Source organism: Sphaeramia orbicularis, chromosome 3, assembly GCF_902148855.1.
Source record: "Sphaeramia orbicularis chromosome 3, fSphaOr1.1, whole genome shotgun sequence".
NCBI classification, from domain to species: Eukaryota; Metazoa; Chordata; class Actinopteri; order Kurtiformes; family Apogonidae; genus Sphaeramia; species Sphaeramia orbicularis.
Window position 1 is genome coordinate 49134435 of NC_043959.1, and position 144179 is coordinate 49278613.

Consider the following 144179-nt stretch of genomic DNA (forward strand, 5'->3'; position numbering starts at 1 on the left):
TTTTTACATGCATGATATGTTCTTATATTAATCATTTTGGATTCCACAAAGATGCCTCATACAGAGAGGAGGTAACATTAAAAGAAGAAGAAGCTGTGAGAAACCATTCACCGAATATCTGCTCTTATAATTCAACAGGTGTAATGTGAATCATGCACGTATATATATTTTTAAATCTAATTCCACATGCCAATTTTATTCATTTGAGACCAAGGTCTTTGCACTGCCATTTGGCAAAGGCAGCTACATCAGATGAGTGAAAAAATGTTTTTTAAACTTGCAATTATCCAACATTTGCTGAACTTCAAATTCCACATTATTAAAAATGCTGATGGAATGCATCAAGTGTTAGATTGTTGCCCTTGTGATTTCACTTTTGTTATTTTTGTTACATATTGGACCGTATGTTTTTCCCCTTCAACTAAATTTGGGAGTAAGTGAACTCTGGATTTCATCTGTCTTCTTTTGTGACAGGCCACTTCTTCATTGATGTCCCAAAAGGATTTCATCATTGTTTTTAGTGTTGGTTTATCTTGGTCAGCCACCATCTTTACTATATGGAAGATCTCAGAGTTTGTTTTAAGGTCACATTTCAGATTTCGCCTTCTTAAAAGAGTGCCAGTTCAAGTAAGTTCTTGCAAGGAGCAAATGATTTAGTTTAGCTAATTAATACTTGTAAAATTAAATACTTGTAAAACTCAATGCAAGTGTCAAGGCATACCAGGAGTTCAGAGACACATATTTGACTTCTGTGACTGCATCACATGACCTACTGTTTACGTAGCTGGGCATTTATATAAAAAAAATATATATATACACTACCAGTCAAAAGTTTGGACTCACCTTCTCATTTAAATGGCATGAGATGGACTGCAGATGGTCAACAAGTGCTCAGCATCACTGGGAACTCCTTCAGCACTTTTGGAAAACATGTCAGGTGACTACCTCATGAAGCTCTTTGAGAGAATGCCAAGAATGGGCAAAGCAGTAATAAAAGCAAAATGTGGCTATTTTGTAGAACCTAAAATATAAAACATGCTTTGAGTCAAGTCATACTTTTTTTAAACTACATAATCCCATATGTGTTCATTCATAGTTTGGATGCCTTCAGTGAGAATCTACAATGTAAATAGTCATGAAAATAAAGAAAAATCAGGTGAGTCCAAACTTTTGACTGGTAGTATATATGTATATATATATACATACATACATACATATATATATATATATACTATATATATATATATATATATATATATATATATATATATATATATATATATATATATATATATATATATATATATCCCCATGTTCAATATTAACATCATACACACCAGACTGTTTTCAGAAAAGTTTTCATCTGCACGAACTCTCGTACATTTGCTGTAGAGCACTATCATGGGGATAGGGTTAGGATAAACAAAGGTCCCACACATGACACTCATGCATTTTGTGTGATGTTCAGGACCCCATAACTCTGTTTCCATCCGTACACGCAAGCAAGAAAAAAATGAGTGTTCCAAAATCGCAGAAAGAATTTCAGTGACCTAAACTGGAGTTTTCATATGGATGAAAGACAAAAATGATATCTGTCTACCTATATGGCATCACTTTTCACAGTGTTTTTTTTTTTTTTTTAATTATTATAATAAAAAACTTTCTATTGATGGAGAATTAGCAGTAAAACAAAACAAAAAAGAAATGCAGTGCAGTTTGCTTTCATCAGTGATCATTCTATGTCTATATGTTTTTTGTTTGTTTGTTTGTCTGTTTGTTTTGATGATGCCTATGTCATCATTATGTGTATTTTATTTATTTATTTTTTTTTATTTATAGCGAACAAGTGCTGTATTAATGTTGGCTGTTTTATGTTTTGTTTCTGTCACCTGCCTAGGGACTGCAGATGAAAAGAAGTTATTTTTACTCATTCTGGCATATTTACATGGGTGTATTTTTATACAGCAATGTTCATAAATGTACATGGTCCCTATTAAATAAACCAACAAATAAAATAAAAATAAATAAATAAAATCAGTGAATAAAAGTACAGACATTTTACCTTGGATATGCTGGTAATATTTATAAATAGGTTATTATAATTTCAAGCTTTAATCTTTTAAACAATGTCATATTATTAATTGTTTCCATTCTCTTGCTTTCCAAACTGCTCATTTCAATCCTTTCAGAAGTTTACACTTGTCTACTTTTTCCATCTTTAAGTATTGTTTCCAGTTGACTACACTATAAAAAAAATCCTGTTGTTTTTACGGAAAAAAAACTGGCAGCTGTGGTTTCCAGAACAATACTGTAAAAAAAACACATCCAACTGTAAACATATTTACAGACTAATATGTAGATTTAACTGGTAGATGGACTGCACTTACTCGGTGCATTTTCTACACCTTCATGGTGTCCAAAGCTACCAGGTTAATTTAGGGTTCAACGTCTTCCATGGACACTTTGACATATGGACAGTCAGAGCCAGGATTCGCACCACCAACCCTTTGGTTACTGGACGAGCTGCTCTACCAACTCTACCAACCCATTCATTTACAAATTTAAAATGTTAAATTGTTAAATGTTTACTTTTTTATTAAAAAAAAAAAAAAAAAAAAAAGCAAATAGGCTGTTATTTCAACATTATGGTCTTACAATTTGAACGGCATCACATTGTTTTTCAGTTTACAGTTTTATTTTCTTAAAACAATAGAAATACATCATTTCTACATACAAATCTGGTTTTCTTCACATACTCTTCCTGTAAAAACTACAGCTATATTTAATTCAATCGTTAACACAAAAATCTTTTCAAATAGACAACTTTGCATTATTGTTGTCACTTACGGTTTTTTTTTTATTGGCAATTTTACAACTTTTTGGTGTTAATTCTACAGTCATTTTTTACAGTGTAACACTAGTGTATTTAGTCTAAAGTTCATTAACCCTTTCATGTATGAATTATGAAAACTTTAGTTGAATTTTTTCTTCCTGAGTGTTTTTATTCCTCTTTAGGCATGAAAAAAACAATGCAATTGAATTTTTTTTTTTTTTTTTTTTTTATGAACCTATTTTTCATGGAGTTACAAAAATGTCCACTCAGCTGGACACCGTGCATTTAATTTTTGAAGTGAAGAATCATGTATTTAAAACCCATCATCAGAAAGTGATATACTGTGTGGAATCTACGAAATAATAATATTTTTCATGCCGCTAATATGATGTTTTCTCACATTTTAACATACTCTAATTCTAGTCATTACTCGCTTCATGGAGATAATATGCAAAAAAAAAAAAAAAAAAAAAATTGATTAAGAAAACTTTTAAATTACAGTCTAATACAAATTTGCAAATTGATTTACACTCAAACATGTCACTGCAGTTCAGCTTTATCAAGAACATAAAGTTACAGTAATGGTATGAGATACAGTGTATGGGATGGTATATACAGGGGTTGGACAAAATAATGGAAACACCTTAAAACATCAACAAAATATAATTTAATATGGTGTAGGTCCGCCTTTTGCGGCAGTTACAGCCTCAATTCTCCGAGGTATTGATTCATACAACTTGTGAATTGTTTCCAAAGGAATTTTAAGCCATTCTTCAGTTAGAATACCCTCCAACTCTTTTAGAGACGATGGCGGTGGAAATCGACGTCTTACTTGAATCTCTAAAACTGGCCATAAATGCTCAATAATGTTGAGGTCTGGGGACTGTGCCAGCCATACGAGATGCTCAACTTCATTAGAATGTTCCTCATGCCATTCTTTAACAATTCTAGCTGTATGGATTGGGGCATTATCATCTTGAGGTGAAGGTGTTTCCAATATTTTGTCCAACCCCTGTAAGTGTCCACTGTGTTGGCTTATACGGAACTAAAACAACAAAACCCATGGATGTATAAGAGAACAGATGGAGAATAACTGTCCACTGGAGTGACCAGTATGCATGAAAGGGTTAATATGCATCCTCCCTGGAAAAAAATGAGTAAACTAGAAAAGCACTCTGAGAGCGCAGACCTCCACCAAGGCAGATCAGTGCCCCCCCCCCCCCCCCATCACCACCAAAATTTAATCATTTGTTCCTTGTGCCAGTATCAATATTTCCTGAAATTTTCATCCAAATCTGTCCATAACTTTTTGAAAGATCCGGATCAGTCTTTGCCATTTGATAGAACACCCCATTGTAAATCCCTGAGTCAAACTGCATGAGATTTGCACAGTTCCCCCATATTGTGATTTCCACCATAAATATTCGTCCCATATTTATTTTACCTATATTTTAAGATTCCTTGACCATGAAAATATACCATTAGCAACTGGATTCATAATTATATCCTTATTAGTTCAGTAGTTATTCACGAAAATCACATTTCTCGTAATGGCGGTTTTCTTCTGGATCTAGCTCCTTAAGTATTAAAGCTACATGAAATCCGGTGGCATACTCCCGATGCGGAACTGACTGAGCTACACGATAGCGCTTGTCAGAAATTTCTACCTTTAATATTAAAGGCACAGTAGGCCAAAAAGTAAGGGCACCCCCATTTTTTATATAAATTGAGATAAAATCCGCCTTCTGGATCAGATCCGGATCAGCCTTTGAAATGTGATAGAGGACCCCATTGTCAATTCCTGAGTTAAATTTCATGAGTTTTGGTCAATAATTAATCGAGATATTGGGAAACGAAAATTTTGGCCTCATTTACCACAATGTTAACGAAAATTTCAAAGTGATCCAGAATCCAGGATTTCTTCCGGATCACCCCCAAAAGTTAATCATTTCTTCCTTATCCCATTTCCAACAAACCCTGAAAATTTCATCAAAATCTGTCCATAACTTTTTGAGTTATGTTGCACACTAACGGACAGACAAACAAACAGACAGACAAACAAACCCTGGCAAAAACATAACCTCCTTGGCGGAGGTAATAACCAAACCATGGCTGTAGGGGTGTGCACGTGGCTGAGAATGCCCCTGTAGACAGTGCAGTCTCCAGTCAGCAGGTGAACCTCCGCGTGTAACTGAGCTCGTGCACACTTTCATTCCTTTGAGCATTAATTAGTCCGCGTGGCATCTCTCCACGCACTAGTCTAATTACACCATCGCATGTCCCTGTGCACCCTGTTTATTTCAGTCAGCTGGAGCAGAGCCAGACCTAGAACATGACCCCACCACACCTTGATTTTCCAAGTGTACAGTCCCACTGTCTCTATCTCGTGGCTCCATAAAGTACTGCAGCGTACTTTGGAAACAGCACAGCTTTATCATAGCGATGTGTGTGTGTGTGTGTGTGTGTGTGTGTGTGTGTGGGGGGGGGGGGGGGGGTTCAACTTGGGCGTCAAGGATCACAAATAAAACTAAGAAATTGATCTGAAATAGAAATGACATATTTAGAATATTTTGTGGTGTTGAAGTCTGCTTATCTGGACTGGGATTTCTTTCAATATTTGATCTATTTGTCCGTGAAATAATGTCCACAACCACTTGACAGAGTGAATCAGTGCGCATCGGGGGCGCGTGCGGTGGGAGGCTGTCTGTCCGCGCTCCCCATCCCTCCCATTGGCTGCAGCAGGATGCTTGGTATCTCTCATATTTCCTTGATCCTCAAACGCAACTGGAGCTGACGGAGGTTTGCAGCGGAGCGAAAGGTGGAAGCTTCACCTGTAGATACATAAACCTGCTTTTGCACCGTCGTTTAGAAATAAGACAGCACACTTTTGAAGTAAGGCTGTCGGAGCTCCGGGTCGCATCGCTGCACACTCGCACGGAAATAACTTCATTATTGCAGGTTTTTTTTTTTTTTTTTTTTTTTTTTTTGCGGGCGCCTGTCGCCCTGTGCTCGGGTTTAACGGGATACTGCAGGCTGTATGGAGGGATGTCGGCATGGCTTGCACCAGGAGAACCAAAACTTTGGTGTCCACATGCGTGATCCTGAGCGGCATGACCAACATAGTTTGCCTGTTATATGTCGGATGGGTTACGAATTATATCGCCAATATATACATTAAAGTCCCGATGCCTTTACCGGAGAGAAAGTTAGAGGGTGATAAAAGAGGTGACACTATCCGGATCATGGAGAGGCTTGATCGACTGGAGAATGTGGTCAACCAACATATCCAAGGTAAAAACCTCTGCACTTTTATACTTTTATTCACTGATGAAAGCAAACTGCACTGCATGACTTTTTTTTTGTTTTGTTTTGTTTTACTGTTAATTCTCCATTAATGGAAAGTTGAAGCAGGATATTTCTTGGGACTTTTGTTGTAAATTTGAAAAAAAAAGTGCATTTGTGTAAGAAATACATCCAGGAAGTTATTTTCTCTGTTAAAAGATGGAAAAGATGTGAATATTATGGACAAACCTGCACGTCCATATCTCAGAAGAGCTTATCAAAAAGGCTGTATAAATGAAATAATAATAAATATGTATTTATGCTTCTAAAAGATAATAATACTATAAAGGCAGTGAACCCTCAATTCCTGCAGCAGATCTCCTTTGCTGAATAACTGCATATGATCTTGAGCTCATTCATTTTTATTTATTTCAGTGACGTTCATCTCCATCTGGATGATGCACAGTGAACATTCTCAAATCTTGAAAATATAGTGTGACCCAATATTATACCTCCTTAGTGAGAGCCAAAAATCCAGCAGAGTTTAGTGCAGGCTGTAGGAAAATTATGTACAGTTATACCTAAGTATATTATATTGTGTGCTGCAGTAGTGGAGTCGATTCTATACAGCCCCACATCACAAATCACAAATTTGCCTCAAGGGGCTCTAAGGTAAGTGTGATTACTTGTAAAAATAATTTATCTTTTCACCCATGGCTTCGTCAGTAACTTGTAGGTGCATTAGGATTATTAATGAAACTGTTTAAAAATCTGCTCCTTGAGGATAATTTCTCTTGAACTTGCTCTTTGCATATATAGGAATGTCTGGAATCTATTTTTTTGCGAATTCCTTCCAGCCGTTCCTTGACTTGTGGCGTGCACTTACTTTACACTTGATCACACACAGTTAATTCCCCTCCACTCTGTGTCTTTAAAGGAGCTATTCTTGTCATCACAGGGGGGGTCATTTTGGGCAGGTCCCACTTTGAAATGGCATAGAGCTGGTGCAGAAATGAAACGGTCAGAAATCTACACATGCTGTTTTAAGCAATAAGACTCTGGGCTAAGCCTGGGTAAACATTCCTCCTGGAGGGAGGTCTCCATTTCACTTTGGCACCCATATGCATCTGCAGGGTGGAGCCTTCATTCAGGTGTCTACAGTGACTTAGCTCCAAAGGACGTGTATGTTTCAACTGTATTTGATACAAGAAATCATTTCCTAACAGGTTTATGTTGTAAAGCAGACCATTGAAAAATAATTACTTACATATTTAACGCATAACACTCATAATTAAAATCTCTAAATGCTTTTTTTTAATCCATGAATGCTGCTTGATTTTATTTCAAGCAAACCTTTCATACATTAAATAAGGTATTTTTGACAGTTGATAGAAAAATATAATCACACAAAGCGTAAAATCAATGTCTCAGTACTTGGACTATTTGGCCGTTGTAACTCATTGTCTTTTTCTGCCACTTTTAAAACTAGGACAGTCATTCTGTAATTAGTTTTAAAAAGGGAATCATATTTCCTGCATATCAAATATGTTCCCTTTTCTGCACTCAGTCTCTCATGAGCCCATACAGCAAGCCTTTGGGTATCAGTTCTGTTTTCAATTTGAAACCTTGGTTCCTTTGCAGCAACATGACAATGATTGCATTAATACAAATGGGAGCATGTATTATAGATGTGTATATATAGTTTCACGCTTGCCATTTTAAGACTTCAGATGTCAGAGTTTGGGAACACACTCCTGCTGGAGCTATAGGGGCTAATACCGGAAATGTTGATGTCATTTGAGTACATATTTGCAAGAATAAAAGCTGTTTTAACATAATGACCTGTCACTAAGTAAAAGCCATATTTTCTGGATTTCTCTGATAATTGGTCTACTGCATCCGCTGCAGAAATAGAAGACTGTAAGTGGCCAAAGGCATCAGCAGCAACTGAGCTTGAGCTGTAGGCAGTCACATACTCATTAGTGCACTTTCAACATTTCTAAAAATATATTATCTAATATTTTTCTAATATATCATCCTCTTTGTCTTGCAGTCAGTTCTATAAATTCCTCATGCACTGTTCAGCAACTACTTATTGTACATTACACTGAGTCTTAGAGTAGGTCAATATGTGTCCCTACACCGCTGCAAACAACACTGCTGACTCACCGCGGACAACCAAGTGATATCTCTGGAGCCTACATACTCTGACATGAGGCAGAAATAGTCCAGTGCAGTAACTATGTGATGTGAAGTTAAGTGGTCTGTTTCCAGGACAATCAACATGGCAACAGCACATAAGCCTGCCGAACCCTCTTAAGTACAGTGATGGTTGGATAGAGCAGGTTCACACACGCCCACAATGAGGGCTGTTGCTGCACTCTTTGCGTTACATTACTGAAACCAAATATTAGAAAAGAATTTAGCAGCTGAACGTTACTGTGTGGTCAACAAATTAGAGATACCTGTATGCACGCAAAGAATCAAGTCAAGTAATGTAGGTTAAGGTTTTGTAACTGTCTCTGTTTTGGGGTATTTAATGTATTCAACACCAGCATTTTACACATAGTTTTTAAGCTTATAGCCTATAGTTTGACTTTGTAATTTTCTTCATATATGACCTGAGGATATGTATTATTGTAAGAGATATGTTGTTTGATTGAATGGCCATAGGGCCCACAAAGCTAGTCATTAACGAAATGCTGATTTAGCTGCAAATGATAGCGATAGTTCCCGAGATAGCTTCAAGCAAATCCACCCGTCAAGTCGATTGAGCAGCTCAGTAAATCAGCATTTTCGTTGATGCTCAGAGGACAGTTATAGTTGGGTATTTATCAGTTGTAATTTTCCATGGTGACAATAAATGCAGCAGTGGAATAATAAAGAAGACAGGAAGTGAAATAAGAGGTGAAAGCATGTGCGTCTGCATGGATCCGTGCAGGTGTGTGTGTGCAGGCTTGTGCATGCAGTCACACAGGCTTTGGTATGCAGCTCAGCATAGTACCCTCACAGTTCCAGTACTGCCAGACAACCAAACAACTGCTTTGGTTAAGATGTAGAAGAATGTTCTGCTTTTTATTTTTTATTTTTTTATTTTTTATTTTCATTTTTTTAATGCAATGTGTGCAAACAAAATATACCAACAATATAAAGACATAACAATAATAAGTAAGGCAAGAAGGATAACCTTCTTCCAAAAAAAAAAAGGAAAAAACAGTCAGTGCACAGTGTAAATACAGATAATTACATTAAGTACTTGGTGTAAGAGATGTACCAATATGGTCTAAATATGGCTGCCAAATTTTCAAAAAAGTGTTGTATTGTTTTCTGAGACAGTAAGTGATTTTCGCCAGGAGGATGCAACAGTTCAAGTCCACCTATCAATAAGAAGAGGGCAATCAAGATTTCTGTTCTGCTTTTTATTCAGATATTCTGTTTTTTTTTTTTTTTTAATTTACCAAAATATAATTGTATTATATGTGAAATGGTTTCAAAGGGTATTAAAAACAGAACTAATCTCCATACTCGGGGTCTCGACTCTGATGAATATTGACAGCAGTAGGTGGAAATATCTGTGTATTAAATCGACTCCATATACACAGATCCGCTGGTTTAAATGTTGATTGGACTGTTTCATTCTGTCGTGTAACGACTCCTGCAACAAATTTTCATTTGGCAACTGTAGGCGCTCATTACCTCAGCAGGTAGGAGAAGCATTGCTGCCATGGTGAATGGGTAAAACGCATTTCATTTTGTTTGGTTTCTGTTCTTGTACAGATGAAGTAAGGCGCATCGATCTAAAGGACGGGATGAAACCGTTTTGCATTAAGGCATAAGGCTTAGGGGCACAAGCACAGATCACGAGCGAAGATGTTGAAAGCCAAAGCGCAGTTAACGACGGTGCAGCAGATAATGTGGGTGAGAACAAGCGCTAGTGGGCAGTCGTATAAACAAACCTCCAGAGGCTGATTAGGGGGAGTGAAGGGCAGGTGTGCTGGCAGGTGATGATCAGGTGGTTGGGGAACAGATGGAACGGCACAGGACTAGACTGGATGGAAAAAAAGACAAGTTAAAACATGTACGAGTGGGTAACGGGTAGAAAAACAAAAACACGGATATTAAGGATCGTAATTTTGTGTACAGTTAACAGATGATACCTTAAAGGGGTCATGTTTTGCTAAACCCACTTTTATTAGTGTTTGCTACATTTATTTGTGTATTTGGACCCTAATAGTTGAAAAAGTTTGAATTTGAACCCTTCAGGTGCTGCAAAGTTATATTTATATTTAAAAATCGAGTGAATTTCTACAACTGTTTTAATTCCTTCTTAATTTGTTACGTCTATAACTAGTTACATCACGACATTTGCACATATAAGGTCAAGACTTCTGACAACCATTTCTCCGAGTACGACATAATTGTTTATCAGCAGCGGCGGCTGTAGTCCATACTGAAAATATATCCAAACTTTGAGCCGATTACCTAAAATGTTCAGTTGTTGGTTGTATTAACAAACACAAGTGACTGAACGGGACAGAGCAGCACAGCCACCTGGAGGGGGTGGGGCGAGAAGTGGCTCATTTGCATTTAAAGGGCCAGCGCTCAACACAACCTTTCTGGTGTCATTACTCAGAAATAGTGTTGAAGATGGACCTGTGGAGTTGAATTAATGAAGAATTCAGACCCAAGCAGAGCATTTACAGTTTATGTAGACCACAGGGAAATGTTTTAAAATGCATAATTCTGTGTAAAAAAGCAAAATATCACCCCTTTAAGTTAAATCTGGCCTCAATGGGGTGAGATATATATATATATATATATATATATATATATATATATATATATATATATATATATATATATATATATATATATATATATATATATATATAAAATCCATTTTGACCACATTTCCATAAATTTATCCTGCTTTTACTTTTACCGTTTATCTTTTAATTACAGTAAATATATTTCCTAGCATATAATGCAAGCTTGTACAGTAAGTGTCTCCACTAGAGCTGCACGATTTTGGCAAAAAATAAAATCCTGATTTTTTCCTCTAAAAACTCAATTTTCGATTTCAATTTTGGGTAAAACTACAAAAGACGACAGAAGTCAGCTTGTCATTTTCGTGAGCAGCCCACAATGCAAGGCACTGCTCCAACCTCGAATCTGTGATGGTATTATGTGATGAACCTACAAAAGTTTTTTTTTTTTTTTTCTTCATTAAATCTTTATTGAATGAAGTAGAGTATACAAACAATGTATACAACAAGAAAATAACATAACAAGGTTGCCAGGGGAAATACACAACAATACAATGTCCAAATCAGAGCAAATACTGATGGTTTTTGTAGCCTTTTTGCTTCCAGATTTATCGAACAGCTTTACATAAGGTTCAGCATCTTTCAAAAAATAAATAATATTTGGTTTTGTGTTATAGAACTTACATTTGTGAATGAAAAATTTAGCAAGTAAGAGAACTAAATTAATTAAAAAAAAAAAAAAATGTACGGTAGCCCGCAGGCGCGCGGCCCAGAGGCACGAGAAAGATGAAATCGATTTCACAATTTCCCTTTTTTAAAAATCGTCCTAATTTAAAAAATCCGATTTCGATTTGAAATCAATTAATCGTGCAGCCCTAGTCTCCACCATCTGATGCTATTTCATGAGCATTAAAGGATATCCCTCCTTTAAGTTGCAGAACAAACTTAAGTAAGCATTGAACATCTTTTCTGATTCCTTGGGCACAATGTTTAAAACTATTTTTACAAAACTCTATGCATTTACCACAAAACACTTTCCTTGAAGCACAGTTCTTGAAAGAAAACAAAAACATTCAGTTGACTTTTTTTGTTGTTTGATTTGAGTCGATACATTGCTCACAAAGGCTTTTCTTTGAAGCAGACAAAGCCATAACTATGACGTGATACTGACTGGATGAATAGATGGATAAATAATGCTAACACTTGCTCTTGGTTACATTTGTAATATTTTTTTCAGTACAATCAGAGATTCCAGCTTATTTATGTGAACACCGTTTTAGAATTAAAATGGCTAAGATGTGCTCTGAGAAAAAAATCTTTGTTTTTTTCTTCATTATTTCAAGTCTTTTGACAATGGAGGTGCACAAAATTCCTAAATCTATTAACGTCTCTGGCAAAACAAAGTGTCGCCCACAGACCAGTTTTATTTTTCTACTTCTGTGTTTCTGTTCCTCTTATAAACTTTTCGTGTAATCTGTTCCCCCACGTGATTCATGGAAAGAGAGAAATAATCACATCAATGCATCACATCACATCACATTCCAGTTGAACATAAACTCTGATTTGCTGTGATTGTCTTGGTTACATGAGGCATTTTCATCTGATCAGGCTGTTATTGTAAATATCCATGCAAGTACGGTCACTTTTAAACACTAGATCCATAGAAATCCCGTCATGTCAACAGATGTGTAGCTCCCAGCACAACACAGACTCCTGCAACATGCAAACCTCTAAGGTGTTTCTCTTTTGGGGAAAAAGTAGAGACGTAGGTGTGCTGTAGGGTAAACACACACCGTTTTCTAAGTTTATACACAGCGTCCGCATTACTCCAGTGTTTAAAGATTGTTAAAAATAAAGTCTTGTCTTGCTGGTGACCTTGTTTTCTATTGTAAACTCCACGATGGCGTTGTAGTCTGGACTGACAGAAAAAGAGACAGTTGGAAATGATGAAGCGACATGCCTGTTCACTGCCTGATTACGATTATCAGTCACCAGTCCATCTGTTAATTCGTCATGCTCCTGTCAAGCTTGTCTGGACAGTGACAGATTTTATATTAAAACGTGGTCATATTGATATAGAATTTGTCTGGAAACTTGGTGTACCTTTTTGAGATTCATAGCAGTGGACTTGAACTGCACTGTAGGGTGAACAAAACAAAAATAATATTTTTAATAGATGAATGTATCATTAAAATTGAGACTAACCAATGCAAAACTTATGAGAGTAAAATTTATATTTACTGAGCACAAAATGTGAACACAAGGATTGTAACCATGATGCATTCAGTGGAAGTAGGAGAACTGTGCATCACCGTGCTGTACTTTAACACAACATTATGTTCCGTTACTGCCTTTGTTGTGATACACTAATTTCAGCTCCTTTTTTTTTTTTTTGCCAAATGCGTAGGAAAAAGATATTTGTTCTGGTAAAACTTCATCCTTAGCAGAATGTAATGATTTATTCACTAACCAGCTAGGTAAGGCACTGGGAACATTTAGAGAGACAGAGTGCTGTATGCAAATGTGAGTCCCTATAATAGCTCAGTGCCTTAAGGTTTTTCATGTAATCACCACAGTTAAAGTCAGGTACCCGAATGCTACCAAAATATATTTGAAGGGATGCCACGGCCTCTGTTAAAATAGACTGAAGTGAAGAGGCTTTACTGTTCTTTATAACATAAATATGAAATTAATGGCACTGTAGTCTGTATAAACATTCTCCAGGAGATTTATTACGTCTCTGATTCTTCTGTCAGCATTTGCAGTTTACAGCCTGTAGCCAGAGCTGCAGACGATGTGTGAGTCTGAGGTGAAGAGAGGGAATATAAAACAGGGGAATATTCTGGGTGGTAATTCTAATAAATCAAGAAGTTATCGAAACACAGGGATATGAATGCTCTGGAGAATGTTTAGTAATGAAAACAATTAATTATTCTGACTCTAGCGGGCAAAATCATCACGAAGAGAATAAATTAGACACGTAAAAGCCTCTTACAAGAGTGTCGATTCAAAGGTTGTCCCTTGACAGTTTGCACTAAATAGATCAGTTCACTATGTGTTCAGGGTACTTTTTTTCCCCTGCTGGTTTTACTGCAGTCACAACAAAATTATCCCCGTAAATTAGCTGCAAATTCACTGTAGAGGCAATGAAATTTACTTTTACATCAAAATGGGGTTGATCGATTATGTTAGTTTGTGTTAGTTTGTCATGATTTACTTTTCATGTGACAGTGATGTTAAAACATTCCTACTCAGCACCTGTTCATTTTTAATCACCTGTTTAAAAGTGTATTGTAGTGTCGCTAGTACAAGTCACCTTTTTCAGTGAATTTATTGCAGTAGTCGCTTTAGTGTCTGTGTCACTTTTCAGTGTTGGGTGTTAGTCTGCGTGACCTTGCAGAGTTTGTGTAACAAATTGTTCTCGCTGCTGGTCTGTCTGATTTTGCTTTTGAGTTCCATTAGAGAGTAAAAACCTTTTTGATTAACTATAAAATTCCAGTGGGACAAACTAGGCCACAGTTTAGGTAATTAAGGGAAACTCTGCACCGTCATGTAGTCACAAAAATGTGTAAATGTCTTGTGTAGTGTTAAAATATTATAACAATATCTGTCCAAAATGATGCATAAGTACAGAACCTCTAGTTGGATAACATTTGCAAAAAGCCTCCAGACACTAAAGAAAATTGTGTTATAGTTTAGTTGGAACTCACCTACATTTTATAAAATGTGGGGAAAATTGTGATTCACACGGTAGACCATGATTCATCCTACCTCTACCTCTGTCATGATCTTTTGGCCGAGGCTGAGCTCAGATTGACAAAAGGTCATTTCGTGTACACTGATATAAATCAATATACTGTTTGTGAATTTTTCATACGGGCACTCAACTGTAAATATTCTGTAGATAGATGTGTACTGTAGATGTATGATGACAAACCAAAGAAACATAACATTTCTGAAACTCTAATGGTTCCTCATGTCTTTCTGCAGGTAAATTATTGAATGCGTTTATTCAGTTGACTCAGTGCAGCATGAGCGTCCCAGGTCATTTCATGATCTGTTGATTTGTCACAATAGAAACTTAAGGTGTCAATGTTCAAATTAATGGAATGAATTCTAGTAAACCTACACTATGTAACCAGGGTGTAGCGATATGAAAATTTCATATCATGGTTATTGTGACTAAAATTATCATGGTTATCATTATTATCACGGTATTGTTGAAATGTGCTCAAAATGTTCAAAAAGTACTTATACACACACTTAAATAATTTAACCACATATTTTAAAAAACAAAACAAACAAAACTAATAAAATAATAGGCACAATGTACTTTCTGTTGGCAGAAACATTCAAATATTAACATGTAAACATCAAACGTACAAATGTGCGCTAAAGATGGCATCTTGTGGCCATTGTTTGACCATTTTCCATATCAGGTTTTAGCTGTTTTAGTTTCTTTTTCATAGATATATAAATAGATAGATAGTCTCTCTCTTTCTCTGTGCGGTTGGACCAGGTCTCTCTCTCTCTCTCTCTCTCTCTCTCTCTCTCTCTCTCCCTCTCTCTTTCCCTCTTTGTCTTTCAAAGTGCGGTAATCAAACATGGTTATCATGATAATTTGATAATTAGAATTTAATGGTAATACTAACCGTTGGGAATTTTACCACGGTTTATCATTACACCGGTAATCGTTACATCCCTATATGCAATGTGAAGATCACAGATCATGTTTATTCTTATAGTCACATGATCATGTCTTATTGTCTTTGTAAGTTATTGCTGACATTGTTGTGGCTAAAATAACGAAGAAACCACGACTTCGGGATGGTCTCAGGGAATCCCCCCCATTCTTTATTCGACAGGTTTTATACAGGGGTGATGTGACATCATTGTTACCATAAAAGAAACCGACCATCTGATGTGTATGTGATAGGCTCTTTTGCCAAGTATGATCTTATGTCATTAATGACTCTGTTTTGAACATGGCTTGGTGGGAACATCCTCTCCTTTCCGCTCCCACACCAAATTGCTCTATTTGGTGTCAAGTCACTGGAAACTGGACACAGACACAATTTACCAGAAGTTACTCAACTTCATGAAAAAGATACACACACTTAAGACTATATCAAAATATCACAACATCACTCTTACTATTTGAACAAGTTAAATTTTCTACTGGTTGGACTTGTGTTTCCATCTATGAACTGTTTTGTTATCGCCCTAAATGCTGATTTTTTCAGTAGCAAACAGGATTCTGCCCTGATAACTTGTACTCGGTGCCAAACCAAAGTATCTCTGAAATTTTTAGAGTGAATAGGTTATATGTCATATGATAAAAATATAAAGCAATGGAAAAGTTATTTAAAAAAACAAAACAAAAAACATTTAACTGGGACACTTGTTGATCAACATATTGACTATATTGATTTGAAGTCAGTGAGGTTTGTACTTTAATATACTCTGAGATGAAAAAAATAAATAATAAATAAAGCTGGGGAAAATGGTAATTGTCAAGATAGAATTTTCTATCAAGTCTGCAAAGTTTTATATTACATCATGATGAATTTTGCTTGGAGATCCTCATTGATGATAGCAAAATACAATATTCTATCCTGATAAAAGATTTTATCATTTAATTGCTTTGTCTGTGCCTAGATTTCTAAAACTAAAAAGTCTTTGTCATGTTTTGACCATAAAGAAGAGTTTAAAACCACAAATAACCGCCTGGTTTCCTCAGTTTCAGCTCAGGGCCAAAAATCAGCCTTTAAACATAAGAGAAATAATGATATGGCTTTTTTTTTTTTTTTTTGGCCAAATTTATCAGTATCATAAGAAAATTCTTATCATAACAGCTTCTGTGATGTAAACATATGAATTGACTAAGATTTTATTCCTTATTCAGTTCACTGAGTGAAAATCTTCAGACTAAACATTTAAGTTACTGTTTCCTGTAAAATGCATCATCGCCACCTCCTCTTTCCATGTATATTACAGTACACTATAACAGCTTTGACCATTTCATTGTTAAATTCATGTACTTTTAATAAACTAAACAGTATTAAAGATGGTTTGAGGTGATGCTATTTGTCAGCAGCCATTTCATTTTTTTCTCTCCTCGTTCTGCATTTTCTCTTGCATTATTAATGGCATAAGTAAGGAAATGTACTCTGGTTCAAACATGGCCATGCCATTATGTACAAAGTGGTTTCACATAATGTATGTGTACACTGTCTTTTCTAATGTAGTACAACACTACATTTGTTTTATGCTAAATTTTCTGATCATTTCAGAACACACTTTTCAAATCCATTAAATAAGTTTAGCATCAAAGTTACTCTGTAAATTTATTCAGCAAGACGCAGGTAGACATTGTCCACTGATGGTGGGTTTTTTAATCCTCATATAGCGACAGTTTCAGGAAAAAGGCAATAGCTGATAAAATGATGAATAACTCGATCATTCATGATGTCTTGCACTGGATTCACAACCTGACAGAAGTGTGAGAAATATGCTATTATTGTTCATTTTTTTTGGAAAGTAGATAACAATAGCAAAGCAATAAATATCTTAAAGGATGGAAGAATCCATAAATAAATGTCTCAATAACAGACTGAATAACAGACTCAAAGTAATGTATCAATAAATTTGGAACTGAATGTCAGCCAACAGCCATCAAAAATATGTGATTCTAGATTTTCCTTCAAAGTAAATAATAAAATATGAGAAGCCCGATATTAAAGGTGGGGTATGAGATCTTAGAAAAACGGTTCGAGCAAAGTACATTTTGAAAATACTCAATTCAAAAGTCCAAACCCCTTTCTTCAGAAGCCACGCCTCCAGAGTACTGGCACGTGCAACGCTTGTTCTCGAGGGTTCACGAGCGCTACACAGCAACAGTTCGCCTGGCTCTTAGCGGCCCGACTCCGGCCCCGATCCATGCATACCTCATTCAGTTTCCTCCAACACCCCCGCTCTTACAGAACAGCCCCAATTCATACCTATCTGACTAACGTTACATTTCCTACTGATTTATGTTCGTGACAAAACAGTTTGCCGGTGAACTTTCCATCCTAATATAACTAATATATCCAAGCTCTGGCTCTGACTTTGTTTCCTGTACAGTTGCTTCAAGCCTCTGAGAACGCATGATTCATGCACAAAGAGGGGTACGCGCAGAGGGGGGAGGGACAAATGGCAGTTGAGTTTGATAGACATATTACCGTTCAATCATTTCAATTGGGTGCTTAAAATGATTGGATGGTGTTTTTCAGTCCTGTCTATTCCACAGGTGACTCGTTTTTTTTTTTTTTTTTTTGTGGTAGAGCATTTAATTAATTGGTTATAATCAGGGTGTGAAGGGGATTTTAAGCAATATAGTAAATAATGCTCCAGGAAAACATCTCACACCCCACCTTTAGCAATTTGTTTAAGAAATTTAAAAAAAAGAAGCTTAAATGTGCATAGAAGCTTCTTAACTATGTATATTTTCAGTGAAATCTCTGAATCATGGACCAAACAAGATGCTTTTTTTTGGATGATGTCTTGGATTTTCACTTTAAAGATCACAGACAACATATTGATTAATTAAGAAAATAAAACCAATTAGTAGACAATGAAAATAATCATTAGGTGCAGCCCAACACCTAAGTCACACTAATAAATACTTCAATAGATACATAACATAAAAAATATGGGGGATTCTAGGTATTAGTTTATTTTTTTAGGTATTATAATCCTTCCAAAGCAGTGCTAGTATAATCTGTGGACCTCTGGTAATGTATAATAATTGCTTAAGTTGTCTGACATGTTTGTAATTGGCAGTAAAGTAAATCCACCTCATGTTACTACCTTATTCCAGCAAACACAGAGGTGTTATTATGATATTAGTCCCCGTGTCAATGGGCAGCTCTATGATTTGCAACCTCTTTTGCTTCCGCCACTCTTTTATTGTGCCTATTCCTGGCCAAGGACGATGGATGCTGCTCCGGTGGTGATAAATGAAGGTTCTAAAAGTGTTCTGGGTGGAAATTCAGGAGGTCCATGTTACTAAATAACATAGATATTCACTGAAAGCGCAAACTTAAATCCCTCAGAAAAGCAACATGTCAGAAGATGAAGAGATGAACGACGTATATGACAGCTGCAGTAAAGAAGATTTTTCGACCTTTCAAGAGTTATCTGTAAATGCTGAGTCTACCCTTGACATCAGAACCAAGGAATGAAGGCGATAAATTGGTGTACAGATTTTGTTTATCCCCTGTAAATGCACTGCATAAAACACAGACATGGGAGATTAATTTCCAAATCACCAGAGCGCCACAGGTTCTACTAGTTCTGTGCAAATCGCTCTAACAGCTGCGATTCCAGGTGAGAAGCTTAACATTAACCATAAGCTGCTATCGGACCTAGAATGTGCAGATACCAGTAGTTTATAAAACGTCCTATTGTTGCTGATGAATCGATCTGTCTGAAGTCTATATTACAAAACACAATTAATGTTCAAGATTTATCTCTGTAGGAATTGAATTAAAATGTAGGAACGTATAAAAAGACAAGTTAATTGTTATTCCTGTTTTTGATTGTTCCATTCATCATCTTTCCACTAAGTGGCCAAAACTTCCTGGTAAATCAGTGAACTGATTAGTTTCAGTCAAGTGCAGCATAAATCTGTGTATTTGGTCTGTCAATTAATTTTATGCAATGTTGAGTTTGGTCACTGTGTGTACTAAAAGCTCACCCACACATAGTTTTACCAAAGCAGGTCAGTATTTTTCAACTCTGCAGGAAAGCTGAATGAGTGTAGTGTTGGTGTGGTTGTTTACGCCCGACCGCCATCACTCATCCGCCAGCTGCCGGGGTCTGTCTTCATGTGCCACGAGGCCCACCTGCAGACTGTGTCCTGTATCTGAAATGTAGAAAGTCTAGTCCACGTGTGTAGTCTGGGTACAAAGCCAGTCTGTTCAACCAAAGTAAGTTCAGTTAAGCAGCTCCTTTTTACCTGACGGTGTGAAACGTGTGAACAGAAATACATTTTTAGCACCGAGCAGATGTGTCTATCTACAAAACGGTGAGCTAAAACCGTCTGCGTTCGATTTGTCTTCATCGAGTCAGCTGTTCCTGGTGTTAGGTTATCATAGGGGGAGGTGGAGATGGATTACAAGGTGAAACTACACAAGACAGAGGTGAATTACCGTTCCCTCGAAACGAGATTCATCAAAGCTAACTATAATTGAGATCTTCCATCCAAATACATGTTCCCAACCTTCAGTCACTGCTAATGCATCACTAATAGAGAAGAAAGTGAAGTTATCAGCTGCAAGGCAGTGCAATGACGAACTGTTCCTCAAAGGCAGAAACATGCATTAGACAGCGATTCTTACACCACATACGAGAGATGTAATCTCCACTTCTTATCAGCCATAAGCTTTGTTCACTCAGGACAAGAATTACTCGGGGTCCTCTGGTGGTTTGTAATAATTGTTGAGGCTGTCAGCGAGCTTTATCCTGAGCAAATCTGTCAGGTCTGTGATCTGTAAGACAGAAATTAAGCCCTATTTGGACAGAATTCATTTCTCCCGGGGCAGCTGGAATATTTGAATATTTCATACTCTTAACAGCAATCTAATGTGCATATGTGTGCAGTTGTCTTCTTTCTATCTCAGTGATAATCACACTCCCAGTTGTGTCTGTTTTAGTGCTGAACTCAGTGATATTTCAATAATGAAGGAAAAGCTACAGGAAGAGATTTGTACATGTACATGTAGAGACACAAAGATGAAGTCTCTCTCGTCCATCACAAGCTTCCTCTTTTAAACCTACTCATTATGTGCTGCTCTTAGTGGATAATTTTTTTTAACCTATTGATCCATTATGATCCTCTGCATGGGAGATGGGCAGGGTGCTGCTCAGATTGCTGCTCAGATTGCAAATCTCAAATTGCATTTAAGACACATTTTCCAGGTGGGTTTGTGACACAAACAAAGCTTTGTACCGTTTTTAGTTAATTACATTACATCTGTTTGAAGGAATTTCTCTTTTGCCTTTTTGTGTTATCATACGTTTAATTGTTGCATAGTGTATATTAGAGCTGGATGATCCAGACAAAAGACCTTTTGAGGTAACATCAAGATCTATGTTCTGAAACACAGTTTTCTCATGGGTAACTGAAAGCCAAGTTATATTCGCCTCTAGTTTTCTCTGGTTTTTGTGTGTAATGATTTTAATTTGTTGTTCTCTGACTAGAACGTCTATATTTTTGCAGACGTTTGGCCAAAAAACTGTAACATATTATATATGTTAACACTATGTAGATGATGTAAAACAAACTGATCCACATTTTGCTGTAGATAATGGCGGCCTACTTTGCCTTGTCACAGATTTATAGTGAATCAATAATGTACCTGGACCTGCAGTTGATAGACTTAGGCTAATTCTTCATTATTGTTTCTTCAGCAGTGGCAAAACAACACATTACAGACAGTCCAAGTTAATACTGACTGAAACTGAACACTTAAATGCAGACAGATGCTAAAGTACCACCATAAACAGACAGAAATAAACACACTAGCCTAGTGACCAATACTAGCAACAATACTGCAAACCCACAATCATCTTATTAGTGCCATGCTGTATATTAAAAACATAATTACAATGACAAACAGACCAAATGAAGCAAATGTTAGATGAGTAGGGCATTTCTGACTGCTGTTATTTATTTTTTAATGACATGATCTGTACAGTTCCTCTGAAAATTAGATAATGTGACAAAGTAATGTCATGAGATCAGCCCGGTCCGACTGTATATACTGTAAATGTAAACATTCTCAAATAGAGGATTGCACATAAAATGTACACATATGGCATATCATGGTATCCACTTCCAAAGGCTGTAGTCTGATATTTTCTTGTATGTGTTTTATTACAGTATAGTATAGTTATATAGATTATTCCATTAAATAGCAAATACTAAATGGATAGTTCAGCTGAGGGTTTTACTTCATTTATAGTGGCTGAAATGTAGTAGAAGAAAAGTACAGTTTTCTAACTGTTTTCATGGACAAAATATTTATTTTTGTGCACAATTTTACGTTGAGCTTGGTCATAGCCGTGTAGAGGAGAAAGAATCCTAAATACATGCACACATTTTACCTTGGTTCAAATCGATGAACAACATAACCTATTTGTTCAAATGAAATTATAAAAACCATTGACATGTTGTATTGGTGCCAGTGCAGTATGTACAGTGTGTTCAGAAGTCTAAAGAAAATAAAAGTAATGAACATATAAAAAAGAAAAGAACAATTATAACAATTATAACTGTATAGTAGGAGTGGCATGACTCTTCTACTGTCATGAATGATGGAATAACATTTAGTTCATTTCTGTGAACTGCAGATATATGTCCAAACATAATTTGACATTGAAGGATTCGCAAGGTACAGTGGGTTGGGTGAATGATTGATTTCCAAAATCCCTGACTTTGTCACCAGAGGGGCGAGTTCACGTCCAAACTCCCATAGGTCTCCAGGTTTATACTAGGGGTCGACCAAAGTATGTGTCTGGAAATGAAGAATATTTGAAGATGCAGGTTCAGGGAAATATGATGCACACAATGAAATATGTATAGAAGTAACTTATCAAGTGCATAGGTTATACGTTTTTAGAATGGGGTAATGTTAGATTGACTGTAGATTTACATGTAGCCTAAGAAGTATATGATGTGAGTAATTTTTATCACACTTTTCCAGACATTTTCTTTGTAAACAAGTGTTGTCAATGCCTGAATGTAATCATAAGAAGCCTAATAATGCTGTTGTTTCTCATTCTATTCACTCAAAATTTCAAAAGCACCATGAAAGCATTATAAGTTGCATATATTTAGTAGAAATGTTGATGTGATGTATTTTTGGTGCACAGACACCGAGCACAGACATATCCATGTTTTACAAAAACATATAATGACAACATTTCATTTTGGACATTGTGTTGGAGTTTTTCTTTTTGTGAGATCCCCCTCCTGTGATGTTGGAGTTTTATGGCTGTGTTTTGGTGCAAATCACTTTGAAAAACTGTAGATCATGTGCATAAAATGAAGAGGTTGTAAAAGTATTTTATTCCCAAGCACTTAAATCACTCAACCTTTTCTGCAAATCACTCTGGATGAAGCTAAAAAGGCTCCTTGAGCTCCTCAGTCTGAAGGCAAAACAGAGCACAAGTTTCCAGACGTCTGATTCGTCCGCTGGTGCTTCTAACACATTGAGTGTCAGTGTCAGATGCCTCATGTTAATGATGAAAAGCCAGTGGAGCTGGAGGGAGAAGTCTGTTTCCCTACTGCGGCATGTTGGAACCGTCAGTTTCTTTTATTTATTTTTCACTTTCCATCAATAGTCTTTTCTACTGTGGTTTACTTTTTATTTAATTATCTATATTTACTTTATTTAAATGAATGTGTGCTATTGTTTTGACAGTGTCAGTTTAACCACACAAAAGAATGTCAGGTTGTTCAGTGTTTCTCTGTGGAAACTCAAAGAATTCATTGATTTTTTTTTTTTTTTTCCTGTCATTGCAAAAAAATACCTTTTCTACTTTAAAGACCTGTTTCATTTGACAAATAAAAGCACCATATTCATTCTGACACCATTAAAACCTTGGTGAATTGACACATATTTTTCTTGTATAGTTTCTGAATCCCCAGTTGCATTAAATTAACAATACCATGAGCACAGCTGATTTTAGTTGTATTATGTAGCAGTTGATGCCTAAAGCCCTGCACCAGCTTCCCCTGACTGTCTGTTTCTTTTCCTGGTGCAAGTGCAAGCTATCAAATATTCACAAATGCCTCTAGAATGCAAATGCTTAGCATAAAAATAGATCCAGTCCATTTTAAGGAGGTGATACGATGCAGAAATGAAGTCATTACACATTCTCCCAAAAGATAATACTTAGATTTTAGTTGGTATTTGCATGGGAATGTCTCAGCTGAATTGCACAGGGAGGCGAACAACAGTTGGTGAATCACAACAGCAAAAATATTCCTTTACAACACTTTCAGTTGCCATCTGTAGCTCTGTGAAGGAGGTCCAGATGCATTTGTTGTTGTCAGAAAGGTATAGGGTAACGGCTTTACTGTCTCACTCACTGATGTGAACTGTTATAGTGTCTATTTTTAAATGAACCCAGTCACCAGATTGAAGTATTTTTCATTTTGGAGTACATATTTTATAGCAATATACAGGGTGGGGAAGCAAAATTTACAATATTTTGAGGCAGGGATTGAAAGACAGTGTATGACCAATTAGTTTATTGAAAGTCATGAGAATTTATTTGCCACAAGAAAATTGACATAATAGAAAATGTTTTTATTCTATGTGTCCTCCTTCTTTCTCAATAACTGCCTTCACACGCTTCCTGAAACTTGCGCAAGTGTTCCTCAAATATTCGGGTGACAAATTCTCCCATTCTTCTTTAATAGTATCTTCCAGACTTTGTCGTAATAGTTTTGCTCATAGTCATTCTCTTCTTTCCATTATAAACAGTCTTTATGGACACTCCAACTATTTTTGAAATCTCCTGTGGTGTGACGAGTGCATTCAGCAAATCACACACTCTTTGACGTATGCTTTCCTGATTACTCATATGGGCAAAAGTTTCTGAAAAGGTATGGATAATAGTGTTAGGTATGATTATGACATCAATATATGTTTGGTTTCCAAACAATTGACGTAGTGCCTGCTGAGAAAAAACAACTAAATGTTCATTGTAAATTTTGCTTCCCCACCCTGTACATGTATTTCAACAATTTTTGCTTATCAAACATGTGTCTTAGTCATTATATTAATATGCAACCACATAACTATAATGATTTTTATTACTTGGTTTAGTCACTGACAATACTTGGTTATGGAAAGATACAACAGTTTCACTTAAAGTGGCCGTTTGTAGTATTTTTGTTTTAAAATATAATAATATGACGTAAAAGAATCATTACAGTGATAAGAATAAAGAGCTTTGAGATTATGACAAAGACGCCAATGTACTGGAATATAGACTGAACTAAATATATTCAGACTGATGGACTGGGGTGTTTATGTCACCGTTTGAGTAGTGAGTCACTCTGCTGGTCTCCCATGGTGAGGAAAACTAACACCACAGGGCCTTTGACCAAAGAGTCAGAAAGTGATGAGATGGAATGAGAACCACTAAGGGACAACTTTTAGAGTCAAAGAAAATGATAAGACCTAGAAGCACTGTTGATATTTTCACCAGTGGACACAGCTCTAAATGATAAGAATGGAGTTTGATGCTGAAATCACAGCGTTTCTTCTACATGGGTGAGTTTGATGATGAGGCTTATTAAGATATAAAATTATTTTGTGATGTTGTTAGCTTTCCCTTTGTTGATCTGTGGTTCAGACTAAACTGTGACAGTTCTGACCTTGTTTGGATGATTCCAAACAGATCTTTAGTGCAGCTATTGACAACACAAACCGTACAGAAAACAGATGATTTGTGGTTTTACTGTGGCTGTTTTCTGTCTAAAAACAAAGCTAAGCTAACAGAGCTATAACACTGTAAGCCCAGATAAGTAGAGTTTACTCAAAAAATTTGAGGCAAGTGATTGCACTTAAATGATTTGAGTAATGATCGACTAATCAGTTGGTTTAAGTAGGTTCAACTTTAATGCTAAAAGTATTGAACTTAAACTATTAAGTAGAAACCACTAAAAGACAAGTTATTTGTACTTTAAATCTGTTGTAAAATCAACCCCACTATCCAACCATTCAACTCAGCATTTTAGGTTATACTGACTAATTCTCTCAATTGCAGCCAGATTAATTTATCATTGATTAAACAACTTTTTTTAAGATAATCAAACTCAAAATCCTAATCTTGACCAAAATAGTTATGAAATTATTAATTTAATATATTGTAGCATGAATGGAAGTTAGCTCAATGTCATTTGCCAGTACAGGAAGTGCGTTTAATTTGACAAGACATTAAGATTTCCATTATACAATAACAGTTTTAGATGAACAGGAAAGCCATTGTTCTTCCTATGGCTGTGACACATGGTGCAGCTCTACAAAAAATACAAAAACAAACACAAAAAGGCCAATAAACACTGCCATACACATATTAAATCCAAATTAACACTAACACCACAACCCCGCTGAACCCCTGCACATAAAGATAACACATTTTCAACAACATGCCCAATACCCACAATGCAATGCGAACATAAAAAGGTGTGGTCATGACTAAAACTTAGCAATTTAATTCCATTCAACTTAAACTTTTTCGTACTTTCAACTATGTCTACAAATTAGTAGAATATACTTAACATTGTATAGTAACATCATAAAACTTAAATCATTTAAGTGCATTCTAATTAAAGCATTTTAGTAAGTACAAATTCTTACAGTGAATGTAAATTGTCAGCTGATGCAGCACATGAAGATTATAAGACACAGTGTTATTTGAGTTTATGCTAGAAGAAAACTTGATATAGTATAGATTTGCATTTACAATTAATTTTAGATTTGATTCAGTGAGTGATACAGTCTGTGGATACATAGTGTAAAGTAATTAGTTTTTGAAGCCATAGGTGTGTTCTGGTACATGACTTTCCATTTCTTTAGAGAGTTTGGAATATCAATACTACATATAACCCCTTTAATCCAGACCAAACCTGCACAGATGTGATTAAATAAATGATTCCCATTGTATTAGGTAATATTTAATCTTTTCCTGACCCCAGCCAAAGCTCTGACCCTAAAACTTATTGGAGATGGGATGAGCACTCTTCCTCTAATGGTAGAATCCTGCATGTTGTAAATCATTTACAACTTCCTCCCTGTTGAGGATAGATGAAAAAAGATAGCATTATAGCAGATCCTTTAATAAGAAATTATACCGAGATTCCACATACAGTACCCTTTTTTTGCAGAAACATACAAAGGCAGCATTTTTTTCTGGCCATTGGGTTGGTTACTTGAAATATTTAAAGTAAAGCAATCCTTCCTCATAAAAGAGTCATCTGGACTTATAACATCTTAGAGGTGCTTAATATCACTTTAATTCTGGTGTTAAATGTATAATTTTGTGGCTTTCATGAGGCTGTGAAAGCCTTTTGATCTTCTGACAGAACATGATGAGGATACAGCCTTCAGGCGGTGCTTTGTCGGCCTCATACAGAGGGCAGTAACCAGCCAGCAGCCATTCTGTCTGCTTGGCCTGAGGTGCAAACCAATACGGTGCAGAAATTCCCCTGTCATGTGTAGTGGTGGTTCATCTGCTGAGCAGCGATAAGGCCTGTTTCACTTTTTGCAGTATAGCAGAGTTTTTGAACTAATTATGCATCTCATTGTATTATTGTTGGAAGTCATGCTAGATAGAATTCTCTCTTGCTGCCTCTACATATATATATATATATCCTACCGCAGAAGTCATGATACTGACTGAGAGTACAGAACAGGGTGTAAAACAAGGCTTTTGTTTTTGTTTTTTGCTTCTACATCTGCTTCGCTCTGATTACAGAACTATAAAAACCTAAACTTTTGTATTTTTGAAGTGCCAGTGTACCACGGCTGCTTTGAATCAGCAGCCGCAGGTTGAACACATGGGCTCGCTGGACTTCTAAGAGATCTATTTGGCTGTATAGGCTGAAAGGATGCCTGCTGCCTCCTGGGAAGAACATTTACTCTTGGTTGGTGAGTTCATTTTGGAGATGCACTCAAGCAGCTCGTCTGTGCCTGGCCTGGAGACGGCAAAAACATTTAGCCCCCTTTTTCACTTTTCAAGGAAATACCAGCACATATCTGAGATGATACATGTTATATGTTATTGTGGGTTTTTGATGTGTTTAGTATGTTCTTCTTTGAAATAGGATAATGTTGGTGTAACCTACTTCAAAGCTTTTTTTATTTTTTGATGTTTCACTCATTTGTTTATCTCTGGCAGCCTTTTCACACAAGATGCTCAACCTCATTATTGGCCTTTAGGTTGTTTCTTCACCCTCACCGGGTGGTGGGGAAGGTGCAACTCATTTAACCAGCTGGTTCTGCAAATGATGCCAGCCTCAGGCTATTTTTTCTGCCTTCCTACATAAATAAACATACCAGTTCATTCTAAGATCTGGACTTTGAATAAATCCTTTTTATTTGGTCTGAAATTCCATGTAATTTTTGCAAGGGTATAGAGGCTTTTAGATTTTTATGTTCATTCATCTAGATTTTTTTTTTTTTTTTTACTTTTGTGATGATGCAATATTTGTATTTTGTGTCAAACTGTCTTCAGTGCTGTACAGTCCCTGGGGTTTCTTATTGTCAGTTTTGTTCTTTGTAGCCTTCTATACAATATTTGTAGTCTCTGTGCCTTCAATAGATATGGACATTTCTATCGACAACAAGGTATTGTTCTTAAAATTGTTCACAACCATGTTACCACCAAGGCCCAATGGATCTGAGATTTTTTTTCCAGCTTACTGCACCAACTGATTTATTGATGTGTGCATTGTCACTCACAGAAAGAAAGCATGAAAGAAAGAACAACATCAGCAATGCTTAAAGCACAATTCTACATGTTGTTAAACCTTTATAACGTGGTTAATAGTCTTTGTTTCTCACCTGTGATACATAAATACAAAACTAAAACACGTACATGCAGAAATCCTGTAATTTTATTGCATTTACAGGATGTTATGTTTGTGTCTACATTAGAGTGATAAAAGCAGAGGGAAAGGGGGAAAATATAAACCTCAGCTGAGATAAAGAAACCCCAAAGGGCTCATTAAAAAATCTCTCCCGTAAAGGCAAGGGCAAATAACAAACAAGGACACTGAATGAACTGAAAACAGAGTGCAGATGTCAACAAAATTCTTTCATTTTTTCCTCTGTCAGCTTTAGAGTAACACTAAACGTGAGTAATACAAATGAAGGGAAACCTGATCCCAAAGGTGCTTATAAAGTGATATTTGTTTCAATTCAGCATTTTTGATAAAGACAGTGTTTGACTGATGAGCGCAGACAGCTGGAGAAATGACAGAGAACAGAAATGCTTCCTGGGTGTGACAGTGCAGTGGATAAGGTTTGGTTAGGTTTAGGTATTATGAAAGAAAAGATAGTATTAAGAATAAGAAGAGGAAGGTTCCAAGTTGATAATGAACATTTACTTTCACATTAAAAATGACATGAACTGTTGCATTCTCCTGTGTCAGTGTGCAAAGATCTGTTGTCCCACTTAAAAACCGTCATCTACTCCGAACATGGACTGTGGCTGGAGTTATTTTATCATATATCTTGTGTCTCCTCTGTCCTGTTCAGGGTCTTTTATATGACAGTGGGATGTTTGCTAGATAATGCTAAACAACAGTACATCAGTATGAGCACATTTTCAACAGGACAAGTTCAAGTGGAGATAAACGTATGTACAGATTGTCTCCAGATCCTAAAAACATCTTATATTTGATTGTCCTAAATAAAGGCTTTAAATGTCTTTAAAACTGATATTTAATACTAAAATTCGGCGTCAAATGTATTAAAAAATTTGATAGACACAATAAATGATGTTGCTTTATTTGCTTTGGAAATCTTTGTAAAGAATTTGTCAGATGTGTAATTAGTATCATTTTATCATAACAAAGATGGGGATAAGCAGAGCTACCAACATTCATGGGTGAAGTTGTTCAGATATAAGTTTTAGCAGCTTCAGTGTCAGTACCAGACACATTACTGTAGTCAGAGAAATGGAAATGTAACATTAGCTGGATTGCAACATGGTTAAGACTAGTTCAATGAAATAACTTTGAGGCCTGTTGTCTTGTTATTTTTGTGAATGTGAGGACTTACATTTCACCAAAGACACCTTGAAAAAAGTCTAAAAATATCATAAATGTGGCGTTATCAAACTAGCAGATACTGCATGTTTTAAGTAGGGCTGGGTGATCTGACCAATCTTTTGAGGTAAAATCATGATCACAGTGTGAATCACAATTATCTAAAATACACACAAGGCACAACAGTTTTCCTCTAGTTTTGTATATTTTCTGGAGTCTCTGTGTGGCAGCTTTTGTTCTTATCTGACTAGAAACTCTGCATCTTTGCATCATTTTGGATGGAAATTATTGCAGTATTTGGACAATAACTAGATGAAGTAAACAGACACATCCATTATTATTATTATTATTATTATTATTATTATTATTATTATTATTATCCACATTTTCCTGTACGTACAGCTCACTTGTTTCCGTCAGCCCTGTTGGACTTGGTTAACAGTTTCATAAAAACAGAGCTATAACATCTGTGTAAACTCACCCACTGCATGTTAGTGTTCAGAGGCAGGATCGACAGACGGCTGACTGGAAATTCTTCATCATTTCTGAAAAAAACAACTTGTTATGCAAACTCTTAAACTTAATGTGGACTGAAACTGAACACTTCAGTGCAGACAGAGACTGAAGTATCACTATATACAGACTGAAATAAATTCACTAGCCTAGTGACCTGTGCTAGTTACCAGATGGGAAATGACAAATTATCATACCAGAAGCTTAAAATTATTGTATTTTGAGGAAAATTATTGTACATGTCCGATTTGACGTTGCTCAGGACCATCAGCTTCAGTAAAACATTACGACAGACTGTGTATAGTATGGCTTATAATTAGGGGTGTGCAATATGATGATATTAGATCATGAAGGATTAGAATGTATCAATGATCCGACAAAGCGGAGAGATTGTGGGATCGGGGGGGTTGTATGGGGGTGCGTTCCGTGCCACACGTACCCCACAATGAGTATGTGCAGTGAAAGTGAAAGTTAATATGAAATCAAATCAAAATCATATCAAATTTTATTTATATAGCGCCAAATCATAACAGAAGTTATCTCATGACACTTTACATATAGAGTTGGTCAAAACCAGACTCTAAGCCAATTTACAGAAACCCAACAGAATCCTCCAGGACAAGGCAAGTCCATCATAATTTAAGACTTGGCCCCACAGAGTCAGATGTACTTGACTCTGTGGACATCTGTGCACATCGACCTGTTTTAAATAAGAAATTGGTGCGCTCTATGAACCTTCAAACGTCAGTGGACAGTACGCATGGAGTCAGTGCAGCTCACAGTGCACACGACTCTATGGGAGCCTTTAGACGCTCCCACTGTTGTGCAGCTCATTTTCCTTGTCCTTGCCTTTGGAAACTTTAATCTGAGGGGGCAGGACGTGAGTTCTCCACATCTTCCACATACAGGTCCGTCGCGTTATACTCTTAGATCGAACCTGTTCAATCAGCTGAAGAGACAGTATCCCAAACAGTATGAGAGTCAAATTAGAATAGAATTAAACAAAAGCAAACAACTTTAATGCAAGCATTTAGTAAAGACAGTGTATGAGAAGAGGAACAAGAACGTTCCACATTGATCCTTTTTTTGGAGTGCGGCCTGGATTATTCTTCTTCTCATTTTGGACTTCCTCCTCCATCCAAGAGCATCAATATACTGGTTAGCTACCAGCTGAAAAACCAGAACTACCAGCCACCTGTTCTGTAAGCCTGGAGGATTATCTGAAACAGGCATTTCTTCATTGATATTTTGTTTTTGTTTTTTTTTTTACTTTTCATGTTTATTGAAAGTTACCTCAAAAACCAAGTGCAGTTTAGTTTTATGTTGCAAGAGTGCACTTAATCAGAGTGTTGTTTACATTTTAGTATGTTTATGTTCTTGGCACATGTTAGCAAAATTGCACAAACTATTTAAATTAAAAATGTTCTATAAATTATTGATTTCTTTTAGGGCTATGTTTTACATAGGGAAATTGTTTGGTGTCGCTGTTCATAAACTTGCAAAATAGTCTCAAAGATCAATGTAAAGAATCGTGAATAAAATCGAGATCGTGATTTAAAAAAAAAAAAAAGATGATATTATAGTTTTACCATATCACCCACCCCTACTTATAATGCAGTTTTACCTTAGAACAAACTAACAGCACCGTTGGAAAAAAAGATGCCACTGGCAGAACAGTGCCCCCACCTGTGTGGTGTACAGGATGAACCGCTGCGCTGAACAGCCCAGAATAGCAGTCATTATTTGAGGGGGCAGGACGGGAGTCCTCTATGTCCTGCTGCTGCATCTTAATCGTCATGTATTAAGGTCCTGCATCATAAATATTTTGAGACTTAATCTGTTTATACATTAGGAGTAAACATCAATCAAGTAACTGAAACTGCTAAAATGCTTGATATTGTTGAAGAAAGCTGTTTTACAGTTTTATTGTGTTCGAAACACACTTTTTACATCAAAAATGAAAATCAGGTGTCTCTTCAAATAACACTTTACTTGAGCTGCTGAAACCTCAAACTTTAGGATCAAAAATTAAAATCACAATCATGTGTCCCTTCAACTCACATTTGACCTGAGCTGAAACCTTAATAAACTTCTATGATAAAAAAATCACAATTGTGTGTCACTTCAAATGTTTACATTTCGTGTTGCCTTGCTACATCATGCATCACTCGTGCTCCATCGGGCTATGTTGTGCGTTGACTGGGTGTAAAGAGGCACATGAGACACTGCGCAACATCAGGTGTAGTGCAGGATGTATCCTGTTTGTGTTTGCTAATAACATGTATTGAAGGGGTCAAATTATCGTACATTATGGGACTTTTGGAATTATCGATCATACATCGTACAGAGGATGAACTCATCATACAAATATGATAATTATTGTACGTCTGGCAACACTGGTGACATTGTACAAACCCACAGGTTTCTGTGTAAAGTATCGTAATTGTACTGATAAACTGGCCACAAAAAAATGAGTAGCAAAGTTTGAAAGTGCTGCCAGTTTTTTTTCTAAATTACTTATCTGAAAAGTAGAGCATATGACAAATTAAGATGGATCACGATTTAAGAGTGAGATTGCCCAGCCCTAGTATTAGGTGGAGTAAGTCTTCGTGTAAATCTCAAACAAACAGACCTGTTGACATTTGGTTATAATGAAAAGTTCAATAAACATTCTCCCATACTGGCTGAAAACCTTTCAAAGCTGAGGTACTTTGAATGATCTGCCTTTATAATCACATCTGACACTTTTGGAGTAATTTATGCGCTGTGTGATTTAGAAAATAGGGCATAATTTTAGGGGAAATAAGCCAAATGAAATCACTGTAGTCCATGCATGTGAGTCAATTAGTTCACAGTAATACATTAAAAATATTCAGCATGAAGAATATGCTGTCTGATCAGTATGTATTGGACTTGACTTTGCTCACTCATGGGATTGACAGAAACTTCACATGTTAGGCTGGTTTTATCCCTCCGGCGCTGGCAGCTCTTAGATTGAGAGGTCACCTTCAGGTCATTCAGTCGCCTCGGAGCAGAAATGGAAAAATCTTGATTGATATCGTTGTCCAAGCCTTCAGCTTACTTGCAGATGTTGAAAATGGATAGTCAGTTATCCGACTTAAAGAGTCTGTCTGCACCAGTCTACCACACAAGCCCAACATTTGTCTCACTTTCGTTCACTTCACTTCTTGTCAGCGGATCTAACCACAGTAATGTTACCGTTACTTCCATTGATTTCAACCCACAGCATTTGCTCACATATTCCCCACTTTATTGTTTCTCACAGGAATCTCTTCAGCTTTAACTTGTACTATGTCTACTCTGCTTTTTACATCACATTAAAATCCCAAACACAAGATTTTGAGGGTATCTTGAGACAATTGGCTCTTCTTGTTTTTTTTATTTATTTATTTTTTACAACATCTGATTGGTATTAAGAGCAAGCAGTGCTTAAAGTTAAAAATCAATACTAGAATTGTAGTTTCACTGTTTTACTAGAAGAAACAAACCAATGTGAGCAAGTGAAGCTAAGATGTAAGCTTTGATTTCATTGCCTCAGGTAATTTTTAAAGGAGAAAAATACGTTTGAGCTGCCAGTTGGAAGACTGGTGTGTTTTTTGTGACAAAAAGGTGTTTTTTAAACAAACCCGCAAGGTGCACACAAGAAACCAGATTAAATAGAAAAACAGTTCAAAATTCAATTTTTCAGTAAATCTTGACCTCATTTTATTTTAACATGATTTACTAATTTAACTCTTAATAGTAAAACAAGACACTGCTTCCTGTTTGGGCTCTGGAGGAAGAATTCACCTTGAAGCTAAATGCAAATGATGAGGAACGGTGTAGGTGGAGAAAATAGACTTTCTGCAGTATAATTTTTATTGTCATGTATTCATTTGTTTTTTGTTTATTAGCTCACTGATAGGAATGTGGTGACAGGTTGTGAGATGAGAAGTGACCTCCAACAGTACGACATATTCTTACTTCTACCCTGTTACCTATGATATTTGGTCAAAGTACCCTTCTATCGTCATTGTGTGGATTAAGTCCAAAAGATGCGGTCATGTTTAGGGATAAAAACAACATGGTTCAGGTTAGAACTGGGGTCAGAGTGATGCTGAAACAACAAAGGTAAACATGAACACAGCACTTTTACCTTCTGTTGGACACAAACTGTATTTTTATGTGTACATCCACAAATGTCCCTTACCAGGTTTCTGCTTTTTTATGATATTACCTGGCTCATGATATTGAGTTTCATTCGCTTCAGTACTGCTCTGAACATCGAAACATGATGCTACATGATCTGCCCAGTGTGTTGAAACCTTATGCTGAGGGATTACGACCAAGCAGCTATTGTAATGTGGGAATCAGAATGGACTTGCAACAAAGGAGCTGATCTTTAAGCAGAATGAAACTAGGTTACTTACTGTAACTTTATGCAAACACAAAAGTGAAAGCAGCTCAGGAACGTCAGCAGAGTGAGGTGCATAACATGTAACAACATTTTAATCAAATTCTTTGTTGCTCATTTCCTATGCAGTGTGGTGCAAAGAAGAATTTTTATTTCTGCTCTGTAGTGTTTGTTAGCTTCACTGCCTGCAGAGTCTCAACCAGCACAACCCCCAGGAGATGAGCAGCTCTGTGAGTAGAGAAACTCACAAAAGCTTTGGATGTTAACTGACCTGTGTCACATTACCCTCAAATCTCCAAGAGTGAAAAATCATAGAGTTCTCCACCTGAATAATTGATATATGCCTCACATGAGGGATCATTAGAGACCATAATCAAAAACAAAATATAAAATAAAAGAACAAGTGGAATAATGTCAGCCTGCCATCCTCTCCATGCAGATTCTATTAATATTGAACAGTGGTTTCTCTTTCTCCATGCAGTGGCTAAAGAAAAGAGAAAATCTTCAATGTTTTTAACTCTCTTTTTACTACTACTTGTCAGTGAAAAATTTAACACAGCTTGACAGGAGCCTTCTCATCTTAAGATCTCTTCCTTTTCATTAAAAGTCTCTTGTTCGAGCAGTGCCAGTAGGTGAACATTTTTGCAGAGCTCAACTGGATTTATTTTTATTGCTAGAAAGGCATCACAAAGTAAAAATACTGAAAAGTGGAAATTCTCTGTGAACTCAGTTGTTACTAAATATTTGTAGAGCGTTTGTTACACCAAAGGCAAAACTGATATAATTGATGATAGCATAACAATAACTGGTAGACCATGATAAATTTAGCTTTTTGGAGTTTCAAGTCTACATTAATTCCTTCCAAAACTACACACTTACAGGATGAAATATCTGCTGAGGGTACTTTAGTGAATTCATATACAACCCAAGTGGTAAAACTTTATTTCTGGATCAGGTAGAAGATAATACTTAAATGTCTATAGTATTATAACACCCCAGAGTAAAATGAAAAATATTATCAATTGAAAAACTTCAAAATTATATCTTGTCAATGACTAAGATAATTTAGGGTATCTTAGTGTAGCTGAGTAACTTCAGTCAAAGTCAGAAACAAAAACGCTGGTACCATGCTCTGTTATTCTGCCTTCTTTTATTCTATGTGGCTCTCAGTCAGTTCAGTGTCAGCTCAATGCTGTGATGTACAGACTTCTGACAAGTCTTCACAGCCAGATCTTGCTATATAGTGTAAGCTGCAGTTTGTTAGCATGAGCTGCTCATGCTGCTTTAAGGCATTTTCTGACTGAAACAAGCTGCTGTGGGTGTTGATATGGAAATGTAACCGACAAGAAGATTAATGCCTCAAAATATAGTGAAAAGTCAGGAAAGATGCAGTATGTATAAACCAGTAAAGATGCAGTGATAAACATTTACATATGGTCATGTGTTTTCATTAAGGTTATTTAGTGTCTTGCTGGGAGCTGGTTGTTGGCTGACAGCAGACTTCATTTTTGACTCACTGTTGTTGTACAATGTTGCTGGGTCAATATATAATTGAGGGACTTTTCGAGTTCCCTTTACAAGGTAGCATAATTGACAGGTAGAGCTGACATTTTTGCTGTTTGCAGGCCTAAAATCAACACAGCCATAACACCACATTGCATTTTTACAGAAGGATTCTTAATATCTATCTAAATGTCATATATACAGGGTGGGGAAGCAAAATTTACAATGAACATTTAGTTGTTTTTTCTCAGCAGGCACTACGTCAATTGTTTAGAAACCAAACATATATTGATGTCATAATCATACCTAACACTATTATCCATACCTTTTCAGAAACTTTTGCCCATATGAGTAATCAGGAAAGCAAACGTCAAAGAGTGTGTGATTTGCTGAATGCACTCGTCACACCAAAGGAGATTTCAAAAATAGTTGGAGTGTCCATAAAGACTGTTTATAATGGAAAGAAGAGAATGACTATGAGCAAAACTATTACGAGAAAGTCTGGAAGATACTATTAAAGAAGAATGGGAGAAGTTGTCACCCGAATATTTGAGGAACACTTGCGCAAGTTTCAGGAAGCGTGTGAAGGCAGTTATTGAGAAAGAAGGAGGACACATAGAATAAAAACATTTTCTATTATGTACATTTTCTTGTGGCAAATAAATTCTCATGACTTTCAATAAACTAATTGGTCATACACTGTCTTTCAATCCCTGCCTCAAAATATTGTACATTTTGCTTCCCCACCCTGTACAATTAAGTAAAATTGAAATTGAAAGTTATTTATAAAGATATTGTAGTAACACTGTTGACATAAGAGTGAGATAAATACACACTTAACTTACACACTACGTTATATTAAATAACTAAGAAAGAGGAGAAAGAACATACCTTGGAGTGTTGTCAGTGTTTTCTTCAGGCGGAAATGACATCATGTGAAGCAGGTCATGCGATTTGGAATGAACACACTTCCTTGAGAGGTGTGTTTGTAATGGGTAACTTAATTGAAAATGATTTCTCGGACACAGATGCAATTTGCTATTTTTCATATTAAATTTGATATATTGCACAAAAAGAAATCATAACTATCTCAACTTAATAAAAAGAACACAATCAAAACAAATTTGAATAAGTTCATTTTATTATTGTTTAGCTAATTAGAAGGTGGTTGTTAAATGCAGACAGTTATTTAGTTGACATTTTAGTATATCTAGTCAGTTATTAATTATTTATTAATAAGTGATTATTTCCATAATTAAATAATTATCAGATCAGATTCAGATTCAAGTTTATTTGTCATTTCAGCATATAAAAATACACAGAAATGAAATATTGTACTCAGGTCCCCGACTGTCAGCAGCATTTAGTAAAAATAGTATAAGTTACCGATAAAATAATAAAAATAATAAAATACTGATATAAAAATGTTATGCAATTTTTAAAGACATGATCATAATGAACATAATAAACTTTTTTTTTTTTTTTTTTTTTTACTTTTAATAAAGATGCATGCAAGATATATCCCATAAACTTCAAAAGTCCCTCCATTATATATTGACCCTACTGCTGTAGAGGAGCAGAAGAGAGGCACTAAAACGTTTATTGTACATGCACAGCATGGCCAAGAAGATTTAACTCAGAAAATTATTCAGATCCTCCCACTGGGTAATTAGTGCAGTGATTAATATGTTTCAGCAGCAACGAGTTCTTTAACTTTAACTAATGCAGTGAGTAGCTAGTTAGCATAAAGACTGGACAGTGCCAGGATTTATCAGGCTTGTGAGGGAGTGGTTCAAATAGCAGGACACATCGTTGTCACACATAGACCGGCCACCACACCTGAACCACACTGAGAATACTTGGGATGTGATGGGGGAACATTTTACACAGAGTTTGCCACCATCTTTATAAGATCTTGGTCTAAAATGTAGCCTGTAGAGAAATAAATGCTGTGACTTTAATTGTGACAATTACACTGGGTTACAAAAAAATGTTTTTTGCAAGTTGTCTAGGTTTTTTCAACTGAATTTGGACCCTTTTGCACCGCTAAATCCAAAAATGACATCTGTTTTTCTCAATCAGGTCAGGTTTTTGAAGAATTTGATCTTCTCACAAAATTGATTACATTTTTGTGACTTTATCAGTTGATTTTTTTTTTTTATAGTTCTGACCCAAAATAGGTTTTAAGAGAAAAAAAATCATTTTCTAACAGGATTCCTGTTAGGTACAATGGTGTATTCACTGCAGATGTAGCGGAATACGTCAGGCTTATTTTTGCAAGATCTTCTAGTCGAAGCCATTTCATTCACCTGTAATATTAAAAAAAAAAACATTAATCATAAATTGGCAAAATAAAATCTTCAGAACTCGTTTATTGCAAGAAATATGAAAGAATTTTGTATCATATGATGTGAAAATGCCCATAAATGTAAGCAAAAATGTTAAAAAGCCAATATGTAGCATAGTTCAGAAAGTTGACCTGATTGAGCAAAATTAATGTGATTTTTGGATTCAGCACACCAAAATTATCCTAAATCAGCTCAAAAAACTTAAACAATAAATTTGTTGTTGACCAGTGTTATCAGATGTGTCCTATAATGAAAGCTAAACATGGTGTGTGTGGGCTTTGTATGATTGTGATATTACCACTGAACTGAAGAAATGGGGAAAAAATAACAGTCTGAAATGACTTAATTCATCAGTAAATTTGGAATTAAACATCAAACTAACCCCTGCAGTTCAGCAGGCTCTACGTGTTTTTTAGCTCTCATTTGGTATCTCTTTAAGTCAGCAGTTCCACTTGAGAAGCCTGCAGTCGTCGATCAGTCACTATCACAGCCAAATGATGCTGGTAGTAGTAGTTTGTCAAACATCCTTTTGACACCTAACTAAAAAAATCCATCCTCAGCCGTCTATATTGAAATCAGGGTGTATTTTTGTTGCTATGGATGCAGCCAATAGAGACAGTCAGGAAAGGAAAGCATTCAACAAAGCAATTAAGTGAGTGAAGTTTTTAGGATTGACTGGATAAGCAGAATACATGAATGTCATAAATAGTATTCAAATAACACTATTCATCAGAGTTTTTTCAGATTAACCCCTCACCTCCCACGATTTTTTTCAAGCAGGTATGAGGGCATCTAATTTTAAACCCTTTTACCAGAAATCCTTGTGGAACATGAGTCTTTGGTCCTTATACTTTATTCATCAAGTTTCCACAAAAAAAAAAAAAGAGTTATTGTCACCACTACGCTCGATCACCTGATACTATTGTAAACATGACAACTAAAGAAAAAGGTTTTAAAACAAGCTCTGAGTAATTTCTGATATCTTAAATGAAATGCTTGATTCTGAGATTGCAATTTTCCCAACGAGTCTACATTAGAAACATTCACTCTAAATACATGTAAATATATGCACATATGTTACATATTGAACCTTTAAAGTGTTGCTAATTAAATGTATTATCTGTGTGGGAAAATGTATTTACTCTTTGGTAATCTGACAAAAGGCTGTAAATGGAAAACAAGGACCTCAGCTGCTGTGTACAACAGAACACTAAGAGAAAATAAACCTGCACAAAAATAAGCTTATTTTGGTTCAAGGTCAACTAACAGGGCTCACATAAGACCAGAGTGTATTTTTATTTTTTCATCTGAACAAAGGCATGACTTTCAATTTTTGTTCATTCATTTGTGATTCTGAAATGTTTTAAATCACTGCTTTTATTTTGCAGCTCATACATTTTTTTAGATGTTGTGTTTTTTTTGTTTTGTTTTTTATCAATAAAAAAACCCTTGAGCGTTGATCATGATTCAGACTCATAATTCAGCATCTACTCATCACTCCTCTCAAAATTCAATACAACTTTTTTTCTTAAAACATGATACATTTAATGAAAATTGTATGATCTAGTGTATGTCTTGAGTGATAATATCCTGGAGATATACTTCAGAATCATTTTCAGCAAATAATTTACGTTGGATCTGGGAGATGGATGTCCAAGGAGATAGATTAATTGCTTTCCATGCCCTGTATTTTCACAAGCCCTCGGCCATCAGTTTATTTTCCAGCTCTCGGGTGAATGCGCTGAAATATTTTTGATTTATCTCCTATGAGTTTTTCTGAGAAGAGTCTGTGCTCCAGCCTGTGGTTTATAATAATAATAAAAAAAACCTGCCCTGTAAAGGACAAATGATGTTAAATGCTGGGCACAGATAACACACGCAAGATGAAAAGTAAAAAGATAGAGGGAGATGCATTTTTTTACAGCTTTGGATTTGAGGAAGTCAGATCTGATAGGAGCTTATAGAAAAGGCATCTCAGATGAATGAATTTAATGGAATGACAAATACAGCTTTTCAACTTGAAAAGTGGGAATGAGAATAGTGACGCAGGAACAAAATGTTGGGAACTTGATATCAAAATCTGTCAGCGCTGTCTCATAATATGTGGTGGTCTTCAAAGGCTGAAAAATATTGCAGTTAGTTGCTAGAATTTGTTGCTGTTAATGAAACTGAATTTCTAGAGGAGAATCCGTCTCCAGAAGGATAAAAAAGAAAAAAAAAAAAAAAAAACACACAAAGACGGCCTTTGTTGCCTTGTGAAGGGCACGAGTGATTTCAGTGCTTTAATGAGGAGAAATGAACAAAAGGGGTAGAGATGACAAAGGCTGCTATGAGTAAATATGACCCTCATCCTAAATTCTGCCACTTTGTGTCCCCTCTTGGGAATAAACATAGAGAAAGACAAAGCTACACACCCCTCTCCTCTTTCAAGAGGAAAATGTCAGTGTGACGTGCCAGTTACTGATGCGTCCTAATGAGAGGGCCCCCCCCACCTCCTCCAGGGCCACTCACAGATCCCCATCCAGTACCTATACTAGGGTGGACTCGGCCTCCCACCCAGTAAACATACTAATTGGTTATTAGCTGCATTTGCTGTCAAGAAATAGCTGAGACAGGAGAAATAAATATAGTATGTATTATAAGTGTGCTGTGTAAACGTGTACAGCAGATCTCGGCCAGTGTGTATGAGCTGCTGCGTTCTGAAAACAAATACTTACAATATGTAGTACAGTGTTACATGGATGTTGACAGTGGTAGGACCTGGGATGACAAAGGTGTCCTCAGCATGAAAAAATAAACCCTGTTCTCAGCTCCTGAACAAAGTTTTTCAAGATGTAAAGTAGGAATGTGACTCCATCAGTGATGATAAAAATACATAAAGCTGCAATATAATACATTTCATCTCAAGTAGGGATGCACCGATACCACTTTTTTCCAGACCGACTATGAGTACTTACATTTGAGTACTTGTCGATACCGAGTACCGATACGAGTACTTAATAATCCCATTCCAGTTCTTAGTTCCTTTTGTAAATGTGCTTTATTGTCGTTGTCATTAGTCTGACTGGAACAAAGTGCTGCTACTGACATTTAATGTGTTGGAATGAGCGTTTCTCACTTAATCCACCAGGGAGCGCCGCTCTAAATTAACCATACTGGATAAATACCACAAAGAAGAGTAAAGTTTTTTGAGAAGAAGAAAATCCGTAATAACAAACATGGAGACGACAGAGGCAACACTAATGTGATACTAATATTGCAACGTTTTCGCTGGTAAGGTTTAAAAACTTAGCTTCAGCAGGTAGAGAAAAGAGAAATGAGTGATAGGTTTCGTTTTCAATTCCGCTGGCAACGGTCCGCACCGCTCCGTACTCCCGGTGGTATTCTCTGTCCGTGTACGCATCCGCGAGCACCTGGCAAACGGATGGAATGTACGTAGAAGACGGACAGAATGCTGCGTCTGTCTGTGTCTGTAACATTACTGTCAGTCAGTGTTACTTTTATCACCGTCATTTATTTTGAAAAATCTCCACACTCTTCACACTCCCCACACATTATTCCACCGCCGCGTACCTGCTGCACTGAACTGTGAATGTTACACTCAAAAAAATGATTCTTGGCTCTAATAAACACAAAGTAATATTTTAAAGTAAAATGTAACTGAAATATATGAAATTTAAAGTTTATTTATCCGAAAAAGTCGAACATAATGTGAATATGCTTAGTATAAAGTGAATCTAAACAAGTAAAGTGAACTTTATTTACTAGATCACATAAAAAGGCTGAGCGTCACAGTCAAACCCAGTTTATGTAAAAGTTTGCATTAACTAAAGCAAATCTGACTGAAGGTATTTAATTTATTCATATTGACTCAATATGATAGAAAAAACATTGTATTAAATGCAACTCTTTACATTAAACTTATGTAATAAAATTACATGGAAAATTTACATGTAATTAAAATACATAAAATCAACATTTTTGGCTTAATTTTTTTTTTTGAGTGTACACGGCTGTAAGTGGTATCGGTGCATTTGTATCGGATTACTTTTACGAGTACAAACACAAGTACACACACTGAGTATTGAAGCCGATGCCCGATACTCGTATTGGTGCATCCCTAATCTCAAGATAGAATATGATGCTGAATATTTAAAAAAAGATTGTTTGATTTGATTTTTGTTTTTTTTACTGCTCAGCTGAGGGGTATTGTAATCGTTTTGCCGTCTGTCCGTCTGTCTGTCCATTCAATGACATAATCGCATTATCTGAAGAATGTGTTGACATATCTTTACCAAATTTATATTGTGGATGCATCGTGGCATGGAGCGGAAGCCTACTGAAAATATGTGACCTTGACCTACTTTTTCAAGGTCAAATGGCCTTGTACCTTGTGCAGTTATAATATCTGAGTACTTTCAAATATAAATATGTATGTAATAAGTTTTACACAAAGACAATCTAATCTAAATTATAGGGCAGTAACTTTCAACAGAATCTTACACTATATTTGGCCGAGGGGGATTAAAAGTACATAGCATGTTATGTTTTTAAAGCTGTAGAGGAAATCAGAGGAAAAATCAATGCCAGATATTGAAAATACACACCTTCCCTCTGCAGCTCTTTCCACTCAGTCCAAATCAAAACACTAAATATAAAGCAAGTAGTGCGTTGACCCGTGGGGATCCCTTGGTTCTAGGTGTGATAGTTTTTATGCTGTTGTGTATTTGTGCATCCTGTACTGCATTTGTCCAGCAGTCATCGCCAAAACTTTGTTGGAGTAGCAACATGATTGTAAGACTACTGTATTCCAAAAATTACTAATTTCTCCCAAAATATTGGCCCTATCAACTTGCCATTTTTGCTAGTCTGTTCCTTGACCAAAAATACTTAAGTATGCCAAACTGCAGCAGTCAGCTCTTTACAGATTTTATGTGAATCTCCAGACACATGCACGCACACAGAGGCCACTTGGCTTTTATAATATAGATGATCACCTGTTTGTAAGGTCCTCTTACCTGCATAAAAACACCTTTGATTAGCCAGAATCTGCATCACAGAGTAAACGTTCTACAGCCTGAAAACAGCTTCCACAGGAATCAGTCAAATTCTTGCTTCCTCTCAGACATCTTGAGGCATAATATGCTGAAAGGTAATTATGAAATATTTGCTCAGTAAAAACAAAAACTATCGAGCGCTGCAGCTTTAAGCAGACAGCAGTTAATAAGTTAACTAAAAACAGCTCAGTCTCTAGTTGATATATAGTATTTGTTTCTGTAATACTGCAGTTCTTTGTCTTATTTATGCTTTTTCTTTTTGACCTGTTAAAAAAAAACTTTAGGACCTTTCACACACTTTTTCCATGGGTCAAAAAAAGTCACTGACAACAGTACTAGAAATGAAAACTAGACCTACTCCTCGCCTTAAACCATTTCTTCGTACCTGTTTTGTCTCCATCTACACATGTAAGTTACAGCCTAAAACTTGTATTATTTTCTTCACTGACAGCAATAGAACCAGTTTAAACAATAAAACAAATTAATAAGCAGCTAATTCTAAGTAGCAAACAACAGCTGCAATTTATGAACTGTGTCATTTGTATGAAGGGATTTCTTTATAAAAGTTTAACTTAAACCTCTGTAAACCGGCATGAATAGCTGCCAGGTTATGTGTCCTTGGTGATAAGCCAGGTGGTCATGTGACTGTGTTGTAGAGCGCATTATTGTTCAGCATACAACACAGTGTACCAAGGTTATTATTGTTAACAAAAACTAACGAAATGACAAAAGCTAGAATTGTAAAAACATTTTCGTTAACTGAAATAAAGAAAAACTATAATTAAAGGAGAAAAAAATGATAACTAACTGAAACTGTATTGTGTTGTTACAAAACTAACTAAAACATATAAAAATTATGGATAAAATTCCCTTTGTTTTTGTCTTTGTCAATGTCAGATTGATAGGAAATAGATTTATTTCCCTCAAGCAATTTTAGCTGTTGGCACCATATGATATTTAATGGTCCATCACTTCTCGTCACTTGTCGTTTACAGTCATCTTCTGGTCCCCACTCTACATGGAAACATGGAGACTAAAGTTGGGAGAAAGCTGCAGAATCCTGTCTGGGATTTATTTGAACATGATGGCGAAGAAGATAAAGATATGAAAAAACTAAACTAAAACTAAGCATTTAGAAAATAACAAAAAATAATAAAAACTAGCAAACCTGCTCTAAAAACTAATTAAATCTAACTGAATTGGAGGGGAAAAAAAAGTCAAAACTAAATAAAACTAAACTATAATGAAAAATTCAAAACTATAACCTATTATAACCTTGCAGTTTACTACCCATAAACTGTATATAATTACAGTGGTAGATGATGGTCACCATGTTGGCTTTTTGGATCCAGAATGACCATGTTTGGATAAAAGCGGCAGAGCTGTAGGAGAGCAAGGGGTCATAGGTGAGATAAACAGTGTCTTAGTGACATGGTAAAAACTTCATCAAGCCTTGGAAAGTCAATTTACAGTAATATTAATGGAACATATTAACTATACTCGAGCTGTTTGTCAGGAAAAGGTTCATTTTATTAAATAAAAAAAACACTCAATATCTACTTCAGCAGGCAAGAGAGCTGTCAGCCGTGCCTGTCAATCAAAGGCCAGTTCTGCAGACATTGAAGCCTTCTATTTGACCTGAGATCTGATTAACGGAGCAGTGATTTAAAGACCATCAGAGGCACTACCACATCATGATATTAGAGGTTCCAAAGGTTCCAAATTAAACAAATGATTCCTGGAAAAAATACTGACTCAGTATTTTTAGTAAGAAATTCAATATAAGTCATCGGGGCTCGGGGGTTTTAGAAGCCAACCCCCAGTGGTCGTTGGTGGTATTACAGCTTTAAGGTACTTCCACCTTGGCTTCATTTTAGAGCCAAGGTCCTTACCCTTTGATGCTACTAAAGAAAATAGCATATAGCATCTATTTGCACACACTAAGGACTATGTAATATATGTGTGATTCTAAACCACAGACTGAAAAAGGCTTACTCTAAAGGCCCAGTTCCTTTCAGTGAAGGCTGTGGAGATGTTCCCCTAATATCTAAGGCTTTGGCAGTTTGGCTTTTAGGGACCTGAGATGTAATTTGGAGCTAAGCAACTCCATTATCAATTTAAATCTGTAAATTGATTCCAAACCTCAGAGGCAGCCTGTGCAAAGATGATAAAACAGGAGTAATGTGATTGTGCCATTTAGCTTCTGTTAGAAGCCTGCTGGAAATTTTTCACCACCGAGAACTAAAATGGCAAAGGCAGGAGAAGAATGAGTGGAGGCATAAAGAGATGAGAGTACTTCTGACCTTCTGTATGTTGTTGTAATCAAGAGCAGTTTGATCTTAGCAGTATTTCAGAGTTCAAACACACAGCTGAACTTTTCATCTTCCTATATTTAACATAAAAGGCAAATGGCACCAGACTGCACATTTAGACACAAGTGGTAATGTAAAGCTTACAAAATGTAAATTGGTGTTTTTCTATCAGCTATTCTTTTGTGAACGATCTAAAGAGGATGCAGTTTGTTGATGTAGAGGCAAGTCACAGCAAGAGGCTGTGATATGCTCATGGAAACCGAAGCAGGCACCACACAGTATAATTTATACAAAAATCCCTTTTGCGCTTCATTTCTATTTGCATGCATCACCTCATGCACTGCAGTCAAGTGTAAAGAAGATTTTTTTCAATATTAGGGCTTCATTTATGTTTAATAAAAATGCTCATACATTTTTAGGAGCAAATTTGGGGGCACCTGGTTTCATAGCAGTTCAGTTTCACAGCAATTTACAAGTTTAATGATTTGCAGCGACTACTGCTATGACACCTCCTAATCATCAAGTCTATATTTAACTGTACTGAAATTACGCAACAATGAATGTGGATTATCACTTGTAAAATCTGACAGATGACGTAAATTAGAAAAAACAACTACATTTAGCTCTGTCATTTACAATCATTGCTGTTTATATTCCTTTATTCCTCAGAATTATGGTCAGATTCTGCTCATAATGAGGGTTAAATATTGGATCTCTGGTGGCTTATTGTTAGCTAAGGCAGCAGATATGTCTATTCAAAGTTGCTTCACCTCAGTATTTGGTTTCTTTCTCAATTGATGGCTTTTAAAATGAGTGTTTTTAGGGCACTTAGAGTGTTTTTGGGAAACTAATGGTGTTGAGCAGGCCAAATGAGGAACTAAGTAATAAAGAAGAATAGTCTCGTCTAGTGTTCACAGTCCAGTACAAAGCCATTTGCAGTGTATCTTCCCAGTCTTGGTGATGTATCAGTATGTGCTTAGTGCTGGGAAAAATACATGAAATCAATACCACAGTGTGTGTCAGTACTGGGTGGCCCAGTGGTGCAGTGGTTAGCACTGTCACCTCACAGCAAGAGGATCCTGGGTTTGCCACGATGGGCATTTGTGTGTGGAGTTGGTATGTGCAAAGACACACACATTAACCCATAAAGACCCAGTGCTACTTTTATGGTGGTTCGTAAATACATTTTTCTCTACATTTACCCTTTCTTAAGTGATTGTATTATTATCCTCTTTATTCTGCATAAAAGTTTAGAGTAAATTCAAAGGTTATTTTGTCAGAAACACAGAAAACTAAAGAATAAGTGACTCTCTCAGTAAAATATATGAATAACTGAACATAAACAAAGTGTCTCCACCCACTGTCGTTGATCCAACTCCATGGGTTTTACTGATGAATCCATCTGTTTCCACTTCATGGGTTAATAGGTTAAGTGGTCATTCTAAACCACCCAAAGGTTTTAGTGTGAGTGAATAGTTGTTTAGTTCTATATATCAAACTTTCTTTGACATTTCCAGGGCGTACACCATCTTCACCCGTTGGTAGCTAGGATCGGCTCCAATATGTACAATCTCTCCTGTTGCTTGAGATATATGTCACTAACATCAAAATGGATGTTAGTTCAGAATCAGAGTGCTTTATTAATCCCAGGGGAAAATGTTCATATAGTACATATTTGTACAATATACTAAACAAATATTATAAGTGAAAGTAATGTACATAAATAAGTGTCCACAAATATTGTTTATTTTATAATTATGTGGAATTATATATATTATTAATTATTATATTTGGTTGGATTAAACCGTCTGATGGCCACAGGAAAGGAATGATTTCCTGTGTGGTTCAGTGGTGCATTTGGGTGGTATCAGTCTCTCGCTGAATGTGCTCCTGTGACTGAGTAGCACATCATGGAGTGGATGAGTGGAATTGTCCAATAATGTCCTGATCTTGTACAACATTCTTCAGAACTTCAGCATATTTCAGCTCATTCTTCAAGACCGATGTGGAAAAGTATTGTAAGAGATGAAAATGACTACAAGTCTGGTAATGTTGAACCCACAGAGATGTCTTCAGTGACTCCGAAACAGATCGTGAAGAGAAGGGAGGGGGGCTTCTATGTGGAGTTTGCATGTTCTCCTTTGTCTGTGTGGGTTCTTTGACTTCATTCCACTGTCCAAGGACATGCACCTCAAAAGGTTAATCACCCGTGTGTGAGAATGTGAGAGTGGATAATTGCTTATTTGCCTCGGCGACACATCCACGGTGTACCTCACCATCACCCGTTGGTAGCTGGGATAAGCCCCAAGGATTAAGTTTCAGAAAATGAATGAATCATTGCATCAACACTTTGGTAAATGTACAGAAAAAAGCATTTGAAATACACAAGTTTAAGTAATCAGTATTCTGGAGTTCTACAATTTGTCAGAGGTCTTCATGCATGTAAAACAAAAACTTTGCTTCATTGTCATTTCAATTTCCTCATTAATTAGGGCAAACACATTTATCATCAGTATCATAATTACAGTCATATTCCAAGTAGATAAGGAGTCTTTTAAAACTTTTTCTTGAACTCACAAGACAGACAAAAGAAGTCTGAAATTAATAACTGTTTTATGATGTGTGTTTAGTCTCTGCAGGCAATGTATGTGACTGTGGTAGCGTGGAGAGGATTTTCTGCACTATTGTCAAAACTGCCTTGAATGTGAAAAGTTTTTTAAAATACTTGATCTCTCTTAGCTGACAGCCGCTTTGATACTAAGTTGTAGAAACACTAGTGTGTCCTGAAATTTTCATGTGGATGATAAGACCTGCTCTTTTTTTTTTTCTTTTACCGACTGAAGTCTACGTCAAGGTCTTCTCCTCCCACTTAGTCATGTCAAAATGAATGCACAATGAATATTTGACTGCAACACAATGTTTGATGTTGTGGCTCCATACTCTTCTCTCATTATTTTGCTTGTAAAATGACACAGTGACTGAGAATAAATTGCAAACTGTCTGCTTTAATTGGTGGGTGTTTTCAGAAAGTGAATCAGTCGAAAAGACAAAGAACAAAGACTTGTTTTTACGTAGTTGCCTGGAATCAAGGTCAAACAGAAACCGCTATCTGAATAAAACACCGTTTACCCGTGAATTTTAGTTTGTAGTTAAATACCTGTGACTTATTCTATAGACGCCTTATGGAAACATCTCGTCTTTGACTCCGTCATAGAAACTATTCTGTTGCTCTACATCTTCATGAGTTAAGTAGACTCTAAATTATTAAGGCAAAACCATCGATACAAACTGTAAATTATGTATCTGGTCAATACTGATGTTACTGTTAACATTAACTCTGCTATTTTAAAAACTTTAAACATGAGGTATTATAAATATAATTTTAACATGGGGTCAAAACGAATAAATACACTAGATAAATAAGGATCTGTGATGCTTTGAAAGGAAGCGTCGTTGTCCATTTCCAGTATCTGGTGTACGGTAGAGAATGTGTTTTATTGATTTTTTCTTTAACTGTAATTGTTTTAATGGTCAGATCCTTCTCTTTATCTGCGGGAAGCAGGTAAAAAATTCAAGCCTACAGCAGTTTTATCAGAAGATACATCTGTACCATCTGTGATTTAGTGCTGCATGGAGCAGAGTTATCTCTAAGGTGTCAAAATGATAATGATTTGCTTTTGAAATTCAAAACATTTTCTTCCCTGCAGTCAGGAGGGGATGAATAAACACCATGTGATAAAAATCTTTGTGTATTGTTAGGGCAACTTCATCATTATAAATAATCTTCTAAAGGATCAGATTATAATTTAACATGACTGCGGCATCTCTTAAAAGGAAGTTCTTGTAGGACCTGGAGGTTTATTGTTGGCTTTCAGTCACTATTCTTTAAAAGTCTACGTGTTTTCTGCTGCGTTGATGACAATGAGTGTGTGATGGCACAAATTCACAGCGTGTCTACTTGTTTGTGCGTATTTTCTCTTCTGGCTTTCTGTGACTGTGGGAGTAGGCGGCTCTCGCTGAGATACCTTGCCGCGTACGCTGTGGAAGCACACTCAGCGCTGCACTCCACACACGCCTGGAGTGCTGCTGGGAAGCCCTGGGAATACTTCCCCTGTCTACACACATACCCTCTACTTTTTGCCTCAGGTATTTGGCTGTGCTTTACTTGAGTTAGCACCAAGGTGAGTTGACTGAACGTGTACTCAAGAGAAAACCGCTCTCCAAACACCAAGGTTACAGTTTGTCACATGACCTGTTTAATGAAAAACAAGTAATGCACCACGATGTTGTGTCATGATTGGGATTTATTTGAACCCACGTAACTCAACCACATTTGTCAAACATCTGCTGTGCAGTACGTGACTGAACCAAACAGTCAACACTCCTACGTCTGAAAGGTTACGTCCAAACAACAGCAACGTGTCCTAGCAGATACTTTAGGGATTTGCGGCTGAGAAGATGGTCTCTGTAGACCTAATTAATCAGAACTACATACAGTCAAATGAAGGGGCCTTCAGGCGTACTAACCAGGACTGAAAGACTTTTATCCTGTCCTGAGTTAAATCATACTGTTGTCTTATCAAGAGCTGAGACACTTTGCCTCCACTTCACAGCCGTCAAACTCCAGAAACACTGCGTTGAATTTGAGGAGTTGAAGTTATTTTGCCTCAGGCTTGTGTCTGAGTGTTCACTGTTCAACTTGGATGTTGGTTCACTTTTTGATTACATTTTTTATTTCACTGTGTTTTTTAAGATTATTTTGTAAAGCTATTCTTCTATTTTTGTTACGTGTGATACGGTTTAATTAAATATTGGTTTCTCAAATAAGTTTACATTAGCCACGTCTTTCATGATAAAAATACATGCAGTTATAGTAACTCTACAGATTTCTTTGGCAAAAGTATGAGCATGTCACACATTGCATGTGTGTGTAAAGACTTCTGATAACCAACAATTTCATTTCACAATGGTGCATGAGAAAATGCCAAACATTTGCTGGTTTCATTCTTTCCAGAATGACAATTTGTCTTCGTTTTATAGTCAGTAAATGTAGTTATTGCATTTATTATGCAGCATTCCACTGTTGCATTTTAAGGGAATTTTTTATTTATTTTTTCCTATTTCAACAAATACCCATCCAGAGTTGTGTCCCTTGCAATGTGTCAGTGGCAAGAGAAAATGTTTTTTTATTCCATTGGAATTGTGTCTATATGATGCTTATCAGTTGTTTGCCCTGTTTCCTCAGAGCAGGAGGGTCCTGGGTGTTGGGTAGTGATGACCTTTCTGTGTGGAGTTTCCAGATATTCTGGCTTCCACTGTGCAAAGACATCCATCTGAATAGATTAACTGGTCTATGTAAACTACCCAAAGATATGAATGTGGATTGAATGGTGGTTTGTTTGTGTATATTAGTCCTGCAATGAACTAGCAACATGTCCTAATGTCTCAGCATATTTCACCGTATTCTTCAAGTCTGGTAATGTTGACACTGCAGAGGCGTCTTCATTGACTCCAAACTGATCTCAGAGAGAGAAAGTTACAATGAAATCACCTCCCTGACACTGGGGTGTGTAGTCTTTCTGTCATTTCAATCTGATACTTTAACAGTTTTAACACAAACTGTGACTTTTTTATATGTAAAATGATCCTTTAAACTGACAGGCATTAAATGATTGCATAATAAAAACTCTCACCAATGGCTTTAACACTTTTTTTTATTATTATTATTATTATTATTATTATTATTATTATTATTATTATTATTAAAATTAGGTCCCTCGGGCCACAATTTAAAGCAGCTGGACTTTGGCTCCATATTGTCATTAAGTCATCAAAGTAATGTAACTCAGTATATTTGGTTTGTTTAAAGTAGGAAAAGCTGTTTTTTTGTCATTTGGATACTTTGCATTATTCGTCAGTGCATGTCATGGAGTTTGGTATAGGTATTTTAAACTGTTTTTACATTTACAGTTTTTACCATGATATAAAATTACATACATTTGTGGAAAAAATTATTAGACTACCTTTGATTTCTTTAATTTCTTGTTTGTTTTAATGGCTGGTACAACTATATGTACATTTGTTTATAATATAATGATAACAACAAGAACAGCTCATAAGAGTTTAATTTCAGAGCTGATATCTAGATATTTTCCATGGTTTTCTTGATAATAACCAAAATCACTTCAGTTCTTACATCAATAGCTATTGCATTGTACTGCCAAAAACAGTGCTTTTAGGCATTCCATGTTTTCTTTTCTGTCTGTTTTAGTCACATGATACACACAGGAGTTAGTACTTGATTGCATAACCATTGTTTTTGATGACTGTTGGTGGTCTAATAATTTTTTCCATGATTGTATATTGTTGTAGATTATTTCCTATCACTAAGTGTCATTTACTTACATTATATTCCGTTTTCCTCCGTAACTGGAACTCATTGCAATTGCATTTATTTTACTGCCCAATATTATCAAACATTTTATAGAGAAAACATTTAATCACTCATGAGCCAAACAAGAGACAACTCGATCAATTCGATGCATGACTTGTCATCACCAAATGCTTACAAAGTAATGAAAATTTCTTAGTGCGGTTCAGTCTAACATTTAGGATAATTTAATTACCTATGACATAATTTAATTTCATGAATGTCCAATGAAGGAAAGCCACTGTGTGTGCTCATTCTGCTGGATACAAACCAGCTGGGGTATTTTTGCTCACCTTCCAAAGGCATTTAAGCTGCTGCCTCTTCAGAAGCATTTCTTTGTTTTTGTTCGTCATGTAATCCTTTCACACATGCCTCCATATTGTCTGCTTAGGTTTAGCTCGGCTGATACGCTTTGTCACTTGTATGTTCTGCTCATGAATATTAACCTTCTCCAATCTGCTTAAAACAGGCATACACACCAAACGGACACACACACACACATGCAAATAGGTGTAAGCGCACACATTTAACCTTGTTTTTTTTGCATAGAACCTCAGTGAAGGACTCCTTTAAGCCATTTCTTTTCTCTGCTCACATGTCAGTCTAGGAGGCGTCTGAGTTTGTGCTCATTTCTCACAGCTACAATCACGACTTTAAACATTACACTTATGAAACTCAACAGGCTTTTATTAATATGAATCCATTTCTTCCACATCTCAGAAAATCATCACCATAATATTACAAATTAAAAACAAATGTCTTGTCCCTTGCAGGTACCTTGGCCACTACAGTGCTACTGGAAAAAAATGATCATACTTTCTGGCATTATTTCTAATAACCTTCAGCTGTCAGCAGTAGCCATTACTGTTGAAGCCAAATTGGTTTCTTTTTTATTCCTGCATAGCTCTATACTGCTGGGGGGGGACTGATACCTTTTCTTTTAATTAAGTTATTAACAGATTATTGCAGAACTACTTTTAATAGGATTTAATTTCCTGCTGATTATTATATTTCATGTAATTATATGCTAACATTGTTGATGACTTGAAATTCAGTCTATTTCAATTAGCTTAAGTATTATTATTTGATTTCCTTATTGCCATTTATTCCTTATAGACCTTGTGAATGCAGTTGTATTTGTTCAGTGTTGCAGTAAGCTCTTTTCCTTGCATTTTCAGCTTAAGCTTTTTCAGCTAAAGTGCTCATGAAATGACATTCCAGATTTTCTCAACTTCTCTAACACCAACCTCTTGCCCACACCTCCGTGTTTTCACGAATCATAAATATCACTGACACTAAAGCTCTGGAATAGCCACGCTTCACTGTGGCACACTATTGCCGGCCTGCGGGTACAGTGGCTCTAAAATGTCTGTGTTAAATTAAAACACTCCAGACGGTCTGGTGGTCGACTAACGTGGGCTGTTCAAACTCTGAAGTCGGTTATTTAAATACCAAGATGGATGATGCATGATAGAGATGTCACGATGTTATTTTTGTATTTGATAAAATACAGAAATTCAATTAATGATAATAAATGAGACTGAATACAGATGGACAGACAGATTTTTTTGGTCTGGTGTTATTTTTATCTCTGAATCTTGCATGTTTTTTGCTGTTTAAACCACTCGCCTGTGTTTATGACTCTCTGAAGTTTGCCTCCAAAAGATATAAACCTCTTGGAAATGCTGCAGCATTTTAACAGATGCCACCAATGTTTTATGTAGTCTGGCCATGAACTGGGTCTATCATCAGGGACCACAAGCAGTAATATAGTGTTTGTCACACTGAACGTGTGCTTGTTAAATGTCCCTCTACTTTCACTGCTGCTCAGCTGTAAAATGACTCACTTTCTCCTCTTCAGTTTTAGTCCTTTAAACTGAGAAGGAGTATCTACCTCTGTATTCTTATGAAGTGTGGAGCACACAGAGTGATTCACCTATAACCAAAAATAACCTAAAAACTCAACTGTATTAATTATTAAAGAAGCCCAGGAGTTTTCTCTAGGTGTCTGTAGGGAAATATGTTTCACTTTCTCGCTCATGTGAAGGTCAAAGAGCAATCTCGACCAACCCACCAGCTGTTTTAAGGGATTAAGTCTCTTCTTCAAGGACATTTTAGCTTCCAGCTACTTCTCTGAACTCTGTTGTCTCTGTTGAAGGACAGTCAGTCAAGTATCTTAAAATAACACGCCACCCTTCACCTGCTAACATATATTACAGTGCAAAGAAAACAGCATTTATCACAGTGATTATATTAGTTCTATCATTTTTCCACATTCCCGAAATGTCACCCTACGCATAGCGGCACCGCAGGTTGAGAAGTTGCGGCCTAGACGAGCGTTCATGCTATTTGTCTTCCTGTGCCTCCTAGAGACTCCAGGGAGAGGAGAGGACAGTCAGGCCGACACATCATTCTCCGACTCTTCGCTGTTCGCTCACTGGGGTCAAGAGCTCGGTCCAGACACCCGTAGGGTGGCACTGAAGATGTTCCAGTACTACGGCTACAACGGCTACCTCAGTGATCGACTCTCTTTAGACCGGCCAATCCCAGACCTCAGGCCTGATGGGTAAGATTACAGGTAGAATGGTGGTCAGATGCTGTCAACTTCCAACCTCAGAGGAGCTTAAGTGCTTCTTCATCAAATGCTTGAAATGTGTTGGAGGTAGAAGAAAATGGATATTGTCGTAGGTTTGGATGGCTTTGTATTTATACTGTTACAATGTACAGGGGAGAGGTTCTACGCACTGTACAGATTACATTTTTTTCTTTTCTATTTATATACCTATGTCACATGAACCAACACCAGCAATTACAGGCATATCATTCTGCAAATGGTTTATTTATTTTTTTATTTATTGAACCTTTATTTAACCAGGTAAGTTAGTTGAGAACTGATTCTCACTTTCAATAACGACCTGGTTTAACATATGTTGTTAACTTTTGGCATAACTGGTTAATGTCAAAGAAAATTGTTGTCAGTTGTCAGTGCCTTTTGTTCATTGTGGTTCACAAAATAGTCAAAATGTACGATAAGATGAAAAATGTGTGGTGACTCTGACAGGTAGTGGCACATGAAAATGCTGGATTTGCTCTTTAAAAGGTACAGTTTAAATGAAAAAGTTCATTTTAGATGCTCTTCTTCTGGATGTTATACAAATATTGCAAAACTAAACAAACACAAATTTCTTGGTATTCAGAGTTAAATTTTTTAAGGATATCAAACATTGAATACATAACCAAAAATACATGAATCTAATTTTGCTAAAATTGTTTCCAGTATCAGTAATCAGGATATCTCAAACATACACTGTGTGTGTGAAAAGATCCAATCACAGATCTGTATTTTATTAAATTTTAGGATATTACAGGTGTACTTCATGGATGGGTAGATGGACTGGGACTTCTCCATTTTCAATCTTGTTTACAGAGGTATCTCCAAAATGGAATCCATCAGGTTGAACGGGTAATCTGCTGGATATTCCCCTTATCTCTGCTGAATACAAATGTATCACTACCTTGGACGGTGATGTATTTCTGTGCATTCACTCCAGTGTGAAACAGCTTCCACCATTACAAGCTTGCAAGTCTCTACAACCACTCTCTGAACACAAATATACTGGAAGGGAACAAAAGGACTGTCAATGTATAAATCTAAAGCAGTGTATTTTTCAAGTGGTCAGTAGTATGTGTTGTATGGGCCTACATTTTGTGCTGCAAATAATTAACTGATGAGAAAAAGCTTGAAAATGATTGTTTTGCACCACTTTCACTTTCAAAATGGTTCAGGTATTGTATCAACAAGTTTACTCATATATAGTATAGTAGTGCATTAAATAGTGTAACCTGTGATAATCTCTGACATGAGACTCCTACTACAACAGTCAAAAAGACTTCCTCTTTCCAGAAACCACTGAAGATTTTCCTTTACTTACATACAATGTTATTACAAGGCAAGGGAAGTTTATTTGTATAGCATAGGGGTGTCAAACTCATTTTCTTTCGGGGGCCACATTCAGCCCAATTTGATCTCCAGTGGGCCGGACCAGTAAAATAATGGCATAATAGCCTAGAAATAAGGACAACTCCAAATTTTTTACATGCAAAAAATAACATTGAATTATAAAAACATTTACATTTTACAAACAATCCAAACAAAAAAAAAAGATGTGAATAACCTGAAAAAATAGAAATTTCTGAAGAAAAATAAGAAGAAATAATAAGAAGAAAAATTTGATCAATATTATTCCTCAGCTTATGATTCATACATGTGTATTACAGATCAGATCTACCAAGATACAAAACAGGCAGAATATTGCTAAAATTGCTCTTATTTTTCTTTAGACATTCCAGGTTGTTCATATTTGTTCAGCTTATTGACATTTTATTGTTAAAGGATATCAGAATTTAATGTTCTTTGCAGTAAATCAAAGAGAAAAAAATTGGTGTTGCCATTATTTATAGGCATGATGTCATATTAAACCACAGAGAAAATGTGGAGTCATTATTTTTAGGTTATTATGCGGTTATTTTCGAGTTCAACGCCCTTGACTGTTAATATCATCTGCACTTTGCAAAATCATCTCGCGGGCCAGATTGGAACCTTTGGTGGGCCGGTTTTGGCCCCCGGGCCGCATGTTTGACACCTGTGGTATAGCACATTTCAGCAACAAGGCAATTCAAGGTGCTTCACACAGGACATTGAAATACAACGACAGGAAAAAAGAAACACATTTAAAACATTATAAAAGAAACATGTAAAAGGTGATTAAAAACAGCAAGTAAGAAAACAACACATAAAATCCAAAAATATAAAACACACACATATTAAAGTAAGAGTTGCAGTTTGCGGTTGCATTACAAACATACATATTCTCAGTGTACCAACCTGAGAATATGCATGTTGCCTTTCTCTGTCACCAAGCAACATATATTTCTTACGTGTAGCATGGTGTTCTGTATATTGCTATATGGTGTTTTAATTTGGAATTATATCCTATGATATGAATATAGCAACAATGATGTGTTTGACTTGGTTTCCTCAGCTTCAATGTTCTCATCACCACGGTTGCACAATCACACAAGCTGACATCATGTGTGAAAAAGCAGTGTGAAGGTTTCAACAACTAAACTATCTGTAGAGCATTTTATCCACTACGTGTTTCTAAACTCCCTTTGCAGCATCTATTCCCACTAATGCCTGCACCTTACTCTCATCCAGAACTGTTTCAGGGCACACATTAATCAAAACGCACACTTTGCATTCTCGCATTGCCAACACATGACCCAACAGTGGTGTTCAAGCCATGATAGTCTGTAAATACGACAGGCTTTTACAGCAGAACACTGCAAGAATTAAATCTGTTCACCTTTGATGGTGCTTCTTAGTGTTTGTGTCTCACAGTTACATCATAGTGCGAAGCAATATATGGTAGTGATAACATCCGTCCAAGTCAGATTGATCAAAGCAAATGGGTTTGATAAGTGATACTGACGTTTATTCACCCCAAGAGGTAGGCAAATACTGACAGGTATAGAACGATTTTTTTGTTGCTGTTACATTACAGTTGCATGTTGTTGTACCTATGAGAAACACCTGATATCTCCAGCTCAGAATTACTACTGACATGGATTTTTACGCTCAGCTTTTCACGGTTGTGGTTCAGTAGATAAGGATATGGTTCAGAAGCATTAGTCTAATTCTTTCCTCCAGCAACCACCCGGTGTAATTTCTTTAACACAAAAAAAGCTGATAGAAATCCTAAAACTATCCTCACTCCAGCTCTCTACCAACACTTCTGCCTTTTCTGTACACATCACATGACCACCCGTTATTGATCCACTTAACAAAGGTGGTACAAGGAACATTCTCACCTTCCTACATTTTGTCTGGACTTTGAGACTTTCCAGTTTGATCTGAAGCAAAGTGTCAGGTGTGAAACTTCACCCAGATCGCAGTGAAGATCAAAAAGTCTAGTTCACTGATGTTAGTTTGAACCAAAATGAACCATGTACAGTCTTATAAACGGTTTGTACTTTCAGACCAATCACATGCAGTTCCACGAGAATATGAGTAATATGTCTGCCAATAAACAGAAGAAGTCAAATTATGATGAGATGAGGTATCTTATGTTAAATTTTTGGATGTTATTGTAGATGAAAAATTGAATTGGAAATCTTATATTAATGTTGTCTGTAAAAAAATCATGAAGTCAATTGGCATTTTGAACAGAGTTCGTTCATTGATAAATCATTCTTGTTTCTTGACTTTTTATTATTGCTTAATTTATCCTTACATTATTTATTGCAATACTGTTTGGGCGGCAACCTGTCCCACGTATCTCAGTAAGATTCTCTTAATTCAAAAGAAATTTTTAAGAATGATCAGTTTTTCTAAGAGACTCGACTCATCTGCTCCTCTTTTCAAAAAATTCAATCTTCTCTCAGTTTTTGATGTAAACGTTTACCAGATCTGTGTCTTCATGTCCAAATATGTTCACTTAACTCATATTCTTCCTAAAGTTTTTCACAATTTCTTTATGTTGTCTTTCCGACACGATTTTCAAGCAAATTTTATCTTCCATACTGCTGAACTTCAGTCTGTCAGTATTCTCTAAAATATCGTGGACCAAATCTGTGGAATAATCTAAGACCTGAACTTCAATCAACATCTACTTTATCATTGTTTAAAAAGCATCTGAAAAGGACTTTAATTCATGAAAAAATGTAAGGCTGTAGATCACTTGATTTGTATTTGATGATTTGTAATGTGGATTACATTTTTATTGTTTTTACTTTAGTTCATTATTTCAGTTATATTGTATTTTTTAATTCTTTTTTTGTGTATTGTTCATTTCGGGGGAGGTATTCATATAAGCCTTCTTTTTTGGCTTCTAACCTCTCCTGCACAATTTTGTTACTTGTTTGTATGTTGTTGTTTTTTCCATCGCTGTTTTCATTTTGTGCAAATAAATAAATAAATAAATTTTAAAAATGAGATAAGGAGGACAGAATCAGAACGTGCCGATGTCAGAAACATCTATAAAGGGAGATGCAACACATGCACCATGACCTATTAGCCTGCTTTGGTCTGGTAACAAAATTTTAGCATGAAAGCAAAACCAACCCAACCAAATGCAGACACTGTAACAAAAACATGAATCTCTATTTGGACCTTGAGGTGTGAAAACATCCTTAGTCACAGGAGGGCTTTCTCTGACATTTTTCACTGAAAGAAGATGATTTCAATGTGGACACAGTACCACCTCCAGGTATGAGAAGACCCTAAATGAACTCTGTAAGCACACTAATAATAACAATAATGACTAAATGTGATTTAATTTAACAGCATTTGTGTAGGAATGATTCTGTCTGAGACTTCTTTAACCATATATCATTATAACCAAGATCACTATAGGCAGTTTTTATTGTTTTAATAATTTTATTTATTACTGGCATCAAAAGCTGTTTTTTAATAGAGTCCTGATCTTAAAGATTAGAATTAGAAAATTAAAAATATGCATGTATCATGTAAAACATCCAACAATAAAGCCTGAGTTTGCCATTTATTCGATTTAAAAGGTCCATAATAAGAATATATGGAATATATAGTGTAGTTATTGGGCTGTATATAATACTACTACATGATCTAAATGATGGAGGAGATGTCAGATAGTTTGAGAGATTCGATGGAAAGTTTTATAGATGACATCAGTAAGACTCGTACATCCACCGATTTTCATGAGACTAATGGAAGGGAAGGGCAGGGACCAAAGATAAATCTGTTAAATGCTGGAGCAGATTCACACCCTGGATTTGTTTTTGTTTTTTAACAATTTCTAACATTGTGAGGCAGGATGTGTGACTGAACTATAGGACAGTGGGGCTTCGGTGGAAGTATGTTCTCTACTGAGTGTTCTTTGTCAAGGAATTTTTCAATACAATAAGTGAATCGCAAAAAGTGTCTTTCATAGTTTTTAATCACATACTTACTGTATGTTACTGCACTGTCTGCAGCGTGAGACCAAAACAGTTCAACAAAAGCATTTTCTGGGATTTTGCAATTAACTTCACCCAGCATCTAGAAGTCTCATCACATAACATTAAATTGTCACAACATATAAGCAATATAATAGCTGTTATTTCTATTTTATATTGCTGTTTTTTTCTGAATCTACTCCAAACCTTAATGGGTTTGTCCTTGGCCTGTGCCCTACACTTCCTCCTGTTGACAAATAAACAAACCAACACACCTTACATGACCTCCGTGGCAGAGGTAAATATTAAGAGGCGTCTGGGCTTTCGTCAATGAAGAAGTCCTTCCTAGTTGGGGATAGAAATGCTGAATAATACTGGATTATGAACATCTCCTTAATGAAAAGTGAAGTGTACCTTTATAGTTCTGAAATGACAGACAAACTTTAATCCTTTAATCCCCTTTTGAATATTTCAGTGCAGTTAATATTTGTCTTCAAAAACATTTCCATCAGAAAACATCATGATCAACTGTTCCAGTTAAACATCTTTATTCAGTATTGAAGGGGAATTATCTGCTGCTCTGTGGTTTTATATTTACAGCCTGCTGCCTCCACATTTTCTGCAAACAGACATCAGGTGCCTCTCGGGAGAAGAGGCTGGACTCCTCTCATGCAGTGTGAAAATGTCAGTGTATGTGACAGCAGGAAACAATGTTTCAAAAGAAGGGAAAGAGAGGAGCTTGATTCATGTCAAACCGTACCACACTAAAGATAATTTATTCCTCCTGAACGATCCCATTTATGACTGCATTGCAGCTGCAGCACTATCGCAGTAGCCTTCTAATTGTCAGATTTCTAAAGGTCTGAAGTGGTGTCAAAGCCAGACTCTTTAGGAATCAATGTTTAATTTGCATGTTAATCTTCAGACAAATGCTGCCCAAAACACTGATTCACCATCAGGTTTTTCTTTCCTCCACAGGTGCAAAAACATCACCTATCCATTAAATCTCCCTCAAGTGAGCATTGTGTTCATTTTTGTGAATGAAGCCTTGTCCGTCATCCTGCGGTCCATTCACTCCGCCATCAACCGGACGCCCTCCCACCTCCTCAAAGAGATAATCCTGGTGGATGACAACAGCAATAACAGTAAGCACTGATTTCAGAAGTAGTTCTATTTTAAAGAGGACCTGAAGTTTACATATCACTGTCTCATATGAGGAGAAGTGCGCTCCTCTAATGGCCTGCAGACTGCTTTACTGTTTTTAATTAGGGGTTGTCTTCAGTGGACTTAACTGATAGAGGAGCAGTAACACTAATTAGCTGCAAAGCCAGGAAATTTGCCCCAAGGCAGATAACGATCCAGCAAGGTGATGAGGTGTTTGTATATATCGTCTTGTCTGCATTTGCAACCCTAATTCCTACATCTTCATGCACAGAATGTAGTGCAAACACTTCCAAAAAAGTCACACAAAAAAATTCAGTATATGCAGACAATGCCTGCTGATGGTGTTGCGTTCACTACGTGCTGTGTTGTTGCGGCGGTGATGGATGTGGGAGCGCAGCAATAAATGACTTTAGGAATGCATAAAGAATATATCTGAAGTCACCTGTGGAAAAGTGGGCTGGGTAATTTACGGTTGAGGACTTAACTACATTATAAAGACAGGAAGTAGGATATAAAAAGGTAATGATACTATGCCAAGGTCGTTTATAGGCAATGCACTTTCAAATGGGCTGTACTGCTTGTAACAAGGACTGAGACAACCATTAGGGGCAATCAACATGGGAAATACTGGCACAGGCAGGAGTATGTTTACCACAGTCAATAATGCAAAGCATGCACATGGCCTGTAGCCTGCAAAATGGATCACTGGAGTGCATCTGGTAAATGATTGTACTGCTCAGAGATAAAGACAGTCATCGTCCTTCTGGCAAGTATTGACAAGAAGCTGAATACATACAACTTTATGACTTGTTTCTAGTGAAAAATGGAAAAAAGAAAATGAAAACCTGAAACTTTGCTCCAGCACTTGAGAGCACAGGAGGATTATCACATCACATCAACATTCATGTTTCATCACGTAATTGAGAGCCAGGGAGCAGTTCCCTTTAGCTCCTTCAGGGACCCAAGTCACGCATTGACATTTTGCTGATGGCATTTCACCCTGTTTGCTTGAGTACTTTGTCACAGTGCGTCTGATAGGCCCACTGTTATCGTTATCACCATGACTGTGAATCTTATCTGTACTAAATGTCATTAGCCTGTTGACCCATGATGCTGCTGAGATTCCTGAAGGGGTCATCGTCCACAGCCAGCCTTCCGGCCATCCACAGCTTTACATTACTCATCCAAAACTGTCACAGCTCACCTCTGAAAGGCATTAGCATGCAGCAGAATGTGTAGCCATCAAGGAGGAGAAGGGCGAATTGACCTAGCTGATTCCTTCTTAATTGGATAATGTCCCGAGCTGTGGCCCGAGAAAGGCTCGTCTGTGCAAGAGATAGGTTCAGTGATTAGACGGGCTGTCAGAAAACTTATGATTCCATACTTTTAGCTTAAATTATAATTCTAATAAGTCGTGTGTATGTGTTAGCTTTGAGGACTCTGTGATTAGCCCACTAATGTCAAGCACAAAAGGAGAATGTGTCTGAAGCAAAACCTGTATTTTATGACACAGTCACTGTGTTTAACTCATTTTCAGAGATGATGAAGTCCTCTAGGTGCCAGTAGTCCAGACTCAGTAGTCTAGAATGAAACCTCTCCTAGTCCATGGTCCAAACAGCGGTCTTGGTCCAGATCAAAATGAACAATAGTTAGGTTTGTTTTAACGGCAGGATATACTGATCAGCATGTTACTCTGTCCATCTGTTTTTCCATAACTAGAAAAAACATGCAGTTTATTTTTGTGACATCCCGATCTGGACTTTTTTGCTTCCGATCAGATTTTTTTATGATTAGTTTCGCCGATACTGATCCGATGCTGATACTTTTTACAATGAAATTTTGATTTAAATTTGGAGTCATTATTTGTAGGTTATTATGCTGTTATTTTGCTTGATCGCAATTGGGCTGAATGTGGAACCTGAACTAAAACAAGTGTGACACCTATGACTATTACTAACTTTAGTATAATTGTTGCACTTTTCTAATTATTACTGTGGACCAAATTAGAACCTTTGGTGTATGTTTGCCACCCCTGCTATAGTGCGTCTGTGGACAAGGATACAAGGGTGCGTTCCATGCTGTATGTACCTCACGCGCAGACCATACGACTGAACAAACTGCAAGTGAAACTTAAGACGTTTTACTAATTCCTCTAAACCTCCTGCTGTTGTGCAGCTCATTTTCCTTTTCCCTACCTTCAGAAACTTTCATTTGAGGAGGCAGGATGTTTGTTTAAGAGGGAATTGCCCCCCCGATCTTCTAAAAAATGCCAGATTGGCAGGCGATACTGATCTTTAGATCGAGTCAGGACATCTCTAGTGTATTTTATTAAATGGGCTAAAATTGATCAGTTAAGTTTATAACTGCACACAAAGCAATGATTGTGAAGAGCACTTAAGTTTTCTATATATGACTGATTCAAGGTTCTTTGACACTACTTGACTCCTCTGCTGTCAGTGGATGAGTCAATGAAACTAAGCAAACCTGAGTAACAAGGGAAATATACCGTCCTCTGATGACTCTTCTGGATGGTTCAGGCTTTGGAACCAATAACAAGGTTTTACTACAGGTTATTGTCAGTCAGCCCTGTGATGAACTGGCAACACATCCAGGGTGTACCTCGCCTTCACCTATTGGCTGCTGGGATGGTCTCCAATACCAACACACTCCAAATGACTAAATGGTTCAGAAAATGGATGGATGGTTATTCTCAGCCATTAATTAAAGAAAAAAAGAAGGAGAAGGGAAAATGTGCTGTTTTAGTATGTTAGGGGAGGAGGATATGAAGTTTTTATACAAATATGGTTTAAGAAAGTAATAAAAAGTCAAGTTGAACAAACACATTAACAATACTGAAGGTTATATTAGCCTCCCCAGTGGCTCCACTGGTGAACGTTTCACATCACTCACAGCCTCATTGCAGTGGGATGGGTTCAATTTTCAACCAAGTTCTTTTGCTGAATGTCATACAGAGCTGAAGATCCACCCATTCACTGGTGGTTGGTGGTGAGACACAAACAATCATTTACACATTTGGTGTTTGTCCAATTAGAAAATAATTTTACAAGCCAAAAGGTTTATGGCAAAGATAGTAAAGAAACATCTAGTTTAGTGTTAAACAGTTCAATGGACTGCATCTGTTGCCGCATGTCATACATGTCAGCAACACCGAAAAAGCTGCTGCGTCGGCAAATTTTACCTTAGTCTTCAAGAGTGAGATGACAAAATATTAACAGGTGAAAATCAGTACAAGTCTTGTCATCTTCAGCGACATTGAACAGATCATGGGGAAAAACAGCTACTATGACTTCACCTACACATGTAGTTTTTACATTTATGTATTTTGACAGTCACACTTAAACTGTTTTACAGAAAATTATTTTCTTGATTCTTAACATTATCACTTAAATTGACAAACATATGTGTAAATGATGCATAATTTAAAGGGGATCAAAACCGTACTTGTCTCTCACCTTTAACTGCACATTGACTCCCACAGGACACAACCAGGATGGGTGGGACGCTGTGTCTAATAAAGGTGCAAAAGGTCAAAGAATATCTGTAAAACTCGAGAGGATATTATAAAGAGTACAACTACTGAAGAATAAAACAAAAGAAGATGCAAAAACCAAGACAAAGACAGAATCACAATGACATCAGGAGATTAAGAAATCCATTAAAACAGAAAAGGCCATCGAACACAGACCCATCCACAAACCAATCAGTGTCAAGGATGGGGAGACACTGCACACATAGACAATAACAGTAGGATGTAGGTTTATCATCTCAAAGTTCTCTAGTGCAGTGTGAAATGTAATGAAATGCGTGATGTTGAATTGGCTCTTGACCACTGGAGTCTTGTGACACAACAGTTGATAGCCAAAGAAGAAGAAATGAAGAGTACAAAACAGGTCAAGTCCTGCCTCTCAGCAGAAATTTCATCTTCAGTGAAATGGAGACAGAAATTCTAGACTCCTGCCGGATGAAGCAGAAACCCCAGGCAGAAACCACGGTCTCAAGCAGCTTCAGAACAAATGTACATCTGCAGTGATAAAGGCTAAATCTGATTATTATCTGTTTTTAATTTGCAAATCATATTCAGATCTGGAGAAATTTTGGAAGGCAGTGAATACTTTTAACCATAACTCTTGCCTCTCATTTCCTCCTCTCACCACAGCTGATTGGTGTTCAATATCAGGCCATTATGAGATTTGTGCTCTGGGTGAAAATCCACTTTTATTCATTGTGCACCTGCAACTTGAATCAGCTCGCAGAAAAGTATCAGCTAATATTTCAAGCTCAAACTGATATCAAGATGTTTTTTTTTTTTTTTTTTTTTTTTTTATATAAATATGTTTCAGCATTCATGAGTTGACCGTAGGTGTTTCTGACCAGAGACTCTACTGCTGTTTGTCACATTCCAATTCCACACCACACTTCATCAGAGTGACTTAATGTCAGCACCTCAGGTGTCCACAGTCCCTGCAATCACATAGACTACACTGGTTGGAGGTTCAGCAAACAGTACCCACATGCAGTTTAAGATGCAGGACAAATAAAGCTGAGACAATATCAGAAAACCAACAAAACTGAAGTTTTCTGCTGCCACTTTGAAATACAGCAGTGTATATCTGTACTAATGTACATCAGAGGCTGTTAGGGGAGGAAACATAATATCTGTGTGTCTGCTGGATATCTCAAACACAGATTTTCATAACCACAGTTAGTCAGGAGTTGCCAAGCGGTGTTGTACAAATTGCACAGCAGCTGTGAGATGTGTTTCCATGAGGATTTACAATCTCCACAAGCAGTTGTAAGTGTGTCAAAATCCAACAGAACATTTTGTGCTTTATAAAATCACATTTCAGATTTATTTTTAACATGGTTCATCAAACAGAAAAAGATCACATGAGAGGAATGAACTGATAAAATATCATGTAAGGCAATGCAGAAAACAAACATAACTACTACAAGTAATACACAATACACAAGATGGCATTTCTTTAGCATCCTTTACTAATTTTAGTCTGATAGATGAACTAAACACATGAACAGATTTGTTCTTGAATAGCACAGATGGGTGGTTTAAAAGAATTTACTAAACAAACAAAACAGTCATGCTCAGTTGCCTGGCATCTAAAAAATGAAAACATTTGGACTTTCAGAGGATTGGACTCCATTTGGAATAAATAGAGTCTACTTTTTTTTCCTTTACCTGTCTTAACCTTTATGAGAGTTTTGATATGAATAGAAATATGCATGAACGCACAAGGTCTGTTTTTAAAGTCATAATAAATTTAGAAGCTCTTCTGAACACAAAGCCTTTATTATGTTTTGTGCAGAGGCAGAGAAAAAGTACTTCATATTCAGTTTATGCAGTTGTAACTTATTTTGTCATGTGTAACTGAGGATGCGACAGAAATGAGCTGCATAAATGATGTGTTCCCCATTTTGCCACTCACCATTAACTTTATTTTTTATCATCCGACAAAACGGTGATGTTTCTCTTTTACATAAAAATACATCACTGGATTTACTGCATGGTTGCACAGTAATGTTAGAAGCTAGTTTGCTTGTTGTTGCAGTCCAAATTCATCCCAAAAACCATTGGTTTCCAACAGAGCTTCAGCGGGATATCAGTCCAAAATTGATGACTGTTGGCCATCAGCCATTCCTGTGTAATGAACTGTGCTTTATCAGGATTTGTTAGAAGGAAAAACACACCATCATTCTTATTTTCATTTCTAACAGAATGTCTTGATTATTAATGGATTAAATAAAATAATCAGTTTTAATGTCACCAGCAGCTCTTCATACTGCCTTAAGAGAATCATAGGATCATTTAATCTCTGAAAATTTAAGTTTAATGTTTTTGCTGTGATTATTAAAAAAAATTGTATGTATGTTTCTGTTGTGGTGAATCAGTCTCTTTGCTTCCAGTACTGAATATATAATCAAGCATCACATACATCTGAGATGATTGAAATAAATCCTTAAGATTACTTTCAGCAAGTGACTTTTTTATTGATAGCATACAAAGTGTACATGGTCCTCTACATGTGGTTAATAATGTATTCGGCTTTAGAAATACTAGGCCAGGGCCAGAATTCACTGGAAAATCAGAAAAATATTAAGCTCCTTCAGCCACTGTGTCATTATTATTACCCCGTCCCCTGAAATGGAGGCAAGGGGTATTGTTTTTGGTCCATTTTGTTTGTTTGTTTGTTTGTTAACACTCTAGCAGCAAAACTATTGGTTGAATTCAGACCTAATTTGGTTTATAGATTGCCAGTGACCCAGAATAGTTCTCATTACATTTTAAGAAAAATAGGTCAGAGTTTCAATTTTTTATGAATTTTTAAAAATCTTTTTTCCCCCATTTATTTATAATGGGTGAAATTTCACATGTCTGTAGCAGCAAAACAATTGGTTGAATTCATACCAAATTGACTTTATAGATTGCCAGTGACCCAGAATGGATCTCATTAAATTTTGGGAACAGTACTAGTAGTAGAACTAGGTCAAAGTTCAAATTTTTTATGAATTTTTTTAAATCTTCCCATTTACTTTTAATGGGCAAATATGTGTCAGGGGCGGGGTTTGTTGTTGTGTTGGCACCACTTGTTCAATATTTGCGTTTATTTCCTGAGTTCACTCATGAGGTCAGTTTATGCTCAAGGGGAAGTTCAGACAAAAAAGAGGTGACCACATTAGTTACGCATTTGTTTGTGTGTGGATTTAATGTAAAGTAAGTAAATGTTACTTAACACTGCCCTGGACATTCTAATCACAGTTGGTTTTCTCAGTGTTTTCCAATTTTATTGTGGCATGCAGTACATGAAAAAATAACTACACGTACTGAAAAATGAAATCTTCAGACTTCATTTATTTTAATCCAGTGCAAGATACCGTTGTTAGATACTTATCTGTGTGTGAAATACAGTATGCATCTTCCAGCAGTAGTGTGGCTTGTCATCAGTATGTGCAAATCTATAAAGCAGAACAAATTGCTGATGTAAAGATACCGTATAAATGTGTTACACTTTGTTGAGATTCACTGTAGATGCTCTGGCTTGATTTAATATGCTGGAGATATGTTTGCTAACAGGTGCCAGCACTAACATTCAAGCCAAGCAGGCGAAATGTGCTGTTTGTGCAGAGGGAAGAAAAACAGGACTGTAAAAAAAATGTATTACACAAATGAAAAAAATCAGCTCAATTTGTTTGTGTGCTAAATGTATAGTAGGATTGTGCCAAATTTTTACATTTTTTTCCCAAAAAAAAAACATGACCAAGGTGTATTTGTGTTTAAATTGAACTCAGTGGCAAAACATGTATGTTACTGTTTGTAATTACCAAAACCTTAAATACTACTTTTTCCAGTTATTGCAAATATGAAAAATCTAACTTTTCTCAACTTTCTAAAATGCTTCACCCTTCCTGTAAAGAAGCAAGGCACAGCACAAATCCACGGAGGCAGCTTTCTGTCTGCATGCAGCGGCTCCGCATTCGCTTTAAACTCAAAAGGCACCATGAGTTAAAAGTGAAATAGTGAGAGCACAGCCTAAGGTGATTTATACAAGAGATGATGAAACACAGAGATGATAAAAGTTTTATTATTTTTCCAGTATTTTCCAGTTGATGGTACAGTACACCGTTGTCATAGAATATTGGTTTTCTAATCACTGATCATCATTACCTCCTTGGTGAGCGACTGAAGTTTAAGATAAAATACATTTTATGCATTTTAAAAAAAATTAAATCACACATTTATGCCACTTAGCTTAGAAGTATTTTCCTTATAAGTAGCCCAGAGTGTTTCTTCATGCAAGATACAACTCCTCTGGCAGTATATACAGTAGCACAAGTAATAATAAAGGTGAGCAAACATTAATTTTGTCTGGCACGTCTTCTTCAAAACATTGCAAACCCAGTCCTCAGTATTGATACAGACTGCAATATCCAGTTATAACTGTTAAGTCCCGTGGAGGTCTGCGATGGTTGGCTCAAGATGCTGCCTCTTTGGTCCAGTGATCAAAGCAGTGAAGCATGAGCGCTTTTGGCTTCCTCCCAATGAAATACTGCACACTGGAGGAGGACATGATGGTGTCTTGTGGGTGGAAGTTTGCTCAGAAGCTGCTGTTACTCACCTCTACGCTGTCTGTTTTTCAGATGAGCTCAAGGAGAAGCTGCAGGATTTTGTGTCCGAGACAAACAGCCAACGTCCAGGATTCATTAAGATTGTGCGGCACACCAAGCAGGAGGGTCTGATCCGATCCAGAGTGAGCGGGTGGAGGGCTGCCACGGCTCCAGTGGTTGCCCTGTTTGATGCCCACGTTGAGTTCAATGTTGGATGGTGAGTCACTCAGAGCGCATCCACGAGCGCTGCATCCAGTTAACCACAGTTCAGCGCAGAAGAGCTGCTCCTTGAGTCATAAAATTCAGCGTGGGTTTCTACAAAATAATCTCATTTAAAAAGAAAGACTGTAGTTTGGCTCCTTTTCTTTTGAATACACACTGTGTCTACTGCTCATGTGAGGTACCATCAGAGACCACATTGTAATACCGCAACAATCACTAATCTACAGGGGCTGGACAAAATAATGGAAACACCTTCACCTCAAGATGATAATGCCCCAATCCATACAACTAGAATTGTTAAAGAATGGCATGAGGAACATTCTAATGAAGTTGAGCATCTCGTATGGCCGGCACAGTCCCCAGACCTCAGCATTATTGAGCATTTATGGTCAGTTTTAGAGATTCAAGTAAGACGTCGATTTCCACCGCCATCGTCTCTAAAAGAGTTGGAGGGTATTCTAACTGAAGAATGGCTTAAAATTCCTTTGGAAACAATTCACAAGTTGTATGAATCAATACCTTGGAGAACTGAGGCTGTAATTGCTGCAAAAGGCGGACCTACACCATATTAAATTATATTTTGTTGATTTTTTAAGGTGTTTCCATTATTTTGTCCAACCCCTGTACTATGATATGATACTTAATGTATCATTTGATAAGTCTGCACATGTTCCACACCTGCCATGACCATTAATGTGGCATCATGATAAATGCATGTAATTTGCATTGTAGAGTAATATGGATGCAAAATACTGAATCCATCTGAAATCCCATAGTATGCACTCAGTATTCAGTAGTGGAAATAAAGTTTTCAGACACCCTTAAAATTTCAGGCGATCTCAAATATTATCATGAAATATTTGCAGAAAAATCTTTTTTGTGTTTCAAAAGGTTTGGCTGCATCAGACAGACACAAATGCAATTTATTTATTTGTTTTTGTCAATTGTTAACAAGAAAATAACAAAACTAAATTCTTGACAGTTTCAACAAGTCACGTCATGGATGTGATTCATTATCTTGCTGAAACATCCAGTTTTGACCTCGAAAGAGCGCATACAGAAAGGAGCATGTGGGTTTGAAGAATAGAACAAGGCTTGGTAGAGTTCAGTGACTTGATGCTGATTCTTAATGCAGCACATCATAAATGTATGGGATGTCAGAAACGGTTTTTCCACCAATGCACAAAAATATAATTGTGTAAATAAATGGTAGAATGTATCTTTCCACTACTCGGGGTGTGAATACATGTCTCTTCTTAAAAACCATCTTAGCAGTTGGAGCCATGTAACCCTGGTAACCGGCCAATTTCGCCTCTGTTTACACCAGTGTAACATGACTGTCCATGGCTACTGGGCTGTTTCTCTTATTTATTGTCCATTGACACCACCATTTTATGCTGACAAGGTCTCCAGAGCTTACATATTGGATTCACATACTACCAGTTTCAAACTATGGTTTTGTGCATGCTAAAAAAAGTTTGCCTCCCGTTTAGCAGATTACTATGGAAATTCAGACACTGCTATTGTGCGACCTATTTGTAGTGTAAGTCATGCATTTGCATATTACATCGTTAGATGTTTCCATTCCATTTAACCATAAAAAGGTAGATGATCATTAAAGTTACCCTTTAATGCAGTACATTCAGTGATTTCATGTCCCAAAAATGGATGTTTGATTTAATATTTCCATGTCCACATATTATTCACACAAAGACAAAATTAAACCTACATTATAAATGCCAGAATTAAAAATACACATCCGGCTGCACCTCAATCCTCTTTCTCCTATTTGTAGATTGTATGGACAAGGTAACTGTTTCCCACTGCTTCGCAAAAGTGAAATTATTATGGGTTGAGAGGCTGCCATGTTGCTTTTGTGAGCAGCCACAGAGTCTGTGTAGTAGAGGAACATCCTTGAAAGAATCTTCCATGAAGTTAGATTTTCTAAAACGTGACAACAAAGCCAAGAGGAGGTGCAGAAGACTTTTTTTCCTTTCTTGGATGTACATACTGGAACGTTTGACCAGTGATGGCCAATAATAGGAAATCTGCGGAATCTCATATATCAGTATAAAAAAAAAAGTCTATCAGATGGGCAAGAGCTGTATTCTCAGACTAATCACAGACTGAATTGAATTCATCTTTTGAACCTCATTTTTCAACAAAAAAAAAACTCCTTTCATGACAAGCTTGATCACAAAGTTAACAAAGATCCTGTCAAAACAAATACTCACGGGTTAATTACTTTCTCTTTCCATATTTGAAGGGCTGAACCCATCCTCCAGAGAATTAAAGAAGACAGGACACGTATTATCTCCCCATCATTTGATAACATCAAATATGACACTTTTGAGATTGAAGAGTACCCACTGTCTGCCCAGGGCTTTGACTGGGAGCTGTGGTGTCGCTACCTCAATCCACCTAAGTCCTGGTGGCACAAGGGAAACAAGAGCGCTCCTATCCAGTAAGTGAACACCTCCATAACCTGACTAAAATTATCATTAGTTAATTCAACTGATGTCTGAAGGTTAGCCGTAGTTAAAGGTTCATTCGTACTGCAGTCATTCATTCACACACTGTTAAAGACCATATGTCTCTATATAGCCCTACTGTCACCATAGCAACCATACTAAGCTAACATCACCTGAGCTGCAAATGGAAAGAAATGAACAAAAACTCTTCCTGATCTTTAATCTCCCAGGAGCCCTGCCCTGATTGGCTGCTTCGTGGTGGATCGACTGTACTTTGAGGAGATTGGTTTGCTGGATGAAGGGATGGAAGTATACGGGGGAGAGAACGTGGAGCTGGGCATCAGGGTGAGTAATGATGTCACTCCCTGTGGCCATGGGCCATTGTTCATGCAGGTAATGTGTGGAAAATTAACTATGATGATGACACTTAATGGGTGTTTTGGAGGTCACAGAGGGCTGAGTCTTGTCCTCTTAGACTCAAGAAAAAAAAGTCAAATTTGCACTTTTGATTAAAACCAGTTATCTGGGTGGGGTGCACTGTGAACAAATATTATGATTATTTGCATTTAAGGTTGAGGGGATATTTGTTTATTTTTAGTCATCAAATTTCCTTGTTTATTCAACAATCCATTTCATAGTCCATTACAAGCCTCCCACTCAGATCTAAGCCAATTTCTGTGTGGTACTATAGATGTAAATTGAAAAAGAGGTCATAAAACAGTTCAAGACAAGTCGTTTTTATTTATAGAGCCCAGTTCCCCAAAATCACAAATCAACCTTAGGGGGCTTTACAGCATATAATACAAACCTCTGAAAGAACAACAGGGCTAAGATTCTTCCAGGACAGAGATATGAATGTCATTTGAATAAAAAATACAGAAATTGTAGGAATGAGTCCACTCCTCTTCTATCTGTTGTAGACACGGGCTCCTGCAATTTAAAATTTTGCTCAGGTTGCATCGGTCTAAATTGAAGATGTCCAGGATGTTCCCTGGAGTAAAACCCCTTTGTGATCGTTGTGGCCAGAGCTTAGCTTCACTGTCACATGTGTTTGGACATGCCCCAACATCACTACCTATTGGACTGAAACTTTAGAGACTTTGTCTAAGATTATTAAGAGATGGCTCCCTCCAGACCAAATAACAGTAATGTTCAGTGTGGAATCAATAGGCGTGGACCTTAGTACTAAACAGAGTGTTGTTTTGAGGTTTGTGACACTACTGGCCAGACGCCTAATTCTGTTAAACTGGAAGAACAAAAATCCTCCGACTCATCAGGCTCTGATGAAAGACATTATGCATGACTTACATTTGGAGAAAATCTAATTTTCACTAAAAGATAATGTAAAGTTATTTTACTCAATTTGGCAGCCCTTTATAGATTACTTTAATATTAAGTAGGTAGGGGTAGACCGCCACCCACGCACCCCCCTTTTTTGTGAGTGTGAGTGTGTGTGTGTGTGTGTGTGTGTGTGTGTGTGTACATGTGAGTGCAGGTATAGCATTCTTGTTCTGATGTCACATATATTGGATACTGTATATGACTTTTTTATATTGTCATCATTGTTCTAATTTAAATAAAAAGAGTTTTTAAACGGGCAGCCGAAGTGTTGGCGGTTCAAATCCTGCTCTGTCCTAGTCAGTCCGTTGTGTCCTTGGGCAAGACACTTCACCCACCTTGCCTCCAGTGTCACTCACACTGGTGTATGAATGTGTATGAATGTTCAGTGGTGGTCGGAGGGGCCGTTTGTCGCAAATTGGCAGCCTCGCTTCCGTCAGCCTGCCCCAGGTCAGCTGCGGTACCATATGTAGTTTACCACCACCAGAGTATGAATGTGAGAGTGAATGAATAATGGCTCAATATAGATATACATAGATATAGCTATAGAAATGTAATCCATTATTATTATAATAAAAAATACAGAAATAGATTAAATATGTACAAATTAAGATGATAGAATAACAGGCCATAAAATTCCACTCTTATAAAAATCTGTACTTGAAAGGGTCTGGTACTCATAAACCGATGTGTACTCATATATCCTTATGAAAGTCACTACCAAACACAGGATTGAAACAGTGAAACCTTTTTATTCCGTCTGACCAGGGTGGTATATTTGAGATAATAACCATGCCCAGGTTCAACATAATGACAGCGCTACGGTCTTTTCATAGATTTAGAACAACAGTAGGGATTTACACCAGGGTTCAGTGGACTAAACTGCAGACTTCAGCTGCACAGACAGTAGTTGCCAGTAGAACCTATTCATTATTGGATTTTTTTGTTTTCGTAAGCTCTATGTAACATTTGTGTATGCTCGTGTGCTTACATGAAGTCTCTGTTGGAGTCTGCATTGTGCTGGGAAACGGATGCCTGTTGATGTTAGCATACTGCATTTCTAAACTAACACTATTGAAGTGAAAGAGGAGCAGAGGAGAGGCACTGAGGAACTCAAATGCAATCGTGATGGAAAATTTGACCTAAGCCCTCGACATAGAAATCAGTGTATTGTGGTTGTTATCGTGGATGTAGTAATGGAGTCAGCTTATGTCAACAAATAACCTGTTGCCAGCACAAAACTCCAACATAAACTTCACACCCAAGCAGAAGAGCACTGACAAATGTACCATTTTGAACACTGAAAAAAGGGTCACGTAAACACATTGATGGATGTGAAGAAGCGCACACATGCAGTGATGTAAATTATCTTGCAGCCAGTGTAGTCAGAGCAGAGTGTTCTCTCTTGTGTAGTTTTAACTGCTATAGATAATCACTGCTAATTAATTCTGAAGTCTGAGTGATCACCTTCATCCCCTGATGATCGCGCTTGGAGCACATATGAGAGTTGTAGGACTCAGAGTTATTGTTGCTGTTAGCACTGATGTGTGAAGAGAATACAGACGTTGTTCAAAGCCAATAAATGTACTTGTATCGTCCTCAGCTTTGTCGAAAGACGGTTGACGTGTGTGCGTTCGATTCAGCTGCATCGTAAGCATACGGACCAGACACAGATCAGCCCTCCATAGGGACAGGTGATGATAGCACACATGTTCTGTACAAAGACCATTAATACAGCTATCAGCCTGTTCAATAACTGTAAGATGTGAGGGACAGCTCCTCCTCGGCTGCCCTCACTAAATTGCAGAGTAAGAAGAAGATGGACACAAGCTGACGACAGGACGCCCAATGTGAAAGTATCTGTCCTCACAAATGACAGAGACGCAATCGGCAGTAAAGAAGGGAGATTAATCCTGGAAGTCATTTTCCTAAAGGATTGACATGGTTTTAGGAATCCTAGGCCCGATAATAGTGGCACTGATTACTTTATCGGCGGACACTGATGATTTCATGTCACGTATTTTAGCCGTCGTCCTAGTGCTGTATTTAAAGACTTTGATGATTCTGAGTTTTCATTTTGTCGGTTTTGATTTTAGACCTCAATGTTGTTTACTTGCGTGCTTGCGTCAAACTAGAGGAACTTGTCCTTGCCTGGAGGTTAATGTAGTTTAGAGTTCAGTAATGGTTTTGAAACAGAGGGTGACACAATGAGCTCGGAGTTATAAGTCTGGAGGGCATTGGCTTGGCCCCAGATTAGCAGCCACATAGAGCCAGTAGGGTCTGTCTGTCTGTCTTTCTGTCTGTCTGCCCACCCGTCTGCGGCGTATTGGTCATGCCTGCAGACCACCTGCCAACACACAGACTGGCTGCTGACACATCCTCAGAGACAAACAAAAACCAGGCCAACAGCTACAGGCTTTGGCTCAGGCTTGAGAGGGATGTCCTGGAAGTGTGAGGGTGAAACAAACCTCTGCACTCTGCTCACATTTGGTCAAAATGTGGATACTGAATATTGACTCAGAATAGTGATGAACAAACATTAGCATTCAATCAAGGCACAAGGAAATACAGGTTTGCTTCAGTCTTGAAAATGTCTTTAGCCAAAACAGTTCCTCGGTAATTACATTCCTATAGAACTAAAATGCAAATTCAATTACATTTTGTTATAGCCCTAATGCTGCTTGCATCACATTGTGCTGCAAACTGTGATCAGTGGTGTGATTTTGTTGTAAGGAAACATAATTTCTCCCCTTTTTGCTTTTCATCAGTAGGCTGGAGGTGATAAAATCAAGGACTTTGCTTCCTATTGTGTTCAGGTTTAAGCAATAAAAGCTCTTTGACTAGGTATAGGAAAATTTTACAGTTTAGTTCAGATATTAAATACAATTTTGTGTATATCAGATACATTATGTGTCATTTGTATCTTTCTCTAAACTTATCCAAGTGTTTTTAGTGCCCAAAGCAATGATACAAACTAGAGCTGCACAATATACCGTTTGAGCATCGTCATCGGAATGTATGTGTGTGCACTAGTAGGAGGCAAGTAGTAGGAGGCAAACGAACTTGACATGTTCTCATCTAATTTCAACCTGTGTACCTGACACACACTTGGGCGCTCCACCAATCACAATCGTTCTTAATCAGTTTGCCGAAGCAGACCATGCCCCTGCACATGGAATGAGTCACTGGTAAGAATATTGAAAAATGTGCAACGAACAGGTGAAAATCTTTGCAAACGAAGGCTTGGTGCTAAAAAGAAAAGTAACATCAGTTATCTGGAATTATTTCAGCTACAAGGAGGATGATACTGAAACATGTGTTCTGCATTGACAGTGCCTTGCACCGGTTACCACAACGAGAGGAAATACAACTAACTTGTTTGACCATTTACGTCGGCACCACACAGCTATTGTATCCTCCTGAGTAGTTTTTCCTATTGTAATATATATTGCAGGGTTAAAAAAAATCGCAATGTCAGTTTTTTTCCAATATCATGCAGCCCTAATACAAACTTTAAAGGAGTGACATTTTGCTTTTTAAAAAAAATGGAATTATGCATTTTAAAACATTTCCCTGTGGTCTACATAAACTGTAAATGCTCTGCTTGGGTCTGAATTCTTCATTAATTCAACTCCACAAGTCCATCTTCAACAATATTTCTGAGTAATGACACCGGAAAGGTCGTTTTGAGCACTGGCCCTTTAAATGCACATGACCCCACCCCCTCCAGGTTTTTGTCCTTGCTGCTCTGTCCTGTTCAGCCACTTGAGTTCGATAATACAACCAACAACTGAACATTTTAGATATCCTTCTCGAAGTTTGGACATATTTTCAGTATGAACTACAACCGCTGCTGCTGATAAACAATTATGTCGTACTCAGAGAAATGTTCGTCGGAAGTCTTGACCTTATATGGGCAAATGTTATGATGTAACTAGTTATAAAACGGAACAAATTAAGAAGGAATTAAAACAGGTTGTAGAAATCCACTAGATTTTTGCCCGAATGAATTTAAAGATAGCTTTGCAGCACCTGGAGGATTCAAATTCTAACTTTTTGAACTATTAACGTCCCCAAATACACAAATAAATGCACTAAAGACTAATAAAAGTGGGTTTAGCAAAATATGACCCCTTTAATAAAGCTGTTGCTATTAAAGCTGCTAATATTGTAAACTAATTTGATAGATCTGTTTCTGTTGTCTATGAACCTACATCACATTCATAGTCTGTATTTTTGCAGCAAATAACATTATTATAATAGCTGATTAATATTGTTGAAATAAAATGTAATATAGACTGTGTTATGTTTATAAAAAATCCAGGTTTATTTATTCTTGTGTTTCATCATTTTTGTTCACAACATTTTTTTACCCTTTGGAATTGACTGGATATTTGATTTCCACGGCACAATGTGATGATTCATGTAACAAAAAACTGAAATTGATGTGCCTCGAACCTTAGCTATAGTTTTCGAGAGGTTATCCTTCAAGTCAGACTGCAGGAGAACATGCAGCAAATTGGACAGGACCCTGAAACAAGATTTCAATACAAATGATTTCCCAAAACACCTGTGAATATTGGGTATTGCGCCAGTGGAGTCAGTCTGGAACAATGCATCAGATGAGGACCTGAGCAGACATCATCACTCTCAAACACTGCCAGGAAGGTTGTGCTGAGAAATGAGGATCATTGAGGTCTATGAAAAATAATTGTGCAGTATGGGCTTTATGCCGTGTTCATGAAAGTGGCAATAAAACATCATTAACGTCAAAAACACGAGTTACACATTATTTATCACCCAAATGCTATGCACACATTTTTCTGCATAAATAGCGTGTAATATTATCTTTAGGACCAATTTCAACTGCAATGTGGACAGTATAGATAACACAATGACCCAATTAAAGGAAGAAAAATGCATATAAAGTTGCAGCAGCATGACATTATGGAAATCATTTATAATTCACTTTATAATGTTGCTAATGTCCATTGCCTATGTCTGATGAATGGAAACAAGTTAGTGTTCTTCCAGATACTGTATGAGTAACAAAGCACTGTACTGTAATGACTCAGTCTGTAATTGTAGAGCTCTGATTGAGTTTCATGACCTCTGTGCTGCTGAAAATCCATCGAACCCCACTGTGTAATCTCAAACCAACAGGACAATCAATGCAAAAGTCTTTTGTCACACAGAGGTAATGTGAATAGACATACAGCTCAGTATTCACACCCTAAGAAAGAATTGCTTCATGCAATAGAGGAGTTAACTGCAGAGGTGTTATTGTAATCATGATGAAGTGTGGCTGAGTCCATGTAGATTTTTTTGCATTTTAATGCAGTATGCCCTTTAATATTATCTACAATGCAGAGAACAGAAAACAAAAACATTAGTGTAATTATAGTTAATACAAACAGCTTTAGCTAGAGTTTCATTATGCTGGCTCATTTGTCTCAGAATTGATTTAAAAGTGTGTGATTTTCCTGGAATTCATTGCAAAGCTCCAGAGTAGATCCCTGAATGTTAAACAAACCTTTTAAATCATTTATTTTAATTTAACCTATCATTCCCTCATGGTTCAATCATTATTACTCAAGTTTATTGCTAGTACTGTCTCACATTCATACAGTCATTACAGTGGTAAGTTACTATCACACTACGTTACAGGAACACAGGGTGTGATTTGTCAAAACAACAGAGGGGGGGATGTTTGGTTTTTTTTGTCAGGGGGGCAACAGTTATATACATGGGGGTGCGGTCTATAACTAACGTTAACTAACGCTGGCGTGAAACAAAAGTGAAACTTTACATACTTTCAACATCCAACTCTCAGCTTCTCTTCCTCTATTATACAGCAGATCTTACACGAAATTTTCAAATTTTCACAACTTCTGATCTGTATCCACTGGACACACAAATGTTTGACACCCCCCCCCCCCCCCCCCCAACAAATCGCACCCTGCAGGAACAGGAAAATACAAAGTTACAGAGCAGTTACAGATAAAAAAAAGTCCATAGTATTGTATATTATGTTATTGCTAAATTCTAGAGTTTATCAGACAAAGTTCCAGCCTCGTCACTCAGAGACGCTTTCTGACAGATTGCTTTATTGATTTGACAGTATTGACCTGTTGTTTGCAGCTCAGCTTCTTTAACTGGCTCTATTGTGGAGGAAGCAGGACTGTCTGGAGAAATGAGCATCTGTGAGACTCATCCACAGACGGAGAGCTGAGAGGAGTCAGGGTCCCTTTACGGTCCCATTGCTGTGAACAGGAGGGGTGATGAGGCAGATGAGGGAGGTTAAAGTCAGTGTGGAGGAGTTGTATCAACTGTAACACTTTGGATTGAATTCCATCGCACACAGTGAATCCTAAAGTGGAGAGGAAGGATCCGATTTGTTGTGTACGGTAGATGAGAAATCTGCTGGGTCAGCTTTTTGATGCAGTGAGGTTATTTTTTCCCACTCTTTTTGTCACACCTTGTCCAGAGAAATGTGTAAAATTCCTTGCTTGTTTTTTATAAGTAGACTCTTCCAACAAACTTGCACCATTAACAAGAAAAAGGCCATGAGTTACAGACACTAAGTGTTATTTACTGATTGGTGCTGATGCTCTAAAATACAAACTCACCCATACCATTGTCCAAACAGAGTGTAAGATCTACTAGGGTGCTGTGTACTGGTGTGGGTGTGCTTTTTCCTGAGTATGGTCTCATCCTGCAGAATGTAAGGCAGAAAATGCACAAAGCAACGCCAAAGTAGCTGTCTCCACCCACACTCTGTAAGCAGCACAGTTATTGTCTGGAGGTACATTATAAACAGACAACCCAAAGGTTCATAACCAGAAACTTCCAAACACCACAATATAGGACAATACCTACAGGTACATCCACCACCACAAGTGGGACAGAAACCAGATTACTGTAAGAATCTCAACATTTTTTTTCATGTAAAATTATAGTAAGACTCTGAATATAATCTCTGTTTTTTCATGAGTCATAAAACCCACACTAATACAGGTAAGAGTCTTTATATGTTGTACATGCTACACACCAACCCTTATGTAAAGGGGTGCCTTGCTCAAGGGAAACAAAGTTTAAGAGTCTGTTGCATTGGCTGGGAATTGAACCCAGGTCTCCCATGAGGCAGGTGAGAATTCTGCCATTGAACCGCCAATGGTTGTCTTACAGATGAAAACAATCATTCTGCCATAGTGGCCTTTATTTTACTACACACCTCAGAACACATTAGACCAGGGGTGTCAAACTCATTTTAGTTCAGGGGCCACATTCACCTAAATTTGATCTGAAGTGGGCCAAACCAGTAAAATAATAACATAATAAGAAATAAAGAATGTCAACTCCAAACTTTTCTCTATGTTTTAGAGCGAAAAGAGTACATTTACATTATGAACAGGTTTATCCTTTCAAAAGATGTGAATAACATGAACAAACTGAAAAAATAAGAGTAATTTTAACAATTTTCTGCCTCAGTTCATCATTTACACATATACATTATAACTTACAAACACGCAAAACATTTAATAACAGGAAGAGTATTGTTAAAATTACACTTATTTCTCTTAAGAAATTTCAGGTTGTTCATATTTGTTCAGGTTATTCACATTTTTTTTGCGAAATTATACTTTGTGTTAGTGTAAATACATGAAAATATTTACATTTACAAAGAGAGACATTTGCAGTTGTCATTATTTATACATTATTATGATCATATTTGACTGGTCCTGCCCACTGGAGATTGAATGGGTCTGAATGTGGAACCTGAACTAAAAGGATTGATAATATTTTAGTGTAATTTTTTGCATTTCACAAATTCACCCCAAGGGCCGGACTGAACCCTTTGGCGGGCCGCATGTTTGACACCTGTGCATTAGACTATAAAAACAACTACAACCTAGTTGCGAAAAGACAAACCGTTGTTTCTGTCGGATGAAAACTGGAGACAACACAGATCATCAGATAATTGTGGACACAACACATACTGGCTTTAGTCTGTCATGAAGTTAAGTTGAAATTCAAGTTATAAATTTTAGTTAACTAAAGGTCGTTCAGGCTGTTGAAATGTATTCTTAATATTTTATATATTTCACCACAACACCAGCACATGAGTGTCTGTCACAAATGGAGGCACTATTCCATGTGTTTGTGTCTTTGACTCTTGTCTCAGATTCACACTTTTTGTGCAGGAGGGAAAGATCAAAATTAAACCAAATTTAATCAAATGCCTTGTCAGAAACCTTGTTGTTTTGTTTTGTTTTTGGATACAGTTTCAATTCACAGTAACACTCTGCTTGGGTGTTTTAAGGCTGTAGACTTTCATTTTGTAATAACAAGTGTTCGAGTGGTTCAGCAGGTGGGATTAACTCAGTACAGAGAGAGACGTTCATCATTAAGAGACGTGAATTAAATTTTGTGAAGTGTTGCTTCTGGAAGCCACAGTGGAATTGTAGGGGAAAAACATAATTCTCTACACAGTTTTAGATTAAAATGGTTTATTTAGTAGATATTGTTTTGTTTCTGTATAACCTAAATTATTTAAGGACTAAGAATGAGAGTTGAAGTTAGTTCGTTTATGCAAATACATTAAGTTAAAAATGAACCCATAATGATTTAATATGAGAAAGAAAAATTGGATTTGTAACAATATAACATGAAAGTAATTTTAAAAAGACAAGAAAAAAGGCTGGTTATAAACAGTTCATATATAATTAGATAACACAGAAAAAGCAGAAAAGAACTGCATCAGGATCTCTGCTCCTATAGAAAGGTGCATATTTTTAGTTAGATGGAAAAAGATGGTAAGTGTTGTATTAATAATATAAGATTATGAATCTTCAAATAGTTGTCTGCATAGATTAATGCAATCAGCATCTGCAAATGATATTTATATGCATTTATTCTTCATTAATGATTCTCTTTAAGAGCATCATTCAAGCAAGAATTGTAACAGTACTGAAAAGTGTGGCATTACTAATTTTATCATGATTATTGCTATCCCCCCCTTTTTTTTTCTTGTTTTTCCATTCCTTCTTGAACATTTAGCATTAATGTTTGCTTTCTTTTTTCTTCTTCCTCCTAAATTACCCTCTCTATATTGAATCCCAACTTTATTTGACAAACCATATCCTCACAAATACATACACCTTCAAAACTTTCAAACTTAAAATGTGTCCCTGTTCGTCTCTGTCTCGTCTTGTCTTCATCATCTGTATGTAATGCTGGCATGTTGTCCTTCACTTGTCATGTTCTGTCTTGCATCACTTTATAAAAAAAAAAAAAAAAAAAAAAAAAAAAAAAAAGGGGGGAGGTTAAATAAATTAATAAGAGCATCATTCAGAGTGAAGTGAGGATCAGCAGACAGAAAGTAAATTGTTAACTTTAACACAGGTTGGTCTGATTTTCACAGTTATATTAATAATCTGTGTGATTTTCAGTATATAAAGGGTTAATTCACCCAAATAATAACTTATTTACCTGTCTTAGTATAGAGCCATCATTTAATTTATGCAGATTTTGAGATTTCTGTGTAAACCAGTGCAGTGCATATTAATGGAATTACTTTGTTTTGCTCATGACACTGAATTTGTTTTTATTCTAAAAGCTCAGCAGGCACTCTGCATAATCCTTGGAAATCACTGTCAAGTAATGACTGTGTCTTCAGCTTTTCAGAAAGTGAACCAGTAACTTTGCTGACTTATTCTCTCTGTTAAAATAATACATTTTGGGTTTTCAAACATTACAGCACTGCTACATCATGTATATGCATAATGCTTGCACAATATTTAGCACCTGGTGTGTGAGCAGAAGCCCTGGCAGCTGAACAGTACAGATTTTGATGTATTAATTATATAATTGAAGAAAAGTATAGCACAGGCTGCATCATAGATGGGTTAAAAACATATTTTGCAGTTCAGTGGTCTCGAGCGTAAATTAATGATCAGAGCATGAGGGACGCTAAAAACCACTTCTCTCTGGTATAATAAACCCGCTAAAAAACCTAATAAACCTCCTAATCAGTGTCATCATTTATTAGATAGAATATAGAATATATGATACTGCTGCATATGTTATGACCAACAGCATCCAAGAAAAGAATAGGATTGTATTTGGTTTTATTTCAGTCTTGCTCTTAATGCTGTGAAGGATGAAGCTCAGATTCCTGCTTTTTTTTTTTTTTCATAAGATTGACATGTACATTAATCAGATATTTCTTGCATGAACAACAGTGCACATTACAGATATTAATAGTTGAAGTTGAAAAAACATATCTAAATGCAGTATTTTTTTTAAGTAACTGGAAGGAGTCCTATTTCTCTTTTTCTCTAAAGTTGGGATTGTTTGTAAATGAGACAGCGTTTCTGGGAAATGCCCTCTTCTCTTCAGACAGCAGACAGTGCAGTGGAAACGCCAAGAAAATAGTCTGCTTTGCTTCAGTGTTGTGCTCTGAGCAATGGAAGAGCAAGCTTAGCTTTTACCTTAAAATAATTCTGTGCTTTGATATGAAGGGTTTTATTTTCAGATAATCATGAGGGATTGTAAAATGAATATAATGGGAAATATGAGGGTCTTTTTTAAAGCCAGTGAAGGTTTCTGGGGGGGACAAGAGAGGTGGTTGAAGGAGATGAAAGCAGATAGATGCTTCAGATAGAGGCAAATATAAAATGAAAAAGAAACCTCCTAAAGCAGCATAGGAAATCACAGAAGTAGATGATGCAAAATGTTCCTGAGATTCTGCTCATCTTGTCAAAAGTGTCATATTCACTTAATTTGCGGTTTCACATCTTTTCAAGTTTGATGGTTATCATCATGTTATCACTGCAGTTTTAAATCAAGAGTCAATGGATGCACCACTAAGAAGGCTCAGTCCATTAGATTCTCATTTCCAAGCTGTTTTTAATGTGATCTGTGTATATTCGTGTGAAAATTAAAGAGCAATATCAAGATTCTCACCCCAAAATATGTTCAGATACTGTCAGGGGGCATGGTTGAACATGATGTTTGTCATTAAAATATGCCATATCTTATCAAATCCCCACCCCCAGCTTGCAGTGATGATTCACTATGTGATACTGAATCAACTTGTGATTCAGTCCATCCAGCTTGAAATGAGATCCTGTCATCTTTTTACACCCTCCGACATCTTCAACGTTTTCATCAGCCTGAATGAGAAATAACATCACACAGCCTTCAATCAAAAAAGACTGACACACGATTACTGCTCCTACACTTCATGACGTACAGGCTGTGCAAAATGCTTTTCAGAAATGAACTGATAATTACTTCCACCAAGGAGGTACTCACCTTTGTCTGCCTGCCCATGTGTCCATCTGTCAGCAGGATCTCAACAAAAACCAATGGACTGATATTAATGAAACTTGGTCAAAGGGTCAAACATCGGCCAAAGACAAAAAAAGATGTAAACGTTGATACTGGTGAATAAAAAAGGTGAGCGCTTGGAATTGAAATACCTTAGAAGATGTGCATTGAGAAGTGTGTGGCAGGTAAAGGTCAGAGCGGTGTGAACTAACCTGTCTGACCTCCATGCATCACCACTGATTTTATTTGTCAAATTAGCAGCAGCTGGTTTTAGAACACAGCAGTGCAGTGTGTGTTTTTCTCACTACCTGTTCCCACAAAGTGCAGTTATTATCAGCGGTTTCCCTGGTAAATCCTGTCTCAATAGTCTGTGTTTTCTCTGCTTATTAGAGGTGACACCAACTCGTCTAAACAACAGAATAACTCTGAGTGGCTTCACCGTTTCAATAAATACCACTAGTGCAGCTGAGGTAAATAACTCAGAAGTATCACCGTCCACATTCATATGATTTATATCCACCTACAGAATGTCTGAAAAGCCAGCAGTTAGAACACAAGTTCAGAGAGTACAGAGGGATACCGCTATTGAAATAATTCACTGTCTCATCTCGCGAACTTGGAGGGTTTCAGAATATTACAGAGCGGAGCTTTGCAAGTAGCTGCCAGATGAAGCTCATTTCATCGTGAATCTTTGGTCTAAACTTGGTGCAAAACTTTTATCATAGTAACAGTCAACAAACCAGTGACACTATTTGACAAATTAGAAGCCAAGGACAACAAAGCTGGATATTAAAGTCAGTGTGGAAGTGTATTATCACCAAAAGGCTCCCCGACTTCCTCTAATAAATGTTTTTTGTTTTTTTGTCAGGAGTCATTTTGGTGTCATTTGCTTCATAGTGGAGCCTTTAATAAGTGTGCTGCTGCTCCTTTTGTCAATTATTCCATTGTTAATAATATTTTATGTCTAACAGAATGCTTCAGTGTGACAGATTTGATTGAATTCTGTCAGGATTTACATCCTGACAGACAGCTCCAACTGTGGTTAATGAGTTACAAGAGCTACAGGCTGTCGAATGATTAAGCTACGTAAAAAAAAAAACCCAAAAAAACAATAAAACAAAATTCACATACATAGGGGATGTAGTATGTACTCGGGGAACAAAGAAAAGCAGCCATTAATATATCATAGAAAAGAGTACAAACAAACTGTGTTGAATAAATTACAAAAACTGTCATACAAAAAGAGCATAGTGTCCCTATAAATGGAAGAAAAATTAATACACATGAATAAGTTAATATAACATTAAAGCCAGAGAGGGACTTATTGTCAGCTCTTATTGTCTGTGTGCTGACAGAGGTGATAAAAGGACGCACTTTATTCGTTTTAAGTAGAAATGTGCAAGTAGAGTGCAATGCCTTACTCCTTTTAGCAACTCCCTTTTAAAATCACTCTGTATCACAACCTCACATTCCTTTTTGTTTTAATAAAATAGATTCCGTATATATCTGGACAGTTTTCATGAAATAAAGACACAGACACACAGCAAAGTAATGTATAAACAAAAAATAAAGTGTCAGTAATGCAGATTTAATTGAATTGGATCTTGTTTTTGTCATTGTATTGTTAAGAACAACAAAATTTGGACGCATTCACCATAGTAACATTTTCAAAAGTGCAGGCAAATGTAAACAGAAAATGTTAAGTATATATAACTAAGATGTTTTTAAAAGTAACATACAAAATATCCACAATTAACATTATATACAGCCTCAAGTCTTTGAGCATGTGCAAAATATGGTGCAGACCTGTGCAATGGCAGCAGACATGATATAATACAGCTACAGGTGACTTATTTTATCACGGCTTTAAAGGCGACTCAGCCAGAATCAGAATCAACAAGTGGTGCCAGGCACAACAAACCCCGCCCCTTGCACATATTGTAGCTTATTTTAGCATCGATCCAGCTGATGCCATCATGTCTATGCATGTGCCGATGTCAGCATATCAATTGCCTCTGTATATGAGCCAAGTTTGAAGTAAATGGAAACAAAATGGATGTTTTTTATAGACATGTGAAATTTGGCTCATTATAAGTACATGGGGAAAAAAATCTATCTATCTATCTATCTATCTATCTATCTATCTATCTATCTATCTATCTATCTATCTATCTATCTATCTATCTATCTATCTATCTATCTATCTATCTATCTATCTATCTATCTATCTATCTATCTATATATATATATATATATATATATATATATATATATACAGGGTGGGGAAGCAAAATTTACAATGAACATTTAGTTGTTTTTTTCTCAGCAGGTACTACGTCAATTGTTTTGAAACCAAACATATATTGATGTCATAATCATACCTACTACTATTATCCATACCTTTTCAGAAACTTTTGCCCATATGAGTAATCAGGAAAGCAAACGTCAAAGAGTGTGTGATTTGCTGAATGCACTCGTCACACCAAAGGAGATTTCAAAAATAGTTGGAGTGTCCATAAAGACTGTTTATAATGTAAAGAAGAGAATGACTATGAGCAAAACTATTACGAGAAAGTCTGGAAGATACTATTAAAGAAGAATGGGAGAAGTTGTCACCCGAATATTTGAGAAACACTTGCGCAAGTTTCAGGAAGCGTGTGAAGGCAGTTATTGAGAAAGAAGGAGGACACATAGAATAAAAACATTTTCTATTATGTAAATTTTCTTGTGGCAAATAAATTCTCATGACTTTCAATAAACTAATTGGTCATACACTGTCTTTCAATCCCTGCCTCAAAATATTGTAAATTTTGCTTCCCCACCCTGTGTATATATATATATATATATATATATATATATATATATATATATATATATATATATATATATATATATATATATATATATATATATATATATATATAAATTTGAGCTTTGACCTACTTTTCCCAAAATGTAATCACATCTATTTTTGGTCACTGGCAATCTAGAAACCCAATTTGGTATGAATTCTATCAATAGGTTTGGTGCTAGAGTGTAAAGAAACAAAGAAACAAACCAAACCATAAACAATACCCCTTCCCTCCCCTTCAAGGGGCGGGGTAATAATCAAACATGACGCCAAATGATGAATACAAAGCTTTTAATTTGGGCTTTTGTGGTTTAATAATATTCTGGAAAAAGAAGAGAGCACTGTTGTCCTTGATGGAGGTCGGCGAGGTTGCCTGATTCAATTATTTGATTCACTGAAAAAAGAAACATTAAATATGAGGCTAAATATTCAGTCCTGGTGTGTTCTTTGTGGAATAGAGAGGCTTTAAATTCTTCCACTGGGATGGCATTGAACATACGGATGAACAACAGAGACATGTCCTTTACTGCAGAAATAGTGCATATAGACGTTTAGACGAATAGACATTTTTGACTTTTTGATCCCTTTTAGACTTTTTAGTTATGTTGCTGCTGATGTCAGGACTCAGAGCTGCTGCTTTTTCTCAGGGAAGAAGAGAAACACAAACATGTTGCAGATGCCTTTCAAGTCTGCAGGGGGTGATTGCTTGATGCTCCAAAGATAGTACTTTTAGGCAGGGAACCGTACACGCAACAGAGGTAACACAAAGTTCTTGAAATTATTTAGTAGGATGTCAGTCTCAGTAATTTGGTTTTCAACCTTGTTTCAGTTGTTTTCTGTATAATAGTTTCCATATTTTATCGACATATAAATGAAAATTAAATATTAAAGTAGTGATTGCTTTTGTCTCAGATTTTATATTCCCTCTCAATAATAATTTTAATATTTAGCAGTTGTTAAAGGTTCGAAAAATACCAAAAACTCATAAGATTTGATGAAAAAAAAAAAAATTACCGTAGTGGTTATTTTGTAATATTTAAACAAAAGTCTGTTCTTTTTACAGCCATAACCAAAGCACTGTTATAGCCATAGAGTTATAGAGTTAAAATATAACCTACGTTTCTATAAAATATCAAGACAATTTAAGGCAAACTGTCAAAAACCTGCAAAAAAAGACAAGGTTTAGAACAAATAAATTACACTGTCCTGTTCACACAAATATGAGTGGTTTATTTATTTATTAGGATAAACCCTAGATATGCACCATCTTGGGTTTTTTTTAGTGGGGGGGGGGGTTCTGTACTTAGTTGTTTTTTGTGTTATAGTGTGTACATCAATGTGGTAATGGTCGTCTAGACAGTATTTTAGATGGTAGTAAAGGCTACATTACACATGGTTTGAACAGACACAGTAGAAAAAGTAGTGTTCTGTTGTTGTTTATGCAGGAAGTCGTCCCATCATGATGTTAAATGTTCATTCATTCATTCATTCATTTTCTGAACCAGCTTTATCCTCACTAGAGTCACGGGGGTCGCTGCAGCCTATCCCAGCTTCTTATAGGCGAAGGTTTGGTACACCCTGGACATGTCGCCAGTTCATCGCAGGGTTGTTAAATGTTCATAATATCAGAATTTGTTTGGTTCGGCTCTTTTTATAGAGCGGATTTTCTACAAACTGAAAGGTTGGTCATGCTATCGCTGACCTCTGACCATGCGTCGAAGTGTCCCCAATTAAGACCCTGAACCCCAAGTAAATGGGTGAATATGCTACAGTGTAAAGTGCTTTGAGTACCATGTGCTAACATTCAACAGGCCGTGTATATATGCAAGTCGTTTTGCCGCTGGAAAAATGTGATTTCTTTTCCCAATATATGCATTATAGATCTTTTTCAACAAAGACTAAACCCACCCCAAATTAAATGTATTTTTCCTTGGCAAATGTTGACACTGTATGCATCAGTGACTTGCAAAAATTTGCATAATTCAATGTTCATGTCCTTAAAAGTGAAAAACGGTATTTCAAGAGCTTTCCAATACGCCCAAAATCCACTTTGAGCCATTGCTCTTTAGCTGGCGCCTCTAATGATAGAAAAATGAATAAAGCGCTTCCACCTACATTACATTTACATTAATGGTATTTAGCTCTTGCTCTCATCCAAAGATGGTTGTGATGACGGCAGCAGTAAAATTAGCTTAGGCTCAGACTCAAAGTGCACTGATAAAGGATCTAACCAAACATTGCTGTAATGTGAGGCTGCCTCTCTGCTAGAACACTCTGCAAAAAGAAATTACAGCAGATATCGAGGAAGAGCAGAATTACACTGGAGCATATTTGCAGGCAGATATGGCGAAAGGGGGTGTGATACAAGTGGGAGCAAGGGGACGTGAGGTATTTCTTGAGGAGATTAGTTTGAAGTTTACAAGGAAAGGGAGTGGTTGTGATGTCCTGGGTGAGATTGTTCCTTTGCAGTGGAGTCAGAGAGACTAGGTGGAGTGAGGCTCTGACTTTTAATAACATGAAATCGACTCACACATGGACCAGGTCTGGTGGTAGGTTTATTTGTGCCGCAGTGACGTGTGATAAAACCACTGAATCATGTGGTTCAACTTGTTGCAGTTTCATATACGTGCAATTTTTTGACGACAAAAAGCCAGAGATTAGTTTGTGGTCCAGGATGATGCCACCATCATTGAATGTGGTATAATTGTTTGCTGCAGTGCTGTTGAGCCATGCTTTCCGCTTCAGCAGCACAATGGAAAATAGGCTGCCTGAGTCACCATGCAAATTAGATGCCGGGTTTGATCATCCAAGCAGAGTGCACCATTAGGAAAACCTAACTGTATAAAATTGTTGTATTTTTGAGAGGAGTAACAATACAGCTCTTCAGAATAATTGAAGACTCAGACATCCGTCGTGACAGTAATGACCCATTTCTTGTAATTAATTTCAAAATGGCAGCAGACAATTAGTGTTAACTGTAGGGGCGTCACACAGGCACAAACTCAGTATCATTGTCAAAAAGGAAAGTTGACACTGAGGCATGGAGGGAGGATTATTTTTGGCCAGTCGGTGCATACAAGCTTTAATTGACTATGTTTTTCAAGTGCTGGCACTAGTGTTGCCTGACTTACTGCAGTATTTTTCAGCTTGAACAAATCTGTAAATTCATGTGCTTGGTCTAATTAGTAACCATGTGACTCAGTACTGGCTATGTTTTTTTTGTTTAGTTTTTTTCATGAACTTAATCAGTCACTTCCTTTGTAACATTTCAGAATTCTGGTGGCAAATGCTCGACTGAAGTGATATTTTGAAATTGCATATTTAGTTAAACCAACTACATATAACCTGAAAATATTTCATTTGTAATACAGAGTTGAAGTCCTGCCCCGTCTGGTTGGGTCCCACGGGAAGAAAAAATATTTATATTGCAGTCAATGACGAGAGACTAGGGCTGCACAATTAATCGTTAAAAGATCGCGATCTCGATTCACACATGCATGCGATCTCATCTCTAAACACAGACGATTTTTAAGCATTTCATTTCACGGCTGTATTACAAATGTCCACAATCACAGAACCACCGCCTCTTCCCTCAACCAGCAGTAAAGCTTCTTTCCAACACATGAGCCTGCTGCTGTCGGCTGTAGTTGAGTGAGGAAAGAGTGAATTACAGCAGAGGAACGACTGCAGTAAAGAGAGTGAAATGGATGAAAACCCCAGTAGTAGTGGTGAGTCACCCACCTGAACTCCTGCCCAATTAAGGTTCACATTCGGCGGTGTTAATCTCATGTCGGTCTTTTCTTTTCTATCGTCCAGATCCAAGTGTGTTTTCATTTTCACTTCTCTGACTTCTGCACTGTTGTTGTTCTCCTTTTCTTTTCTTTGCCGGTGAGGATAACTCGGCCTTCAACCAAAAATCAAAAGTCTCACCCTCTCTAAAAATTTTATATTAAAAATCTTCCATTGTGCCGGCTGGGAAGTTTTTTTTGCACTGCAAATTTTCACAGATCAGCTGATGTCGCTTAGCAACCGGGACCATAAGTGCAGCGTTTCCACTGGTAAGGTTTATTCATGCCGCCACACCAAACATTTCATACAAAAAAAATCATCACCGTCGTGTATTATGCATATGTATAATATATAATAGGCCAGGACAGGAAGGCAGGGAAAAGGTAAATGAACATAAAGTTTCACTTCTGCAGGGGGCACGGACCACACCGCCCTGTACCCCCATTGTACCTATTGTATAAGTAGGACGGAAACCGACGCACGTGGGTAACCGGCCGAAACGCGTGCATGCAACCTCCCACTCACACTCACACCAAACTGTGTGCGTGCGGCAGAGTCCCACCACCACAACCGCCCCCTCCCCCCCCGGGAGATTTCACATTTTGGAAATTCTAATTCAGTTAACACATAAAACATGGCAACATAGTCCAAAAACAGTGTATTATATATTAGGTGTCCTTAACAAATAGCAATCTTCAAGAAAACATTTTATTTTTATAGTTTTCTCAAAAAAGCACATGTACACTACCAGTCAAAAGTTTGGACTCACCTGTTTTTTCTTTATTTTCACGACTATTTACATTGTAGATTCTCACTGAAGGCATCCAAACTATGAATGAACACATATGGAATTATGTAGTTAAAAAAAGTATGACATGACTCAAAGCATGTTTTATATTTTAGGTTCTACAAAATAGCCACATTTTGTTTTTATTACTGCTTTGCCCATTCTTGGCTTTCTCTCGATGAGCTTCATGAGGTAGTCACCTGAAATGTTTTCCAAAAGTCTTGAAGGAGTTCCCAGTGATGCTGAGCACTTGTTGGCCATCTGCAGTCCATCTCATGCCATTTAAATGAGAAGGTGAGTCCAAACTTTTGACTGGTAGTGTAGGTGATAGAACAATACAACTGTGAAAAACAAATTATTGGTCTCTTCAATTGACCATTATTCCTATATTTTCCAAACTCAGCTCCATTAGTGCTGAGATTGGGCTTGGTCAAAATGTTGGATTATCACTGCTGTTGTTGCTTTGTCTGATTCATTTTTTAACATCATAACTGTTCGATATAAAAGTTTCTGCTGTAAATATAACCTACAACGTCATGATTTGATTCATCTGGGAAGAGGCTGTGGTTGTCTGGAGGAGATGCTGCATCAGCCAAATCCTTTCTGATGATATTTGGCAACCGAAAGCACAAAGAGTTCATCTGTAACAACAGCACCCAGAGAAAACACAGCAGTGTGACTAACCCTACTGCTTATCTGTTCTGAGTGGTGTCTCTCCCGGTCTCAGACACTACACATCTGGGCTCCCTCCCATGGATGTTTATTCTCCTTAAAAATTATTCTCAAATCAGTGTCGTGGTGAGACAATTTACTTATGAATTCACCTGTCAATCCTATTCTTGAATAATCTGGTGTCATAAAGCCGTTGTTATGAGTCTGGTCTGGTCTGGGTTTAGCTAGTCTTGACTAAAGTTAATGAGAAAACAATCAGTGACTTCAAAACCATCAAATGTTTTGTTGAGAATTTCAGTGAATGCAGTGATTGAGCTGATGAACAGTTTCCTGCCAGTCAATTAAATGATTAATTGTTGTAGGTCTTGAAATTACTGAAGATTGTTTAATGAGGACTTTGATTCATTGTTGCTACTTTTCATCTCATCAAATAGCAACAGTAGCCAGAATATCCTTGTGTCTGGATCAGTATTGTTTCTTTTATTCTGAGTTTCTGTTCTTGTTTCTTTTATTACCCGATGTGGAGGCAAGGGGTACTGATTTTGGTTCTGTTTGATTATTTGTTTGTTTGTTTAACACTCTAGCAGCAAAAGTATTGGTTGAATTCATACCAAATTGGGTTTATAGATTACCAGTGACCCAGAATAGGTGTGATTACATTTTGGGAAAAGTAGGTCAAAGTTGAACATTTTTTTCTCCCATTTCCTTGTAATGGGCCAAATTTCAAATGTCTGTAAAAACATCCATTTTGTTTCAATTTACTTCAAACTTGGCACATATACAGAGTCAGTTGATATACTGACATCAGCACATGCATAGACATGATGACATCAGCTGGATCCATGCCAAAATGAGCTACAATACATGCAAGGGGCGGGGACTGTTGTGCCTGGCACCACTTGTACATTTTTATATCGGAAATTTGAGTTTGAAGCCAGGACCCTGCAGTCTCTGTGAAACATTCAGAGAAATGTGAAAGAAAGTGTATAGAGAGTTGCGGATTTCTATTCAGATAAAAATATAGAGATCTGTGTTATTTGTCTGTGTATTAATCTGTATATCAGATAATTCCCAGTCTCATTTGGTAAGTATGATAGGTTTTTTTTTTTTTCAGGAGATAAGATTATAATAGGTATAAAAATCCTGTGTATAATAGTCTCTTTTATTTTCCTGTCTTTCACCAACAGTCTCTTGAGTAAATTTCTGAATCTACCTTCAAATAATGACTGTGTCTGATTATTATGAGCATAATGCTCATTATAATACTTGCTGTTCTGTAACTGGGATTTTTAGGATTTCAAAGAGGCTCAGGGTTAACTTTGCAAATTGAAAAAATAAATTGCAAAATAGTAAGAGACAAAAAAGAACATTTTTTTATTGTAGACATTATCCAGTGAAAGTACACCAACAAGGACGAACACCTCCATCAAACATGACAACCTATTAAATGTCCTTTCATTTATGTCGCAATCACATCTCCAGTTTATGTCACATCTGACAATTCCAGTTTATTGCTGAGAATGTTCATTTGCTCCAGATACTGGATGGTCTTTGGCGGCAGGTTTTATGATGGAAATGACACTTTTCTGTTTTACAGAAGGCATGTCAGCTGTGTTATCTGGTCCGCTCATCACTGCACAGTGTGATGTTTTCACCCTTATTTATAATGAAACACTGGATGTTCTGGACGATGTTAAGAACACACATTCATGTGATTTCTGAGCATCGTTGCCTCTCACAGTGACTCGTCCTTTGATGACCCAGTAAGTGGGAGCGTGTAAACAGAAGCACATATCTTCATTGCTCTATGAAGTTTTTCAGTTACTGGAATTATCTAAATTCTCAGCAGCATTGTGTAGCATAATTCTGTTTGTCCCCATCTTTAATTCCTGTGTCATCTATTTGAACATGTTATTACTAAAAAATTCAGACCATTTATATGTATTAATGTTAGTCACAAAATGACCAAATTAAAATGTTAATAAGTTATGAGGGAAAATTGGGTATGGACAGCCAAATGGTATAGATAAGACTGTCAAGTCTGTAATCTGTCCCATGAACAATATAAATTGTGTTTACATAATTAATTATAACCAACAATTAAAATGCTCAAACATATTTGTAAGAAATGCATGAAGGGAAGCATGAAAAATGCTAATTATAGTTCAGAGCTCACAGGCACAAAACTAATTTAAAAATGCACAAATGAAAAAGGTGCATTAGTTTCTCTACTCCTTGATGCTGGACTTATGATTTATCTAAGTTATCTGAAATCTGACATCATTCACTCCATCACACAGAGATCTCTGGGTCCTGAGCCTCCCAGTGGTCTTCATTATTTGACGAGTTAGTGTCACTGACTTTTGTTCATTAAGGATTTAGGATTCCCCTTCCGGACGGTGAAACAGTCCTTCATTCACTACAGGGACACAGCTTCACATTCAGGTACACCATGGACGGCTGAGGTGGTGACTGACCCCTACTCGTTGATGCACATTATTCAATCAGCCTAAAATTGATGCTATTATAACCCATTGCAGTGTGTTGAACCCTTCTCACCTGTGTAAAAGTGAAAGGGTTTAATTTTACTTATAAAACACCACATCATAACAAAAATCCTCTCGATGCACTTAACATATTAAGGTCAAGACCGTACACTATTACTGAGAAAAGGCCCGACAAACCCCCCATGAGCAAAAACTCAACGGATGGAAAAAAAACTCCCTTTAAGAGAAGGAAAAGCCTCCAACAGAACGCGGCTCTGGGTGGATTGTCATTTGCCTTGACCGGCTGGGGTGACTGGAAAGGGTAGAGAGAAAAGGAAAGCATAGACAGGCAACAAACAAACACAGTCAGACAGTGAGCAGGTTGGTGAGGCCAGTAATCACACATCAGAAACGCACAGCACCGGAGCCAGAGATACCTGCAGAAAGGAACAGAAACACAGAAGAAAAAACACACTGTGATTAGAATCAGAACAGACTTCATCCATCGAAAAAGAACAGAAAAAATAGGAAGAGTACCTACGACGTCTTAAACACAATGACTGATGAGTAAAAATGAACCGTGGAGGAGTATTTATAGGTTCGTTGCTCTGCACAGTAAAAACATTTTTCATCAAGTTAATGAAACATTTAAGCAGCAAACATTTTTTACTTGTAAGATGTATTTTTCCCTTGTCAGCACAAGGAATTTTAAGTTTTAATAAAAGTTGTGACTGAAAAGTAAACTTCAATTTGAGCGTATTACAGACAGTCTAACCTCTCAGTGAGCATCAGGTGTATGGCCCTTCAGTGTGTAACAGCAACATCTGTGCAGCCGTTGGTACAGCTGGGGGAAAAGATAGGAAGGCTGTGTGTGTTCTGACTTTTTATCAATGCGAGGCTATGACTTAGCATTTAAAATAACTGAGCACTGAAATGACTGTGGGTGTTCTCTCTCTGCTCTGCCGTCAGGTGTGGCAGTGCGGGGGAAGTGTGGAAGTCCTGCCTTGCGCCCGTATTGCACATATAGAGCGAGCACATAAGCCGTACACTGAGGATCTCACGTCTCATGTGCGACGCAACGCCCTCAGAGTGGCAGAGGTTTGGATGGATGAGTTTAAAAGCCATGTCTACATGGCTTGGAACATTCCCCAGGAGGTGAGTGTCATGGTTTTATTTTCCTGTCAAGCGTCAGGTTGGATTGTTCCTGCAAATTTGTCTGAAGATAAAACACAGCCAAACTTATTCATATCAAATGAATCACAAAGAAAGTGAAATGCAGCACAAATAAGGGATTCTGTAAATAAATGCAGCCACCTAAATGGGTTTTTGTTTGTTTTGGTTTTGTTTGTGCCTTATGTTGCAATATTGATTATCAGTCCCCAGTAGTAATAACACAGTGACCACAGGGAGCTTCAGTCAGGGTCAAACAACTTGTGATAACAACTTGTCATTTTTTTTAAACCAGTGCATAGAATTTGTTTTTGCAGCCCCTTGTGTTGTAACCCAAAGGGAACATTCTAACAAATATGGAATTAGATGTGGAAAAAATCCTGCACAAAACCACCCAAACATAAATCTACAGGACAAACAAGCATCTTCAGGGCATATCAACTAAATGTTAAAGGTTGATTTTCATCTGTTGTAGAGTGAAAGTTTAGTTACCCTGCCGCATTCACTTTGTTTGTTTCTTTGTTTGTTTGTTTGTTTGTTTGTTAACACTCTAGCAACAAAACTATTGGTTGAATTCATACCAAATTGGGTTTATATATTGCCACTGACCCAGAATAGATCTCATTACGTTTTGGGAAAAGGAGGTCAAAGTTCAAATATTTTATGAATTTTTAACATCTTTTTTTTTTTTTTTTTCCATTTACTTACAATGGCCGAAATTTCACGTGTGTTGCAGCAAAACTATTGGTTGAATTCATACCACATTGACTTTATAGATTGCCAGTGACCCAGAATAAATGTGATTACATTTTGGGAAAAGTAGGTCAAAGTTCACATTTTTTCATGATTTTTAAAAAAATTTTCTCCCATTTATTTATAATGGGTCAAAATTTCACATCTATAAAAACATCAATTTTGTTTCAATTTATTTCAGACTTGGCACATATATAGAGGAAATTGATATGCTGACATCAGCACAAGCATAGACATGATGGCATCAGCTGGATTGATGCCAAATAAGCTACAATACGTGCGAGGGGCGGGGTTTGTTGTGCCTGGCACCACTTGTTGAATCTGATTTTGAACTACTCCTCTAGGCTCATAAAAATGTCTTTGTGCTAAAAAAAGAGCTGTGGTTTTTAGAGCACAATAAGCTATCTAATACGATAAACTACAGATGAAAACATATGTACATATTGTTTTTTCAGTCACTTTATTGTGTTATTTTAGATGTAGAATAAAGATAACCTGAGCCAAATGTGTCTTAGTTTGCTCTTTCAAGGTAAAAATTCAGGTTCAACACACATTTATACTATACCAAAGCATCTGTGATCTTTAAGAAGAATCAATAACATTAAAATCATCCTGTTGATGTTAAATGTAGCATCCCTCAAAGGCTAAATCAGATGTTTGTTCACTGAAGCTTTTTTTCCTTTTCCTGCATAATCTGTTTGAATATGTAAATCCACGTTATGAATAGATGAACATCTGCAGGCAATTCATTCAGTCAATAATGAGGCGTTTAACAGAGTCTGTACTCAAGAAGCATGAAATTTAGCCTCAGCTTTAGCCCCGTGAATTAACTATACAGCAAAATTGTCTGTATTAATTTACCTCAGAGAGTGTAAAAATCAACACTGTGCCAGTGTTCATGTCTGCTCGCACCCGTCGGAGTTCACTTTTTGATGTTTCGGAACAACAGAAAACCATGTCAGCAACAATTTCCGCCACTGCAGTTAGCTGTTTGGCTTTTGAGTTATTAAAGAGAGGCATCAGTGGACAAGACAAGGCAGATAGTAACAGGAGACTGGTCCTGACTGTGGCAGCTGGAATAGTAAATGGTTTTCAAGCCAGAGGAGGAAAAATCAAAACCCTATAGAGGCTTTTCAGACATACAAGAATGGTTGTGCATTGCTCCTTAATGGCCCATTATCTGATTCACTTCTCCTCAAACCACCATTAATCAATTTTATGCTTTGCGTGTACTTCTGTGTCTCTCCCTGTGTGTGTGTCTGATTCTTTGGACTCAGGACTCAGGGATAGATATTGGCGATATCTCTGAAAGGAAAGCCTTGAGGAAGAGACTGCAGTGTAAAACCTTCAGATGGTACCTGGTCAACATCTACCCCGAGATGAGGATGTACAGCGACACCATCGCATATGGAGTAGTAAGCCACTTCCCCTCTTCATTCCAAATTTAATTCAGTGGCTGCAAAAGCCAAAACAAGGCTAAACCAAGCCTGAGCAAATCATTTTAATCCCTTGTGTTGGGATCCGGATGACTGCAGTCAGGAACACAAATATTTTACAAAGAGAAGGCTTGTTGCAGCAACTTGGCTCTTCATTTCTTACTTTGAAGAAAAGTAGATATGTACATGGATAAGTATTTGGGGGACATACATATAATAAATATATGCGGAATGCACACACATCTATTAATGAACTCTTTAAATATACATGTAGCTCATCCTGCTAGAGGGCTTTGCTGCAGAAATTTATTAGTCAGACAAGCCAGAAAACTGACAGCCAACAGGCCCGCCTGGCAGTGTTTCTATTTGCCTGTTCCTAGTTGTTCTCAAACAGCTTTATTTCCACGGTCCTCCCACCTCGCATCACGGTGATGCACCCTAATATGCAGAGACATGCACTGCAGTATTATGGCACTGCTTTCAATGTAGTAAGGGTGATTTTTTTCCTTGTACAAACTGACAAATGGTGGATGGATATAGGGGAGAAATAGGCCAGGCTCATTACACTGAGTTACTTGACCTCATTATTCTATATTTGCCCCATGCATTTGAAGGGCTCGTCAGTTGTGATACTTTTCGAGGTCGGTACATGAGGGCATTCCCATGTAATACAGTAGAAAACAAGCACAAGACCAGACACCTACGTTGTTTAAGGTAATCCTATCATTACAGGTGTCATTAAATGATTTTTTTCCACTCTTCTGCGCTATAAATGTTTACACTTTGGGACCATATGCTTCCTGTGGACTTACTGATTATTAGATCGAAATAGACATCTCCAGAGCCAGTGGGGAGCTGAATCATCCCTAGCTGCGTTCTTCTGATCTCACATCTTTACCTAATTCACTATTCACTCAAATCACCATTCCTGGAGCTCCCTATGGTGTAGTTTGCGTCTGGCAATCAGACAGATCTTTGTCATGATGTGCATGAATAACCCTTTGGGCTTTAGAGACTGAGCATTGCTCAACAAGCGTGACACTCGGATGATTTATAAAGAAAATATTAAATTAGGGGTTTTCAGATTGGATGTATCAACCCTCGCTAATCTATTTTGAAACATGTTGTCATCAGAAAAAGTTATTGGGAATATTGGTAAGAATGTCTCAACGAAGAACACTTTTGAAACATTAAGAGTTTGTTTTTGCAAAAGGAATCAACTACAAAAATTCAATCATGGAAGAGTCATAGTGGAAAATTTGTTGTCAGATCAATTTCATTATTAACCAGAAGAACAATCTTTAGTTTCAGGTTTTAAAGTTTTAGTAGATCACCATCACTTAGGGTATGAAGGAAACTCCCCCAGAGCCTGAAGACGATGATAATGAGAGATGGAGTTCCTCGTCACTTTAATAAGAGGGAAATTTGCGAGATTTTGATTGAAGAGGCCCAGACGTCTGAGTTGAGACAGTAAAGTGGTGGAGGAGGGTCACGAAACGGCCATCGCAGGGAAATGACAGCCCAGTGACAGCAGAGAGAGAACACTTTGAATGTCTGACGGTTTGCAAGTGATTGGCTAAAAGCAGGCGTCAGGTTGTGACTGGATGAAGACCAGACTTATCTGATTGAGCTTAGAGATAGTGGGGAACTGTGTTTGTGGTGGAAAAGCTTGCACAAGGAGGTTCACTAAGCTTCATTATGATGAAATAATGTAGATTAAGATACCAACCTCTATATAAAGCAGTTCAAATGAGCCCGACCAGCTACAACACCACAGTGAAACCTACACATGAAGCTATTCACAGTTCTAATTCAATTACCTACAGTTTTATATATGATACTGGAACAGGCCATTCTGCATAATAAGCACAGGTACATTTGACGTAAAAGCTACATAATATTTACATTTAACCCTTACATACAGTTCTGTCTAGTTCAAATTTTATGCAGTTTTATGCAAACTTTATGCAGTATGCAAAATATCTTAACTTAGATTTCTTTAATCTGTAATTTGATGACTCTCTGAAATCAAAAATGAGATGAAAATGGAAATAGCAAGCTGTCATACAAATGCTAAAGATGAGGCTGATTTGTGTCAGTACTTCTGAAATATTTTTTAACAGTTGTAAATGTTTTAAATTAAATGCTTCAGATCCAGAATGTTATGTTCATGACAGAATTATGCAAGTTATGGTGTGATATTTGATGTTTTTCTCCATAAACAACTGGGAAAATACTCTCTTCCTGCTCTCTGAAACATTGATTAAAGGTCACTGACCTGTTTATTAATGCCAGATGTAATATTTACATGTTCTATATAGATCTGTGGCTCATGGTTGGTGGATACTTACAAAGTGACCATAAAATATTGCAAGAGTTTAGAAAACAAAGTATTTAAGGGTTCAAATGCTCAGCATACTTCTATTAGCTATTGCTTCTTATACCACTGATATTAAGAATGTCTTTAATGCTTTTAAATGGCAGTTTTAACTCCACTTGTCACAGTTTTATGTAAGATTTACATTAGCACAGCACAGTCTGCTCTAGGTTTTGGCTTTAGATCACTGTATTCACTTACTGGGAGGAATTGATTATAAATATCCATTACCACGTTAATAATCACTCATACAGTACTAAAATTTCGACTAGAAACTGAATTAATTAACACTTTACACTGTCATATTGAATGATATCTTCTCTGGGTTGTTTTTTTTCCCTTTGCTTGTCAGCTGAAAAACTCTCTGAAGAATGATCTGTGTTTGGACCAGGGGCCCGACAACGACAACGTTCCCATCCTGTATCTCTGTCACGGGATGACACCTCAGGTTAGTGCCTTACCTCTGTCTCTCTCTCTCGCACTCTCTCTCTCTCTCGCACTCTCTCTCTCTCTCTCTCTCTCTCTCTCTCTCTCGCACTCTTTCTCTCTCTCTCTCTCTCTCTCTCTCTTTCTCTCTCTCTCTCTCTCTCTCTCTCTCTCTCTCTCTCTCTGAGCCACTGTTTCATGCAGTGTGGAGCATACAGCCAGATTTAATATATCACATTTTTATTTCCATCTTGAGTCTTTCCATCGTGAAGAAAAATTGCTTGCCTTTCTTCAGCTTTCAGATGGAATCAAACTCAGCAACTTTACCTCATAAAACAGGATTTGCCCTTTACATCAACAGCCTGCATTGTTTTTAATAAATGTATGATAAAAATGTCTCCATTTATCATGAACCTCTTTTTAGAGGTGACTGAATCCAGCTTAGAATAAAATGCCATATTATTGATGGAAAGCAATGAAAATAATATATTTTTTTTATTAAATGACATTATACAAGACTCCCTCCAATGCAGCAGAAACATTTGTTTGTCTTCAGCTTTAGTCAGTTTAATGGTACGCAGAGAAAGGGTGCAGTTATGCACTTTAAATGGACATTTAAAGCATTAAGTAGTTGAAGATTTAGATTTAGACACACTGTCAGCTGGTTGCTCCACTTTCATTATATGTGTCACTTTCAACTGTCATTTTAATAGTGTTTTTAAACCTCTGTCTCTACACCACTGCAGGATATATTCCAGCCCAAATAAAAGGTACTTTAGCCGCCCTCAAATGTTAGAGCGCCGCGATTATCATTTACTTTCTGCAGCCCCTTCCAGCTCATATCGATCCCTTCATCCCATTATGTCTGAGCAGATTGTTTTCACAGATTGTTTAACCTTGCTATGACAGTTGTAAACTTGTCTTATGGAGTAAAGCTTGATCCCAGTTTATCCTTCCCAACTCAAATGAATCTATTGGACATGTTTCACACTCATTATGCTCATATTGATATTTATAACACTGTGCAAATTAGAACAGACTTGAGTATGAAACCTTGATGATTCTCGGCAAGACAGTTTCCTCAACAGAAACCAAAAGTCAACACCTTTCTCTGAGACCCAGATAACTATAAATCTTGTAATTATAAATCTGTTATATGCTATAAATCTCTCATAAATCCAGGCATATGAAACAAAGGATTGGAGTAGCACCAGCATTTCTAATGAGATTAGGGATCTCCTCTGCAAGACAAATCTAGCCTGCCCTATTTTTATGTTTCACTGTTACGCCGTACACTGGAATTAGTCTCTGAATTGCGTCTATAATGGCACATACAATTTCAATGTGTTTTTGCAGGTGCCAGATACTTTTCATTGATAGTGCTGTAGCAGGGCTACGTAGACCCAGTAAAAGAAGGCGCTGCTGTAAATGCGGTACATCAACCTCGTGAAAGAAAATTGCACAGGCACACATAAAGAGCGAAGGTATTACAAAGCTTACAATCCACGTGGCTGACTTTACAAGAACATTTTGTCAGCAAACATACAGTACAGAACGTCGGCGCAAGCAGTAATAAAACATACTGACTTAAGCACAGCAACAATAGTAACCACAGCCACAAACAGCCTGGCAGCCTGCAACGCTCCAAAAATGAGCAGTAAATAAAAAAATCACACGTCAGACACTTGAACGTCTGTTGTGAAGGAGGCAAGAGGCAGTTTTGGCTTTGTCGAACAAAAAGGACTAAAGTTAAAGTAGATGAAGAATCAAAGGAAGACAGAAAATACAAGCATTGCATTTTATTCAGGAAGAGAAACAAACCGTGGGTGCTTTGTAGGTTAATGGGGGTGCCGGGTCAGAGAAAAACTTGAAACCTGGATGTGATCTGTGGTAAATCTGAAATGCATATAGAAATAAATCACAAACCCCAGTGAGAAACTAAGAAACCGGCTCTTAAAATAGGTGGTGGCATTTCTAGAATAATCATGACCTGTAATAAAAAACAATTTTGGGGGTTCCATTTTACCATATGCACTGACAAGAATATTTTAATTCCAACAGCAACATATTTTCACTCTCATACCTTTTCTGTTTAACCCATAAGGACCCAGTGTGACTTTTCTGGCAGTTCCCGAAGTAATTTTTCTCTGTATTTAACCTTTGCTAAGTGATTTATCAATATTTACTATAGTATCCTCAGAATTTTTTTCCAGTGAAAATCATCAATTTTCCTTTTATTGAATCCACTGATCATAAAAGCTCAGAGTAAAGTCAATGGTTATTATATAAAAACAGGAAAAAGTGAAGAAAAAGTGACTTTTTCAGTAAAATATATCATTAGCAGAACATAAACCAAGTGTGTCCATCCACTGTCATCGATCAAACTCCATCAATGTTTTAGAAGATGACAGTGTTTCTATGGTAACTACAGAGCCTCTGAATGTCCAAATGGGTCATATCTGATAACCATGAAAAGATGACAAATTGTATTTTACACCTATTATTTACATGTATTGATAGGATTAGTGGATCAACAGTTTAGATCAGTAGATGGTTTTGGTCAACGGTGGATGTTTGGGTATTTATGGGTCTTTATGCAAATTCAATATGCTACAATAAACCTGGCTGACAAGCAAAACCTCATCAGTACTTCTTGTCTATTTTCAACACTGAGCCTTGCTTGAGTATCTGGAGTTAAATGTCTAATGTGTGTGCAGACTGCATATCGAACTGACCTGTCTGTGGTGGTGAGAGCCCCTCTGGACCCTCTCTCCATTTAACTGAGCATCCTCTTTCAATATAGGCCCGAAAAGTGAGACACATGTTGTTTGTAACATCATTTGAATCGGTCTGGGAGTTCGCCTTTAGCCTAACAACAGGAGCTCCTGCAGCCTCATTCTCTTTTCACTTTACTTTGATTTGAAGGTGTTTGTGCCCTGACACAGACAGTACAGATTTGGTGACTTTGTGAATAGATGTGTATAGATCAAAGTGATGGAGCCAGAATCATCACAGCTCAGATTTGATGTCAAGGTGTTTTTATATGAAATGTCTTTTTCATGCTATTGTACGTTGTATCAGGCCCAGCTACAGTTGTCCTCATAAGTTTACATACCCTGACAGAATGTGCATGGGACGGTCTTGGATGTTCCAACATGACAATGACCCAAAACACAAGGTCTAGTCGATCTGTCATTGGCTACAGCAGAAAAAAGTGAAGGTGGAGGAGTGTCCATCTCAGTCTCCTGACCTGAATATCATTGAGCCACTTTGGGGAGATCTCAAATATGCAGTTCATGCAAAAAAAAACCAGAATCTTAAAGGAACTGAAGGTGTTTTGCCAAGAAGAATGTCCAGCTTTACCATCTGAGAAAGTAAAGTGCCTCATCTACAACTACCACAAAAGACTTCAAACTGTTATGGATGTTAAAGGGGCCAATACAGAGGATTAAGAACTAGGGTCATTTGGATAGTTTCTGTTGTCAGTGTGATTCAAAAAGAGCAAACAATATAATAAGAAGAACAGCACTTGGACCTCGCCAAGACAGATCTGCCCCCCCCCCCGATCACCACCAAAATGTAATCATTTCTTCCTTGTGGCAGTATCAACATTTCCTGAAAATTTCATAAAATCCATCCATAACTTTTTGAGTTATCTTGCTAACAAACAAACACGCAAGCACACAAAGCAAAGTGATCACAATACCTCCTGGCAGAGGTAATAAATACCCTCACCAAACCACTAACCTCGAGTGAAAGAAAAGTTTTTGTATTATCTTTCATATTCTCTGAAAAATGTCCAGAGAATCACAAATTCTGCTAGAGTATGTAAACTCATGAGCTCTATAAGTTGCTATGTATGTATTCCAGTCCTGTTCCAGCAGTATTGTAGATTCTGTAACTTTCCTGAAGAATAATAAAATCCCCAAGTACATTTGCCGTCTGTGAAAATGTTGCTTCCAGTGAAATATTTCCTAAAATTTTATGTCTTGTGCAGAGTCATCAGTGGGTCGTAATAGGTGATTGCTCCATAAGGAGGAGCAGACTGGGAATTTTAGGAGTAGGCAGCCTCCCTGGATTAAGTAAAATATACATTCTCATTTTTACAACTTAAACATGCAATTAAAGGGCTGGTGTATACGATTCAGGTGGATGTAGGATTCTCTAACTGCAGAAACTGGATATAATTATCAATCATTATGTTTGTATAACTGTATAATCATGCAAAACTAAAAATCATTGTATTTTCATTATCTTAGAATGAGCAGCTTATGATTATAAATGGAACGGGTTACCTCTGTGGAGTCATTATTCTGCAGTGGCTCTGAAAAAACTTCCTCTCTGTGTTTTTTTCCGCTTTATAGCAGGTGGCATCCAGCGTTCAAGTGCATTACCGTCACCTACCATGTTTCAGTGTGGAGCAGAGTTAATGTCCCCCTAAGTAAACAGTCCAGAACAGAGCAAACAAACACTTACTCTACCTTCACTTTTTTTTCAGCCATTGTAGTTGAGTGTTGCTTTCAGTTTTACTACTCGTTGCTACTGTCACGTACTGAGCCTTTTAACTATTCTCTGGGTAAAATAACTGATATTCCCACAGCCTCTGTCTGCAGATGCAATCGGTAAAAACTCCCTCATCCATCTGCAACTTGTGCTTATAATGCTAAGTCATTTTCTTTTTAAACAAAGAACATGCTTGTTCTGCAAATGATTTTCTGTTTTTGTCAGCAAATAGAAGCAAACAACAAGCTTTGAAAAAGTCGCTGAAAATGATTCCACCAGACAGACGCATTCAGGGTTTTTTTTTTCTGTTTCTGAATTAATGATGAGCTCATTCCGTGTTGCTATATCTTCTCTTGTCCTGCAGTGCATTGACCTGGTGTAGCTGAATGAAAGCATGTGTTTAATGTACCTGAGTCGGTCTGCGTTGCATGTATGGTCACATGCAGCTCTGAAGGGTTATTATCTAAATGTCAGCTTCATTTGTTCTTTCAGAATGTGTACTATACCAGTACTCAGCAGTTCCATGTTGGACTCCTCAGTCCTACCGTTGATGACGATGACAACAAGTGCCTGGTGGATGTGAATAGCAGACCCCGCCTCATTGAGTGCAGCTATGCCACAGCCAAACGCATGAAGCTCCACTGGCTCTTCACTCAGGTGACAACTCATTACGCAGCCACGCACAGTTACAGACAGCACTGGTCAGAAAAACATGTATTTAGGCCTTAATTAAGATGTGTTGTTGAGGGCAGGAAAGACAGCTGAAGAGGCTCCTATTATTCAGGTGGTTTAAACACTATATGACTGGACTGCACCACAATCCTACAGCTCATTTAGACACGAAGAATCACTGAAACGTAATGATTGTCTTTCTTCATTAGTGCCTCTGTGGTTGGAAACTGTTTTATCCGCCTCATAAAATGCCCCATGACAGTGGGTGAATTGGATTTACCACATGCTTTGATTTGGGCTGAAAAGAGCTCCCATTGTTTTTCTTCTACTGTGTCATTTTAGTATTAATTATAGATTTTACATATTTGGCCTCCTCTTTTATTCAAATGTGTAAATTCCCAAACTAATGGATTTTATTACTAGATTTTTTCACCATGTCAAGAATGTGTAAGTGGTTTTAGCACAAAATGTTCAAAATGGTTAAATGGGCTTTACACGCGTGACCTCTCATGTCCTTGCGCTGGATTTTAAGTGGGTATTTTAGTTATCTTTGTATAATTTAGTAAGTAGGTTAGAGACGTGTCAGCAAGGCTGGTGCATATGATGTCTCCGAATTACGGCATCAATTATTGACTCAGTTTTGTGAAGTGTCAAACTAAAACTGAAACAGATTGCCTTGATTCAGCAGAGCAGAGACGGTGGCTTTCTTTTTTAATTCATATGTCTCACCATTCTGCACAAAAGCTGATTTATTATAAGTGAAACTTTAAAAATAGCTCAGAAATTCCATCTCCCATTATAGACCTCTCACTATCCACATGTTAATTTGGATAAAGTGATTTCTTTTTAGTTGTAATTTGTGATGTACGTTTTCATGTTAAGTCAAATAAGTTAGTGGCTGATATAAAGGCTGAAACGAGACTATTAACTGAAAAAAAAAAAAACACGTTTAGTGGGTGGAGTTTGGTTTACTTATGTGTTTTGTGGCTGTGTTTGTGTGTGTAGGAGAATGCATTTAATCTTTCTGTTCTGTAACAAATACCTGTTTTTCTTTATATAGCATCAGTCAGCTTTAATGTAGTGAATTATCTGCAGCGTGCTGGATTAAACAACCTTCCCACATACTGTATGCTCACATATACAGTAACACATTCATTAGCCAACACCTGGGGGCTGTTAAAGAAGCACAGCAAAGACATTACCCTGATAAAGTGTGTGAAATAAACACAGGGAAGTTTCTTTTATCAGCTGATTGTTAAGAGCGGATGTGTGGTGTTCTGCTCATTGATGGCTGAGATACAACTATTCAGAGCCTTGAAGGCAGGATTTAGCATCAGTTGTGTGAAAATTATCTAGACTCATGAACATAGTGAGAGGAAATGGCCAGAAATGAAGCTGCACAGCTGAACAACAACAAAAGGAATGTACAACCACAAAACTGGTGGAAATGAGACCAAACTATAATCACAAAATTCACAAACCAGCAGCAAAGGTTGGCATGTACCACAAACTGGTGTGCATGTTCCATTTGCATAGATGTAAATTAAGGAATATTCACAAGATTGGACCACTTTCCATCCAAATAAGTTTGGGACCAGAGCAAATTGCCACTGGTAGTTTGGATGTGGTAATGTCCTGGTGTTAACTGTGCACAGACTCACTCCTCACTCTCTAGGTGTGTTTTTTTTCTCTCAAGTTCAAGGCTTCAATGATGTGGGATGGCTGTTAAAATGATGTCAAGTGTGAAATCTTCAGCCAAACATCAGAGGAAGTGGATGGTTATGGGACTACTAATAGAGAACAGGCTGCTTTATTACAAACACTCCAGCTGCTGTAATAAACCTGGAATCAGAGTACACAATGTTAATGATCATAGATTCTGACTGTTCTGGTGTTAATGGAGTTATCGTTGTGTGAACACAGCCTCTTTTGGAGTTTAGAGAGTCAACCTTTTGTAAGAACCAAATGGAATGTTTCTGACAAATTATTATATTACATTCAAGTTTAGAGAGTTACATTAGAGTGGCTATGCTCATCAAGGCCAACACAGAGAGCTTTTTTCCTTATACTGTCAGGACTGTGAACTCACACACACTCAGATCATAACCAAGATTAACACTGGACTGAACTGCTATGTAAATATATAAACTGCACAAGCACACACATGCATGTATACATACATGTACACATATATATTAGGGATGTAACAGTACTCTGGGAAAATACCGAACTGTTCAGTCTGCCCTGCACGGAACAATCCGCCCTTATGGACCATGGGTTTTCAATTTTGCAGTTGATTTTGCGTTGATACTTTATATACTGCTTTACAGGCCACTGAGTGTGTGTGCTTGTCCAGGTAGGCGAAAGCCCACCCCTGCAAGTTAATGTCCAATCACTGTTGTGACTTCACAACAGTGATTGGGGAGGTTTGACTTTATAACTCACAAAGATTTAAGTCGCTCCACTGTCACGTCTCATCTGTGCAGTAACTACACATGGAGTGGAGATACAGCCGCGGCTTATACCCCTCTCCCTCTCCCAGTCCCTCTCTCTCTCTCTCTCTCGACATGCATGTGAGAGACAGCAGACAGAGAAGCAACTGTGGCCTCAATACACATATATTATCATGATACGCTATTACAAGGAAATGCATAGATAACTGTGATGTGTTTTTACCACTGTTTTCTTTTACATCCCCATGCAGAAGAGGAATTTATTTATTTAAAAAATAATAAAAAGGGCACTTTTTTCAATGAGGCAAAAAGGGCAGGGGCTCAAGCTCCCTTTGGGCCCTATGTGTGCACATGCCTGTTTCATACGACTGTACACAAGTAGTCAAGGAATAAGAAAGTGTTATATTATTCAGTGTTATTTTATTCAGTACAGTGATGTAATTTGTTCCTACTGTGAAATTCAATTTTTGCTGACAAGCAAAATATAAATATAATTTTGGGAGAAAAAAAAACCCAGTTCTCTTTATGCATAAAACACATACCGAAACCGTGGGCTACCTGTACCGTTGCACCCCTAATATATATGTAATATATTTGCTCAACATTTACACTCTGATTTCTGTGCTATGTACATTTGAAAGTTTGATGGTCACTGTAATATAGTATTTTTCTGCTGCTTTAATATTTATAATACATCTATATTTATGACTTCACCCCTTAAAAATAAGTTTTTGTAGGTTTGACTAATTTTTACAGCTTTGTAGACACTTTTTTTCACTGTTTGTACCATAAGAATGTGACCGATACAAATCTTGACTCTTAAATCTTGACTATTCAGTGACAAGTAAACAACCAGGGATGATCTGATGTATTGGTCAGACATGAGAATCAGATTGTATTTGCTGATATCAGCCAGTATTGGTATCAGTTTAAAAGATATCTTTTCACCAATGGCAGTGGCAGATGTTTATGCATTGTGTTATATTAATGTTTTTTTCATAGATTTGTATGATTGAATCAAGATAATATGATAATGTAGCTATGTTTATAATTTGAATAAAGGTTTTAAAGAATATCTTAGTTATTAAAATATGTTTGTGTATTAGAAGAACTAAAACAAAATACAGAAACAAAAATTACCGTCAGTATCAGCTTTTTTTTTTCTTTTTTTTTTTTTCAGTGTCAGCTATTGACCAAAATGTTATCTTAAATATTGGTGTCAGTCAAGAATTTTGCAACTGGTGCATCCCTATAGACAACATTTTTTATTTTAAGATTCATACATTCAAACATGTTTAAGACCTGCCTAGGTCAAATTAATAGTTTTAGATTATTTTGTTGGAAATTTCATTTGACTGTAATTGACAAAAAGAAATCAACTTCATGAAAGCTGGTCATTGTAGGAAGCTGTCTGTGCAAATCTCTGCTAATTAAAGACCAGCAGTTTGAGGCTTTTTGCTCTCTGCGGGAGTTTCTAGTGTTTCAGGCTTTTCTTCACATTTCAGCCCACACATTGCTCTATAATGATATCAGAGCAAAATCTTTTGTGAATGGGTCCTTAAAGTGGGACAGATTGCAGGCACAAATGTGACAATTGAGTGGTATCAGCAGCGGAAGCCACTCTTGGTGGATTTCGCCCTAAGAATTTAAAATTGTGGTGTGTTGCTGGGGTGTAATGGTATATTTCTTTTATCAACATAAACTTAATGTCTGCTTTTTTTCCTTCTGAGATTATTTCTGGGGAGCATTTGTGATTTTATTTGTTCACTTGAAAGTGGAATGTTGAGGTGAAAGTAGAGGAATGGCATGTGTGAAATGGTTCAGCAAGAAAGTGTCTGTGCTCATGTGGTACGCACCATAGACATTTAGACGTAGACAATACAATGGTCAGCATTAATTTGGCCTGAAAACACATGCAGGCAAATGGAAGAGATGTGTTTTTCTGGATTCTATAGTAACAGTGTTTTGTTTTGTTTTTTTTCTTTTTATAATAAGGGTTTATGATCAGTGTGAGTTATAATGAGTTGTCTGAACTGCAGATCAACAAACAGTGAACTTACCAAAGATAATAACGTCACATAAAAATGTAACACGTTTATAAGTCTAGAAGAAACCCTGTGATCATCAAACTCCATTCTTTTCATTTAGAGCTGCATCCAGTGGTAAAAACAACAGTGGTTCAGTTTTTATCACTTTCTTTGACCCTAAAAGTTGTTTCTTTGCAGTTCTCATCCAATCTCATTATTTTCTGACACTTCAAAGGCGTCTTGGTGTTAGTTTTCTACATCATGGAAGATCAACAGAGTGACTCACTACTGCCTCTAGTGGTCACATAAAACCAATGGGTCATGAGTAAATTTAGTGCATATCTCTTCAATCTAATACATTAGTGTCTATAGTATAACTCCACAGCTTTTTATTTTACACACTCTAATGATTAATTTAGGTCATATTCTAATATTTAAAAACAGAAATGCCCTTTTAACCCATAAGGACCCAGTGTGACTTCAGTGGCAGTTCCCAAATGAATTTTTCTATTTATTTAACCTTTTCTAAGTGATTTATCACCATGTATTATAATATTATCCTCTGAATTTTGCATTTTTTTCCACTGAAAATAATTTATTTTCCCTTGTTTAATTGATAGATCATGAAGGTGTTCATAAAAGCTCAGTGTAAAGTCAAAGGTTATTATATCAAAACAGAAAAAACTGAAGAAAAGGTGACTTTTTCAGTAAAATCTATCATTACCTGAACATAAACCAAGTGTGTCCATCCACTGTCGTTGATCCAACTCCATGGGTTTTACCGGTGAATCAATGTTGTAGAAGATGACGGTGTTTCCACATTCACTACAGAGCCTTTGAACGTCCAAATGAGTCATATCTGATGACAAACAACAATTATTTACATGTTGATAGGATTAGTGGATCAACAGTTTAGCTCAATAGATGTTTTTTGGTCGACGGTGGTTGTTTGAGGCTTTATGGGTTAAATCCAGAAAAACACAGCCTCCTCCATTTTTCTTGTATAGTTTACCCAAAAAACTGACTGTTAGAGTCCAAAATGACAGATGGGTTAATGCAGGGGTGTCAAACTCATTTTAGTTCAGGGGCCAGATTCAGCTAAATTTGATCTGAAGTGGGCCGAACCAGTAAAATAATAACATAATAATACACAAATAATGGCAACTCCAACTTTCCTCTATGTTGTAGAGCAAAAAAAGTTAATTTACATTATGAAAAGGTTTACATCTACAAACTATCCTTTCAAAAGATGTGAATAACATGAACAAACTGAAAAAATAAGTATAATTTTAACAATATTCTGCTTCAGTTTATCATTTACACATGTACATTATAACTTACAGATCACAGTGGATCTACAAACACACAAAACATTTAATAATAGGCAGAATATTGTTAAGATTGTACTTACTTCTCTTATGACATTTCAGGTTATTCACATTTTTGGCGAAATTGTATTTTGTTTTAGTGTAAATACGTGAAAATATTTACATTTACAAAGAGAAAAATTTGAAGTTGTCATTATTTATATGTTATTATGATCGTATTTTACTGAATCCTGCCCACTTGAGACTGAATTGGTCTGAGTGTGGAACCTGAACTAAAAGGGTTGTTAATATTTTAGTGTAATTTTTGCATTTCATAAATTCATCCCAGGGGCCGGACTGGAGCCTTTGGTGGGCCGAATTTGGCCCCCGGGCTGCATGTTTGACACCTGTGGGTTAATTTGTCAATACAAGACCAGAACCGCCAACGTGGTGACTTCATATTTACGTGTCTGGTGTCCTAATCATTCAGCTGTTGCCACATGCCTCTGTTACTTGTAGGTGCAATGATGATATCAGCAGGATTACCATGTTGTTTCCAAATAATAAGTGGAAAGAAGTGGAAGAACTGTTCTATTTCTTCATCCAGACGACATTATAAACTCCCCTTTCGTAGCAGGTCCACCTTGTAACGTGTAAGAGTTTATTTCTACTCTCAAAGGTCATTCTGAGCATCTTAGTTGAATGAAGGTGAGATATTTTTTATTTATGTTGTTTAGCAGTGGTAAAATTGACAACAGCCATCATAATAAGCCTCTTATCGCTTTACTTCACTCATGTACCAAGGGGTTATAGCTTATTCTGTCTATTTTTCCATCTTTAACGTCACCGTGTCTTACTCTATCAGACTAGTTCTTGACATTTCAACAGTCCTTCTGAATGTCCACCTGCAGGAGTTATTATACATCTGTCATCTTCAAAATGTCCCAGACTCCTGAAAATACAGAAAGAATAATTTAATCTGTGTAGCTTTTTCAATCGTTAGGACTTTTCCACCCACAACCTCTGCTTTTTTGCTCCTACAGTACTGTGTAGAGCACTCTCCTCACAGTTCTCTCCACACTGTATTAACCGTTGAAGGCTTCTTCTTTTGTCACTTGCCCTTTGTCAACTCCAACAAAGTAATGAGAAAATCCTGCCCCATTTTATCGAGACATACTGGAATTTTTTTTTTTGCTGAACTGCAGTGCTCACTCTGTTCAGATCATGGCAACAGCTGTCATAGTAAAGTTTCTCATTGGTAAATTTTTGCTTCTTAGTTCCTTTTTGCACCGAAGGCTTTGCTGTTCCTCCGGGCCACTCTTTTTTCATCTCGCACGAATCAAAGACTTCTTGTCTGTTAAATAATGGATTTTAAGTGATAGTGTAATGGCACAGAAACATGGTTTTTCTACCTGAACTGTAGATGTTTGTATCTTCGCTCTGTTTGATACATACGTTTGCCTCTTTTTTCCTATGATCTATTAGATACATCCAGGGTTTTCTTGTAAAATCTGAGCTTAGCTGGAAAGAAAATGAACGCTGTGCTGGAAAGTCCTTTATTTTGCTTTGCATGGGTTTGCTTTAGAGGTTTTTTATGCCTTTAAACCTTGTTGATGATACCTGGTGGATCCAATGTGGATGACTGTGTGAATGAGCCAAAACAACCAGAGCTTAGGGCGTTTCAGCAGCTTACATCTATATCAGCATATCATAGAGCCGTGGATTTGGGTGTGGGATGTAAGTTATATCATACACATAAATTATCCTCAAGCACAGCACCGTTTTGACCTGTTCTGCTTTATCGTTTCAGGGAGGATCCATTCAGAACAAGAAAATCAAAGAGATGCCTAGAGCTTGTAGCGGGCAGTGACAATGAGTTCGGCTACCAACTGGCTCTTCAGAAATGCACTGGACAGAAATGGTTCATCACAAACGTTCTGTTTAGCAGCTCCTTATGATCGACTGCCAAGTGGAAAGCTGGAGCGCGTAGTGCACTGGGCCGGATGGAGTTGTTTTCTTTCGTGTGCACATGTGAGCGTGAAGTGTGTGTCTGTGAGTGTAAGGAGTAGCAGGAGCCTGAGTGGGGTGGGGGGGGTGGGGGCAGCGCATGGTTGGACATGTTCATTCTCAGCACCAGGATGTCCTCTGACGAGCCGACATCACATCGTAAATGTTAAACATTTTCTTTTGCCTACAGGATCAGCCATAGTTGGCGGACATTTTGCATTGCCAGATTTGAAAAGGTAGTATATTTAGTATATTTTGTGGTAAATACAGTATAGTCAGATTTTCGTTGACTTTAAAAGATGTAATGGGTCCAATATGTTTTTGTACTTTGTTCATAACTGCTACTGTGTAGCAAGCTTTCGGAACATGTCCCTGCTGTAATTATTTCATTTTAGTGTCTCAGGTTTGTGGGTTTATTATGCGATTCAGCTGTACAGTTGTGGGCAAATGTTGGAATACATCTGAAAATAATGAATTATTTTGTAAATGTATATATTCCATATTTGTAATATATAAAATAACTGATGTAAGCATTTGAGTGAAAGTCCCTTTTTTTCCTTTTACCCTTAAGACCTGTTCTAATATTAGTCATAGCTCTAAAAAATCTATATTAATATCATGTTCTACTTGCATTGACATCAAATACTAGTACATTTTCTTTTAATTTAACCATTTTTGTGATGTTTCCAGCTTGTTCAATGTCAGTGATTAACAACACTGGCTTTTTATGCATTTTTATTTTTTATAGTGTCAAATACTCACTCATACTGCTAAGCACAAAAAAAAATTCTTATTCAATACTTGATTTGAAGGGGTTTCAAATGGCATATTTTTTGCACTTTACAGTAGAATCTAATTTTGCTTGTACAGTGTATTTAGGACTAAATGTAAAAGATAAAAAGATGAAGCAAAAATACATAATCTTGCCAAAATTCATGTCACATCCATGAAAGCAGCCAAATTATAATATATATATATATATATATATAATATATATATATATATATATATATATTATATAGATATATATACTATATATATATATATACAGGGTGGGGAAGCAAAACTTACAATGAACATTTAGTGTTTTTTTCTCAGCAGGCACTACGTCAATTATTTTGAAACCAAACATATATTGATGTCATAATCATACCTAACACTATTATCCATACCTTTTCAGGAACTTTTGCCCATATGAGTAATCAGGAAAGCAAACGTCAAAGAGTGTGTGATTTGCTGAATGCACTTGTCACACCAAAGGAGATTTCAAAAATAGTTGGAGTGTCCATAAAGACTGTTTATAATGTAAAGAAGAGAATGACTATGAGCAAAACTATTACGAGGAAGTCTGGACTTTCCTGTATATATATATAGTAAAATAGTAAAAAGTAGGTAAAATGCACACAACAGTCTTAAAACAGATTAAAACCACCGTGCAATGTTGTTTTTAACCCAGATCCATTGTGACCTTCTGTTTCCACCCAGGCACATTTACTCCTCCCAGAAGACACTGTTGCTGTTAAATTTCAGATTTTCCAATTTTTCTTTTATCCTGTTATCTCCCTTCTGTCGCTAACACAATTGTCTCTCTATAATTGTGTATTAAAGTAGTGAGGAAATTGACATTTAAATTGTATGCAGCCAACTGATAAATTCAGCCTTTGTCATCTTCCAGTATACAAGCAGAAGCAGTGCCTTTTTAATGACCCCCATGAACACGATGAAAAATATGAATGATGTCTAGACAAATATAGTCAGTCAATTCAAGTCTGAACACACATATTGCAGAGCCAGAGATTCTGACTCCAGGAGTATTTTTAGATATCAAAAACAAAAACTATAGCAAATAATAACACCACTTAAAAAAATACTATTAAAAATGCAACACAAGACAAAGACTAATTTTTCTTTTACTTAATTTTACCTTCTCACCGCAGAGTTCTAATATAAAGCATCAAGAATGAAAATGAGTCAGAGACAAGTTTAGTTTTGTAACAAACAATAGTTTTGTTAATCATATCTTTAGTTTCTTTGTTTTCAGCTGCTATAAAGTCAATTTTTCTTCATAGTATGTGAAAAAGTAAAGCACTTTATAAAAACTAAAAATAAACAATACCTCCAAATGAAGATAAAAATAAATGCACTGATGCACTAATGCTTAAACAAGGATAAACTAAACTGGAATGCTTTAAACTTGATGATAGTAAACCTGATTAACCTCATAGATACAAGACTTAGATGTAAGTAAACAACGTGTCTGGCCCTGCGCTCTCTGAGTACAGGGAGGATGGTAGGTTAACAAGAAACATGCATGTTGTTTCATTTTTCTCACAAGGCCATGACCATAAACCATGATTAAGGACCTGAAGGTGCAGGACTCACTGTCTTAACCTGGAGAATGATTTCGATTGCTTGATACGTTATTTCAATGGGGTATTGAGTGGAACAGTGAACACGCCTGGAATTTTGGAGATACAGTCATGAAAGTAATGTGGTGGGTTTGTTTTGACAAATGCAGGGACAGACGCTGAGAACCAGGGCGGCTTTCTGCTCCGAACGTTGTCTGCACCTGGGGAGGAGACGAGTGGCACAGCCTGTTTTCAACACGCCAGTCCTCATTACCATCCACATCCTGCACACCATGGCATAAAATATACATGGAAACCCACTTTCATCAGAAGGACCTCCCTTACCAACATGTTTTAATATATGCAACAAGAACGCTTCTGCCTACTCCAACTTTTCAACTCAACAAAACTGTTCTGCGATGTACATTGATTTACACTGTCTTTTAAGTTGTGAGTTGGATTGGCGGTAATGTACACTGGGGATCTGTGTATGTACACTGGTGTAATATTCCAATATAATGCATGCATTAATCATCCGTGTTGGTTTAGCAGATAATCTAGTGCAACAAAATGTCTTGAAAAGGACTTTTTTGAGGTTGGCACAAAGTACGCTGCTGAGATTCAAATCTCCTGTAAATACGAGCAAAAGCTCCATCCAGCTGTAGCTTCCAGTGATGGAGCTGTAGAGCGTCCTCAGTCTGCAAATGACTCGCATGCAATATCTCAGAAAGGTGCTGGCCTGATTTAAAGATAACCACAGTGATAATTTGCTATCTCTCCTTGCTTTTTGCAAAATTACACCCATTTGCCTTCCTGTGGAAATGAAAGACAGAAATTTAACAGACACATCTCCTGAGCAGCTGTTGTGAAATGTCATGCCATTTAAGGAGACAGGCTTCCTGCTGAAAATGGCTTTTAATTTAAAATGTTCCAGAAATACCCGCCTGATTTTCCAGAAATGTGCACATCAGAGAATTTACTGTTGGTTCCTCCCTGGAAAAATATTACTTTATTAAGGTATCACTGTAATTCCACCAGTTTTCTGCCAGGTCTTTTATTTTTATTTTTTGGTTATTTTTAGATCCAAACATCTTCTTCTGATCTGAGTCTGAGTTTTGATATAAACATGCTGCCAGATAAAATAGTTGCATGTAGCTCACAAACAAGACTTGTTTATGAGCTTTAAAGTCACGCCTCCACCTCTCTCTGCCTCTATATTTAAAAATCTCTCTTTACTTCTATAATTCATTTTTTGCTTCTTGTGGGAAAAGACTCTAAGAGGCAACTTATCATGTCCTGTCATTATTTTCTACCCATGACGCCGAGACATAAAACATTAAGGAATACATTCTTGGCAGAAGAAGCGGTGTGATCAGGGGAATCATCTGACTTTTGAGTTACCATATGGCAAAAGGAGGCAGCTTGTCAGAAGTGAAACGTGAGCCCCCCAGGATCCGGAGAGGAGGTTGTCTGTGTTTTCTCTCTTGCAGGTGATTCACAGGTAGCTGAGGGGATGCTGACAGTACTGTTGGGTGTTTACGGGACAAAACACAGACTGGGAATAATAGTCTAAGCTGCTACTTCTCATTTTAAAATAAACATAAACCCTGCCAAAGATGAAATGCCTCTTCACTTACAAAATCTGCAGCAAACCAACAGTGTTAAAGTAGAAAAACAGATTTACCAGAACAATGCATGTGGGTGTGATATTTGTGTTCCCTGTGCAGCCAAAATGCTTCACATGTGGATAAATGTCACTGTTAATTGTTTTCTGCAAGAGAAAATCTGAGTTGTAACTGTGTTGCCATGGTTACCAAGTCCTAAACTGAGACATCCCTAGGCATGAGACCATAGGTGAGCATATTAGCTGAACAGACCTGACAGAATGTAATTGCCCACAGATGCAGATGTAGCTTTAATCTTTGCCCTTTTTATGTCTTGCTTGAATGCTTCGACCTATGCAAATGCAGCAGCTGACAAATCTATTTGTTGTTGTTATTTATTTATATATTTATTTATTTATTTTGCATTTCTGACCTTGACGGCTGCACACATGAAGAATGTAATGGTGAAAATGGGTTTTGTACAGTGGAAATAGATTTTTCTCACGAGAATTTAACGTAACTGTGTGATTGTGAGTGGAAACTGATTTCCCATCAGACAGAAATGCAACGTACATAATTCACATCAAATTACATCTGATAAAATAAAATTAGAAGCCCTTCACAGTGAATAATGAATAGTAATGCATCAGTTATGTCTTAAAGACCTAGAACTATTTTTGTGGTGACATCTAAATACATTTCTCTCTACATTTATCCTGTCCTAAAAGATTTCTTTATCATATTTATTAATAATATTATAATTTGATCATTTATTATAATATTATTGTATGTGTTTTTGCATTTTTTTTGTGAAAATTATGTATTTTTCTATATTTAATTTGCTGATCATGTAGATGTTCATAACTGCTCAGAGTAAATTTAAAGGTTATTTTATCAGAACAGAGAAAACTGAAGAAAAGGTGTCATTTTCAGTTAAATATATCATTAACTGGATTTAAAAATAAGCATCTACAACTACTGTTATTTGTAAAACTACATGGGTTTTACTGTTGAATCAGTGTTTCAGAGGATGACAGTGTTTCCATGTTCACAGCAGAGCCTCTGAACATTCAAATGTGTCATATCTGATTACGATGATATACTGAGAAACTGCATTTTACCTCAATTATTTACATGTATTGATAGGGTTAAAGATTCAGCAGTTATTAAAATTTTAGGTCAGTAGATGCTTTTGTTCACCAGTGAGTGTTCACACAAATGAGGGCTAAGTAGATAACATTGATCCTCGCATTAAAAAGAACACAAAAAACACAAAATATTCAGAGTAATGACGAGTAATGAGTTCAAAATAATTCACTTTATTTAAAATCCATTCATACCATTTTATTCTGCACACAACAGTAAATGACTACTTTAATAATAGTTTTTCATTTTGGGTTCAACAGATGAAGTTGTTCAAAATCTGCTTTACAAAGTAGTCGGAGTTATTTTTCAAACACATGGTGAATTCATTGCATGGATGACCACCAGCTTAGTTTTATATAGTGTGTAAGAAGCTGATGAAAACTGAAACGAGGCAGTTAAACTAAAACGACATGCTGAAAAACTCTAAATTGCTCTGAAAATCTGATGAGACCTGCAGAGTCTCGTACTCTCAGCCCCTGTTCGTCACTACAAGTGTTCGCACTGGTATGAAATACAACGGAAATTAAACAAAAATACAGGATATTGGTGCGGGAGAGGCTTTTTAGGGTGTGATTTGCATTACTCTGCTGAACAGAGATTATGTCAGTTTCTGTTTTTCCCATCCTTAATTTCATACCACAGATCATTAATTGCCACTTTTTAAAGCCGTTGAAAGAATAGACCAGAATATTACACTTTCCATCACTACTGTATAAAGATTTTAATAAGCCATAAGCTTCATTGCCTGCACAGTTGGGAGCTCACTATGCTTTCTATGCATCTATCCTGTTATATTCAATAAGTGCTAACGAGTGACACTATCTAGACATTGTGGCATTTTATCCATTATAATTTAAAGGGATTTTGACGGTGATGGATTAGTCTCCACGAGGAAGTCAATAAATTACATGAAAAAGAGAAAGTGCTAGTATTGACTGTATTATCTACACTTTGCCAAAGCTTTTAATAACTTTATGCTGAAGGTAAAAGCACCTGCTCCTGTCAGATATTTTTGTGAGTATCATTCTTCTTTTGAGTCGACTGCCATTGAATCAATCTCTGTTTACCATCTTGATTTACTGTGTTTGAATAAAAACTGAGTCAAATCTAGTGAATGAATGATCCAAAAATAAAACGAGACTTAATCATACGTTGACGTTTCTCTTTTCCTGAAAATACTTTATTATTCAGATTGGCTTATTTTATTCAGTCTTCCAGATAAACTTGTGTATGAATCCACATAATAATACCTAGTACATAATTACTAGTACATAATTACTCTCTAATCAACTTCATTTAAGGGCCCTGAAATACAAACATATTGTAAGGTTGATGAAGTTCTATAAAGACAAAATTATCTTTCAACTATTTCAGTTATTTCACATGAAAGATTTCCATATTTGTGTTCATTAAATGTAATAAAAAGTTATGAAATCTCTCTGGCTCAGTAAAGGCCTTCCTTTCAAGCATGAGTAGTCTGAAATTTAATTACAATTCAAAAGCTGATTCAGTCTGTGTCAGGCATAATGTGGGTTAGACCAGACACATACATAAGCTCATTTTGCTGTTACAATAACAGTCAGCCCTCTGCCCATTCACTGATAATACCCAGTCCTGACACTACTGAACTAAGACATTTCGGAAAACCACTCTTTTTATGTAAATAAGTGGCAGAGCCTGAAGTCCATGAACACACCAACAATGTCTAATCACTGCAATCTGGATTTAGACTCTGCCCCTCCATTCCTGCAGCAATGTTGAGAAAGACATCTTGTGAGCATTGGAGCAAAACTCTATTTCTATTTCTGTCCTCCTGCACACACAGACATGTTTGATACTCGATCCTCCCAAACAGATGATATGATTGTGAAGGTTTCCTCAAAAAAAAAGCTCCCTATTTTGGATTTATGCATCTCTCACATGTTGTAGTTTTGTCTGCATGGAGTATGAACTGAAGACTTCTGTTTTTGAGCTGGTAATACTTCCTGATTGACATCTGTTGTTTTGTCAAGTGTTTTTCTGGATACATGTGATCCCATAGAACAGGACTCAACTCTCACCTTCAAATGGGTGTTATTCTGAAATTCTGCCTCTGACTGAAGACACATGGCTGTTCCTCTGCACCTGACTCACACAATCTGTCAATCAATCTGTCTCTGCCTCCCACTCGCTGTCTTTTAATATCCTCTGGTGCATCACCACAGAGTTGAACCAGATAGATCACTGTTTAACTATAGTTTAACTTACAGTTTATAAGTAAGGAATGTACAAAGATATAATGTGGACTCGGAGGTCACGCAGCTGCAAATAAAACTCGGAGGCATTCTGAATATTGATGAAATACTTATGAACAAAAGTATTGGGACACATTTATTTTAAGAGTTTCACTGCTGATATGATCATGATAATCACAAATGTGATGATGTGTTTTTTATATTGAGGTATTTATCATTGCAATAAATGTTCAATGGGGTCAGTTTGTTTTTACTGTCATCTACACTTGAAAAATCCTTCAGTTACTTTTTATTTAATTTTTTTTGCCTTTTTCCCTTACACATGATTTAAATGCTCTATTGTTCTATTTCTCTAAATATATATTATTCTGATCATAAATGATCATTTTAAACCACAACTAAACATCTCATGTCTTCCCTCACTCATGAAGATAAAACATATTTCAATATCTTTGAGTGTATATTTTCAGTATAATTTTTGTGTGATAGTTTTATAAATAGTCTTTCTTTTTTCTTTCTTTAAGAATCTGCTGCTAAACTGAGACAGAGCTGCTAAACTGATTGTCATTGTTCTTGTAACAGTGACAAAAGACCTATTCTATTCTATTCTATTCTATTCTATTCTATTCTATTCTATTCTATTCTATTCTCTATTCTGTTCTATTCTATTCTATTCTATTCTATTCTACTCTAAATTGTAAAGAAATATTGACTTATTTTCATAATTACTGACAACAGCTGACATTAACATTTTGCTCATTATTTTCGATGGGAATCTAAAAGTGCAAAATCCCCGTATTTTTGTCCATCTGGCTGACATCAGCAGGTTTATACTGAAAACAATCATCACAGTGTTGAAATAAAATCCTCTAAGACATCTGAAGGTTGAGTGTGTACAATGCAGATGATACAGCAGTGAGACTGCAGATCGAAAAATATCGTCCACACTCCCCCACAGTGATCACTAAAAACACGACTTCTCTGGAGCCAGTGTCGTTTTGTTCATTCTGTGCTTTTTGGTTAAGGTGATATTAAATCTGGTGTAGGGGGTGATGAACTTAACCCTGGAGGTCACATGCTATAAAAGAGGAAGAAGTCCATTCTGCACTAACATAGTGGTGTCCATGAGCCCTCTGCAGTAATAAACAGTGCATTCAAAGACAACAAACACACAGTGATTATATTTTCAAGGGATTATCCACTAATGAAAACACAGTTATAAATACTGTATTCCATTTCTGCAGATTCCAATATATTCCATAAAATCTTACACATTCAACCTTTAAGTAGCATGAAATGACACAGATGAGTTACTTATCTGTGTAAAAAAAAAATGGACATCATAACACACAAGACAGGTTATAACACTCTCCACCTGTTGCAGTCTTACAGATTGTAATCTGTAGTGGCATAAATGTAAAATTAATTGAATTAATCTAAATGAAGCATCCAGAACTGTAAAACAAGCAGAACACATATTGATATAGTTTTGGGATTAATGATGTACAGTAGAGTGCAGAAGTCCGAGGCCAACATTAGGTTTGTTGGTTTAGTTCATTTATAATAACCACATATCATATGCATGTCTCAATGTCTGTATTAAGATCCAGTCTGTATATATGTCAGGTATGTACAGCAGCAAAAACAAAAGTTTCAGGGAAAAATAGCTTCTATAAACCAGAGGTAATATTTAGAATCTTTAACCCTTTTGTTCAGACAACAGGAGATTGATTGCATAATTTTCTGATGTTTTATACCAGGTTTCGTTTCACACATGTCAGATGTTTCTAACTGTGTTGCTTCTTGTCATAGGGTCAGAGGTCAAGCTAAATAGTAACTTTAACCTTTAGAACCTATTTAGTTCAGTTTTTGCGTGTTTTTAAAGCAGCATATTTCTTCTCTTTTCTTGTTGTGTCTGAAGAAAACAGAATAAACAAGTGGTGCCAGGCACAACAAACCCCGCCCCTCGCATGTATTGTAGCTCATTTTGGCATCGATCCAGCTGATGTCATCATGTCTATACATGTACTGATGTCAGCATATCAATTGCCTCTATATATGTGCCAAGTTTGAAGTAAATTGAAACAAAATTGATGTTTTTATAGACATTTGGAATTTTGCCCATTATAAGTAAATGGGAGAAGAAAAAAGATTTTAAAAATTCATTAAAAATATGAACTTTGACCTACTTTTCCTAAAATGTTACCACATCTATTCTCGGTCACTGGCAATCTATAAACCCAATTTGGTATGAATTCAACCAACAGTTTTGCTGCTACAGACAATGTGAAATTTCACCCCATTATAAGTAAATGGGGGAAAAAAATATTTTAAAAATTCATTTAAAAAGAAATTGAACTTTTACTTACTTTTCCCAAAATATAATGACATCTACTCTTGGTCACTGTCAATCTATAAACCCAATTTGGTATGAATTCAACCAAAAGTTTTGCTGCTAGAATGTTAACAAACAAACTAACTAACTAACAAACCAAACCAAAAACAATATCCCTTGCCTCCCCTTCAGAGGGTGGGGTAAAAATAAATATGCATGTTCAACCCCACAACAACAACAAAGTTAAAGGTGGAATAAGACTTTTTCACGGTATTGTATATAATTATTGTCCACCAGTAAAAGTTTTAATATTTATGCTGTCTTCGAAGCTACATGTATATTCTAGGTTGCTAGTTTTAGGGACATGTACACTATATTAGATGAGAAAAAATGGCTTTTTATCAAAGTGATGAATTATTTAAAGCAAAGACCAACTCTGCAATCTATCTAAAACCTACAAGAAATTCAAGAAGATGAATATATTGCATCTTTTTCCCCTTTTGACAGTCATACCCATGTTAATATGTGTCTCATATTGGGAACAGTACATAAAAAACCCTGCTGTCTTGTATGCAAAACCAGTCAATTCTAGCTAACAGGATTTGTCAAGCAGATGGAAAGCAATAATCTAACAGTTTGCGCTTTAGAATGAGAGATGCTCATTTCTATGGCCACCTGGTTCTGAACTTATCAAGGGTACACACAACACAATAAGCTGTAATCCGCGGTATATTGCAGGAGAAAATCCATCAATAGCCTATTTCTGAATGTCCTTACAGAAACCCAATTAGATGAGGCTGAGAAAACAGATTGCTTGCTATACAGAAACTTGAAAATAAGCCCTATCTAACATTTGAGTTATAGATTTACCCTCTGAAACACTTCCCACTTTACCCAAAGATATAATCGCAAATCAGCCGCTCCTGACCAGTTAGATTAATCCAGCCTTTAAAAACTCCATTTCTGGAGGTAAAGTTTAGTATAACTATTCTGAGAAATGGAAAAATATGATTGCTCCTTCACTGCAGATGTAACTAGACTAGGAAAAGTAATATATAACCATGAAGAACATTTTTGAAGATGCTGCGTAATTGGCAGAGGGTTGCTGGAAATAAATTTTTTGTTAACCCGTACAGCTCCCTCTAATTAACAAGAGGCAAATTTGTAACCATGAAGTGAAGGAACCAGGAGATATTCATATATAATGACAGATGATGATTCTGAGCCGTTCGCTGTAACAGGAGCATGGATTAGGTTAACCCTCCGGAGCAAAAAAAGGACTCAACATGGCAGATTTCCGAGCGAGTAAATGAGGTGACAGTGAGGTCAGATCAGTGTGTGTGTTTTCATACAGCTGAAGGTAAGGTTTGCACTAATTGGAAAGCGAATAGAGAAATGTCATGAATATGTTTGTCAGCTCATCACTGTAATGGACATGTTAAAAAAAAAAAAGAATAAGAGTTTCATGTGCAGCCCTGGGGTTCAGACTGAGAGCAGCTCAATACAGATGCTGCTGTGTTAAGGAAACTTTTCTTATTACATCTACAACCTTTTTCATTTCTTTGAATGCAGATTGACAGTTGCTAGTGCAGCATTTGTTTTCCTGCTGCAGATTATTATAGAAATTTCATGAGTAACATATGCACAAATAACTTAATTGTTGCCTTAATACAAGTATTTAAATGCATTTATGTATTTTTGCACAATATAAAGTTATATTTCTTTTCTAAGGTTCTTAATCCATAAGCCCACCAATGAAATGTGCCTTTGAGCTCTCCTTCACTCACACAGAGGCTGGTTCCAGGCTTTAATTGTGTAATTAGCTGCTGCTTTTGTAAGGCAGACACTACATTATCATACAGTGCACACAAATTGAAATGGAGGCTTTAATGTATCCAAATCTGGCTATAAGTCTTCATTTTTGTCAACTGAAGAACATTTGAAGTGGAAACAAAATCCTTTTTTCCATTTAACGAAACTACAAAGTTTTCATTGAATATTTTATGTTGCGAGTTTATAGTTTAGTACAGCTTTGCTAGTAACGACCACAGTGTTGCTACTGCAAAGATTCAAAAACCTTCAAAGTATGGCAGCATCAAAAGCAAACACAGACTGTACTGTACAGTAGTTGAACCCATTTTATTCTGTTACATCAACAGATCTGGGTTGGTATTATTATCATCTATTGTTACGTGTTAATTTCTCCTTTAATTTGATCATAAAACTGCATTACAGGTGACTGCCAGGGTTTGCACAGCAACAAAACAGGTATTTTATGACAGTGAAGCTGTGCTGCAGTGCCTGCACCTTGGATGACTTTCTGGCCCCATTTATCAGTGAGGATCATTTGGGACAATACCAGAGGCAAAGCAGAGGGCAGTGAGTTAACAATCACTTCTTTAATATGCTTCTCACTCTGCCATTCACAATGAGAACAAATGACCTGAGCAGTGTGAGACACAGGGGTGAACAACTCTGATCTTGTTTTCCTGGAAGAGAGGATGTGACAAAGTTTTAGATGTTGAAATGTTTGAAATGCAAATGATTTTGTCCATAAAAAAAAAAAGAAAAGAGACGTTCTGATAAACACTTATGAGCATACAGTCCACGCAAAACATGTACCAACAGATAAAGACAGAGGCACAGTGCTCCTAGTTAAAGTATGTGATGTATTTGATGGTCGACATTGAGTTCACCACTATGTATCTGCAGTGACTCCACACAGCAGGACTTTGACTTGATTTCCTCTGAACCTTTGTCAATAGGCTCTGCTGCTGCTGTGCACTCCTCTTAAGTTTACAATGGTGCTCCAGGGCTGTTCATTTGAGCTGTATTTGGCACAGCTAGAGGGGTCTCTCAGGGTCATGAGAGTATGAGGAGAATGATGTGATTGATAGCCGTGGTGTGTGACATTTATGCAACTCATGCACCCTGCTCCTTGGTATCAGTCCTTGGTCCTAAAGGCAGCTCAGCCACAAATCTCTACTCTTGATTCAGTCACTGATCATCGTTATGGCTATCACCTATACAAACACCTTGGAGGAGATCTCCGTGTAAGAGAGCTGGTCATAGTTTGGGTGACAGGATGAAGAATTTGCAATTTCAGAAGACCTTGGCATTCGGCCACTGTTCGTCCACTCCGAGATAAGCCGGCTGAAATGTCTTGTAATAATAAAGTGAATGAGATGACAGGGCAGAGTGAGAAAAGTGGCTTAAAAATGAATTAATATTTTCAATATGTCGTGGGCGACTGGCCCATCAATATTCAAGACTGGTGTTTTCACATACGATTGAGATTTACCTTATAATTCAGCCAGCTATATGAAGTAAATGATATGGTTTCCATGACTGATTTCCTGTCTGTCACAGTTGAATACAGTTCACTTCAGACGCTTATATGCACCTTGGCCAAAGGCATTCAAACACAGTCTTTCACAAGTCTGTATATTTATTTCTGATATGTATATTCTGTCAGTTCAACTTGACCAGTTAGTTCATTTGGATTGAGTAGTTGCTCAAATTGCTATGTGATATGTAACATTTAAGAATAGTGGGAGAAATCATTTTTAATCAGGCATTTATTTAAATTTTTTCAGTGGGGTCCAATCAAGCGGTAACACTTGGACACATTTGGTTTTCAACAGTCTCTGTCATGTAATCAGAGTAACTTACATGCATGTATTACACATATTTGAGTAGGTATTTATAAGCACTTTAACATTATGTAGACCAAAATTTTGGGTGATAACATTTTTAGGTGAAAAATGTCAAATTACTGCTCGGGAACACATGGACTTGAAATTTGAAAGTAAGACAAAACCTTTTAGATATTATGCTCAACTATGCTGAAAAGAATTTTTGGTGTAAAATATTGAAAAGTCTCTCGTTTATTGACATGAGAACGTGTTAACACGTGGACAAGCTGCCATAGTAACACATGGACGACTCTTTACCATTGCATACATCACCCAAAATGCTGACTTATTTTTTAAAACAACAAGCCAGATATAATCGCAATGCTTTATTTAATGGATTTAATACTAACACAGTGTTATTTACAACTCATGGTGGTCCCTACTGATATAGGTAAATTACAAATAAAGTGTAACTTCTCAGTAACAGTTCACAGATAGTCTTTTTAAATGTGACCAGGATATGAATTCACAAACTTCATCCTTCAGAATTTTAATTTCTCACAGTAATAGACAGTGTTTTGTCTTTTTGTTAATTTACTGCAGCCTATAGCAGAAGGTTTGGAACTTCTCCTGTACTGTGTAAGTGGTATTTTAAAATGGATAACAGTTCCATAAACTGGAGATCCTTAGCTAAAAAATGAGTCCACTTGATAAATGATGTGTGCAATTTTACTTTTTCATCTTGATGTTCACTTTCGCTTGATCAGACCCTGTGGAATTCACCGTCAGGACCAGCCAGGCCTGTTCTACTGGCCTAAAGAATCAAAATCACTGACATATGTTATCTTTGCTCCATGAAGGTGAGTTAAATTATTCTGAATATTCTCTTTATTTTGTAGCTTTTCTTTCAGAGGCTATGCTTCCAGTAGTGTACGTGTTTGTCCAATCATATTTCAGCTATCATGTGTTGCATCTGTAACAACTTGCATAAGAGAAAATGTGTTTGTTTAGATTAAATAGCTGTTTTCTAAACCCACAATAGCTGATAGAGGAGAATAAATACCACTAGGCAGACATGACTTTCAGCAACAGCCTCCATGGTGACAGAAAAGACCTATTGTTGGAACTGAAATGCAAAGATAACCTGTTTTGTGTACTGTATTTATTAACATTTTTATGTTTTTGTAATTTTGCATGGTGTACTTGTGGCTGTATTGAAAGGAGATCTGCTGAGTCATGTAAACTGAGTTTGTTGCTTTTGTAATGACATTCATTCTCGCTACATGAGGTACCATGGTGCAGTGCCTTGTTATGTTTTGCATTTTTTGTGTAGTCTAGATGATGTAGTATTGATACTAAAAGGTGGATTAAGTCAGATTGAACACCACTGAAGACCTGAGTGTGAAATACATGGCCCGCCACTGATTTTATCACATCCTCAGAATTTACATATACAAAATTCACGGTGTCTTTAAAACTGCAGGTGCCCAAATGAAGGGGAAAATACACACATTCCGTCTGCAGCTCTCTCCTTTCAATCACTATCAAAAGATTCAATATACATACAGATGACCTGCTGTTTAGGGCCACTTTTCCAAGCCTCCATGACGACAAAAAGCGGTAGAATTGCACCCAGGTTGCTTTTTGCAGAATCTGTAATCACAGCTGTCAATCTTGTATTTAACCGGTAAATCTGTATGTCAGGGGGTAGATTTTCTACAGCCCCCCCCCCAAAAAAACAGTCATATAGTACATTCAGAAGTCTCATTATCCTCTCAGATCGCTTGAATTGCTCTATGCTGAAAGGTAATTCTGGAATTTTCGCCTGGTGACTAAAAAAAACCATCAAGCGCTGCAGCTTTAAACAGCCTGAGAGTTTCCAGAAATTGATGTCATGACTTTAGAAACTTCAGAGACCATCCCAAAAAATACACTTCCATTGGATTGTTTTTCTCCTTGGGGAGGAATTTCCAAAAGGTACCATGTCCATCTGTGCAAAAAAAAAAAAAAAATACAGAACTGAAGTATAAACTCCAAAGGCCCACATAACCATTGAATTGTTCACATCTATTCTGACTCCCAGGGATGAACATGTTTCAGTGCAACGGGTTCAAAAGCATCCCAGGACAGCAGTCTTTGAAATGATAAAGATGTTGGAGGTATCTGGTCCAAAAATACCTCCATCCACAGTAAAGACAGCGCTGTATGTATCATCCTAACCTGAAAGGGTGTTCCCCAAGGAGGCAGCCAGTGCTCCACAACGGACGCAAAAAAGCAAGACTGAAGTTTACATATGAGCAAAAGATCAACGTTTTGCACGGAGGAAGGAGGGTGAGGTTTGTAGCCCAAAGAACACCATCCCCAACACCGATGCACAAGGGACCATGATGCTTTTGGGCTGTTTCACTCCAAGAGGGACTAGTAGTGCATTCAATAAAATCAAAGACATCATGATGATATATTGATATTATGACACTTCATCATCAAACATCTAGAAACTAATGCTTAGACTGAAATAGATCTATGAGTGGGACAGTGATAACAGGCAAACCTACAGAAAGAGTAAAAAAAATTAAAAGTTCTGGAGTCCAGTGAAAGCTTTATTTATAGCTTTTTTTTATTTGTCTTTATTTTGATTTAGCTCTTTTTTGCTCTTTTGCGCTTTGTCTGTGCTCCACTATTACTTTTGTAAATCTGGAATTTCCCCTTGTGGAACTAATAAAGGAATATCTTATCTTATCTTATCTTATCTTATCTTATCTTATCTTATCTTATCTTATCTTATCTTATCTTATCTTATCTTATCTTATCTTATCTTATCTTATCTTATCTTATCTTATCTTATCTTATCTTATCTTACTTCTTCTGTTGTGTTTTGAAAGGGTTTACTGTTTGCTGAATATATTAATCATGGAAAAAACAAATGAAGGTTCAAGGTATCTTTATTATGCTTATGAGGCAATTTGATTTACAGCCAGCACTAAATAAACAGACATACAGCAAACAAACACCAACTGCCCCACAACAACAAATACCGACACAATTCAAAATCACACAATGACATTTACTAGGCTGATAGTTCACCATGCAAAGTGCTTTATCTGCTAAGCAGGCTATTATTCATCCATAATGACAATATATAAATGCTTGTTTTGATACTCTATGCACCTCTGACCACCAACTTACAGTGATAAAATAGGCACAATTTATCCATTTCTATTCAGTGCAGTTGATGGGTATGAGACATAATGTAATATGTGTTGTGTATATATGTTTACATGAGAACAAACAATATAAATATGTGTGTTGTTGTACTCAGTAGGTCATTGCTGAGGCCGAGGTGAAGCCTTGTTTTACCAGAAACAGTTAAATGTAGGTTTTACACATCTAAAGACTTCAGTAGAGTACATTTCATTTCAGTTTTATTTATCAAGCATTAATTCACAACATTATCATCTCAAGGCACATTGTACATTGTAAGTGAAGACCTTTTTAGTTTTGTGTGATGTTTTAAGTGTGGCTGATATTAACCCATAAAGACCCAGTGATACTTTTATGTCAATTCCCAAAGGAAATTTTCTCTACATTTAACCTTTCTTGAGTGATTTACCACCATTTTTAAAAATATTATCCTCTGTATTTTGCATTTTATCAGTATAAATCAGGTATTTTCCTACATTTAATATACTGATCATAAAAATGTTCATAAAAACTCTATATCAAAAACAGAGAAAACTGCATAAAAAGTGACTTTTTCTGTAAAATGTAGAATTCATTGAACATAAACCAAGTGCGTCCATCCACTTTCATTGATCCAACTCCATGGGTTTTACTGATGAATCAGTGTTGTAGAAGATGACAGTGTTTCCACGTTGACAACGGAGACTCTGAACATCCAAATGGGTCATATCTGATGACCATGAAAAGACAACAAACTGTATCTTACACCAATTATTAACATGTTGTGACAGGATTAGTGGATTAAAAGGTATTAAACAGTTTACGTTAGTAGATGGTTTTGGTCGGTGATGGATATTTGGGTCTTTATGGGTTAAATTATACAATTCATACATGAATAAAGATTACATTAATTTGAGAATATGATGCAAAAAAAAAAACAAAAACATAAAAGTCCCAAATTCTGTCTGCTCTCAGTGTGAACTGAACAGAAACAATGTTTATTAAAATAGATGTGAATTGTGAAAAATCACGTCTGAATGCATTTATCCCAGTTGTACGCTAAACAAGGTGTTGTGACCTCATCTATAATTTTTCTTCTCTTTTCTTCCAGCATATGTGGATAAACATCTGTTTTTGACAGTTAAATTGGATCCTTTATTCACACTAGAGAGGATCATTAGAGATTAAATGGGGCACAGCAGACTCTGAGGAGCTCCTAATCGAAGGAGGCAGATTCTGTGAAAACAGCAAAATGAGAGGGAGGTGTTAAAGTGTTTCAGATAAGGTCACAGCTTTTGACCCAAGTCCACACAAAAACCCATTAGACCAGCGCAAAAGTGGAGTCAAAAGTACATCAGTGACAACACAAACGCCACACACTCATTATGTTTTAGTGGAACAATAGTTCTGCTCATTTTGCCACGTTGCAGTGCACTCCATCGGTGTCTCACTGATGTTCAAGGATGCTTAGTCTTTACAACTATCTGAGGCAGAAACCTCGAGCTTTTTGAGCATATATAAATTATTCTTTATGTCTTCAGAAGGGCAAAATAATACTAGGCTGATTTGCTCTGTGCTTTTAGTCACAACAATAGGTTCTTTAATAATTCTCTTTTAGCTACATCCATGTGGAATCTGTTTTATTGTATATGTTTACATGTTACTGAATATTCATGAGCAAATTGCGCAAGTAATTATGATTAATTCTGGAGCCAAGTGAGCATGAAGCAACAAAGGCAAGGTTGTGTAGACTAGGTATGCAATGAGCAAACCCGTTATCAGAATAAAATGCTGCCATTGTACATTCTTCAAAAGCCATGGATATGTATTATCTGAATGTAATTTGTCACTAAAGGACAGAGGTCACATTGTTGTGGTATTCTATGTACAAATGTGAGAAATGTCATATTAAACAAAGGTCTTGTATCTATATGCATGAGTGGTCACATGGAGGATATGGTGATAAAGCTCAGACACTGTTTTTACTTATCAAATGAAGAAGAATTATTCGGTATTCATTTTCATCTGTAATATCTGTCAGATTATGTCGATGTTATTTCCATACAACATTAATGTACATAAAAAAACAGGACTGTGTATCATACTGCTTTACATTTTGCAGCTAATGCCAGTTTATGCACTCACTGCTGAGTTTTACATGAATCTTTAAGAGGGTCATCTCTAAATTAGAGGACACAAGTGCATATTTATGTGTTGCTTTCTTACTATTAAACCTATCTCTTTCACCATCCTCTTGTCCTATCGCACTAGTAAATACAGCACTAGGCTTCTAATTCTTCAGAATGTTCCCTTGATGAACTCTGCTCTGTTTATGCACTATGTCCATGGGCGGAACTGCAAAATATCTTTTCACTTGAAACACTATCTTCATTAAATACCTTTAAAGGAATTTTACATGATCATATACTTTACTTAAACCTCTGGAGATGGGGTCTACATTGTGTATATCATAAATATGGTCGTTGTGCTTTTTTCATTCTTTATTCACCTCTCTTTTATTCTTCTTTTTATGTGGTTGATTTGGCCTGTCCATCTATCCAGGCTTGGGACCGGTACTAGAAACCAAAACTAGAACAAGGGCTGGGCCTAAAACTGGAACCAGCAGCTGGATTTTTGTGGACAAAGTGAAAAAGGGCAGACTGAGATGGTTTGGACATGTGCAGAGGATGGATAGTGAATATATTGGTAGGAGGATGATGAAGATGGAGCTACCGGGCAGGAGGCAAAGAAGAGATTTATGGATGTGGTGAAGGAGGACATGGAGGTGAAGATGCAAAGGACAGGGTCAGATGGAAGCACATGATTTGGTGTGGCTGTAAAGGGAGCAGCTGAAAGTAGTAGTAGTAGTAGTTATTCTTCTTTTTATTACTCTCTGACGTTGCTTTTATGTATCAAATGTGTTTTATATGTGAAATTCTTCTGTGTAAGACTCACTGTTGCTGCCATTTGGACCAGGAAGAAGAGATTTTGTATCTGAATGGATAAATACAGGATGAATATAGTAAACAAGTGCTGTCCATGCCTAAGTGTAAGTATATAAATATAATCAAATAATTAAATATGAATTTAAAAGTACTATATAGCAACTAGTATGTGACCTGTGGGGAACCGTGGGTTGTAGATGTGGTAGCTTTTATGCTGGGAGAGAAGACTTTTGGGAAAAGATGTTAGTCTAGTATGGAGTAGTATGGAGTTTTTTTTTTTTTGTTTGTTTTTTTTTGATACCCAGGCACAGTGACATTGTGTGAAACTGTGAGGTACACAAAACGCACAGACAGGGGTGGGGGGTAAATAATCTGCAAAATGGGGGTGGATGATGAATGATTCATAAGACCGGGGTGGGCGGGAGTTCTTTATAAGTACTGGGACATACCTTACCTATCTCTCTGTATATGTCAGTGTCTCTCTCTCTCTCTCTCTCTCTCTCTCTCTCTCTCGCTCTCTCTCTCTCTCTCTCTCTCTCAAATGTCACTCAGTACGCACAGGCCGTATGGCTGCAGGCACCAATGTTAACACCAGTATGTCAAAACAGCTGGAGTAAATGTGGTGTTCCTGTTTTTAACTTCATTTTCCATCATGTGGCATGGTACTGCGCTTCCTTGTTTGTAAGGTATTCCAAAATAACAAATATCTCCAAAAATATTGGTCCTATCAACTTGTCGAGATGGGACTATTCCGCAACTCTAGGTATCAAACTGGCCAGGTAAAAACATCTCAATTTGTCAGAATCGTGCTGATACACACACACACACACACACACACACACACACACACACACACACATACAGATGCTCTGAGACCTTCCAGTATTATGATATAGATTATGATATAGATGTTGAAACACTATAACATAATCTACGTATGTCTATAAATCTTACAATGCAGCTATCTTTGTGCAAATACCTTGATTTTATACATATCTTTGGTTTTACAGAAACAGACAACAGAGCATTTTATTCTCACAAATGGATTGCATTAAGTGACCAGATTCATCAACAGCTCTGTTCACTTTTATTCACAGAGACATAATTTTAGGAATTCCAAATATAGCTGATACCACTGTAACACTTTTTTTAAACTGCATATCAAAAACAAAAAGTAAATGGGGCGGTTTTTTAAGCCAACTAACACTTTCTTGATCTTTTCATTATGTGATTTTGTGTTCACAAACTAAATGTGAAAATATCTGTCAGATTAAAATTAGAAACATCTCAGTGACTGCTCTTAAATGTTTAAAAACGCATTTCTAAGCAGAGCTGCCTGTCTAATGGAGGCAGTAAATGAATACGCTAGCATAGGTCTCGGAACCCTGAAAGGGATCAAATACTAACAAGATTTCAAGGTGATATGTTTTCTGTCACTTGTTGAAACGTGTCTGAATAAAAACACATATTATCACTCAACCACCTGCTTGTCAGACTTACAGGTTAAACTCTCCCCTGCACTTGTTGTGTTCTGGAATGTTTCAATAATCCAAGATCTCAAGATAGAAATGATTTTGTAACAGGAGGGAAGAATCACAGAAGCCTGTAGAATGAAGAAATGAAGTAACTGCAGTTCTGCATGATGCCTTACAGTTAGTTTAATAAAAAGAAAGAAAGATAGGCAAAAAGAACAAAGAAGAGATTTATTCACACATTCATCACCAAGTGAGGTGGGAGTAAAATCCAAGTCTGAGGCATTTTTCACACACTGTGCAACTATGGCAAAATGTTTGCAGTATGTGGTTTCTGTTACATTAATTCGGCAGTGCTGTAAAAAGGGTTTGATTATCCATGAGCCAAGACTTCCCAGTAGATTTACCCCCCACCTGCTGTACAAGCTTCAGCACCATCACAGAGAGGAGGCTTTAGTGTGATGTTAGTTTATTTTTATTTCACCAAGAACTGGATTTTCCTAGAGATTCATGTAGATTTTCAACAACCAAGAAGATTTGTGATTTGTGTCGCCTGCGTCTATTCTTAGTTAAAAACGAGCTACACTCCTGTTGAAAAGCGAGATATAATGATGTTGGGTTTGAGAGTGGGTGGTGATGATAGGGCGCTAGTTAGAGATACATAGAATTTGTTTATTGTTTCATGCAGTTCCACTGAATATAAGTCGATTTCAGTTTCCTTGTAAACAGCCTGTTGGTTTGGATGTCTTGTTAAAACGCTTAAACACTGTGGTGTAGTTCGAGTGCTGCAGGCAACGTTCTGTAACGATTACACAACTGTACAACATTTAGCTTACATAATTCAAGATTTGCTGTTTTCGTCTTACATTTTGTAAAATTGGGCTTTGTTTCCTGTAAATAAAAAAAAATTTCATAAAGAAAAAAGTTTCTTCCTGCTTTGTTGCATGCATATCTCCAGGCCTATCAACAAAATCTGGCCACAAGTGGGATGACAAGTCAGTGCCATGCCACACTAACAGCAGAACACAATGCCTGGGAACAACTTCATGTCCTGTCAAACAGTGAGCTGCGTTAACAGAACTCTAAAGGATGAGTAAGTGGAGGGTCTGGAGCTTTTACTTGACAGCTATTGAATGTGACACAAAGCCTTGCCTTTCACAGTTGTGTCATTATGACACAAATACACAGTAATAAGACTGACCTGAAGGACGCCTCATGTTGTGTGACAACATCATGGTTGCCTCACCATTGGCTAATTTGTAAACTCACATAACATGCACATTAGCTGCAGGTCTTATTAGCAGCTTTTGACTGTCTTTTTTTCCTGTTCTTAATTTAACTGCGGTCTTGTTGCAGATAAAGAAAGATGATATTTGTTTAACTGATCTATCTGTTAAATATAAACCTAAATTTATGTCATTTTTAGTTACTATTTCAAGTGTTAAAAATACACTGGGTGGTTAAAATATTGCTTTACCGTGTAGGTTAATTTGTATCGACCTGGCATCTTTTTCCCCTACAGACTCACTATAAACCTACTTTAATAAACATTAATCCATTATGCAGCTCTCTCTGTAAAATTACATTTTTAACCTAGTACTCAACCCTTTTAAAATGAATGTAAGCCTCAGGAGACTGTGAGAAAAGTGAAATGGCAATGTGAGTCTCATCCCAGTGGTGTAATAATACTGTTACCGATAAAAAACCATGACAAAAGTCGATATTTTCAATATAATCATTTATTCTCTCCAACATAAGCACATGTCCCCTGTTCTGGCTGTCCTTCACTGCTTTAGTCATTAGTTTTAAGATTGTATTGTATGTTTTTAAATCTCTTAATGCGTTAGCACCATCATATCTTGCTGACCTCTTTAAAGCATGCGTCCCTTCAAGGTGATCGAGGTCCATGACTGTCCAGTTGGTTCTTCTTGTCCATTCTTGTCTTAATAAAAAAGGGGATCGGGCTTTCAGCCGTAAACCCCAAACTGTGAACTGAGTTTCCCCATGATGTTGGACTGGCCCCCAGCTGGCCCCAGTGCATCTTAAATCTCATCTTTACCCCTTGTCTTTTAACCTAGTCTCAGAGATATATATGGGTTTTGGGCTTTTTGATTATTATGTGCTTATTCACAGTCTTTTGTGAATGTCATCTGGATGTTGTGTTTTTTACTTGGTTCACACTGTGTGACTGTCCTATTTATTTCTACCTACAAAATTACTGTCTATACAGTGCTTTAGCTTTTTTTTTTTTTTTTTTTAATGTTCTCAAAAAAGAAAGTTCAATGTTTAAGTCAAGCCCCAATGCATCAACAATATATCAGTTTATCGTTCGACCCTGAAAAATGATCAGATCTAATTATCTTTTTTCTATTATCACTTGAAATTAGTGTATTTTATCAGTTAAAACCAATTAGTTGATTCTATAACTGAATCATTTGTCTATGTGATCACTTTAACATGATGAGAATGCAAAATATTCAAAATGAAGGGAAAAAAAGAAGTAGGTGCAGTTATATCTGTCTTTGCTGATGTCTCCAACTGTTTTCAGAATTTAACATTGTTTCATGCAAACAAATAAGTTTGTAATTGTCATTCAATAACTGTGTTGATAAAAAATAAATGTTTAGGAAGTAAATAGAATCTAATTAAACCCAGAAAAGAACTGAATATATCTTCCAGTCATTCAGGCCCAGAGGGCACTCTACTTGGGGACATTTACTGTTAAACTGGGCTGAGCTGCTAAACTGATTTTCATTGTTCATGTGACAGTGACAATCAAGATCTATTCTATTCTATTCTATTCTATTCTATTCTATTCTATTCTATTCTATTCTATTCTATTCTATACCATGTTCACCCATCATGTGAGATTGCCTTTTTAGCATCAATAACCTCTTCCTTTGATATAAAGTCTGAAAGGGACCAGCATACTGAAAAGCCTGCAGATGTTCTGAGATTTAAGATGTAGATGCGTTTGCCAGACTTGTTGTATTGATTATTGCCTATATGTCACATGAAGAAAACTGCTCTTCATCAAACATTTAGTAATGACAGGAAATCATTTCAATATGATCGTGGAACGTGACGCTATTTTAAGTACTGGGTACGGATATTTTTTCTTGGCTGGGTTGTTGCTTTTACTGTGATGTGAGTCTCAGACTTTTGGGACAACAACACAAAAGAAATGACAAAAGGACATTTAAATGTCTTGTTGGTGTTGATGCTGTCAGGATGAGCTGTGTAGATAAACTCTGATTGCAGGTAAGTTTCTGACATGGCTACAATGACTGTCATCTGTGCTGACAGACTCAAACTGCAGACAGGACGACAGTGCGCTTCCCCAAGCAGACCTGAACCATCCAGTCAGAGAGAGAGAGACAGCAGCTCAGTGCTCTCAGTGCTGCAGACGGTCTGAGACCCGGTCACATTACCACCGTCTGAATGGAGTTTGTCTGGCAGCTGCTCAGCTGAGTCCTCACCCTGTCACTCCTGTCTTCTGGGATCTATCCCTGTCTCAATCTATGCAGGGAGACATCTGTCAACATGTGTAACACACTCCAGGAACAAAACTAAAGCCTGGGCCATGTGGGACTGAGCTATCAGTGTCAATACATCTCAACCTGCACAGAGGAAAAGCATGAGCGTGATAGGAAGGTAAAGAGGGATGCATTCTAAGGGAAAATAACTGAACAGACAATGTCTTTAGAAATCATTTAGTCACATGTTCACATAAGTATTATGAATGTCATAAACATATCTCCATTCAAAATCCTTGAGATATTTCATAAATGACATATGTGTTTAAGATTTGCAGAGGATTACCATAATTTCCATAACTTGATGCAAATTAACACAAATACAGCCTGGTGTAATATACAAAAAAAGCCATACTGTGCTCTAGCTCATGGTTTAGGTTCTAATTTCCTCAAAGTGAGAAGGAGACATGTGACACAACATAAATTCTGTTATGTCAAAATTCAGGGCTATTTCTTTTCTGCCATAAACCATCATCAGCATTATTGATGGTTCCAGAGTTCAGTGCGCTTATGATGAATATTCAGCAAATTGGTGGTAAAAAAAAAAAAAAAAAAAAAAAAAAAAATTCCAACAGACAGCAGTAAGTGATTGACTGATGGTCTGACCCTTACAACAGCCTGAGATCTCAGCACTTTTTCGAAAACCTCTGCTTCATTCAGCATATTAGTTAATGCAGAGTGTGCCTATCGGCTGCTGCAGCAAAGCGGAATAAACGCCAATACATCAGATCGATACAGATATGATTAAAGCAGTGGCCGTGTCCAGCCATGCGGCGCTCATCCACCTGTTGTGCACTACTTTTTTAAATGTCCAATGAGAAGAGGCTTCAGTGTTTCTTTATTTCACTTTATAATCTGCTGATAAACAGAAACACTGTCTCCTTTTCAACACAAATAGAACAAGCTCGAAGACATAGTGCAAGCAGGATGAGTGTTATAAAAACATTTCTTCATATTTACTCATTAGAGAATGCATGACTGATCATTCCCCTCAGGGTTATATTCTGGCTGTCTAAATAAAAGCCTTTAAGTCCTTTCATTTCTGCATTTATTTATTTATTTAGCAGTCATGCATGGGATTCAAGGATGTAAGTGATAAAATGGCCCTGCTCGGAGCAAGTGTTTTCTTCTTCCTCCTCTTCTAATTTTCATGAGAAAAACATTTCAAGGATACAGGCAGTCCATGTTTTACTGTGTGACACTCCCTGCTATCATCCATCAGAAGTTGCATCATATTTCAGAGGTTATAATACGCTGAAATGTTGTTTTCAGCCTCATTTCAGCTGTAGGCAACCAAAGGAATCGATTCATTTCAAACTTCTAGAAATGAAGTATAACATTAATGCTGAAAAAGACATGAGACATCATCCCATACTGAATGTAATATGATATACTCTTGTACAAATACATATGATCAGCCATCTTAAATGTTTTAATGCAGTGTAGCATATAGTATGTTAAAATCTGTCTTAATTGTGTACTTTTATTTGCATTGTGCCTTTGTTAGTTTGTTTAGACAAGCATTAAGCTCTCACCAAAAAACTAATAAACTGTTTTTCAGGCACCTTTTGTTTGGACTTAGACTAGAGCGTGAAGCCTTAGTGCAGCTGCCACAGAATGATTTTGATAAATGACTTTATTACGTGTTTGGAGTTGAGGAAAGATGTTTTTCTGCAACTGCACTACACTAGTTCTTTGTCTGTACAGAGTGATGGCGACATGGTTCACCCAGGGCAGATGGTGTATTATACTGACTGGTTTCAGACAGGAGAAGAAGCACCTCCTGCATTTTTCTAGGCTCAAGGAAATTGTCTGTCCCACAATGATGCCTCGAGGCTTTGTACAGTGCATTGTCACCTGGATTAGTGGGCTAGACTATTTTGGGAATCAGTACTTGGCCACCTTCTGGCTGCAGGATGGCTTGACGGCTAAGGACACTGTCCAAAACCAGGTTGAAGGCAGAGCACACCTGACAGCCGACGTCCATCCCACTAAAATGCTCTGGACTCTCACAATCTCTGACACATACTGCACCTCAAGCTCTGACGAATACAAAACAAATAAAACTTTTTCTGTAACAAGTTCTCAAAATGATATTAAGGACCAGGATGGAGAGAGTGTCTTGGAGTTTAAGACACTTCAGTGGGTGGAATGACACCAATGCCATATACTCAAGTACTGATTTTGGGTTCAGATATGAGCTATATAGTCTGGCTCAGTGGAAGTACTCTGTCGGAATATGGGTGACTATTTCCTTCGGGCAGTGGCAGGATTGTTATTCTCTTTCCTTCTGCTACCTACAGTGTCCGCTATCAGCTCGCTACGAGAAAGAACGATGTCCAAGCTGCGACTACACACTGAAAATGGCAAATTTTGACAAAGACACGTGTGTTTTTATGAATCACTGTCTTTTTTAGACATTTGGTCATTTTAATACCATCACAGATTTCCTTATGCACACATTCCAAGAACTAAATCAACTTCTGTCCTGTCATGATTTTGTAAATATGCTGTCACTACATCCTGCACTCAACTCACACGAACTAGCCAAACATGTCAGATCATTTTCACTTATTCCTGAACATAAGCAGATGGTGCCAGACCTATCTACAGCACTGACACAGTGGCTGTTCAAGGCGAAGGTATACATATTGCCTGTCCGCGCCTATTTTGTAGTTCTTTACTCCACTTCAACTGACAGGAAATTATTACGATTAAAAATATATTGCATTTAAATTTGCATTTTAGAGTAATTTTACATACAGCATTATTGTATGTTACAAGGATTGTGCTACAAAATGGTATAATTTTAAGTACCAGATAGGTTAAATAGTGATGACCAAGTACTATTGTAAAGGGCTGCACTTACATAGAACTTTTCTATTTCACTAGAGTGCTTTACCAAACACACACACCAGTGGTGGCAGAGCTTCAGACATAAGGCATCCCACACACTAACATATCAATAAGGATAATGCCAAATTTATGACACGGAAAGGCTGAGCTTCTCATTAAGACTCACTGCTGACAAACGTAAAAAATACTGGGAAAAATGGAATGTGTATTTTAATCACAGAAATCCTTGAACCTGTTTAATCTTATACTTCTATATGCTTATTTTGACTTTTTTTTTTTGCCAAATTTGTCCTGAACCTATCTGTATTTTATTTGTCTAAAGGTTGAACCTAGATGTTCTAACTGTTATGGTCTGTTTTTTGTGTTTTGTTTTGTTTATTTGTTTATTCTGTATACTCAGGTCATGGCTCAGATTTCCTGGTTCTGATTTTGTAGATGTTCACTTCTTCTAATATCACACGGCATATGTTTTCTGATTTTTTGTTTGTAGAAATTTGGTATATCAAAAGAAAGAACAGCCCATGAGACTTCCTAATCTGGCAAACTGATCATTTTTAATTAGAGAGATAAAAATGCAAATAAACTTTATTTGCATGACTCACACCATTTTTCATGTTAGGATGGACCACATAAACCGTGAAGAAATCTTCTAATATTTTTGCCTGAAAGTTTAATCTTGGTAAAGGAAAGGGAACAGATGAATTATGAATTATGTTTTCCTTTCTTAGACCCTTTTTGTTACAATATTAACCATTGAAGACCAGAAACACCCACCGAGACCTGCAGTTCTGGAGATAGTCTGACCCAGGCATTTGGCAATCATAATTTAACCCTGGTCAATGTTACTCAGGTTCTCATGCAAGTCCATTTTGCCTGATTCTAGACATCAGTTTCAAGGAATAAATGGTCTCACTTGCTGCCTTATACTGTGTTTTCCCACCCTCTGAAAGGAACCATTGTATTGAGATGATCAACATTATTACAACGTGTATTATGATAATAATAATATTTATTTATGTAGCCCTTTTAGTAACAGTAGATTACACTTAGAACAGTTTAGTGTAACAACATCACTGGAAACTTCACCTGCTCCTAGTCATGATGTTACAGGTGATTGGTGTATGCAGAAATATCCAGGGGTGGATCTAGAACATTGTACATTTGTTGACCAAGCAATTTTGCAGATTGTTGTGGGAGGACAGTACGTGGGAATCCTCATATAAACAGTATGTAAATGAATTCAACAAAAAATCCACACAAAAAAATAATTATTCCTATGTCCTGCCCTGTATTAACATACTACCGAGTATTCTTAATGCTCAACAGGAACAAGACTAGTGTTCAGACAAGACAAAACTCTGAAGCTGTTTAAAAGTAAAAGTAGTGAAATCAAAATGAAAACATTCTACAACAAGTAAAAGTTCTGCTCAGAAAATAATTACAGTAACTGCCCCTGAGATGTAGATTAGGGCAGGAATTAAATACTTAATACTATGAATCGTTTTGGTAAGTGTATTATTTGTTTCAATGCCTTGAGGAGCTTGAGGCCAGTGTGGCAGTTTGTGGTTTTTCCCATGTGCAGTTTTAAGACCATAACATTTTGACAATAGCTCTACATTGCTCCCCTGCAGATCTTCCCCTGGATATATTATGACTTTCTTTAATATAGGATATGTACTGTTCACTGTCGGGGGGCAGCTGTAGGTGGATTTTGGACAAAAATGTCCAAGTCTCAGGCAAACACAAAACATCTCCGTATTGATCACTGATGACTGACCGTAGTTTTGCTTCTGATTTACAAAACGCATTTCTGAGAGACTAGATTGGGTATTCATTATGGTCCCTTCCCCACTTCTATCTTATTATAGAGAAAACACTTAAACTTTACCCTAGGGACTGTGCTCTTTTCCAACAAATCTCATGCTAATACCATCAAGCCTCCAGGTGAAGCCCAGCAGAGTGTAAGCATAGCTGGAATCACACACAGGGCTTGTCACTGATGACTCAGACAGTCCCTGAAGCCCAACACAATTTGGCGCACCGGATAGCCACCATTGCTCCACCTCAGCGTATTCATGCAGAGTGTGCTTGGAATATTAAACACACAATCAGCATGGGGAAGTTTGGGATTCCTGTGTGTTTCATTTGCAGTGATATCCAAGGCCACACACCCTCACTGCCACGTACGAACCGTTCTATTAGCCGTAAATGAGAGACAATTAGGTGTCAGAGGAAAC

The 144179-nt window shown here is 36.9% G+C and overlaps 1 protein-coding gene across 1 annotated transcript; it reads left to right on the forward strand.

Moving 5' to 3' along the window:
• The first annotated feature begins 5590 nt into the window (after positions 1-5590).
• Positions 5591-115181, forward strand: galnt18b (UDP-N-acetyl-alpha-D-galactosamine:polypeptide N-acetylgalactosaminyltransferase 18b). The gene is given in 12 exon segments (XM_030130884.1): positions 5591-6124; positions 54664-54859; positions 61246-61412; positions 69604-69787; positions 72059-72256; positions 72494-72608; positions 96490-96675; positions 98721-98858; positions 101609-101704; positions 106678-106842; positions 114455-114475; positions 114477-115181. Coding segments are annotated over 12 exon segments (1830 nt in total). The 5' UTR covers positions 5591-5886; the 3' UTR covers positions 114603-115181.
• The last annotated feature ends 28998 nt before the right edge of the window (positions 115182-144179 follow it).